At 47.2% G+C, this 144,179-nt stretch overlaps 1 long non-coding RNA gene across 1 annotated transcript; it reads left to right on the top strand.

Annotated features, from left to right (window-relative positions):
- The first annotated feature begins 71,932 nt into the window (after positions 1 to 71,932).
- Positions 71,933 to 128,427, top strand: LOC142803793 (uncharacterized). Its single transcript, XR_012894292.1, has 4 exons — positions 71,933 to 72,023; positions 126,411 to 126,477; positions 127,745 to 127,903; positions 128,327 to 128,427. It is a non-coding gene; the product is annotated as an uncharacterized LOC142803793 (long non-coding RNA).
- The last annotated feature ends 15,752 nt before the right edge of the window (positions 128,428 to 144,179 follow it).

Below are 144,179 nucleotides of genomic sequence, written 5' to 3'. Positions count from 1 at the left end.
GCAGAAAACGAAAGTAATGTACAACAACCTCGGAAAGGAGCAGCGCTTCGTGATAGGTAATAGTGCACTTGAAGTTGTGAAAGACTATGTCTATTTAGGGCAGGTAATAACCACAGAGCCTAACCACGAGATTGAAGTAACTAGAAGAATAAGAATGGGGTGGAGTACATTCGGCAAGCACTCTCAAATTATGACAGGTAGATTGCCACTATCCCTCAAGAGGAAGGTATTTAACAGTTGTATCTTGCCGGTACTTAGCTACAGAGCAGAAACCTGGAGACTTAAAAGAGGGTTCAGCTTAAATTGAGGACGACGCAGCGAGCAACGGAAAAAAATGGTAGGTGTAACCTTAAGAGACAAGAAGAAAGCAGAATAAATTAGAAAACTAACGGGGGTTAAGGATATCATAGCTGAAATCAAGAAAAGGAAATGGACATGGGCCGGGCATGTAGCGCGTAGACAGGATAACCACTGGTCATTAGGGGAACTAACTGGATTCCCAGCGAAGGTAAGCGGTTTAGGAGGAGACAGAAGGTTAGGTGGGCAGATGAGATTAAGAAGTTTGCGGGTATAAATTGGCAGCAGCAAGCACAGGACCAGGTTAGCTGGCGGAACATGGGAGATGCCTTTGTCCTGCAGTGGACGTAGTCAGGCTGATGATGATGATGAACGTGAGTAGATGACGAAGATAAACGATACATCTAAACATGATAATCATTATACGGAAGTTATGTACGGCACCATTTACCTCCACTTCGTAACGTTGTGCTGATATTAAAATACATATCAACCTTTCTCATTCGTGCTTGGCATATCGTTGATTCCAATTGTACGTGGAATCTGCCATTTTCAAATTTGTATACTACAATTTCGCGCGCAACACAAATATGACATTGCAGCTTTGTTGCATTCAAATGATGCTAAATTCGTACCTCTTGTATTGATGCATACCCACAAAACTTCTGTAATCCTTAATCCTGATGGTGACTCCCGCACTACCGCACGAATCGACACATCACGCAATGGAGCAGAGAAAGCCACTGGGAAACAGTGGCTTCAAAACGGGTGATGAAGGCAGCACTGCAAATCTCACAAACACGACAAACAAGATAGACGGAGCGCATCACGAAGTGCGCAGTGACGAGGAATAGTAGGTGCGCATGCGTGCTTTTTTTTTTCATACCATTATATCGCTCCCACAAAGGCAGTTCGGAGACCACGAGGGCTGTTTAGATTTATTGGTGTCTTAATGATAATCATTCGTCTTTGTGAAGTTCTTTTTCCGGCTCAGAGACTTTGAGTTTGTAAAAATTCAGAAAAAGTGTTTTGCCAAATTGAAGAAACAAATTTGGCCGCTCTAAGCTCGGCCATTTCCGGATACTAGAGGGAAATGGTGTGGTTTGTTGGCTACGAGACATGTAGTACTAACGTGCAGCTTCCAGTGCATAGCGAGTACGAGCACAGCAAAAACCTGCCCTCCGACGCCGTCTCATTCATCGTATAAGTTAATTGTGTGCGAGTCGGCTTCGGGCAATGAACAACTTTATTGCCGGAACAAGAACGAGTATATATACACAACTAGTGCCGCCGCCAGGCATGCGCACTAAAGGTACAAACAGTGAAGTGGCGCTTATTGAGCCTTGCTACATCTTCCCTTTTTACGGGGCAGTTAACACCTGGTTAGCGCCTCTCAGGTAGAGGGTACCGACAGGGCTCGCATTGTTGCCTTGTGCTTCGCCGTAGTTCTGTAGGGGCCGTTGAGGACGCCCCGTTTGGAGGGACAAGGCTTGCTTCTGGCTGGTTTGATGCTGGTTGCGGTTCTAGCAAGCGGAGATGCTCTCTTGTGCGCCGAAGTTCCCGGCCGTCTTCTGTTTTAACAATGGCCGAGCGGGTTTCCCCGAACGGTCTGATGAAGACTGCAGGCGCCCAGGTCCGCTGGTTTGTACGTTCCTTGCCCTAGCCTTCATTTTTTCGACTCCCACATGCGCTGAGTGAAGAGTACTCATCATTTCTGATGTCTTCGATTGTGGCACGATTACCTTGTTACTCCGGAATACGAGGCCGTCCTGTTCGTGTATCTCGTCCCGGTACTCCCAGTACGTCCGAAGTGGCTCGGGGACGTCTTGCTTGTGAAGCGGCCATGCTGTACTTGCGTATTCGCGGAGCTTGCCCAGGGTTGAGTCCTCATTGGTGGCTTGAAGCAAGTCTTGCAGCGCGCGTGCAGAGGCTGAAATACATTGAAGAAGGTTGACCTGAAACTGCTCGTCTTCTGGCATGCATGCTTTGCTCGGAAACCTTGACAAAGCATCAGCTAGGAATAGTTCTTTGCCCGGTTTGTAAGTCACACGGATGGGGTAACGTTGTAGAGTAAGGCGCATGCGTTGTAACCGTAGTGGGCACTGATACAACGGCTTACTGAATATCGCTACTAAGGGACGGTGGTCACTTTCCACAGTCACTGCATGCTGTCCGAATATGTAGTCATGAAATTTAGTGCACCCATGTACAATAGCAAGTGTTTCCTTCTCTATCTGTGCGTATCTTGTCTGCGCTTCCGTAAGTGTCCGTGACGAAAACGCGACGGACTGCGCATCCTGCATTAGGACAGCGCCCACCCCCAGCTGGCTCGCATCCACCGATAAGGTCACCGGTTTACTGGAATCAAAATACCGGAGTACTGGCGCTTGTATCAGAGCCTCACGCAGTCTAAGAAAACTTTCTTGCTGCACCTCCGTCCAGACCCATGCAGTGTCTTTCCGCAGCAAAGTACGAAGTGGTGCTGTGACCTTAGACATGTTTGGAATAAAACGCTGTACAAAGTTCATTGTGCCCAAAAAGACTTGTAGCTCCTTACAGTTCTTTAGTGTCGGCATTTCCAAAATGTCCTGTACACGTTGTGGGTCCACACGCAAGCCTTCGGCAGTGAGCACGTGCCCAAGGTAGCGAACCTCTGTCTGCAAAAGGAAACACTTCTTTAGGTTTAGTCGAAGATTCTGTTCGTGGCAGCGTGCTAGAAGGAGCTGCAAATTGTAGTCATGTTCTTGCTTTGTTTTGCCCCAGACTAGAATGTCATCCATTACTACCGCTTCATTTGCGAGACCTTCTAGGACACGATGCATCGCTGCTTGGAATATTTCTGGTGCTGAGGCAATACCGAAGGGCATGCGGAGAAAGCGGTAGCGTCCGTACGGTGTACTCATTGTGCAAAGTTTGGAGCTATAGTCATTCAGCTTTATCTGCCAAAACCATGAAGCTGCGTCTAATGTCGAAAAAAATTTGGCTCCAGCAAGCTTTGGCACAACCTCTTCCAGTGTAGGCATAGGATAGTTTTCCCGCAAAAGTGCTTTGTTGAGCTCGACGGGATCTAGGCAGATGCGTACGTTATCTTTCTTAACGACGGTGACCATGTGACTTGACCATTCCGTTGGACCCCTTACCTTAGTTATCACGCCTTGTTCTTCCATACGCTTGAGCTCTTCCTTGACTCTTTCCTGAAGGGCCACGGGAACTCGCCTGGCTGGCACGACAATTCCAATGGCTCCGGGCTTTAACTTCATTGCGTACTCTTCGCCTTTCAGCTGTCCCAGTCCACTGAAGACTTCTGCGAAAGGTTGAGCCGCTGGGTACAACTGTTGGACGTGAACATTTTGCACGCGGCAAATAAATCCTAGGCGTTCCGCCACTAATCCACTTAGAGTCACAGACACATTTTGTTCGACCACAAAAAAAGTTTCTTCGTGCTCTTTGCTGTTAGCACGTAGGCGCAGCCGAATTTTTTCTGTCGCTGGGGTCTTATGGCCGAAGAAGGCGGTCAGGGTCGCGTGGCAGGTTGGCAGGGGCCCATTGCTAAGCTTTTTTGAGTCTTTGCTTGAAATTACGCAGCAGTTAGCACCTGTGTCTAGCTTGCACGTGAATTGGCAGCCTTCGATGTCAACTGCTGCAGTCCAGTTATCTCCCGCTGCGACTGCGCATACGGTCAAAGCTTCCAAGAAAAAATTTTCTTCATCCATTTGTAGTTCGTGCAGCTCTTTTTTCACGCCTCTGTTTTGTCGCCGCACCGACGATATACATGCTTGAGCGAAATGATTACGCCCCCCGCAATTTTTGCAGGTTTTTCCTGTAGCCGGGCACCTTGCGTTACCGTGCGCGCTATAACCGCACCGACTACAGTGATGCTTTTGGGTGCTGACGGCCTGAATAACTGCGGCGCTTGCTGCTTCTGTGCCTTCATTAATTTCTTTAAACTGCTCCTTACCAATTTCTTGGGCGCGACACATTTCGACGGTCCTGCTGTACGACGGATTCTCGGCGATAAGCTTTTCTTGCAAGCGTTTATCTCTCAATCCCAGAATAATCCGGCTGCGAAGCAAACGGTCTTCTAGGTCCCCGAACTCGCAGTTCTTCGCTAAAAGCCGGAGATCGGTTAGCCAGTCATTGAAACACTCCCCTGGCCTTTGGTTCCTTGATCCGAAGCGGAATTCATTAAACGTCAGGTTAGTCACTGGCTTGTAGAATTCCTCAAACTTTTCGAGCAACGTCTCGACGTTGTTTTTGTCTGCATCATCTTTGAATTTGAAGGTGTTGTAAGCCTTCCTACCTTCTTCGCCGACTGTTACGAGTAACGTTGCTGCTTGTACTTCTTTAGGCTGCTTTCTCAACTGGGTAGCGGTGGAGAACAAAGTGAACTCACTTTTCCATGTCTTCCATGCAAGCCATGCGTCTGTCGACGGGTCCAGTGGCTTGGGTGGGGGAAGCAGGGTTGACGGACCCGACATAGTGACGGAAAACCGCTGCCACCATGTGTGCGAGTCGGCTTCAGGCAATGAACAACTTTATTGCCGGAACAAGAACGAGTATATATCCAAAACTAGTGCCGCCGCCAGGCATGCGCACTAAAGGTACAAACAGCGACGTGGCGCTTATTGAGCCTTGCAACATTAATCACTGCGTAAAATGCCGAAGTAGGAGGCATATTTTTTCCCCGTGTCTATTATACTGATGACGAATATCGCACATGTGATGCATATTGTGATCGCCAGCGGTCGTTTATCCCATAGCCATGCTCCTCGAAACGGCCTAGTGGTGCTAGGTGTCTTGACAATACCTGCATGGCACGGTGCCGCTCTTCTTTGCCGGCTTACTTCATTATGTGCCGCTAATTTGTTTGTCTGTGCCCGCTCAGTGCAAATGTGTTGAGGAGAGGTTCTTCATGGGCATTCAGGTGCTTTAGCCCTGCGAACTCGGGTCCGGCCAACACGACTGAGTGCCAGCTAATTATTCGATAATTAGACTGGGAGATCAGGTGGGTTCGTACTAACAGATTGGTATGACTCGTGGGAGCCTACAGCCCGCCTCAAGTTCAACCATACATGACTGCACAATGTTTCATGTATCCGCTGATCTAAAGGTTGTGTCTTCGATTTCGGGATTTCGGTAAAAGTGAAATAGTGGACGCTCAGCGGACAAGGCCGCGCGACTGAATACAGAGTCATGAATTCTTTCTTTTCCTCTTAACTAAGCAGCGCCGTAGTCGCCCCAGTGCTGCAACCAGTTGTTTGGACGGAGTGTAGTACATGAATGAGATAGCGGGGGCATTGTGTGAACTGATTGGTGGCAAGAAGAGAGTACTCACACTTGAACCAGAAAATATAAAAAGGGTCAAGCTGTATAAAAGGATCGGTGCTGATTACAATGAGACAATAAATTTGAAGCTTAATACGTTACTATCAAGAACAGACTATGGCATATTGCCTAATTGGTAAGTTGTTGGCGCAATGCGTTGTATCTACAACGCATTGCGCCAACAATGATGAAGGCTCGTTCACACTCCGGGTCAATTGCGAGTGTATTTCGGCTAAATACTACAAGAAATATACAGCTCCTCTTCGACACTAAACTCGTGATACACTTGTTGTAATAGGTATTGCGCGCATAGCTTTAAACTGATTTTATACACATTTTATGACCTGTTATAAATTAACCATTATTGATTGATTCATACGTGGCGTCTAACGTCTCAAAACTAGGATATGATTATAACAGACCCTGTAGTGAAGGGATCCGGAAATGTGGACCATCTGGGGTTGTTTAACGTGCACCGAAATCTCAGCACATGGGCCAACAGCATTCTCGCCCCGATCGAAAATGCACCCACCTTAGCCGGAATTGGATCCTGTGACAGGCGGATCAGCAGCCGAGTTCCTTAGCCACTGGGTCACCACGGCGGGGCCAATTAATTATTATTAACCATTATAATTATATATTAGGAACATAAAGTTGCAATATAGTGTCGCCCTCAAAATATCAGAAGTCTGCATGCAAATTATTTAAACTCCGTTGGCCTCAGTGAAACAGTGGCTACGGTGCTTCACTACTGACGCAAAGGTCGCGGGTTCAATCCTGGCCGAGGCAGTCGCATTTCGACAAAGGCCAAAGGGTAAGGACCGTGTCTGTGTGATTTCAGTGCATATTAGAGAACACTAGATGGTCCAACTTTACGAAGCCGTCCCCTACGGCGTCTCCCGTAATCATATAATGTTTCGGTGCGCAAAGCCACAGAATAATAATAATAATAATAATAATAATAATAATATTAATATTAATTTTAATACTTTATTGTACACATCCATAAGCAATAGAAAGAAACGGGCCAGTCTAAGTCCTCAGGACTTGTGCGACTGGGCCCGGCAGAGACAGCGATGTAGATACAAGTCAACAAAACTATTGTTGTTTTCTTACCAACGAACATACAAACGATTAACACCATTACTTTTTTACAGGCAGTAAATAAAAAAAGAGGAACAAAGGAGGCACACAGAGCATACAAGGCATACAAACAGACCATGTGATTTTACAGGTCAGCGAGTAATCTCTTTCGTTGCCTTTTTGAACTCGCTGAAAAAAAATTCGTCAGGTAATGGATTGAAAATGTTTGGAATATATACACTTCTGCATGCTTCTCCACATCTGGAAGAGAACCGGGGTACTATTAAACGCTTTTTTTCTCTCAGGGGTCGACGCGTTACATATGGCATTTTAAAGTCATCACACCAGTTGTATCTTAGAACAACTGTCCTAATAAACAAATTCTGGAATACACAAAAGCCCACACACAGAAAAATACTAATGATATGAATGTTATATTATTATTATTGTTATTATTATTATTATTATTATTATTATTATTATTATTATTATTATTATTATTTAAACTGTAAAAACTGTCAAGTATAAATTTCTGATATCTAAAAAAGGCGCAGGGGCGTTCCCACAAGGAAAGTGAATAATATTCTATTTTTTAACGTATTAAAATGTCAAGATTTTGCAGTAAAATCACTGCTCCCACGTTATCAATAAAAACAATAGTAAGCGTTGGGGATTTGTGTCCTAAAATCGTGACTTAAGGAAAATAAGTGATCACAGTGTTCTTGTGCAACTTTGGTCTTCACTTCGTAGTACGTGAAAAATATAGGAAAGCCATTCGACCACATGATAAGGACAATTATGTAGCAATCAACAGCCAGCTAAACCAACTTTTCCCGGTAAGGGAGATGAAACTTAGTAATCATTGAGTGCAAGAAAACGCGTCACTCTGCAAAAGCGAATTGAAAGAAGTAAGGGATAAGTATTATCTTGTATGCATTTTCCATGCTAAGAAAAACAAACTCCGGTTCAAGAAATCACTGTAGCAACTAGAAAATATGAAAAAGATATATTTTCATACTGCTGAACAGTGCGATAACCCGTTTCTGGGTGATAATTACTACTCAGTGGAAACAGAATACGTCAAAGCATTACGGAGGGCTAAGTAAAAGTTTTTTCAGGATGACCTTCCTTGTATGCTATATAACTCGAAATCCAAAACAATTTTGACATGTAATTAACACAAAACACAAACATGCCATAACACTTTTCTAATGACAAAATGTTGTTATATGTAATGAACAATGCAGACGTATTTAACACTGCCTTCGCAAGTGTAATTGCTGATTATCCTGCCATGCTTCTAATTGCACTAAGATCTAAGTGTATTATAGGTGAACTAGCATTGTCTGAGGTCATTTTTTACACTGATGGCTTAGTATTTGGAATAGACCATCTAAAATTTACATTTTTGGCTGGTTTTTACAAAATCAATTTCAAGTTTATTTATATACCAAGAACACTTCGGCTGCTCTCTTGTGTCTCTTGTTTTTCCAGTCCCTTTCTACAAGGGACTTATCCGATAACTGGAAAGTGGGAAAGGTCGTTCCCATTGATAAGCTTGGCAGTATAAGCAGTCACCGTGAAAATATCACCCAATTTAATTAACAACTATACCATGTAATATGATCAAACTTTTAACTTCTACAAAAATCATATAATCTTCCTTGACTTAAATGCTTTTTCTAATGCTTCCCAGCATGGCTTCGACAAAAGTCTCTCCTTCGAAACTCAGCTATAGCTAAATCATTGATGATTCACACATAAACTCAGACTGTATCTAAAACACTGATGTCATCTTTTTAGATTTCGCGAAAGTGTTTGATAAATAGTTGCAAAATTTTCTTGCTTTTAAACTTTCAAACTTAAACATTAACCCTTGTGTTCTTAATTGAATTGCAGCCTTTATGAGGAAGCAATTACAGTCAGTTTTTGTTTATGAGTGTGTGTTAACCCTCTTCTAGTAACGTCTACTGTTCTCCAGGGTCCGGTTTGAGGCCGTCTGCTGTGACTTACCTTTCCACAATTCATGCCACAATCACATGTTCGCTGATGATTGCGTCATTTATCGTACCATTACTAATCTATCTCAGCAAGCACTTCAACATGATCTTGCTCTACTCTAGCATGGTGTGACCAGTGGATTATGACACGTAACCCTACTAATTGGAAATCTGTTTTTTTTTTACCATTCATCAAACCGTTTAACGATTGCTTACACAGTCAGTAAAGTACACTTCGACAGCATCGAATCTTATAAGTGCCTAGGTCCTATGGTCTTATGATCTAACGTAGTGTGTGAATGTCTTTAACATAGTAGCGGGAGCGAACAAATCACTCAGATTTTAAAACGTCATATATGTCATGCAAACTTCTGGACTACTATTATATATTCAGAGCAATGTTTGAACATGCCACTGCCGTTTGAAGTCTGGCTCACGCTTAATATATGGCTAATTAATCCCCTTGAAAACTGCGACATACGGTTCATTCATTCAATCTACTCGTATCATGTCAGTGTGTAATCTTTGAAAAAAGAATCATATCTTTTAACTCTTGCGCTTCGTCATCCCATTGCCGCTCTAGCTCTAGGACAGAAATTCCATTAAAGCTCACGTGACCATCTATACTTTATCTCGCCGACAGAGCGCATATGTTATCGCACCGATGATGCTTCGCAAGTCACTCGTTGATGCATCCACACCAAGACATTTTATTGCGATAGTAACTATATGTACAATCTGAATCGATTTTGCCGCCTGCGTCGGCTTTGCCGTCGGCGTCACCATCACAAGCCCTAAATAGGTATACGCATCCATGTATATACGAAAACACAAGAAAGAGCAATAATCCAGAAAAAGACTCCGGCACGCAGAATCGAACGTAGGACCTGAATCGTGAGTGTAAGGCTTTAGCAGCTGAGCCCCAAAGAGCGACTCCTTGAACATTAAAACGGCAAACTATTTATATCTACCACTTACTGCTGGTGACGGGCATCTCTGGAGGAACTATCGTATTTTCAGCATTACCAGCAAGATAGCGCAATGAACGCGCGTCGGTTAGCGTTGTCACATCTTCACGGCGTGGCGGCGATTGCTTTTATCTAACCTGCGCACCTTGCCCTGCGGTCTCTTGATTTTTCCTTACCTAGCCCCATTTATTCCCACTACCAAATACCATGTGCCGAACTGTGAGAGGGATAGCGGGTATGGGTCACTTGAAAAAAGCGGGTAGGGATAACGGCGCACTAATGTATGCACTTATCTCGTGGAGGGGAAAACCAGACGCCTTGGCTGGCTTTCGGCTATCACCGGAAAAATTCTGTTGTCTTTACCAGACGCACAAAGGCCACGGCAATCGTTGTACAGTCTTTGTTTGCAAAAAGGGCGCGCTTTTTCGACACAGTAAAGTAACAACTGAGACGCTTGTTCACGTTCATCTCTACCAATGAGTACGTTTCGTGCGCAATATGTGCGCGAGAAATGTGAGGCATGTTTCGATCTTTTTGCCATTCTGCGCTTGATCTTCCATTTTGTTGCTATTACATTTTCTGCCTTCTTCTTTTCGCTGCCGTTATCAGAATAGAACGACCTTTGTCACAGCCGATGTCACAGCATTGCCGCCTTTGCCTGCTTGATTTTATTCTTGCGAAGTGTAACAAATTACATGGCTTGCATATTATATATTTTGTATCATTTTTCTATATCCACCCCTCATGTAACACTTCATGAAGTTGTTTATCAAGTAAATAAATGAAACTATACGGCAAATTATAAGGGGCACCAGCCACAGTTAAAGGCTCCAAAACGTTCAAGCACCTGGCATCTTTACCATTCACCCAGGATAAGTAAAGTCGCCTGGATCATTATCGTCTTCACCGAAAATCTGCCCACTGAGTTCAGTATTCCATCGCGCATCCTTCACGTCACCAGTGTAGAACCATAACCACTGGATCATCATGGCGAGGACGTTATCAATTACGTTTGGTTTGTACAGGGAATTTAGCAACATAGCGAAGGATATAAGCCGAAAAACTTTCATGAACAGTGACAACTCTAGTTATACTTTGGAGGGAGTCATTACGTAGAAGAATAAAGAAGAACTATGACATACGTTACGGGAAGGGGTATGACAATCTTCTGCAAAACGCCTTCACTGTGAGGAACACTTGCTTAAAAGGTTGGATGATTGTACTAAAAGAAGAAGTCACGTTAACGTCCTTGACAATTGGCCTCGTTTGGCTGTTTAACTGTTATGTTACGCGTTGGTGCTGCGTTTTGGTAGTTTTTAGTTTTTTAGAGACTGCACTGATAGCGTAAAATCATAAAATTGAATACATACGCAAACAGTCGAATGTAAGTTGAACAATGTGCACTTGTTGCTGGGTCACCCAAACAAAAGTTGCGTACGCCTATCATGGCAGAGAAATTTAACAATTTTTACGAAACTGATGTTCTGGAGTATTTTTCAACAAGAACAAACTTTATGGCGTGTGAGTTATGCGTTTTGGCAAGGTCGGCAAAGTTCTATGTAAAAACGCTTGATTTTGGTAAGAGCGCAGCAATGATACAATTGTCGACCAACTGCGACGCAGTATCACCTGAATGGAATCAAATAACAGTGGTGGTATCGCAAAAAGACCATGAGAATGAAAGGATGGCAGTATGAAATCGATGCTTTGTCTCAAAACGACTAAGCATTATTGCTGAATAGGACAACGAGGTCTATTGTGAAAATTTTCTATCGGCACAAGTGGTGTAGCCACTTGCCTTGCTATTTTATGAAAGACTTGAACAAGTACCTAAGAGCAGAATATTCCAGCAAATAAGTTAGGATCTTTCTGATAGCCTAATGTTCAGTAGCCTTGAGTTGTAGCTAGGCCTTATTGTAGACATACCGTATTGTGAATGAAAACAGCAGTCTTGCCAGAATTCCTTGTTCGATGCATTTTCCTAAAATTTGCAGGATATATATATATATATATATATATATATGTATATATATGTATATGTATATATATGTATGTATATATATATATATATATATATACATATATATATATATATATATATATATATATATATATATATATATATATATATATATATATATATATATATATATATATATATAAGTCAAGTAGATCCTCCAAGAGAACGGTAACAACGGAAGTGTTTAATTCGACAGTTTCGGCCAGAGTCTGGCCTTCATCAGGAGTCATGGTACATTCTGTTTGCGCTCACATTTATAGTATTTTGGGTAAAAAATGAGAGGGAAGGAACGAAAAAAAAAAAAAAAAAAAAAAAAAACAGAAAGAAAGAAAGAGTTTGAAAAACGAGAGAGGAAAGGATATCCAGAAAGTTCCAGGTTCCACTGTGCTTCGCGAGTGGCGTCGTCAGTGTGTATTTTCTTAGTATTGCGTTCAGTGCAGTTTGGTGGCGGTCCCTTTATTGTAGACGGGGCCTGGCTAAGGTAAGGGCTTGCGTGTCGCGAAAAATGCTTTTTTTATTATTATTTTTTATTTTTTATTTTTTAAAGACCGTCACTAATTCGGCGTCGGGGACAGCGTTCCGAGGCTCCAGGAAGTCGGCGCGGGAGAAAATGTTTCTTAAGGCGCTGTCTGTCGTTTTGAATGCTATTTTGCTCTGCGAATCCGCGTTTGGGGGTTTTAATTGTGTATGGGGTGGCCCTTCTATATGTCGGGCTTTGTTGTCGAAATGCGGGAAGGGTTTCCAAACTGCGAGAAAGGACGTTTGAAGTGATTGCTATTTTGTACTGGGAAACCGCGTTCGGGGCGTTTAGTTGTGTATGTGGATGTCGGGCTTTGTTGCCAAAATCGGGGAAGGGTTGCCAAAAGGCGAGAAGGGGCGTTTGAAGTGATTGCATTTTGTTCTGGGAATCCACGTTCGGGGCTTTTAGTTGTGCATGCGGTGACCCTTCGACAAGTCGGGCTTACAACTATTGTTCGGTTATTCAGAGAAATAGAAATAGACGACAGTGGTTCACTGAAACACGCAAAGATATTTGTAGTTGTCCAGTCCTCGTCGCCGCCACAGTGCCGCGAAATCTTGAACTGTTATGATTACAATTATAAACTTACATATACACACATACACCCCCATACATATGCGCATATGCATAAGTACATATACACATATAAATGCATATGTATATATTATAGTGCTTTGATTGCTGCAAGTGTACCCGGACTTTCATTTATGCCTTTTTCGAGGGTGTTAAATCGGTGTATGAGGTATGATTCACGTTGTTCACGTTCCCGGTTTGATTTAAATCCTGTTTCTAAAAGTGTGACTGACAATTTGTCGAAGGAGTGGCCGGGAAGGTTAAGGTGTTTTGATAGAGGTAGATTCGGCGCTGATTTCGCGTGGGCTCTGTGATTATTGAAACGAATCCTAAAGGGTGTTTCCGTTTGTCCGATGTATTGCATGCCGCACACGTTGCATTCAAGTAGATATACCACATTAGGGGAATCGCATGTTAGATTTCCTCGTATGTTAATTGAAAAGTTGGATTGTGTGCTGCTTGCCTTGCTTGTATCTCGCATCGCTTTGCATACAAAACATCGAGGCTTCAGACAAGGTCGGCATGAACTGTCGGAAGTTGAAGTATTGATTTGGGAGTTTACAAGTGTGTCTTTGAGGTTGCGTGTTCGTCGGTAAACGACGCCAGGAGCCGATGGGAATGCACGTTTTAGACGTTCACTTTGTTCCAGTATGTTGTAATGTCGTTTAAGGATTTTGTTAACGTTGGGGAAATTCGTGCTGTATGTTAAACATAGGTGTGTCTGTTGCAGGTTGTGTTGTGGTGGCCGCTTCATCAGAAGGTCATCACGCTGAAGTTTTCTAGCTTTTTGAATAGCGTCATCAATTACATGTGGAGGATATTTCTGTTTTTCGAGCACGAGTTTAAGCTTTTGTGAGCTCGCGTGGAAGTCAGTGTCTTTTGAGCAAATTCGCTTAAAACGGTGGGCCTGGCCGTATGGAATGCTGTTTTTACAATGGCGTGGATGATCACTTTGGTAATGGAGGTACTGTTGTCGATCTGTTGGTTTGCGGTAGAGGGTTGTGGAAAGTTTATCATCTTCTATTATTATGGTAACGTCAAGGAAATTTACGGTTACTTGTGAGTAGGTGTGTGTGAAGTGTATGTTTGGATGCACAGTATTGTAAGTATCGATAAAGTTTAGCAGTTCATCCTCGCTGTGAGTCCAAATAAGAAAAATATCGTCAATGTACCGCCTGTATAGGAGTGGTTTCAAGGGAGTTTGGGACAAAAATTCGGTTTCTAGTTCTCCCATAAAAATGTTAGCATAGTTTGGTGCGAGTTTGGTACCCATGGCGGTGCCGCTGATTTGTCGAAAGTACTCTTGGTTGAACTCGAATGAGTTCAGTTCTAATACAAGTCTTGTGAGGCTTGCGATGGCAGAGAAATCTGGGGTGTCAGGTTGTCTATGGTTTGTGTATGTGTTTTTTAATGCCGCTATGCCATCATCGTGGGGAATATTTGTATAAAGTGAAGACACATCAAGGGTAACTAAGTATGAGTGTTTCGGAATGCGCAGGTCTGCAATATCTCGAAGAAAATGTGAGGTGTCTTTTACGTACGACCCGAGAGTGCACGGAATGTGGCCTATTAATTTGTCTACGTACCCTGATATGGGCTCGGTTACTGTGCCTATACCTGAAATGATTGGTCGGCCTGGATTACCGGGTTTATGAATTTTTGGGAGTATGTAGAAGCGCCCTGGACGAGGGTGTACTGGCCGCATTAATTTGTGCTCACTGCGTGTTATTCTTCCCTCGTCCAACAGCTTCTTCAGTTCTGTTGCTACAATACGCGTGTATTTCTCTGTCGGGTCCCCTGGGAGGCGTTCGTAGAATTTTAAGTCGTTTAGTTGACGGTATGCTTCTTGTAGGTAGTCGGTTGTATTTAGGACTACAATTGCCCCTCCTTTGTCAGCGGGCTTTATTATTATATCAGTCCTAGATGTTAGGTTTTGCATACTCTTTTTCTCGGATTTTGTCATGTTTTCCCGCTTTCCCTTCTGTCTGTGATACTCCTGTAATATATCTTTCTGGACCGCGTTAATATATAAGTCCAGACACTTGTCTCGATGACTATTTGGTGTCCAATCGCTTGTTTGGTGGCGGGGAGTCTTTGGAATGTTAGACGGCTTGTCCAAGAAATATTCGTGCAGCCTCAATTTTCTAGCGAAGTTGTCGAGGTCTCGGAGTAAGTGAAACTCATCGAAAGATTTTCTAGTTGGGCAGAAGTTTAGTCCTTTAGATAATAGTTTTACTTCATCAGTTGACAAACTCGTGTCTGATAGGTTTATAATCGCAGCGTCGTAGTGAGTGTTGATAGGTGTTTTCTTGTTTGTGCCGTGAGTTTCCTCGTGGGTGAATGTGTTGTAGTCATACAGTGTAGCGTCTGGTAGTGTGGGGTTGGAAACATTGTCTCTTTTAAGTTTCTGTATTTTAGTTTTCTTGACCTCTTGGTATTTATTCTGTTCGAACTCTGTTAGTAGGGTGATTTCCTCGTTTGATAAGTGGTTGTTGTCGCGCAGAATGGCGTTGGTCATGTTGGTCAGTTTCTTACTTGTTTTTCACTGTGGTTGATTGCAATTTCTGTTAGCTTGAGTGATGCTTCTAGAAGGACGTTTTGCCATGCGGCCTGGTTGTTTTCGTCGAGATTTGTGGCGGCAGGGGTGATGGAGAGTGTCATTCCTTTGGGGGCTATTCTAGCATTTAGGTATACTTGCAGCGTCGATCTATGCATTGCATGTCTGATTCGTTTATCCGTGAGTTTTCTTACTTTAAGAAAAGTGGCACTGTAACCGGAGAGCAGAGAGCTGGACTTACAGATTGGAAGTCAGTCTTCTTTTGGGCGCGGGGACGGCACTGCAGAAGTCCGCAGGTTGTAGGTGTGTTGTGTAGGCCTTCGTCGTTGAAAGGATGATCCGGGCGTCGAGCTGCTGGCAGGCGTTGAGCTCCGAGCGAGCGTTGAGGGCAGGATGTCCGTGTTGCTCGATGTTTCTTTGGGTGGGGTCGGCAATAGAGCAACACGCCTCTGTTGGTCGGCAGGTTTCACCTCTTGGGAAGGTGCGGTACTGCTGTCGATGACGGTGGGCTGTATCGGGCGTCGAGGTGTTATACTTTCAACGATCGTTGGGAACTCTGTCGTGGTGTCAGAGGTCTGCAGTGCTCCGGGAACGTGTTGGTGACTTCTGGTTCCCTGGTGATATTCTTCTGTTCGCATTTGGATGGGAGTGGTAGGTTGGGATGACCACCCCGCGGCAGGCTCGAGGTTCCCGCGATATATTGCCCCTTTCAGCGTTTGAGCAATGAGTGCTACCCCCATGAAGCTCGGATGTAGTCCGTCCGCAGCAAGGAAACGTCTGGCTGGCAGTTGGTCGAATTCATAGTCGATGTATGACACCTTGCCCGGTTTCCGGCAGTACGTCTTGATTGTCTCATTAAAGTGACGAGCTTCCCTGTTGAAGCGGTGGACGAATTTCTCGTTGGAACGTTGTAGGCGCCTGTTGGTGGATCGTGGTGGCACACATGAGACAATTAGTCTGTCAAGTTCCGGGCGTCTTTGAAGAGTGTTATTTACCAGGCGGCGAAGGCGGCGAAGGGACTCATCCGGCCCGTACAGTTCCAATTCGCTCGTCCCCACGTGGAAAACGAGCGTGGTTACTGAGCGTGGCACATTTGCCAGCTCATCTTCAATATCGAAAGTGGATGCTCCGCGGATCGTTATGAATGCCGGTGTTGACTTGTCGTAGGGGTTGAAGTGTCGATGAAGGTATCTCGTTTGTGAATTTCCAATGATAGCTGTACTTGGTGCATGTTTAGGAAATTTCCGTGATACTTTTTCCGCTGGAGGTGCGCCGGTGGCCGGTCTGGAGTAGGCAGGCATGGTGGCGAAAATGGCCGTAGCGTTGCAATAAGTCAAGTAGATCCTCCAAGAGAACGGTAACAACGGAAGTGTTTAATTCGACAGTTTCGGCCAGAGTCTGGCCTTCATCAGGAGTCATGGTACATTCTGTTTGCGCTCACATTTATAGTATTTTGGGTAAAAAATGAGAGGGAAGGAACGAAAAAAAAAAAAAAAAAACAGAAAGAAAGAAAGAGTTTGAAAAACGAGAGAGGAAAGGATATCCAGAAAGTTCCAGGTTCCACTGTGCTTCGCGAGTGGCGTCGTCAGTGTGTATTTTCTTAGTATTGCGTTCAGTGCAGTTTGGTGGCGGTCCCTTTATTGTAGACGGGGCCTGGCTAAGGTAAGGGCTTGCGTGTCGCGAAAAATGCTTTTTTTATTATTATTTTTTATTTTTTATTTTTTAAAGACCGTCACTAATTCGGCGTCGGGGACAGCGTTCCGAGGCTCCAGGAAGTCGGCGCGGGAGAAAATGTTTCTTAAGGCGCTGTCTGTCGTTTTGAATGCTATTTTGCTCTGCGAATCCGCGTTTGGGGGTTTTAATTGTGTATGGGGTGGCCCTTCTATATGTCGGGCTTTGTTGTCGAAATGCGGGAAGGGTTTCCAAACTGCGAGAAAGGACGTTTGAAGTGATTGCTATTTTGTACTGGGAAACCGCGTTCGGGGCGTTTAGTTGTGTATGTGGATGTCGGGCTTTGTTGCCAAAATCGGGGAAGGGTTGCCAAAAGGCGAGAAGGGGCGTTTGAAGTGATTGCATTTTGTTCTGGGAATCCACGTTCGGGGCTTTTAGTTGTGCATGCGGTGACCCTTCGACAAGTCGGGCTTACAACTATTGTTCGGTTATTCAGAGAAATAGAAATAGACGACAGTGGTTCACTGAAACACGCAAAGATATTTGTAGTTGTCCAGTCCTCGTCGCCGCCACAGTGCCGCGAAATCTTGAACTGTTATGATTACAATTATAAACTTACATATACACACATACACCCCCATACATATGCGCATATGCATAAGTACATATACACATATAAATGCATATGTATATATTATAGTGCTTTGATTGCTGCAAGTGTACCCGGACTTTCATTTATGCCTTTTTCGAGGGTGTTAAATCGGTGTATGAGGTATGATTCACGTTGTTCACGTTCCCGGTTTGATTTAAATCCTGTTTCTAAAAGTGTGACTGACAATTTGTCGAAGGAGTGGCCGGGAAGGTTAAGGTGTTTTGATAGAGGTAGATTCGGCGCTGATTTCGCGTGGGCTCTGTGATTATTGAAACGAATCCTAAAGGGTGTTTCCGTTTGTCCGATGTATTGCATGCCGCACACGTTGCATTCAAGTAGATATACCACATTAGGGGAATCGCATGTTAGATTTCCTCGTATGTTAATTGAAAAGTTGGATTGTGTGCTGCTTGCCTTGCTTGTATCTCGCATCGCTTTGCATACAAAACATCGAGGCTTCAGACAAGGTCGGCATGAACTGTCGGAAGTTGAAGTATTGATTTGGGAGTTTACAAGTGTGTCTTTGAGGTTGCGTGTTCGTCGGTAAACGACGCCAGGAGCCGATGGGAATGCACGTTTTAGACGTTCACTTTGTTCCAGTATGTTGTAATGTCGTTTAAGGATTTTGTTAACGTTGGGGAAATTCGTGCTGTATGTTAAACATAGGTGTGTCTGTTGCAGGTTGTGTTGTGGTGGCCGCTTCATCAGAAGGTCATCACGCTGAAGTTTTCTAGCTTTTTGAATAGCGTCATCAATTACATGTGGAGGATATTTCTGTTTTTCGAGCACGAGTTTAAGCTTTTGTGAGCTCGCGTGGAAGTCAGTGTCTTTTGAGCAAATTCGCTTAAAACGGTGGGCCTGGCCGTATGGAATGCTGTTTTTACAATGGCGTGGATGATCACTTTGGTAATGGAGGTACTGTTGTCGATCTGTTGGTTTGCGGTAGAGGGTTGTGGAAAGTTTATCATCTTCTATTATTATGGTAACGTCAAGGAAATTTACGGTTACTTGTGAGTAGGTGTGTGTGAAGTGTATGTTTGGATGCACAGTATTGTAAGTATCGATAAAGTTTAGCAGTTCATCCTCGCTGTGAGTCCAAATAAGAAAAATATCGTCAATGTACCGCCTGTATAGGAGTGGTTTCAAGGGAGTTTGGGACAAAAATTCGGTTTCTAGTTCTCCCATAAAAATGTTAGCATAGTTTGGTGCGAGTTTGGTACCCATGGCGGTGCCGCTGATTTGTCGAAAGTCAGACAGCGTCGAAACGACAGACAGCGCCTTAAGAAACATTTTCTCCCGCGCCGACTTCCTGGAGCCTCGGAACGCTGTCCCCGACGCCGAATTAGTGACGGTCTTTAAAAAATAAAAAATAAAAAATAATAATAAAAAAAGCATTTTTCGCGACACGCAAGCCCTTACCTTAGCCAGGCCCCGTCTACAATAAAGGGACCGCCACCAAACTGCACTGAACGCAATACTAAGAAAATACACACTGACGACGCCACTCGCGAAGCACAGTGGAACCTGGAACTTTCTGGATATCCTTTCCTCTCTCGTTTTTCAAACTCTTTCTTTCTTTCTGTTTTTTTTTTTTTTTTTTTTTTTTTTTTTCGTTCCTTCCCTCTCATTTTTTACCCAAAATACTATAAATGTGAGCGCAAACAGAATGTACCATGACTCCTGATGAAGGCCAGACTCTGGCCGAAACTGTCGAATTAAACACTTCCGTTGTTACCGTTCTCTTGGAGGATCTACTTGACTTATTGCAACGCTACGGCCATTTTCGCCACCATGCCTGCCTACTCCAGACCGGCCACCGGCGCACCTCCAGCGGAAAAAGTATCACGGAAATTTCCTAAACATGCACCAAGTACAGCTATCATTGGAAATTCACAAACGAGATACCTTCATCGACACTTCAACCCCTACGACAAGTCAACACCGGCATTCATAACGATCCGCGGAGCATCCACTTTCGATATTGAAGATGAGCTGGCAAATGTGCCACGCTCAGTAACCACGCTCGTTTTCCACGTGGGGACGAGCGAATTGGAACTGTACGGGCCGGATGAGTCCCTTCGCCGCCTTCGCCGCCTGGTAAATAACACTCTTCAAAGACGCCCGGAACTTGACAGACTAATTGTCTCATGTGTGCCACCACGATCCACCAACAGGCGCCTACAACGTTCCAACGAGAAATTCGTCCACCGCTTCAACAGGGAAGCTCGTCACTTTAATGAGACAATCAAGACGTACTGCCGGAAACCGGGCAAGGTGTCATACATCGACTATGAATTCGACCAACTGCCAGCCAGACGTTTCCTTGCTGCGGACGGACTACATCCGAGCTTCATGGGGGTAGCACTCATTGCTCAAACGCTGAAAGGGGCAATATATCGCGGGAACCTCGAGCCTGCCGCGGGGTGGTCATCCCAACCTACCACTCCCATCCAAATGCGAACAGAAGAATATCACCAGGGAACCAGAAGTCACCAACACGTTCCCGGAGCACTGCAGACCTCTGACACCACGACAGAGTTCCCAACGATCGTTGAAAGTATAACACCTCGACGCCCGATACAGCCCACCGTCATCGACAGCAGTACCGCACCTTCCCAAGAGGTGAAACCTGCCGACCAACAGAGGCGTGTTGCTCTATTGCCGACCCCACCCAAAGAAACATCGAGCAACACGGACATCCTGCCCTCAACGCTCGCTCGGAGCTCAACGCCTGCCAGCAGCTCGACGCCCGGATCATCCTTTCAACGACGAAGGCCTACACAACACACCTACAACCTGCGGACTTCTGCAGTGCCGTCCCCGCGCCCAAAAGAAGACTGACTTCCAATCTGTAAGTCCAGCTCTCTGCTCTCCGGTTACAGTGCCACTTTTCTTAAAGTAAGAAAACTCACGGATAAACGAATCAGACATGCAATGCATAGATCGACGCTGCAAGTATACCTAAATGCTAGAATAGCCCCCAAAGGAATGACACTCTCCATCACCCCTGCCGCCACAAATCTCGACGAAAACAACCAGGCCGCATGGCAAAACGTCCTTCTAGAAGCATCACTCAAGCTAACAGAAATTGCAATCAACCACAGTGAAAAACAAGTAAAGAAACTGACCAACATGACCAACGCCATTCTGCGCGACAACAACCACTTATCAAACGAGGAAATCACCCTACTAACAGAGTTCGAACAGAATAAATACCAAGAGGTCAAGAAAACTAAAATACAGAAACTTAAAAGAGACAATGTTTCCAACCCCACACTACCAGACGCTACACTGTATGACTACAACACATTCACCCACGAGGAAACTCACGGCACAAACAAGAAAACACCTATCAACACTCACTACGACGCTGCGATTATAAACCTATCAGACACGAGTTTGTCAACTGATGAAGTAAAACTATTATCTAAAGGACTAAACTTCTGCCCAACTAGAAAATCTTTCGATGAGTTTCACTTACTCCGAGACCTCGACAACTTCGCTAGAAAATTGAGGCTGCACGAATATTTCTTGGACAAGCCGTCTAACATTCCAAAGACTCCCCGCCACCAAACAAGCGATTGGACACCAAATAGTCATCGAGACAAGTGTCTGGACTTATATATTAACGCGGTCCAGAAAGATATATTACAGGAGTATCACAGACAGAAGGGAAAGCGGGAAAACATGACAAAATCCGAGAAAAAGAGTATGCAAAACCTAACATCTAGGACTGATATAATAATAAAGCCCGCTGACAAAGGAGGGGCAATTGTAGTCCTAAATACAACCGACTACCTACAAGAAGCATACCGTCAACTAAACGACTTAAAATTCTACGAACGCCTCTCAGGGGACCCGACAGAGAAATACACGCGTATTGTAGCAACAGAACTGAAGAAGCTGTTGGACGAGGGAAGAATAACACGCAGTGAGCACAAATTAATGCGGCCAGTACACCCTCGTCCAGGGCGCTTCTACATACTCCCAAAAATTCATAAACCCGGTAATCCAGGCCGACCAATCATTTCAGGTATAGGCACAGTAACCGAGCCCATATCAGGGTACGTAGACAAATTAATAGGCCACATTCCGTGCACTCTCGGGTCGTACGTAAAAGACACCTCACATTTTCTTCGAGATATTGCAGACCTGCGCATTCCGAAACACTCATACTTAGTTACCCTTGATGTGTCTTCACTTTATACAAATATTCCCCACGATGATGGCATAGCGGCATTAAAAAACACATACACAAACCATAGACAACCTGACACCCCAGATTTCTCTGCCATCGCAAGCCTCACAAGACTTGTATTAGAACTGAACTCATTCGAGTTCAACCAAGAGTACTTTCGACAAATCAGCGGCACCGCCATGGGTACCAAACTCGCACCAAACTATGCTAACATTTTTATGGGAGAACTAGAAACCGAATTTTTGTCCCAAACTCCCTTGAAACCACTCCTATACAGGCGGTACATTGACGATATTTTTCTTATTTGGACTCACAGCGAGGATGAACTGCTAAACTTTATCGATACTTACAATACTGTGCATCCAAACATACACTTCACACACACCTACTCACAAGTAACCGTAAATTTCCTTGACGTTACCATAATAATAGAAGATGATAAACTTTCCACAACCCTCTACCGCAAACCAACAGATCGACAACAGTACCTCCATTACCAAAGTGATCATCCACGCCATTGTAAAAACAGCATTCCATACGGCCAGGCCCACCGTTTTAAGCGAATTTGCTCAAAAGACACTGACTTCCACGCGAGCTCACAAAAGCTTAAACTCGTGCTCGAAAAACAGAAATATCCTCCACATGTAATTGATGACGCTATTCAAAAAGCTAGAAAACTTCAGCGTGATGACCTTCTGATGAAGCGGCCACCACAACACAACCTGCAACAGACACACCTATGTTTAACATACAGCACGAATTTCCCCAACGTTAACAAAATCCTTAAACGACATTACAACATACTGGAACAAAGTGAACGTCTAAAACGTGCATTCCCATCGGCTCCTGGCGTCGTTTACCGACGAACACGCAACCTCAAAGACACACTTGTAAACTCCCAAATCAATACTTCAACTTCCGACAGTTCATGCCGACCTTGTCTGAAGCCTCGATGTTTTGTATGCAAAGCGATGCGAGATACAAGCAAGGCAAGCAGCACACAATCCAACTTTTCAATTAACATACGAGGAAATCTAACATGCGATTCCCCTAATGTGGTATATCTACTTGAATGCAACGTGTGCGGCATGCAATACATCGGACAAACGGAAACACCCTTTAGGATTCGTTTCAATAATCACAGAGCCCACGCGAAATCAGCGCCGAATCTACCTCTATCAAAACACCTTAACCTTCCCGGCCACTCCTTCGACAAATTGTCAGTCACACTTTTAGAAACAGGATTTAAATCAAACCGGGAACGTGAACAACGTGAATCATACCTCATACACCGATTTAACACCCTCGAAAAAGGCATAAATGAAAGTCCGGGTACACTTGCAGCAATCAAAGCACTATAATATATACATATGCATTTATATGTGTATATGTACTTATGCATATGCGCATATGTATGGGGGTGTATGTGTGTATATGTAAGTTTATAATTGTAATCATAACAGTTCAAGATTTCGCGGCACTGTGGCGGCGACGAGGACTGGACAACTACAAATATCTTTGCGTGTTTCAGTGAACCACTGTCGTCTATTTCTATTTCTCTGAATAACCGAACAATAGTTGTAAGCCCGACTTGTCGAAGGGTCACCGCATGCACAACTAAAAGCCCCGAACGTGGATTCCCAGAACAAAATGCAATCACTTCAAACGCCCCTTCTCGCCTTTTGGCAACCCTTCCCCGATTTTGGCAACAAAGCCCGACATCCACATACACAACTAAACGCCCCGAACGCGGTTTCCCAGTACAAAATAGCAATCACTTCAAACGTCCTTTCTCGCAGTTTGGAAACCCTTCCCGCATTTCGACAACAAAGCCCGACATATAGAAGGGCCACCCCATACACAATTAAAACCCCCAAACGCGGATTCGCAGAGCAAAATAGCATTCAAAACGACAGACAGCGCCTTAAGAAACATTTTCTCCCGCGCCGACTTCCTGGAGCCTCGGAACGCTGTCCCCGACGCCGAATTAGTGACGGTCTTTAAAAAATAAAAAATAAAAAATAATAATAAAAAAAGCATTTTTCGCGACACGCAAGCCCTTACCTTAGCCAGGCCCCGTCTACAATAAAGGGACCGCCACCAAACTGCACTGAACGCAATACTAAGAAAATACACACTGACGACGCCACTCGCGAAGCACAGTGGAACCTGGAACTTTCTGGATATCCTTTCCTCTCTCGTTTTTCAAACTCTTTCTTTCTTTCTGTTTTTTTTTTTTTTTTTTTTTTTTTTTCGTTCCTTCCCTCTCATTTTTTACCCAAAATACTATAAATGTGAGCGCAAACAGAATGTACCATGACTCCTGATGAAGGCCAGACTCTGGCCGAAACTGTCGAATTAAACACTTCCGTTGTTACCGTTCTCTTGGAGGATCTACTTGACTTATTGCAACGCTACGGCCATTTTCGCCACCATGCCTGCCTATATATATATATATATATATATATATATATATAGATGAAATAGATGATCAGAGTTTCTTCCGGCTACCGTAAAAAAAGTTATAAACTTCGTGAATAGTGCAGTATACGAAACAAAACAATAAAATATTTATTTATACCTAACAGTTTCGGCTGGTGGACCAGCCTTCTTCGGAGGATGTAAGTGAAATGATACAAGTTCCCGTAGCAGAGGGTCACCCTCACAGTTTAAAGACCCTCCAAAAAAAAAAAGAGATAAACGGGCGAACGAGGTAGCAACAGACAACAAGAAGCAGAAGAAGGAGAGGAACTAGAAAGGAGCGACGGAGAGCCGCCGGAAACGAGCGGGTAATTCTAGCATTGTTACTGGGTATAGGTAAGACGCGCCGCCAGCGGAGGCGACCAAGAAAAACGGAAAAATGTGGAACATGTTGCCGCTTACTCGCATCCCACACATGGATCGAGTTTAAGTTCACGTGGTTCGGCGGCTGGCCCGTGACATCGGGCCACACACACACACACAAGAAGCATACGACCCGCTCCAGCTTTCGGAATATAATGGCCACGTTGGAAAGCTAATGTGCCCTCTCCCCCTCCCTCCACCTGCCCTCTCTTGCAGAAAAATGTACAACCAGTCATACTGAAAATAGATGAATGGGTATTCTTGTAAAGGATGAAAACGTAAACAAAAAATATATAAAAATAAATAATACTAAAAAAGTACTCAGAAATGAAAATTAAGTCTAATAGTACTAACACACGCCGTTTGGTTCTCGTAGCATCGAATTCGTTTAGTTTCACGCGCTATATTGACCACCTTGCGTGTGCGACTTCCCGTATGTATAAATAAATTAATTGAGTAATTCAATTTCTGTGTTTCACGAAACGTCGCGGAGGCACGTCAGTCGCCCAGGGCTCTCGTTGATTCCGTGGGTAAGTGATCTGAATTTCTTTATAAAGTATGACTCCCGCTGTTCGCGCTCCCGTGTGTTCTGGAAGCCGGATTGTAGGAGTATGACACTTACGCATTCAAAAGAGTGACCAGGAAGATTGATATGTTTGGAGAACGGCAAATTGGGGAGGCCCTTTACGTGTGCCCTGTGGTTGTTGAAAAGCAAACGGAACGCGGTTTCCGTGTGTCCAATATATTCCTGTTTGCACACCTCACAGCGAATTTTGTATACCACATTGGCTGAGTCACAGTTAAGGTCGTCTTTAATTTTGTACACATAGTCTGAACAGGAGGCTTCGGCCGTATCTGTGGTCACCATGTGTGTGCACACCCTGCAGCGAGGTTTCCCGCACGGTCTACAGCCCTGATGGTGGTCGGATTTGTGTGTTTTCGCCCTGACCAGTAAGTCTCTCAGGTTTTTATTTCTTCGGTAAACCACCTTGGGCGGAGTCTGAAAAATGGCAGAGAGGCGACTACTCTGTTTAGGTATGTTGAAGTGGCGGTTTAGTATAGAATTCACCCGAGAGGCGGCGGCGCAGTATGTGAGGATTAAATTTGCCCCTGAAGATATATCATCTTTATTCCCACCTTTTTCTCCCATTGTTGATTCTCGGTTCAAAGAGCGAGCGCGCTCAATTGCATTGTCAATTATTTTTTCGGGGTACTTTTGACGCAAGAAGGCTGTTCTCAATTCCTGTGCGTGGGTGTCAAATTGCGTGATTTCAGAGCAAAGTCTTGTGTATCTGTGGGCTTGAGAGTAAGGAACACCTGTTTTGCAGTGATGGGGGTGACTGCTATGGAAATGCAGATACTGTTGGTGGTCTGTTGGTTTTTTATACAGGGAAGTAGATATGGTGGTGCCACTGAGTGATACGGTGACATCCAGAAAGTGAACACTCTTCTGCGAATACGTGTGCGTGAATGTTATCGAAGGATGCACGGAGTTGAAACCGGAAATGAATTTGGAAAGATTATGTTCACTATCGGCCCACACGAAGAATATATCATCGAGGAAGCGTCGGTAAAATATAGGTTTGAATGAAGAATTTTCGAGGAAAGGAATCTCCAAAGAGGCCATGAAAATATTGATACGTGTATGAAACTGTCACCCCGACACAGCTGAATTGGCACCCAAATGAAGAAGACGACAACGTGGTTGTAGTGGGTTGGACTCTCGAGCTTCTCCCGTTGGCCTGCATGACTGTGCGCTCTTTTAGCCGTTAGCAAGACCAGCTCTCGGTGAATAAATCTTCCCCGTAACATCTTTTGGTGGAAGGTGCGGGTTCTTCACACAACCCGGCTCTGGAACTCCGCAGTGGACGCCAGCTTTCTCCAGCCGCGATGCCTGAAACTGGCACTCAGGCCTCGCCATCCGCGCCGGCTCCATCACCTGTGATTTCCCCCCCCCCCCCATCTTCTCGACCCTGGCACGTTTTCCGGGACGGACAGCACGAACGTCGAAGAATGGCTCGCATTATTCGAGCGCGTCAGCAAGCACTACAGGTGGGACGAAACGCTTATGCTGGCAATTATTCTATTCTACCTACGTGGTACGGCACGCGCCTGGTATGAGACGCATGAAGAAGAATTAACCAGTTGGGACACATGCAAGCAAAAGCTTCGCGATTTGTTCGGTCGGTCAGTTGCTCGTCAGATGGCAGCCAGGCAGGTACTCGCGTCGCGTGTTCAATCATCGACGGAGTCGTACGTCACGTACATCCAAGACGTACTGGCACTGTGCCGGAAGACGGACAAAAACATGTCCGAGGCGGACAAGATCAGCAACGTGTTGAAAGGCATTGCTGATAATGCTTTCAACATACTAATGTGCAAGAACTGCACCACTGTCGACTCCGATTTGATTTGAGCAAGCTAAAAGCAGGCGATTTGAGCAAGCTAAAAGCAGGCGAATCACCCACCAAATCGCGAGACTACCAAACACTGCTGCGACTTCGTCTTGCGAGGATTCTGCAGCGCCACGTTCACTTGCCCCTCCTGCCAATATCGCAAGGATTGTTCGCCAGGAGCTGGAAGCCATGGCACCCGCTTCCTATCAGCCCCCTGCGCAAGACCACTGGGCAACAGTCTCGCTCATTCAAGCCGTCGTACGCCAGGAGTTTGCTAACCTGGGCGTCCAGGTTCCCCAGCCGCAGCCCATGAGCACTCCTGTCCACAACGCTGACCACCACTCTGCCCCACTTGTCGCTGCGGCAGCTTCGACTCCTCGGTTTCCACCACGCTACCGAAATCCATCTGAGTGGCGTACGCACGATGATAGACCCATCTGTTTTTCTTGCTCTCGAGTTGGGCACATCTCCCGCCATTGTCGCAACAGGGGGTATTTCCGGCCAAGCTTTCGTAATGTCGACCGCCGTCAGGACCGTGGACACTATTCGCAACCCGGTTTTTCGGATGACCATATTCAGGACTCTTCAGCTCGCCGTTCATCTCCACGCTCCGAACCGTCCTACGCTGACGTCGTCGCCCAAAGAAACTGGTCAAGCCGCTCGCCGTCACCTCAGGGTCGGCCGTCACGCTCCCCTCAACGCCGCCGCTCTCCGTCACCGGCTTATTCTGGCCATTCCCCGGGAAACTGACGAGTGCAGCTCCTGGAGGTGGCGCTGCGTTGACGACTCGGAACGAAAACCCTCAACCGGCTACAATTTCAAGACGCAATTTACTTCGGGTGTTCGTTGATGGCCACGCCGTTACTGCTCTAATTGACACTGGTGCCCAAGTATCTGTTATGAGTTCTACACTTCGATCTCGCCTGAAAAAAGTTCTCACACCAGCTATGTTCTCTACTGTTCGAGTTGCTAACGGAAGTCGAACATCGGTACTTGGTATGTGCACTGCCCGCGTTACTGTTGCTGGCCACAACACTTCCGTTCTCTTCGCAGTCCTTGATGCTTGCCCACACGACGTCATCCTTGGAATTGACTTCTTAACCACCCACTCCGCCCTCATCGATTGTTCTACCGGTATCTTACGGCTCGAATTGCCTTTGCGCTCCGATTTCACTCCTCCAAGTCGCACTCGGCTACGATCCGTGGAGTCTCTACGGCTACCGCCCCAGGCTGCTATGTACGTTCCTCTGTCGCCCTTCCCGTCCGTTCCTGATGGAGACTATCTGGTAGCTCCCCTCATTGATTTGACCCTTACGCACCACATCGCACTACCACATACTATAGTGATTGTTGCTAACAACACGGTGCTACTTCCAGTTCTGAACTTCTCTACGTCGACCCAAGTTCTTCCCCAAGGCATCACTTTAGCCGATCTTTCCACCCTTGATGAATGTTCGATTTGTTCTTTTACAACTGACACTAAGACCATGGCGAAACCTGTCATCACGTCGCAAAATAAGGCATTCCTCGACAAAATGATATCCAGCGACCTCTTACCTTCCCAAATTGCGGCGCTCCGGGGTGTTCTGTTTTCTTACCTGGATATCTTTGACGTCGACGACCGTCCCCTGGGCCGCACAAGGGCCGTAACCCACCGCATCGACACCGGCGACGCCAGTCCACTCCACAAACACCCTTATCGCGTGTCACATGCTGAGCGCCAAGTTATACAGACGGAGGTCGAGAAAATGTTGAGTAAAGACGTCATTGAGCCTTCATCGAGTCCTTGGGCCTCCCCTGTGGTCTTAGTTAAAAAGAAGGACAATACCTGGCGCTTTTGCGTCGACTATCGCCACCTGAATCGGATCACCAAGAAGGACGTTTATCCTTTACCCCGAATCGATGATGCGCTCGACTGCCTCCACGGCGCCAACTATTTCTCGACCCTTGACCTTCGATCCGGATACTGGCAAATTTCGGTCGACGACCGCGACCGCGAGAAGACAGCATTCATCACACCCGACGGCCTTTACCAATTCAAGGTCATGCCTTTTGGGTTGTGCAATGCCCCGGCTACGTTTGAACGTATGATGGACTCTCTTCTTCGCGGTTTCAAATGGTCGACCTGCCTTTGCTATCTGGATGATGTAATAGTTTTCTCGCCCTCCTTCGAAAGCCACCTGTCTCGTCTCTCGGCAATTCTCGACGTTTTTCGTTGCGCTGGTCTCCAACTGAATTCGTCGAAATGTTCATTTGGACGTCGGCAGATTAAACTACTCGGCCACCTTGTTGACGCCACTGGTGTTCAACCCGATCCTGACAAAGTCCGTGCAGTCCGAGAATTCCCGGTTCCGCGTTCCACACAAGAAGTTCGCAGTTTTATTGGGCTCTGCTCATACTTCCGCCGCTTTGTCTTCAACTTCGCGGATATTGCTAGGCCCCTCACGGATCTCCTCAAAAAGAATGTGGCCTTCTCTTGGGGAAGGGACCAAGAACATTCCTTCGCGTCGCTAATTACCGCCCTCACCTCACCACCTGTGTTGGCTCATTTTGATCCAACGGCTCGAACAGAGCTTCGCACCGATGCAAGCGGCCATGGCATTGGTGCTATACTCGCTCAGATACAGAATGGCACCAACCGTGTGATAGCCTACGCTAGCCGCCTTTTGTCGCAAGCGGAACAAAATTATTCTATAACTGAGCGGGAATGCTTAGCCCTCGTTTGGGCTATCGCGAAATTCCGTCCGTACTTATACGGACGTCCGTTCGCAGTCATCACGGACCATCATGCGCTTTGCTGGCTGTCGACGCTTAAGGACCCTACAGGAAGACTCGGCCGATGGGCTCTTCGATTACAGGAGTACACGTTCTCGGTTGTTTACAAATCTGGAAAGCTGCACAGCGATGCTGACTGCTTATTCCGGCACCCCGTTGATCCACCTAGCTCCACTGATTTGGAATCCGATGCCTGCGTTTTAGCCATCACTGACTTTTTGAACGTGGCTGACGAACAGCGCCGAGATCCATCGTTGCTCACCATCATTGACCGCCTTCAATCGCGTTATGCTGACCCTTCTCTTAGCAGATACCTGCTTCAAGACAACATTTTGTACCGCCGCAACATACACCCCGACGGCGCGGAACTTTTACTCGTCGTACCGCATCACCTGCGAAAGGATGTTCTGCGACAATTCCACGACGCTCCAACTTCTGGACATCTAGGAGTCTCCAGAACTTACGACCGCATTCGACGACGAGTATTCTGGAAGGGTCTGTACCGCTCTGTTCGCCGTTACGTCACATCTTGTGACCTCTGCCAGCGCCGAAAGAAGCCTACGACTCCCCCTGCCGGTCTTCTTCAACCTATTGAAGTTCCAGCCGAGCCATTTTATCGAGTGGGGTTGGACTTGCTAGGTCCCTTTCCTACTTCTACAACTGGAAATAAATGGATTGCAGTGGCTACAGACTATGCCACTCGGTATGCAATCACTCGAGCGCTACCAACCAGCTGCGCAACCGACGTTGCCGACTTCCTGCTGTACGACATTATTCTCCAGCATGGCGCTCCGACTCACCTGCTCACAGACCGTGGTCGCTACTTTCTATCTCGTGTGGTTGATGACCTACTCCGATCTTGTGCTACCCATCACAACTTCACCACATCTTACCACCCTCAGACTAACGGCCTTACGGAGCGCCTAAACCGCACATTGACGGACATGCTTTCCATGTACGTATCTACCGACCACACTGATTGGGACATAGCTCTTCCGTTCGTAACCTTCGCCTATAACTCGTCGCGTCATGAAACAGCGGGCTACTCCCCTTTTTATCTACTCTTCGGACGTCATCCCTTACTGCCCTTCGACACACTGCTTTCATCAGACCACCCATCCTCCACTTCGTACACTCAGGATGCGATCACCCGGGCCCTCACGGCACGCGCGGTAGCGCGCGCTCGGTTATCGTCGTCGCAGACAGCACAGAAGTCCCTTTACGACCGTCGACATAGAGATGCCGTTTTTTCTGCGGGATCTCTTGTTCTCTTGTGGCTCCCATCTCGACGTGTTGGCCTCTGCGAGAAACTACTATCGCGATACGCCGGGCCCTACCGAGTCATTCGTCAGGTCACACCTGTGACCTACGAGATTTCCACTACCACAAACTCATCAGCTGCTGCACCCAGAACGGAAGTAGTCCACGTTTCTCGTCTCAAGCCCTACAACGCCGACTCGCTCATTTACGGCACCGAGACGGTGCCTTACGGGCCGGAGTGATGATACGTGTATGAAACTGTCACCCCGACACAGCTGAATTGGCACCCAAATGAAGAAGACGACAACGTGGTTGTAGTGGGTTGGACTCTCGAGCTTCTCCCGTTGGCCTGCATGACTGTGCGCTCTTTTAGCCGTTAGCAAGACCAGCTCTCGGTGAATAAATCTTCCCCGTAACAATATTTGCGTAATTTGGGGCCATTTTAGTTCCCATGGCAGTTCCGTTTACTTGCAGATAATGTTTTTGGTCGAATTCAAAGTTATTATGTTTAAGTACCAGATTTAGGAGCACCTCTAAAGCGCTTTCGTCGAATTCACTCGTCGATTTACTTTTTTCATAGGCGGCGACTGTGGCGGCGATTCCTTCGGTGTGGGGAATGTTTGTGTACAGTGATGAGACATCCATGGTGACCAAATAGCAATCTAGAGGTACCACAAGTTTTGAGACTTCTCGAAGGAAGTGGCTGGTATCTTTGATGTATGATGGGAATGATTGTGGGTTGTGCCTAATCAGAGAGTCAATGAAACTAGAAATTTTTTCAGTAGCACTACCGTTGCTGGAAACTATGGGTCGGCCGGGATTGTTAATCTTGTGAATTTTGGGTAGTAAATAGAAACGCCCGGGTGACGATTTGCCAGGGGACATCATTTTAAGCATAGGGTAGGTTATCTTCCCACTTTTACGTAATGATATTAGTGAGGCCTTAATAGTACTTTCATACTCCTCTGTCGGATCACAAGGGAGTTGTTTATAGAAATTTTCATCTGCCAGTTGGCGAAGCCCTTCTTTGATTTAGTCAGTCCTGTCGAGTACAACCACAGCACCACCCTTATCAGCTGGTTTAATAACGATGCTCTGGATGTCACTTAAACTGCGCAAAGCCTCCCGCTCCTCTTTGGACAGATTGTTGCGAATGGGTCGGTGCTTTTCATATTCCCTGATTATATCACCCTGGACGGCTGAAATGTACATGTCTAGATATTTGTCTCGTTGTTCACCTGGAGTCAAAGATTTATCTGAAAATTGATTTTGTTGCGTGCTGCTTCGATCACGAAAATATTCTTTTAGACGCATGGTTCTGGCAAAGTTGTCCAAATCTTGGTAAAGTTTAAACTCATCAATTTTGCCAGAGGCGGGGCAGAAGGTTAGACCTTTTGATAGCAGCTTTGTTTGCGCAGGTGTCAAAGATTTGCTGGAAAGGTTAACCACATTGGTGACATCGGTGCTCTTTTGTGGAGATTGATGAGAGGTAACAGGTTGATCTGTATACGTTGTGGGAGGATTGCTGGCGGAGTATTTTGAAGTCGGCCACGCACCGTCTCGCCTCAATTTCTTGTCCTTCTTGCCCTGAATGGTCAATCTCTTTTTTCCTTCGTATTTGGCCAGCTCTTCTGTTTCTGACTGCGTCAAACTTGACTGTTTTAGTCGCGCCTTTTCTTCCTCTTTAAGTTCCGCGCCCTTACGTGTACTGTGTTGTATTACGACCTGTGTAAGCCTAATAGATGCATCTTTTAAGATATTGCTCCACTGCCGCTGCTCATTTTTGTTGAAGTTATTCATTGCGGGTTGCAGTTGAACAGTGGGATCCTTTGGTGCAAATCCCGATGAAATATAGGTTTTAAGGTTTGAAGCATGCATTTCAAACCTCACGCGCTTATCAACATTCTTTCTTAAGGCCATGAAATCACGAGACCAATATGTGCTGGAGCGGGCCGTACCTGACGGGTTGTTGAGTCAGTCCCTGCGTGGGGGAGAAGCACTGTCACCGGAAGCATCTGGGTGGCCCCGAGTCGTGTTGTAGGGGCTCTTGCTTCTTGATCTATGAGGAGCACCCCTCAGCGCTCGTGGTGATGATCGTCGGCATGGGATCCCGCTTGCTTCGCGGATGCTGGGGTTCTCACTCCGGGAATGACAATGTTCTCTCGGTGGGCCCGCCAGACCTAATGGTGCATGATCAAGCCAGGTTGACGGCGACCTCACCATATTTCGCAGAAGCAGCGATCTCAGGTGGCTGGCGGTGAGGGCAACACCCTCAAAACTTGGGTGTATACCATCGGCCGCCAGAACCCGGCCAGGCGGAAGCCATTCCAAGGCGTGATCGATGTAGAAGAGAGTCCCGCTTCGACGACAGTGCAATCAAAGGAGGTGGTTGAAGTGGCCCGCTTCTCTGTTGAACCGTGCGACGAAAGGCTGGTTGAGGCACGCGCGCCTGCGGTCTGGGGCCCTCGGTAGCACCAATGTGGTGAAGATCTTCTTAATCTCCGGCCGCTGCTCCACGATTCGGCTCACCATGTCCTTGTATTTTTGAAACACTACAGTGGCTGAGGAGGAGGCTATAGATGAAATAGATGATGAAATAGATGAAATAGATGAAATAGATGATCAGAGTTTCTTCCGGCTACCGTAAAAAAGTTATAAACTTCGAAAATAGTGCAGTATAGGAAACAAAACAATAAAATATTTATTTAATCCTAACAGTTTCGGCTGGTGGACCAGCCTTCTTCGGAAGATGTAAGTGAAATGATACAAGTTCCCGTAGCAGAGGGTCACCCTCACAGTTTAAAGACCCTCCAAAAAAAAAAGAGACAAACGTGGGTACGAATGACGTAGCCTCCTCCTCAGCCACTGTGGTGTTTCAAAAATACAAGGACATGGTGAGCCGAATCGTGGAGCAGCGGCAGGGTGTGCACACACATGGTGACCACAGATACGGGTGAAGCCTCCTGTTCAGACTATGTGTACCAAATTAAAGACGACCTGAACTGTGACTCAGCCAATGTGGTATACAAAATTCGCTGTGAGGTGTGCAAACAGGAATATATTGGACACACAGAAACCGCGTTCCGTTTGCGTTTCAACAACCACAGGGCACACGTAAAGGGCCTCCCCAATTTGCCGTTCTCCAAACATATCAATCTTCCTGGTCTATCTTTCGAATGCGTAAGTGTCATACTCCTACAATCTGGCTTCCAGAACACACGGGAGCGCGAACAGTGGGAGTCATACTTTATAAAGAAATTCAGATCACTTACCCACGGAATCAACGAGAGCCCTGGGCGACTGACGTGCCTCCGCGACGTTTCGTGAAACACAGAAATTGAATTACTCCATTAATTTATTTATACATACGGGAAGTCGCACACGCAAGGTGGTCAATATAGCGCGTGAAACTGAACGAATTCGATGCTACGAGAAGCAAACGGCGTGTGTTAGTATTATTAGACTTTATTTTCATTTCTGAGTACTTTTTTAGTATTATTTATTTTTATATATTTTTTGTTTACGTTTTCATCTTTTACAAGAATACCCATTCATTTATTTTCAGTATGAGTGGTTGTACATTTTCTGCAAGAGAGGGCAGGTGGAGGGAAGGGGAGAGGGCACATTAGCTTTCCAACGTGGCCATTATATTCCGAAAGCTGGAGCGGGTCGTATGCTTCTTGTTTGTGTGTGTGTGGCCCGATGCCACGGGCCAGCCACCGAACCACGTGAACTTAAACTCGATCCATGTGTGGCATGCGAGTAAGCGGCAACATGTTCCACATTTTTCCGTTTTTCTTGGTCGCCTCCGCTGGCGGCGCTTTACCTATCATCATCATCATCAGCCTGACTACGTCCACTGCAGGACAAAGGCCTCTCCCATGTTCCGCCAGTTAACACGGTCCTGTGCTTGCTGCTGCCAATTTATACCCGCAAACTTCCTAATCTCATCTGCCCACCTAACCTTCTGTCTCCCCCTAACCCGCTTCCCTTCTCTGGGAATCCAGTCAGTTACCCTTAATGACCAGCGGTTATCCTGTCTACGCGCTACATGCCCTGCCCATGTCCATTTCTTCTTCTTGATTTCAGCTATGATATCCTTAACCCCCGTTTGTTCCCTAATCCACTCTGCTCTCTTCTTGTCTCTTAAGGTTACACCTACCATTTTTCTTTCCATTGCTCGCTGCGTCGTCCTCAATTTAAGCTGAACCCTCTTTGTAAGTCTCCAGGTTTCTGCTCCGTAGCTAAGTACCGGCAAGATACAGCTGTTATATACCTTCCTCTTGAGGGATAGTGGCAATCTACCTGTCATAATTTGAGAGTGCTTGCCGAATGTGCTCCACCCCATTCTTATTCTTCTAGTTACTTCAATCTCGTGGTTCGGCTCTGCGGTTATTACCTGCCCTAAGTAGACATAGTCTTTTACAACTTCAAGTGCACTATTACCTATCTCGAAGCGCTGCTCCTTGCCGAGGTTGTTGTACATTACTTTCGTTTTCTGCAGATTAATTTTAAGACCCACCTTTCTGCTCTCCTTGTCTAACTCCGTAATCATGAGTTGCAATTCGTCCCCCGAGTTACTCAGCAATGCAATGTCATCGGCGAAGCGCAGGTTACTAAGGTATTCTCCATTGACTCTTATCCCTAACTGTTCCCATTCTAGGCTTCTGAAAACCTCCTGTAAGCACGCGGTAAATAGCATTGGGGAAATTGTGTCCCCCTGCCTTACGCCCTTCTTGATTGGTATTCTGTTGCTTTCTTTATGAAGCACTATGGTAGCAGTTGATCCCCTGTAGATTTCTTCCAGAATGTTTATATATACTTCATCTACGCCCTGATTCCGCAGTGTTTGCATGACGGCTGATATTTCTACTGAATCAAACGCCTTCTCGTAATCTATGAAGGCTATGTATAGTGGTTGGTTATACTCTGAGCATTTCTCTATTACCTGATTGATAGTATGAATGTGGTCAATTGTTGAGTAGCCTGTTCGAAATCCTGCTTGTTCCTTTGGTTGATTGAATTCTAATGTTTTCTTTACTCTGTTAGCAATTACCTTTGTAAATAGCTTGTATACTACAGAGAGCAAGCTGATCGGCCTGTAATTCTTCAAGTCCTTGTCATCTCCTTTCTTATGTATTAAGATGATGTTAGCGTTCTTCCAAGACTCCGGTACTCTTCCCGTCAGGAGACACCTCGTAAACAGGGTGGCTAGTTTTTCTAACACAATCTGTCCTCCATCTTTCAGCAGATCTGATGTTACCTGATCCTCACCAGCCGCTTTGCCCCTTTGCATGCTCTCCAAAGCTTTTATGACTTCTTCTATCATTACTGGTGGGGTGTAATCTGGGTTACTGCTAGTTCTTATAGTATTAAGGTCGTGGTTGTCTTGGCTACTGTACAGATCTCTGTAAAACTCCTCCGCTATTTTAACTATCCTATCCATATTGGTAGTTATTTTGCCTTCTTTGTCCCTTAGTGCATACATCCGACTTTTGCCTATCCCAAGTTTCCTCTTCAATGCTTTGACACTTCCTCCGTTTTTCAGAGCGTGTTCAATTCTCTCCATGTTATACCTTCTTACATCGCACACCTTACGTCTATTAATCAACTTCGAAAGCTCTGCCAGTTCTATTTTGTCTGTTGTACTGGACACTTTCATGATTTGACGCTTCTTAATTAGGTTCTTCGTTTCTTGGGAAAGCTTGCCAGTGTCCTGTCTAACTACCCGGCCTCCAACTTCCACTGCACACTCCGTAATGATACTCGTCAGATTATCATTCATTGTATCTACGCTAACGTTGGTTTCCTCACTAAGAGCCGAGTACCTGTTCTGCAGCGACACTCTGAAATCCTGTACTTTCCCTCTCAGTGCTAGCTGATTGATTGGCTTCTTGCGTATCAGTTTCTGTCGTTCCTTCTTCAAGTCTAGGCGAATTTGAGACCGCACCATTCTATGGTCACTGCATCGTACCTTGCCAATCACTTCCACATCCTTAACGATTCCAGGGTGTGCACTCATTATAAAGTCTATTTCGTTCTTATTTTCGCCATTAGGGCTCCTCCATGTCCACTTGCGGTTTTCTCGTTTTCGGTAGAAGGTATTCAAAATCCGTAAATTATTGCGTTCTGCGAATTCTACTAGTAGCTCTCCTCTGGCGTTTCTAGTACCGATGCCATAATCTCCTACTGCCTGGTCTCCAGCCTGCTTCTTCCCTACCTTTGCATTAAAGTCGCCCATCACTATAGTATACTGTGTTTTTACCTTACTCATTGCCGATTCCACGTCTTCATAGAAGCTTTCCACTGAAGCGTCATCATGGCTGGATGTAGGCGCGTAAGCCTGTACTACCTTCATTTTGTATCTTTTATTCAGTTTAATTACAATACCTGCCACCCTTTCATTAATGCTATAGTATTCCTCTATGTTGCCAGCTATGTTTCTGTGAATTAGGAACCCCACTCCCAGTTCTCTTCTGTCTGCCAAGCCCCTGTAGCAAAGGACGTGCCCATTCTGTAGCACCGTATAGGCCTCATCTGTCCTCCTAACCTCACTGAGCCCTATTATATCCCATTTAACACCCTCTAGCTCCTCGAATAGTACAGCTAGACTTCCCTCACTAGATAAGGTTCTAGCGTTAAACGTTGCCAAGTTCAGGTTCCAATGGCGGCCTGTCCGGATCCAGAGATTCTTAGCACCCTCTGCTGCGTTGCAGATCTGACCGCCGCCGTGGTCAGTTGCTTCGCAGCTGCTGGGGACTGAGGGCCGTGAGTTATTTGACGTAAGCATGTGGGAGGTAGTGGCCAGATACTGCACCAGGGTGGCCAATCCTTCTCTGGTGAGGGAGTGCGTTCTCGGCGGTGTTTTGCCGGTGAGGCCGCACCCCAGGCCTCTTAATGCAGTTCCATCAACACGCGGATTTTTTTTTTTTAATCCGGTTGGGAGCTGCGCGGTACCGGGATTTGAACCACGGACCTCTTGCATGCGAGGCAGATGCTCTAACCACTACGCCATCGCTGCATCCTATTCTTCATGTACAAGTAGCTGAAAACCTTTCTAGCCCAACGCTCCTCCCCCATTTCTCTCCATCGCTTCTCAAATTTTAGCTTACTGCTAGCTTCCCTGCCCTCAAATGATGTCCATCCCATATCACCTTGTGCTCCCTGATTTGGTGTATTCCCGTGAGCTCCTAAAGCAAGCCTACCTATTCCACGTTGCTTAATTTCTAATCTTGCTTGAACTTCTGACCTCATGCACAAGACCGCATTGCCCAACGTCAGCCCAGGAACCATGACCCCTTTCCATATTCCTCTCACAACATCATACCTATTGTAATTCCACAGTGCCCTATTTTTCATCACTGCTGCATTCCTGTTACCTTTAGTCGTCACGCATATTTCGTGTTCCCTCAGGTATTCCGTCCCATTGCTTATCTATACACCCAGATATTTATATTTATCTGTTATCTCTAGCGTGACCTCCTGTATTCTAAGCTCACTACCATCGTTGTCATTGAAAATCATGACTGCTGATTTTTCCTTACTGAATCTAAAATCTAACCTATCTCCCTCATTACCGCAGATGTCCATCAATCTCTGCAAATCTTCCTTGTTGTTGGCCATTAGCACTATATCATCTGCGTACATTTATGCTGGCAGTGTCTGATCAATAAGCTTTCTTTGTTTGACTAAAGAGAGGTTGAAGCCCAGTCCACTGCCCTCTAATTTGGCCTCTAATCCTTGTAGGTACATCATGAATAATAAGGGTGACAGGGGGCACCCCTGCCTAAGCCCCCGTTTTACCTCTGCAGGCTTGGATACCTGTTTTTCCCACTTCATAACTACCTTGTTACCTTTATAGATACCCTTTAAAAGATTAGTGACTACATGTTCCACGCCTAGTGTGTGCAGTATTCCCCACAATTCCTCTTAAACCACGCTATCGTACGCTCCCTTGATATCCAAAAATGCTAGCCACAGGGGCCTGTGTTCCTTTTCTGCTATTTCGATGCACTGCGTCAGTGAGGACAGATTGTCTTCCAACCTGCTGTGTTTCCGAAACCCATTCTGCAGTTCCCCCAGCACCCCCTCATCCTCTATCCATGCCTGCAGTCTTTCCTTTATAATCTGCATCGCCAGCCTGTAGACCACTGATGTCACTGTTACAGGACGGTAGTTGTTTATGTCAGCTTTGTCCCCCTTTCCTTTATAGATCATGCTTATCCTGCTAAGTTTCCATCCGTCGGGAACTTCACCATCGATTATTATTTTGCTCACTGCCTCTCTCAAAGCCTGCTTAGACTTCGGACCTAATGTCTTTATCAGCCTAATTGGAATGCCATCTGGGCCTGTTGATGTACTAGGAAACCCTTTTCTCAGCCCTTTCCCACTCTCGTTGTGAAGATGGAGCCATTGCACCACTTGATTTGTCCTTGTCTATTGTGGTGCATAAAGCACTTCTTTGTTGAAATTTTTCTGTCACCCTTGTTCCTATATATTCAATAGCTTCGTCCCCTTCTAGCCTAGCACCTTGGGCTGTAGTTATAAAACTCTGCTCTAGGCTCGTCTCATTTCTTAGGGAGTTTAGATGGTTCCAAAATTTCGCAGCTGCCTTTCTATCTTTTTTATGTATTTCTGCCAGCCACTGAGCTCCCTTTCTTCTAATCTTTTCATTGATCAGAAGGGATGCATCCCTTCTACAGCTTAGAAAGGTTTCCCATTTTTTTTTCAACATCATCTGTCAGTTCACCCCGCTGCTTAGCATGTCTGTGTTCCCTAGAGGCTTCCTGACATTTTGATATGGCTCTCTTAACCTCCTCATCCCACCAACTTTTGGGTTTGTGTCTTCTTTTCCGGGGTGACTTGTCAAGCGTCTTAGCAAGCTCTAGCTCAAAGAGTCTAATTAGATTCGTGTATGTCCACACTGTCTTATTATCCTCCGTGATTACTTTCTCAATTTGTTTAGTGGCTATTTCAATTTGCCTTTCTGGATAAAAATTTTCCTGTAGTTGCTCATCTTGTCTCCTTCCCACTTTCACTGCTCTTCCAAAACTTAGCTTGATACGTTTGTGATCACTACCCAGACTTCTGTGTTGTAGGCCCGTGTAAATTTCCGGAGCCTTCCACTACGGCGTCTCTCATAATCAAATGGTGGTTTGGGGACGTTAAACCCCACATATCAATCAATACCCAGACTTCTGGAGCCACCTTCATCTATGTGCATTCCTCTGAGCTTATCATACATCCTATATGACATCAGTGCATAATCTATCGTCGACTGCAGCCTTTCTACCTCCCATGTTATTTGCCCTTCACACTTCTCGGTACTGTTCCAAATGATCAAATCAAGCCTTTCACACATATCCATGATCATTTTGCCTGTCGGGTCGGTATACCCATCTATATCTTCTACGTGCGCATTCATGTCTTCTAGTATAATTATCTCGCACTCTCTTCCTAACTCCTGAATGTCCTTTGATATACACTCTACTATTGCCTGGTTTTCCTCTCTGGCCTTTGCTCCTGTCCACAAGTACACGAAACCAAGGAGTGTCATTTGACCTGCCACTTTCCCTTTTAGCCATAAATGTTCCTTGCATTCCTGCTTGAGCCTTTGCCAGTCTGTACTTTTATGAATGAATGCCCCAATACCGCCCCCCCTTCTGCTGCCTTCTGTTCTATTACAATATTGCCACGCGTAGTCCAGATTGTTGGGAGGTTGTTCCATGTCCATGAGATGTGTTTCTACAAATCCGCATACCATCGGCCTCTCCACCCTTAGCTGTTCTTCTATCTCTTCCCACTTCAGCCTGTTTCTACCACCCTGCATGTTAATATACCCTATGTCTGAATTGGCTCGGCGCTCATGGCTACGTCTATTTATGCCCCGGACTCTACGTATCTTAGTAATTGGTGCCACGTTGGAATCGTCCACCTGTCGAAGAGTCTCCCTGGTTGTTTTCCTCGTTACTAGCTATCCTGCACCCCGAAGGGCTCGCTTGCCCCCCAAAAAAGCTACTCCGCGTTCTGCAAGTCGCCAACCCACCTCATGACCTAGCCGCCCATCGAAGTGTATTCTGTCTCGTTGAAAACCACCCCACCTATGGACCTCTCTGTTTATTTCCACCACCTCAAAGCCTTTCTCTCGAGTCATCCGCCATATCTCTTGGTTTGCGTTGACAACCGTTCTTTGCAGGTTGCTATCACGCACCGGTACCTCCGGTATCGTGCATATCACTACCTGTACCTTAGGAGAAGTGGCGCGCATGTCATCGACGCCTTTCGCCAGTGTGGTTGCTAGTCCTGCTGTATCTTCATTTAAGACATCGTTTAAACCGCCTGAAATTATCACGAGGTTTCGTCTATCAGCTGTAGTTTTGAGTTTTGCACTCGCTTGCCTCATGGCTGCTTCAAGCTTGCGTCCTGGGAACGCCCCTACTGCAACCCTCTTGTCACCTCTTACCCTTTCTTTGACGGCTTCTGTGCATCGGTTTAAATTCGAGTCCCCGGCGATTATCACATGCTGTGACTTTTCAGCTGGAGCGTCCTGCACCTGGGGGCTACTTGCACCTGGGACGCTGGCTGCTTTGTCCCCTCCCAGCCCCACCACTACCTCGCTGAAGCTGGGCCTTGGGACAGTTGAACCGGCTAGACCTGTTTTTTCCAAACTTGCTTGTTCTTCCTTCCCCACAGTTCTGGTTGCCTGTTCTCTACTGTTCTCTCCGTAGACCGCTTCTTTGTTCAGCTTCGCTAGTGCTTCCTCGGCGGACTTCAGTTTTTCTCCCACTGCATTCGTTTTTTCTTGCTCTGTCGCCAACGCAGTCTCGAGCTCAGCGGTTCTCATCAGCAGTTCACTCTGGGCAACCATCATTTTCTCCATTTTTCCTCGACCTCACATTGCCTACACTTCGCGTCAGCCTCTTCTCAATCCGCTTCTACGCTCTGGTCCACTTTCAAATCCACTCCACATCCTGAACACTTTACAGTCTTTTTAACCATGTCTTTCTGACACCAATTGTCCCTATACTCGATAATTACTAAACTCGAGCCGTGCACTACGAAAAAAAAAAAAGAAAGTCTAAGCTCTACTACAAAAATTTGCGTGTTCAATGTACGTGCACCTCCCCCACGGGGTGGCGAAAGAAAAAAAAACAACAACAAAAATTTCAAACACATACACCCGCACTAACTATTAAATACCTGGTGACTAGCCCCCGAAAAAGCCGTACCATAAGATAAGTGCTACGAAGATTTCAACCGCTGCCTTATAATTATAAAGACAAGCTCAAAACATGCAAAAATACTTATCTGCGCAGTCGATCCGGAGCGCTCGAAAAACACGTCCATCCACTGTGACAGCCCAAACAGACAATGCCAGAATTACCCGCTCGTTTCCGGCGGCTCTCCGTCGCTCCTTTCTAGTTCCTCTCCTTCTGCTTCTTGTTGTCTGTTGCTACCTCGTTCGCCCGTTTGTCTCTTTTTTTTTGGAGGGTCTTTAAACTGTGAGGGTGACCCTCTGCTACCGGAACTTGTATCATTTCACTTACATCCTCCGAAGAAGGCTGGTCCACCAGCCGAAACTGTTAGGATTAAATAAATATTTTATTGTTTTGTTTCCTATACTGCACTATTCTCGAAGTTTATAACTATATATATATATATATATATATATATATATATATATATTGCCTTGCAGGCTTTTTATTTTAAATAACTGACTCGTTAAAGGTGTCAGCACAGACTTGCACGCGCCGCGCAGGAATGTCAGACATTGCGTATTGTGTGTGATTCTTCTGATAATCATAAGCGCGTAACTGTAACCAGAATAACAGAGTTCATTCTCGAACTGATGCTGTCACAAATATTACAGGGGCACTCCGACACTTTTCGACACTTAGAGGGTCACTGCGACACTAAGTCCTGCTGAAACCACACTTTATTGAGCACTGATTCACAGTCACGGCCGCTTCACAATATATATGTAGTTGTTATGTTAGATAACTTTAATGTTATGAACACCTGTCTTGTAACGCTGTCTAACTTGTGTGTCCCAGTGAACTCATTTGTGGTTGGCTTGTCGCATTCAGTGTAAAGTCGAAGTAGAAGATACTTTACTGGCCCATTATGCTTGGCAGGACATACAGGCCTTCAATATTAAAATAACACCTATGCACTTGTATTAATAAATGTATTTTCAGTCTTCACTGTTTGTGTGTGTTGCGAATTCCTTTCCTTTTGTTATTTCTTCATATGTGTACAACGGCTTTTGAAGATACAATTGCTGTAAATATGAAGACATATATTTAGCAGCAGTACACTTTCGCATGTAGCATGGTGCCAACGATGATCTGTATTTTTTTTCTCAATTACCGCAGTATCAATGACAGGGGAGAACTTGTCTCGGCAGCTTCAGTGAAGACCTCCTTGGTCGATGTAGCAGAACAGGCTGCTGTAGCGCTGGCATTACTGGACACGAAACGCACCACGGTGTACACCGATTCCCGAGCGGCCGTTAGGGCGTTCGCATCGGGATTGATAGCCACAGAGGCAGCCAGAATTCTCCACAGCAAACCCCCCTCAGACGTTATTCATCACATAGTCTGGTTTCCCGCTCACATGGGACCAGACGTACTGCCGGGTCACCTGAACCCAAACGAGATAGCCCACGACTGTGCGCGAGGTTTCACAAGCCGCGACGGGGTGGTCTCTCGGGTGGGTTCGGGAGAGCTCGTCCACAGTGATCCTCTCGTTACTTTTCACGAGATAACATCTCATTACAGAGGAGAGCGACAGACTTTTCCTTTTCCCCATCATAAGCTCCACAGATCACAAGCAAGCACGCTCCGTATGCTCCAGACGGGGTCTTACCCCTCTAGGGGCTTTCTGAGCATGCTTCATCCGGATATTGATCCACTTTGCCCAGATTGTGGTGAATTTTGCTCTTTGAGTCACATGCTCTGGCAGTGCCCTGCGTTACAGGATTTTAAAACAGAAGAAGACTGGACGACGGCAATCACAGACCCCAGACGAGACGTCCAGCTTCAGGCTGTCCAGAGGGCCCGTGAACGAGCGGAGAGGCATGGCCTCTCTGTTCCGACATGGGACTAGCCAACGGCTGGGTGGGGACCTACATAGTTGGCCCGCTGCCTTGCCTCTCAGGACCAAATAAAGTTGTTTGTCCTGTCCTGTCAATTACCGCAGTAACAAGGATCCGGTGCTCCACGGTCATCTACTCTGCATCACGTACAGAACACGGGCGACAAACAAATAAAGAGAGACTGTCCGTGACTGTGCCCTCCTGTTCAATGTTCTCCCTTCAGTAGAAAGAGCACATTTTGATGGCTTGAGCAGTTTCAATTGTATACGTAGTTACATTCTGTGCAGCTGCAGTTTAACTTCTTAGCCGTTATTATTCAGCTGTTCTTTTGAGCTTAAGCTATCCAAAATAATTGTATTTTGCCTGGAATATAGCAAATCATGACATTAATTCAAAGCACTCTGCAGCGTTGTGGGCTAACCAATTTGAGCTGAAGCTTTGAACATTCACTGTCAGTATTTGTTTTATTTTATATTTAGCTATAGCATATAGCATATAGCATTCAATTATCTTTTTAGGTGTATTACCATTGTTTGGCCATGCAAAGGCTACTAGTATGCTCTAATATTGAAGATGGCGACTTAAAAAAGTTTCAATATGTAAGTAATGTTGTGCTTACCAACATTATTACTATACTCAGATAAGCTGTGAAAACTATGTAGAAAGGTATTGTAATTTTTAGGACTGTGCGAAGGTAAACATTCTTACGTTTTTTATTGTGCTACCTGATTTATGGACATGAAACATAGTTGCTTTCTAGTGGCATAGTATAAGCTCCGATTTTATGCGTATTGCCATGTGGTCATGAACTGCGGTGAGCACGAGCCCGTATCCAGAAGAAAGAAACAAGGAAATTGTTTGGGGACAGCGCGTGCTCTCGCCGAGGCTTTTTGGTTGTGTCGCGTCACTGACCTGTGTCTCTATGACTACACGGTATTTCTTACCCGAAGTCCCTTTTTTTCCCTAGCGACAACTGGTGGAGGTCCTGGGTATTCCCAGCCAATGATCCAAACGGCTTCTGGTAGCCCTGTTGCTTCAGTCACAACCCCTGTCTACCGGGCCACTCGGAGGAGCCGAGGATTGTCCCCCAAGCGTGAAACTCTACCGGCAATGACGTCAACTGCACCACCCCAGAAGATTAAACATAATACTCCGATGGCTTATTACGCGCTGCAGAAGCCACGAATGCTGAAGGTGTTCCGCGTCTCCATGTTGGAGGATGTCGTCGACTGGCTAGCTCACTGTGAACGCGTTGCTGCTCTCAATAGTGGACCGACACCGAGAAGCTGTGGAATGATACTTCAGCCTTGAGGATGGAGCATCTCCTTGGTACTAGAACCGCGAATCCTTCTCGTCGGGGACGGTGTTTTGCCGTCAGCTGCTGGCAAGTTACGCCGACCCCCATCGCCTTGAACGAGCAGAGCGGACCATTCAATCACGCATTCAAATGCACAACAAAAGCGTGATGGCTTACGTGGAGGACCAAGTCTTTTTAGTCACGCCGTCCCAGGTATGACAGAAAGCAAGAATTTGTGGCACTTAATGCGATGAGTTAAAGAGCAGCTCTTCGCTGGTCTCCTCTGAAGTCCCCCGAATACTGTGGCGGAGTTTTTATCTGAAGCTACAATGGAAAACATGCTGCAGCAGGAATCGGCTCTGTACCACCGCAATGTCGAAGCTGCTTCGCCAGTGGACCAGATTAGAGTTGCAAGGAGCAACACCAGTCTCGAAGCTCTTTAAGACCTGTTCTGATCAGTGGTACGCAATGAGCTGCAAAATATTAACGCGGGTTATAAAATACAAAGGGCTTATTTAAAAACACGGACAGTGGAACTCGTAGAGACGCTCTCAAAAGAAGGCCGCTAAGATTGTCGTCTTCTTCACTCACCTGCGCTGCGCCTCTCGAGCAAATCCGCGATCTTCGTTGTCATCGCTATCTCGCAGCCAGACGCAGCTATGCACGCCGCATTACTCTCCCGCCAGAGTGAGCGTTGTCTTGAGCCTCAACTGGTAGAGATGCGGCTAGTGGGTGTTTACATCACTCAGAGTGGTAAAGTTACATGCTGACCACGTGCACTGTCTCAGGTAGATGCTGGCGACGTTTCGAACAGGAGGAGGCGTCGGGCACGACTTCGTACGCCACGTTGCAAAGAAGGCGCAAAGCATTGTAGGGTCCAAAGTATCGGCGGAGGAGTTTCTCCGAGAGGCCTCGCCGTCGTACAGGATACCAAACCCAGACTCTATCTCCTGGTTCGTAAGCGATGAATCGATGGTGAAGGTTGTACTAATGGGCGTCAAGTTGCTGCTGGTTGACTATTCTGACGCGGGCAAGCTGCCTTGCTTCCTCGGCGCGCTCAGTGAAATCTGCGGCATCTGTCTCTGAATAATCGCAATGGTAAGGAAGCATGGCGTCAAGCATTGTAGTAACTTCTCTGCCATGAATTAGTGCGAACGGCGTCAGTTTTGTTGTTTCCTGGTGCGCCGTATTATACGCAATTGTGATGCACGGCAATATTTGGTCTCAATTCTTGCGTTCTACGTCGACGTACATGCGAAGCATGTCAGCGATTGTCTTGTTAAGTCGTTCTGTAAGCCCACTCGCTTGTGGGTGGTAAGCTGTCGTCTTCCTATGCACGTACCACAGAGCGTAAGCACAGTGCGCAAAAGCTCGGCTGTCAAAGCGGTACCTTTGTCTTATAACGAAAGCGGGAGCACCATGTCTCAGGACAATGTTTTCAATGAAGAACGTGGCCGCTTCAGCTACAGTGCCACTCGCAATTGATTTGGTCTCCACGTATCAAGTGAGGTAGTCCGTCGCCCCTCTAACCCATTTCTATTCGCCGTCCAATGTTGAGAATAATGAATCCAGCAAATCCATTTCGATTTGAGAAAACAAAGTTTCTGGCACGGGCACAAGATGTTATAATTGATTGATTGATACCTGGGGTTTAACGTCCCAAAACCACCATATAATTATGACAGACGTCGTAGTGGAGGGCTCCGGAAATTTCGACCACCTGAAGTTCTTTAACGTGCACCCAAATCTGAGCAACCAGGCCTACAACATTTCCGCCTCCATCGGAATTGCAGCCGCCGCAGCCGGGATTCAAACCCGCGACCTGCGGTTAAGCAGCCGAGTACCTTAGCCACTAGACCACTGCGGCGGGGCACAGGATGTAATACCCAGCGGGTTTAACAGGAGGCACCTTGTGCCGCTGACAGTCAATGCATGTCCGGACGTAATGTTTCACTTCTGCTGTGATTCTTGGCCAGTATTGTTTTTTTGACGCGTGTCAGTGTTCTTGTGAAACCAAGGTGGCCCGCAGTGGCTTTGTAATGGCAGGCTTGTAAAATTTTACTGCGAAGAGCTTGAGGAACTACCAACAGATAGCTTCTACCTGTTGATGAGAAATTCTTTTTGTACAGAATTCCGTCCCGTGAAGAGAAGGAGAATAAGTTCTTCGGAAACACTCTTGGTGCATTGGCGGCTCGTCCGTTCAAGAATTCTGTAAGCGAGTTGAGCTCCCGATCATCTTCTTGTTGCCGTGAAAGGATAGCCGCTTCAACAACTTTTAATCCCCTCACCCCTTCCCCCAGTGCAGGGTAGCAAACCAGACGTGCGTCTGGTTGACCTCCATGCCTTTCATTTCTCCCCTTCATCCTCCTCCTCTTCCTCCTCCTCCTCCTCCTAAAAACTAGTTAATTCATCATCCTCTGTAGCCGGTGATTCAACCGGTGACCTTGAAAAACAGTCGGCGTCTAAGTGTTGCCTTCCGGACTTGTAAACTGTGGCCATGTCGTACTCTTAAGCTCCATCGTAAGCTCCATCATGCTAAATTTCCAGAGGGGTCTTTTATGTTGGTCAACCAACAAAGAGAGTGATGATCGCTTACGACTTAGAAAGCGCGGCCATGTAAGTACGGGCGTAACTTCGCAACTGCCCAAATGACAGCCAGACACTACTTCTCCGTTGTTGAGTAGTTTTGACTCGGCGCGTGTCAACGTTCTGCTAGCGTAGGCAACCACTCTCTTCACACCATCTTGGCATTGGACAAGAACAGCACCTAGGCTCACATTGCTGGCGTCTGTATGGATGGCTGTTGGTGCCTTCTCGTCGAAGTGAGCGAGGACGGATGGAGTTTGTAGACGCTCTCGCAGCTCGTTGAACAAGGCTTCTTGCTCTTCACCCCATACAAACGCAACGTCCTCCCTTGTTTGATGGATGAGTGGATAGGCGATCTGTGCAAAGTGTGCAATAAATCGCCGGTGGTAGGCGCAGAGACCCAGAAAACGCCTGACTGCTTTCTTATCAACAGGCCTTGCGAACTTGGCGACAGCTGCAGTTTTATCTGGGTCAGACCTCACACCTTCGTGACTGACCACGTGTCCCATGAACTGCAGTTCTTCAAAACCAAAGTGGCATTTTTCCGGCTTTAGTGTGAGTCCAGCGGACCGTATGACTTGAAGGAATGAGAGTAGCCGCTTGAGATGTTCTTCAAACGTGGCCGAAATAACAGTCACGTCTTCGAGGTACACAAGGCATGTTTTCAATTTCAGGCTGGACAGAATGGTATCCATAAGTCTCTGAAACGTGGCTGGGGCTAAGCATATACCGAAAGGGAGGACTTTGAATTCATAAAGCCCGTCTGGCTTCACGAAGGTGGTCTTTTCTTGGCCGCGCTCATCTACTTCTATTTGCCAGTATTCACTTCTAAGGTCCATTGATGAGAGCTAGCGCGCATGCCGTAGCCTGTCCAAAGACGCATCGATCCGTGGTAACAGATAAACGTGTTTTTTTCGTAGCCTGGTTCAGATTACGATAATCGATGCAGAAACGCAAGCTGCCATCTTTCTTTTTCACGAGTACCACTGGCGATGCCCAAGGACTTTTTGGTGGTTGCATTACAACATCATTTAGCACCTTCTTGACTTGCTGCTGGATTACCTCATGTTCTTTCTGAACGACGCGATATGGGTTCTGTTGGATCGGCCTTGCTGTGTCATCCGTAATGATGCGATGCTTAGTCAAAGACATTCGACCCACTCGTGATGTCGATGAGAAGCAGTCCTTGAACTGGTTGAGCAGCTCCATAAGACGGCATCTTTCAGTCGGTGTTAGACTCGGACCAATATCGACTGGTGGTATATGCGGAGGTGATTAGGCTGTGGCTTCCCCTTGCATAAGAAGACAGTCGTGAGAGTAGTCGAGCTCCTCGAGGTATGCTACAGCCGTGCCTTTACCGATGTGCCGGCGCTCATTCGTGAAGTTGGTCGGAATCAACTCTGCGCGCCCATCCATTAAGCTGACGATGCCGCGAGCGATGGCACTGCCTTGGCGAAAAAGAAGGGCAGTGTGATGCGTTCAGCTATGGCGTCTTCATTACAGTTCACGCTGCAACACACAGAAACAAGACTACATGACTGTGGTGGCACGCAGACGTCGTTGTCGACCACACGTAACACCCTGGGTTCTTGGTCTCGATCATGGGTCACAGTTTGTCAGCGGCGAACGTAATCACACCATCACATAGGTTGACCACAGCACCGTACTCTCCGAAGAAGTCCATTCCCAGTGTCAACGGTTTGCAGCACTCCGGTTGGATCAGAAATGTGGCTACAAAACACATTCTCAATGGTGAGTCTTGGTGTACATTTTTCTGTGGGTGTCATTATCTGGCCTCTAGCATTTGCGATATAGGGACCCGTCCATTCCATCCTGTCTTTCTTGAGTTCGCCTGCCAATCGTTCACTCATTATGAAAAATTATGCACCCGTGTCGACTAAGGCCGTCACTTCAACGCCATCAATCGTCATAGCGAGGTCTGCAGTCACAGTTTTCTTGGCGGAGTCTTCATCGTCGTTTCTCACGTGTTTCGGCAGCATTGGGGAATTTTCGGCAATTCGAAGGTTTGCAACCTCCCCCCAGAGGTCGCTGCTTTCAGTTTCTCTGTCGTGGGCTGGGGGACTGACCTCTGACGGCGTCAGCAAAACTACGGCAGATTGGTGAGCCAAAACGAACCGGAGATGAAGAGCTTGTCCGGAAGGTAGCAGAGCCTTCCCACCGGCTAGCCTGGTCGTAATCGATGAAGGCATGGCCTTCGTCGAACTGTCAGCGCGTAGCGGTAGGCGCACTCCCGCGGTACAGCTCGGCGATGTCGGCGAAAACGGTAAATGTTTCCTGGCTCTCCACAGTTGTAGCGGAGTGGTCGGTGATCCGCAGTACGCCATATGTCGGTCTTCCGTATTTAGGGTCGCCTGACAGAATCCTGCTGAGTCCAGGCTGTCACAGGATACGGTTCGAGCTACTGCGGCGCTGGCATGGGCGTGGGTCGACGAAAAGCGTCTGCATAGCTGTACCCGTTCGGCTGGTAGGCTACTTCTGGAGCCAATGGACGATGCACAGCTTCTGCGTAGGTATACGGGTTCGGATGGTACGGCGGAGCGGAATATTGCTGAGAGGCAAACGCTTGACGAAGTTAATGATGAACGACTTCAGCGACGGAGGCTACCGTGGGGTCCTGCTGCGGGTGCACCTGTGACTGCAATGTGTACTTTGCCTTCTCCTTCACAATTTTCTCACGCACGATCTGTCGAATCCGGTGGCGTAGAGAAAATTTGTCGTTTGCGGTAAGTGCGGCGGTGCTTGCAGCTGCGCCGGTGGCCGGGCGATCAGACATTCAGCACCGTTGCTGCAGCGCACACTCTATTGCGGTGGCCTTCCTAGTGAACTCGTGCACTGTTGTTGGCGAATTGCGCTCAAGACCAACAAACAGCTGCTCGGTGACGCCCTTAAGAGATGGCTTACCGTTTTAGCCTCGGGAATGTTGGGGTCCGCGCGGTGGCACAGACGCATCATATCAACAAACATGACGGCGCTTTCATGCAGCTGTTTGGTACGTCCCTAAAGAAGGCGTTTTGCGTTTTCAAGTCCGTCCGCGTTACCTAAGGTGTCAAGAAACCGATGACAAACTCCTCCCACGCCGTAAACGTTGCCTGGCGGTTCATAAACCACGTTTTCGCGCCGTCTTCAAGGGCGAGGTATACGTGAAAGAGCGTTTCATCGAGACTCCAGTAGTTCGATTTAGCTACCTGTTTAAACTGCTCAAGCCAGTCTTGCGCATCTTCGTTCGGCCAGCCATGAAATGGTTCAGGAATGCGCATATTCTAGATTGTCACCTGTACAGGACGACTTTAAAATGCCATTTCTTGTGTAGGGATGGCTGCCGGATGCATTGCTCCTTCTAAAAAGCCATATTCTGGTTAAAGGCCTTGAAGGCGATGACGTGAACGGTGCGCAGGCGTCTCCACGAGTGGCTGTCTCGTAGGGCGGGACATGGGGCTTCTTACAGGGGTGTCGATTGTGAGGTGGTGGCAGCCAGCACTTCCACCAATGTCACGGTTTATAAAATACAGAGGGTTTATTTAACAACATGGACAGTGGAACTCGTAGAAACGCTTTAGAAAGAAGGCCGCTAAGATTATCGTCTTCTTCACTCGCCTGCGCTGCGCCTCTCGAACAAATCCGTCATCTTCGTTATCATCGCTATCTCACAGCTAGACGCAGCAATTCACGCGGCAATATTTACGCCCGCCTCCACCTACTGCAGGATCTATCTCCAGCCTCATCAGGAGTGAAGTACAGCAGGCTCTGCAAGTATCGATTTCCAGCCGTGCTTCCCCGCCTGTACCGACAGAGCCTCATCGTGCACCATATGCCGAGGCTGTGAGCTGTTACATCTCTCCTGCATCATAAGCCGAAGCTGCGAGCCGTTACACCTCTCCTGCATCGTACGCCGAAGCTGCAAGCAATTACGCCCCTCCACGCTATTTCGTACATCCTACACCTCGAGATGCACTTCTATAAGTCCAGCCAGTCCAGCATTTTGAGAATCGGCAGTTCCTCTCACGGAAATTGTACCGGACAGGCCGCCACTGTGCTACCATTGTGGTGAAGCCGGTCATGTATACCGCGAATGTCAGTGCCACTGACACGAACTTGAGGGCTTCGCCGTCGACTCGGCCAGGCCAAGATTTGGCGGAATACCTAGAGTGATTGAGGAATACCTGTCTGAACAGCGCATGCCACTGCTGCCGTGGTGCCAGTCATGATCACCATCTCCAAGAAGGTCTTCGTAAAGTGTCCCGAACTACGCAGAGGCGGCACCAGCACGGTCGCTCAGCCCTAAGCAGGAAAACTAACGACAGTGACCTTCGGGGGTGGGGCCTCTGATAAACGACACGTACCAGCAACGATTAGACAACAGCTCCCTAATCAGAAAGCCGACTTCACTAGACATACCTGTAGGGCTCGACAGCCGCCACGATAGTGCTGTATTTGACACACGGGCTGACTACTCTATTAAGAGCAGAAAACTGGCGACGCATCTCAAGAAAGTTGGTACGCCGTGGTACGGAGCACAAATACATACAGCCGGTGGGCACATGGTCACCCCTCTTGGTATGTGCTCGACTAGAGTCGGCACTCACGGATGCACATTTTTCTGCAGCTGCCTTATACTTTCCGAATGCTCCCAAAACCTCATCCTAGGCATCGACTTTTTACGTGAATACGATGCTATAACTGACCTCTGACAGCTCTCTGTGACGTTCTCGACAGACTGAGCAGCAGAAAAACCTGATGACAGCTATCACGGCACGTTTCCTGTTTCGGCGAAGCGTCCTGGTTGATGTCGTGTGTGACGAGTCACGTGTCGTGTGTGCGCTGCGAGATGGTGAGGCAGTCGCCGAAGGTAACTTGACAATTTTGTTGAGAATAGGCGTCTGCGAAGCCCGCAGCCTCATTACGCTTCACGACAGACGTGCCATGTTGCTTGCGACAAATTTTTGTAATGAGCAGTGGCACCTTTTTTGTCGTACTGCTATCGTTTTCGCCTACCCTATCGAAGACGTTGCTGACTGTTTTTGCGCCCCATCAATAAACAGCGGGCTACAATCGACATCGACAGGTGTTTCTTCTGCTCTTGCAAAGGTGGACATCAATTCGAGCCTAACGCCGCAAGAACGCGCAGCGCTGCAGGAATCGTTGCTTGAATACCAAAAGTGTTTCACTTCATCCTGAAAAGTGCGTCCAACGCCCCTTATAAAACACCGGACTATTGCGCACACCGATGTCACGCCCATAAAACAACAACCCTACCGAGTTTTGGCCAAAGAGCGTGACGCGATTGATGCTCAAGGTAAAGAAATGTTTCAAAATGATGTTATACAGCCGTTCAATAGCCCGTGTTGATTGGCAGTCGTTCTTGTAAAGAAAAAGACAGAACGTAGCGTTTATGCGTAGACTAGAGAAAGATGAACAGCGTGACTGAAAAACACGTGTATCCTCTGCCACACATTGATAATTCACTAGACAGACTATGGCAGGCAAGGTATTTTTCATCCATAGACTTGAAAAGCAGATACTGGCAGATTAAGGTTGATGAAAGAGATCGAGAACACACTGGTTTGTTACAACGGATGGCCTACACGAATTCAAGGTTCACCCCTTCAGCCTGTGTTCTGCACCAGGGACATTTCAAAGAATGATGTACGCTGTTCTTACCGGTCTGAAGTAGAACACCTGCCTAGTTTATCTCGATGATGTCATCGTGTTTTCGGTCACCTTCGGGGAACACTTGAGTCTGCAGGCTGTTCTGGAAGCGCTCCGCTTTGTGAAACTCACGCTGAAGGCAGAAAAATGCCACTTCGGCTATCAAGAACTTAAGTTTCTTGGCCATGTTGTGAGTGCAGAAGGTGTTCGACTTGACCCCAACAAGACAACCACCATAGCCTTCTTTCCCGTTTCCCGTGACAAGAAAGCAGTACGTTGCTTCCTCACCCTGTGCGCCTACTATCGTCGCATCATCGCCAATTTTCCTAGAATTGCCGAGCCTCTGACTCTTCTCACACGTGACGGCGTATCATTCGTTGGGAATGAATAACAGAACGCGGCTTTTATTGATCTACGTCGGCGTATGCAGGCACCACCAGTTCTTGCTCACTTTGATGAGGATGCTGCAACTGAAGTTCATACCGACGCGAGCAATGTAGGTTTCGACGCCGTGCTTATACAATAACAAGAAGGCACCGAGCGTGTGATAGCTTACGCCAGCCGTACCCTGTCTCGCGCTGAGATGAACTATTTCACCTCGGAAAAGGAGTGCCCAGAAGCAGTGTGGGCCGCCGTGAAACTCAGGCCTTACCTCTACGGTCATCTGTTCAAAGTAGTGACTGATCATCACTCATTGTGCTGGTTAGCCAATTTACGAGAGACGTCTGGCGTCTGGCACAATGGAGTCTTCGTATGCAAGAATTTCACCTTGCGATCGTCTCTAAATCAGGCTGCAAACACGAAGATACTGATTTCTTGTCCCGTTCACCTACCGGAGTTTGTGATCCCGACAATGACGAGGACAGCGGCTTCCTCGGAGTCCTCACTTCAACAGGCTTTATCACACGACAATACGATGACGTCGAGATTCGCGCAATCATTGACCAGCTAGAACGACGCAACACACCCGTACCTCGACACCTTTCTCGCAGTCTTTCTTCATTCTGCCTACGGAATGGTGTCTTGTATAAATCAAATTCGAACGGTTATGGGAAAGCCTACCAGCTAGTTGTCCCTTATGACATGCCAAATGGCATTCTTCTGGCCTGCCACGACAAACCCTCATCTGGTCACCTATGTTCTTCAAAAACTCTGGCCAGAGTTCAACAGGCGTACTACTGGCCGAAACTCGCTACGTATGTCAAGCGATATATGAAAAGATGCCGTGATAGTCAACGCCGCAAATCTCCGCCACTGAAGCCTGCAGGCCTGCTGCAATCAATCACACCACCAAGGGCACCGTTTGATCAAAAAGAAATGAATTTACTAAAGCCAATTCCTCTGTCATCTGTCGGTAACAAATAGACAGTTGTGGCGACAGATTATCTAACGAGGTGCACCGATACAAGATGCAACGAGCTACAGCTTCTCGTGTTGCCCAGTTTTTCGTCGACCAGATCGTTCTTCGTCAAGCGCCCCGTCCTGCGTGATCACTGATCGCGGAACAGCTTTCACGGCTAAGCTCAGTGACAATGTATTCATACTAAGCTCCACGAGCCATCGCAAGATGACCGCGTATCATCCACAGACTAACATCTTGACGGAGCGACTTAACAAGACCATCGCCGATATGTTATCAATGTATGTGAAAGTTCAGAACAAGACGTTGGATCAGATCCTCCCACACATAACATTCGCAAACAACACTGCTATTCAAGAAACGACACAATTCACACCGTTCCGTCTTGTCTACGAGCGTGAAGTTCAGTCTATGCTGGAAGCTAAGTTGCCACATAATTACGACGGGTCGCTCACACCGGACGCTGAGAAGCTTGCTCAGTATGCCGAAGAAGCTCTACAGTTGGAACGCCTGTATATCACGCAACAAAAAACTGCAGATGCACGCCACTACAATCTTCGCTATAGACTGGTCGAATACCAGCCAGGAGATCTAGTTTGGGTATAAACTCCGGTTCGCCGCCAAGGGTTGTCCGAAAACCTACCGAGTCGCTACTTTGGACCCAACAAAGTATTGCGTCGTGTAAGTGACGTGAACTACGAGGTGGTTCCAGGCGATACTATCTCACCCCAGCGTCGAAAACACTACCCAGAGATTGCTTACGTTGTACGGCTCAAGGCGTACTTCATGCGTTTGTGCGACCGTGCCTCGGTCTTGTTCCTTTGTTGTTGTTTTTTCTTCTTCGCTGTGCCCACAGTGGGAACGTTTGGTTTACTTCCTCTTATGCACTACCATTTGCAGGAGCATCGGGGCGATGCTTTTTTTTTCAGTGAGGAAATAATGCCACCTGGTCATGAACTGCAGCAAGCACGAGCCCGCATACAGGAGAAACAAACGAGGAAGTCGATTTTGGGACAGCGCATGCTCTCGCCGATGCGTCTTGGTTGTGTTGCGTCACTGACCTGCGTTTCTGCGACTACGTGGTATTCCTTACCCGAAGTTTCTCTTTTTCACATGTGACAATATGTGCTCAGCCACATTGCAGTTGAGGTCAGCCGCAAGGTATACATGCAGGGCACTGGAGCATCACTTCACATACTTAGTGTACAGGCTCTGCCCAGCATTCAACTGAATTTTTTTTTCAAACAGGCTAACAGACAGATGTATGGCTACTTGGTGATATGCAAACTTTGAAGCCCTCTTCAGAAGTGTTCCAAAGAAATAGAATGGGGTGTACAAGTGTCAATAAAAACATGGTTTGAACCGAGGAGCTTAATAGCTTATATTTGTATTATTTATGTATCATATATATTTCATCACGCTGGTGCGATTCCTTCTCCAAGGTGTCCTAACATAGCTTGCTACTGTGTTGTGACTGCGTCAAGTTATGTAAATAAACAGGGTAATGTTGCAGAGATGGAACAAATTATGATGCAGAGCCTTTTTCCTCAGCATGTCATTGTCAGGAGCGTTCTTCTTGTGTTTCATATAAAAACTGCTTGTTAGTTGGGCATCAGCAGAAAGTAAGCCTCACGCTGTTCCAAGATGGTTCGAGAAACGACGAGTTCAGATATAGCACTGCTGGGGGATTCTTCTCGTAAGTTACTATCTCGAAGGCTCATACATTCGAAATGAGTGAATTAGAATAGTTGTTTTAAGCCGTTCATCCTAACATTTACACATCAGTGTAAGTATGTATGTATGTATGTATGTATGTATGTATGTATGTATGTATGTATGTATGTATGTATGTATGTATGTATGTATGTATGTGTTTTAAATGAAAAGCCATCTTTTATTCTGTAGAGAAACTAGTATAACGATTTGGCTGAATTTATTTCCAGTTCTCTTTTTTTAGGCCATTATCTTCTTCTATTCATTGTTACTACCCTAAAACAAGTGTAACCTAACACAAAGTATGTGCTTTCGAAGAAGTTGTTTCATTTCCCAAGGTACAGTCACGAGCAAAAAGTTGAAAAGAAGAGCAACCAACCAGCAAATACGACCATATAACACTGTTCATCTACATGGCATCGCTTGTACATAATGCATTGGTCGAATATGCTGATTACAAATGATCAATTTGAATCGGAACAAACAATCACCCGTGCTTGTACATGTGTGGGATATTTCTGCATGTTGCGATACCGGTTTGCAATTACTATTAAGGGCACAAACCTAGTCAAGCTGGATGCACGGATCTTGTACATGCACCTGTCATGTGTACTGGAACTGTTGCTGATAAAAAATTGCCCGCAGCTTCCCTCGGGGGAACGCTGAGGAGGATGCGGACCATATAATTGGTTAACGGGGTGTTAAAGTGCGACTTACTTGGGTCGATGGCTAAATTGGTTAACGTGGTTGTGAAATGGGGTGTTAAATTGCGACTTACTTGGGTCGATGGCTAAATTGGTTATCGTGGTTGTAGGAGGGGGTGTTGAATGAGTGAACACGTACACACGTATGCGAAAGGGCGGCGCTGGTCGAAGGGACGTCGATCATTGTGTTTGTGGATTCGTTGGCATTCATTTCACCGCGACCTTGGACGTCGACGCGCCGTACAAACCAACCGACGAGCGGCAACTGAGCGAGCGAGCGCCGACCTTGAGTATATATACAGCACGACGGCGCATGCACTGTCAGCTGTTGAATGTTCTCGAAGCGCGACGCCACATGCGCGTCCACTGGAGAATCAGGAGAATTGTAGATGTCGAACGCGGTGTGTAGAGGAGGAAGGGTGCACAGATGGTGGAGGAGTGAAGCGCGCGCGGTGTGTAGAGGAGGAAGGGATGCACAGATGGTGGAAGAGTGGGCGACGGCGCGACAGCGCATGCGCGCGCGTCAGCTGTCGAATGTTTGAGAAGCGGTGCGGACGGCGCACTACAAGGCGCGAGTATAAGATGCTCCGCATCTAAAATAAACTTTAGTTTAAAAAATTTCTAGTAGTGACAGAACCAGAGTATCTCGCTGTGACGCAAATCAGCTTTTCATTATACTCTCAACCTTGAGACATTCAAGAAGGTTCTCAGCAGAATTAGATAGCCTGCAGTAGTTCTTTATAACAACTGACAGTGGCTTACATTGAAGCGCGCAGCAGAACCAGTAACAAAAGACAAGACACAAACTAATCACTCTGTGTTTCTTCTATCTGTCTGTGCCTTTTTGCTTGCTTCATCTAATGATTCTCACCAAATTATTCCAGAGAAAAGGAAAAGTGTCCCGACAAAAGCAGCCAACTTGGCTGCAAACAATTAGCTCGCTGCATGTCTAGATTTTCTTCAAAACACTGTGATGACTGGCAGACACGTCAAAAAGTAATATACCAGGTATGAAAATGGTGTTCCGGCACAAGGCACTCTTGCGGCAACAGAAGAATAAGAGGGAAAATACGAAATTTGAATTCTGTAATTCATCAAACATCACAGCACAGCACTTTTGGGTCAAAAAGAAAGTGAAATATCAGAGTGCAAAAGCCAATTTCTCAAGAAAAGAGGAACCACCGCAATGTATGATCTCAGGCCGTGCAACCTGCTAAAAAATGGTCCCGTATCTGGATGTTTCACGGCGAATGTCGTCGAAAAACGGTAGTCATGCGTGTGGACAAAGTCAACAAAACGATTATTTGATGTTCTGCACGAGAAAATTCGTTAATTGTATACTGCAAGCGCTGCGTTAGAGCGTCTCGATCCGTGCAGCGAAGACGGACGAGCGCATCTAGGCACGTCAGACACGAGCACCATCTGGCAGTTATCTTCATAAACGAAGAAGGACGCGAGTGCCCGCGAAGAAAGATGCGCGCATGTCTCGGAGGCGATAAGAAGTAGAACGCAAAGCGACGGGAAGGTGCCACCACCGCGTCGTCTTAGCAAAGCGTTAGAAACACTTGCCTTTTTGAGCTTCGCGTTGCACTGTCAGCGCAGCGTGATTAACGCTACGGTCCTTAGAATTACTTGTGTCTGCTTTCCCTAGTATAAAGGCACACATACAAAACATCGAAGTGTTTTTGTGGTGCCTCTGAGAAGCGCAATAATTGCTTTTCAATTTACAATCACACAAGTATGAACACTGAAACTTGAGCAATATTGGTGGGGGCTGCGGATGGGGTTGGTCGTTTGAGGTATCGTTTGATGCATTTAGAAAGATCGTTAACGCGGACAAACAGACCAATGTATAGACACAGAGACAGACGAAAATTTTGGCATCGAAGGTCTCTAAGAAAGATTTTTTTAAGTGCTCGCGCTTAAAGCTTGCCACTGCACGATATACCCACTTTTCGTTCTTGACATTTACATTACAATTCGGTCCAATAATTTCCCCTATACTTTCCTTGGCATTATTGTCTGTTATATAACAATATAATTGGGTGAAACGCAGAAAAACGAGCCCTTAAGTATACACTTCGTTCCTCTCTCTCTCTCTCTATATATATATATTTATATATAATATATATATATATATATAAATAATATATATATATATATATGTATATATATATATATATATATATATATATATATATATATTCTTACGTGTAAGACGCGAAGAGGCTGTGGATGAGACGTACTTAAAACCAGCAGCGATGGCGTGACAGAGACCACCGTTCGTCCTCTTCGTCAGGCACACACGCGCATCGTCCCACAAAATGTCAACATGCATGTAGCATAATCACTGGCGGCAGAAGCGCCGTATCGGCGTATCTAGATGTCAACGTCAGCGGAAGAGTGGTATGGCTTCAAGCGTGCCACATGTACGATATCGGTAGTCTGTGAGGCAGTTGAAGGCAATGAGGCAGCAGGCGCAATTTCGTATGTCACAGGTGTAACTTCACGAAGGACTCTTATGGATTTGTGTAGTAATAAAAAAGAAGTTTTTCCAACAAGCCAACTTGACGGGTCGCGGACCACAGCAGCACCAATGAACTGGGTAAGAAGTGCACGTTGTGGTGCCGTTGATCGCACAAACGCCGCTGGTTCTCTTGAGAGGCCAGGATGCGAGTGCGAGCGAATTTGGCGGTGAGGGCAGCCCGAGTGATAGCGTCAAGGGCATATTCGCTGGTCGGGGTCACGGTAGACGGAATGACTGTTTCTACGGGTAATGTAGGTTCTCGGCCGAACAACATAAAAAATGGAGACTAAGTGGCAGTGTCATGGCGAGAAGAATTGTAGACAAATGTGACATACGGCAACGCGAGATCCCAGTCGGTATGGTTGGTAGAAATATACCTAGCTAGCATCTCTGTAAGAGTTCGATTTAGACGCTCTGTGAGTCCATTGATTTGCGGGTGGTATTACGTAGTCAGCTTGTGTCTCGTTTGACAGGACTGCAAGATGTCGGCTATCACCTTCGACAAAAAGATGCGGCCACGGTCTGTAAGCAGCTGTCTTGGGGCTCCGTGTTGCAAAATCACGTCCTTGAGGAGGAAGTCGGCGTTATCTGTGGCGCAGCTTGTTGGAAGAGCTCGTGTGATGGCATAACGCGTGGCGTAGTCGGTGGCCACGGCTATCGACTTGTTAACCGAGGAAGACGAGGGGAAAGGGCCAAGTAGGTCCAAACCAACGCGGTAGAACGGTTCTGACGGAATGTAAAGTGGTTGAAGGCATCTGGCGGCAAGTGTCGATGGTGTTTTGCGGTGCTGACATTTCTCACAAGCCGCAACGTATCTTCTGACTGAGCGTGCAAGCCCTGGCTAAAAGAAGCGTCAGCGTGTTCAATCGAAAGTGCGTGACACACCAAGGTGACCAGCAGTCGGAAGGTCATGAAGTTCATGTGGAACTTGCGAGCGAAGGTGTTTCGGAATGACAAGCAGCAGGGCTGGTCCATCCAGCTTAGAACTTTGGCGGTGTAATACACCATCGTGGAGCACGAATGAGCGATGGGACTGATTGGAGGATGGTGTTTCGAGGCACTCAATGATAGTACGCAAGGACGTATCATGGCGCTGCTCGTAACTAACGCATGTCATTTGCGAAAGAAAAAAGGCGCAAGGCTCGGTGTCAGCCTCAGGCATAGTGCTCGATTCAGCAACCATGTAACAGGACAGGCAGTGTGCGTCCTGATGCAGGCGTTAGAACTTGTACGTCACCGTGTAGGTATACTCTTGCAGTCGCAGAGCCCACCGCCGAGCCGGCCAGTAAGATCATTAAGTGTTGAAAGCCAACATAGCGCATGGTGGTTCGTTATTACTGAGAAACTCGTGCCATAGAAATATGGGGGGAACTTCGTGACTGCCCAAACAAGAGCAAGACATTCACGCTCTGTTATTGAATAGTTGCGCTCGGCAGCTGTGAGAAGGCGGCTTGCGTAGGCGATGACTCGGTCGTATCCCCGCTAGCGTTGAGCTAGGACGGCTCCAATACCGTGACCATTCGCATCAGAAACACAGGAGCTGTGTCTCAAATGTAGGCGAATATACAAGGACATCATCCAGGGAACAGAGGCATGCTGACCACTTGAACCCTTGCAATATCGAGTCCATAATACGCTCAAATGTGGCTGGGACATTGCTTGCCCAAACGGCATTACCTTGAATTGCTATAGGCCATCGGAAGTTACAAACGCAGTCTTTTCTTGGTCTTTCTCGTCCACCGCAACCTGCCAAAAGCCAGAACGTACGTCAATTGAATAAAAGTATCGCGCGCCGTGGAGACAATCGAGGGCGTCATCAATTCGTGGCAAAGGATAAACGTCCTTTTTCGTGATTCGATTAAGATGGCGATAATCAACGCAGAAGCGCCACGTGTCATCTTTCTCTTTAACGAGCACAACAGGAGATGCCCAAAGGCTCGAGGAAGGTTCAATATTACCTTTGGCTGGCACCTTGTTGACTTTTTGAACTACCTTACGCTCCGTGGCAGACAACCGGTATGGTTGGCAATGATTGGGAAGAGAATCAGCTGTATTAATGCGGTGCTTCACGAGGGAAGTCTATCCGAGTGGGCTGCTGTCGATGTCAAATATGTCACGGTAGGAAGCCGGAAAGCGGAATTAGGCGTCAGACTGCTCAGGTTTGAGTTTCAGGCCTACCATGGGGCGCAGAGCCACATCGAGGAATGTGGCATCTTGCTGGCAACATGGAAGATCGGAGCATGCGTCTGCCGCAAAAGCGGTGACGTGGGCGTCTATTAAGAGTCGAAGGGAGTTGACTGAAATTCTGTGTGGTAGTACTTGCTGCGTGAAACCGAAATTGATAATGAGCAGACATGTTCGGTTAGAGGCCACGGTTACGACAGAGTTTATCACAGTGATGTCGCGCGCCAGGAGAATATCAGGAATACGCGTGACGACATAATCACCATCAACAAGGGGTGAACTTGTTGCCAATTCAATGAATTTTTGGCGGTATACGACTGAAGTCTGTGGTACAGAGGCTTTTCGGCAGCTCGGGGTGAGAATCTGGAAGAAGAGGAAGTTCTAAACAGAGAGTGCCGGCGGAACAGTCGATCAGGGCAGAATGTGTCGATAAGAATTCCATCCCGAAGATGAAGTCATGAGGGCGATTGTCGAGTACGGTAAATAAAACAGGAACATGGCGGCCGGCAAGGCTAATACGTGCGGTACACATTCCAATGACGGCCAGAGTTCCACCATCGGCGACACGGACGGCTTTTGTTGCGGCAGGCGTGAGTACTTCTTTGAAGTGGCGACAGAGACGAGCGCTCAATATAGACACCTGAGCTCCAGTGTCAACTAAAGCCGTCAAAGAACGACCGGCCGCACGCACTTCCAGCAGGTTATTATTAGTAGGGAGCGTCAACGGAGGATTTGGGTCACTCACACTTGATGCAGCACTACCTCCAGGAGCAGCATAATTTGGTTTTCCGTCCGGGAAGATCCATAGTTAGTCGGTGATGGATAGCGGCGGGGTTGAGGTGATGGAGAACGGTGGCGTTGCGGTGACGGTGAACGAGCGGCAGAGCGGCTGTTAGGTGTGTCGGAAGCAGAATACTCACGGCTGGGCGAATACTGACGGGATTCCGCATATGACCGAGGAGAAGAAGAAAATTGGCTCCAATGATGGGGCGTCCATGTGCTGCGACAGTGGTGGGAGACATGGCTAATTCGGTTACAGCAGCAGCAGATTGGCTTGTCGTCTGCTGTTCTCCATTCTGTCGAATTGCAGGATCGCGGAAGAAAATGTGAGTCATGGCGCGGTGCATTTATTGTCATCGGTCTGCAGGTGGGTCGAGAGACAGAGCAGGCCACAGAAAAATGGAGGTTTGCAATATCTTGCCTCATGATGGCTTGAATAACAGAGACAGCCAGAGACGTTTGTGCGGCGCCATGGACGAGTGGAAGTGAAGAAAATGGCGCCGGACTTGACGCCTCAAGCTCCCGTCGAACTTTACGTGTCACGTTCTCCTGCATGGGTGATGAGCCACTGAGATCGGTGCAGGTAGATGTAACACCCGTGTTTGGTAGCCGTGTAAATTGAGGCAGGACACGGAGACTTTTGGCCCTTTTGAAGTAGCGGCATTCTTTATTAATCACTTCGACGGTCCTGACGTTAGTGTACACGAGCACATTGAAGGCGTCGCCCACGATGCCCTTGAGTATGTGACCCACCTTGTCACTCTCTGTCATTCGCTCGTCCACTTTCCGGCACAACGCGAGCACGTCCTGTATGTACGAGACATACGACTCAGTTGAAGACTGCACACGAGTGGCGAGTTGTTTTCGTGCTTCCATTTGGCGACGGGACGGATCCCCAAAGATGTCGCGTAGTCACTTCTTGAAGATGTCCCAGCTGGTAATTTCGGTCTCATGGGTGTCGAACCAAACACGTGGAGTGCCGTTCAAGTAAAAGATTATGTTGGCGAGCATCATGGTAGGATCCCATCGGTGTGTCTGGCTGACACGCTCGTACATACGGAGCCAGTAGTCCACGCGAAGCCCAGGTTGTCCGGAAAATGTACCGGGATCACTCGGGTAGGGCATCGTTAGGTATGTAGTGGCTGGAGCTACAGATGAAGTCGCTGACGGGTTGTTGTCTTTGGTAGCCATTGCCGGAGGCTGAACGGTGGCCATTGCGAAGCTTCGTGGTGAGGATGGGGAACGTTCCACCTATACCAAATATGTTACGTATAAGACGCGACGCCGTATTGACGAGACTGTGGGTGAGATGTACTTAAAAGCAGCAGTGATGGCGTGACCACCCTTTGTCCTCTTCGTCAGGCACACACGCGCATCATTCCACAAAATGTCACTACGCGTGTAGGAATATATATATATATATATATATATATATATATATAAATAAATAAATATATATATATATTTATATTGTTAAGGCGTTTATTAGCCGGCAACGAGCGAGAATATACAATGGCGACAGTCACAGCCAAGCACGGGCTCTCAGCGCGAGTGGCGTCCTTGTTGGGTAGCCCCCCTAGAAGGTACTCAAGAGCTCGACCCATTTCCGAGTTCGGAGGCTTCGCTACAATTACCCCGGGGTCGAAGAGGGAGCCGCCTGGCGACCTAACAGCTTGTTACTATGAGCGGGAAATAATAAGCCTTCAGGCGCTCCACGTTGACGATGTCGCGCCCACGGCGGCGCATGTCCGAAGATTGTTCAACGGGTTCGATCAGATAGTTGACGGGTGAGGTGCGCTCGATGACATGGTAGGGGCCTTCGTATTCGGGACGTAGTTTGGAAGAGAGGCCAGCTGCTGAGATCGGGATCGAGAGCCATACAAGCGCACCAGGAAGGAACGTGGGCTCAGAAGTGGTGGAGCCATCACAAATACTCTTCTGCCGCTCTTGCTCTTGCGTCGTAAAAGTCTTGGCAAGCTCCAGACTCTCTAGGGCAAGCCCGGCTGTCTCAGAAATAGGTGTACACTCAGATGGATCCGGCGTGTACGGGAGTATTGTGTTTATAGTGTGCGACGGGTGCCTTCCGTACAGCAAGTAGAAAGGTGAAAAACCAGTCGTGCTCTGAGGGGCGGTGTTGTAGGCGTAGGTGACGAAGGGCAGTATATTATCCCAATTAGTGTGATTGGCAGCGACGTACATAGAAAGCATGTCGCCGAGGGTGTGGTTAAAGCGTTCGGTGAGGCCATTCGTCTGTGGGTGGTAAGCAGTAGTTTTGCGGTGGACAGAATGGCACTCCGTCAGAATGGCTTCGACGACTTCCGACAAGAAGACACGGCCTCGATCGCTGAGAAGCTCTTGGGGTGGTCCGTGGCGCAGTATAAATTGATGCAGCAGGAAGGACGCAACATCACGCGCTGTAGCCGCAGGGAGAGCGGCGGTTTCGGCGTATCGCGTTAAACGGTCAACGGCAACGATGGCCCAGTGGTTACCAGCCGACGTCAGAGGAAGTGGTCCATACAAATCGATACCTACGCGCCCACAGGGACGGTCACGGCAAGGTAACGGTTGCAGACCGGCGTGCGACATGTGGGCTGACGGTTTAGGGCGTTGGCAAGTGAGGCAAGAGCGAACGAACTGCTGCACATAGCGGTACATCCCGCGCCAGAAGTAGCGTTGTCGAATGCGATGGTAGGTTTTGAATACTCCAGAGTGCGCGCATTGCAGATCAGAATGGAAGGATTCACATATCTCTGACCGCAGACAGCGGGGTATCACGAGTAACCGCTGCCGGCCGTCGGCGTCGTAATTGCGTCGGTGTAGAAGGCCGTCACGGATGGCGAAATGGCGAGCTTGACGACGCAAGGTACGCGTGGATGGCGTTGCGGACGGATCAGTGAGCATGTCGATGAGCAGGCCGATCCAATTATCCTTTCGCTGTTCAGTAGCGATGATGTCAACATCAATGGCAGAAACAGCAGCCGAGGATACTGAGCAGAGCTCATCACCTTCAGGCAGAGGAAAGCGCGAGAGGGCGTCGGCGTCAGCATGCTGGCGTACGTTGCGGTACAGCACGCGGATGTCGTAGTCTTGTAAGCGAAGAGCCCAACGGGCGAGACGGCCTGAGGGATCCTTGAATGATGGAAGCCAGCATAGTGCATGATGGTCGGTGACGACATTGAATGGGCGACCATACAAATAAGGTCGAAACTTTGTAAGAGCCCAGACGATCGCCAGGCACTCTTTCTCCGTGACGGTGTAGTTTTTTTCGGCTTTCGAGAGCGTACGGCTTGCATATGCTACGACATATTCAGGGAATCCGGGTTTTCGCTGCGCCAGGACAGCGCCGAGGCCTACACCGCTGGCGTCCGTGTGCGCCTCCGTTGGGGCTGTGGGGTCGTAGTGGCGTAGAATGGGAGGCGACGTCAACAAATGGCGGAGCTTCGCGAACGCGTCGTCGCACTCGGATGAACACGAATTGAAGGGCCCGTTACTTCCAAGGAGCTTCGTCAGCGGTGATATGATCGTGGCGAAATTTCGTATGAAGCGTCGGTAGTATGAGCACAGGCCCACGAAACTACGCAGTTCTTTGACAGATGCAGGTTTGGGAATTCGGTCACAACCTGAAGCTTGGCAGGATCAGGAAGAATGCCTTCTTTGGACACGACGTACCCCAGTATGGTGAGTTGCCGTGCTGCAAAGCGGCACTTTTTCAGATTTAGTTGCAAGCCGGCATTGCTCACACGTGCGAAAACTTCTTTCAGACGTTGGAGATGCGTGGAGCAATCCGGAGCAAAGACAATGACATCTTCGAGGTAACGCAAGCACGTGTACCATTTCAAGTTGCGCAGAACGGTGTCCATCATGCGCTCAAAGGTCGCAGGTGCATTACATAGACCAAGCGGCATTACGTTGAACTCGTACAAGCCGTCTGGCGTGACGAAGGCGGTCTTTGGTCGAGCGTCGTCAGCCATAGGTACTTGCCAGTACCCCGAGCGCAGATCGAGAGAAGAAAAAAAATGGCTCCATGAAGGCTGTCAATCGCGTCATCGATGCGTGGCAGTGGATAATCATCCTTGCGAGTGATCTTATTGAGCCGTCTGTTGTCCACACAGAACCGCACACAGCCGTCTTTCTTCGCAACAAGAACAACAGGAGACGCCCATGGACTGTCCGAGGGCCGAATAACGTCACGTCGGAGCATATCGTCAACCTTATCTATAATTACTCGACGTTCAGCAGGCGACACGCGATATGGACGTTGCCGTAAAAGTGGATGGGCACCAGTATCGATGCGATGCGTAACAACGGACGTGCGACCGAGAGAACTTCGCCCGACATCGAAAGAAGAACGATATTCTTGTAACAGGTCCAGAAGTTGGGAACGCTGTACGGCCGTAAGGTTGTCAGCGATGGAGGGGCCAAATACATCAGTAGATGACGAATCAGAAGTGGAAACAGCATTGATGGTACACGACCTGGGACCGCGCGTGTCATCGGGTACGTCCAGGACTTGTGCGTCATCGACTGGTTCCACTCTCCCGAGACATTCCCCTCGAAGCAAGGTAACAGCGTACGGGGACGGGTTGGTTACAAAAATAGCAGTGTTGCCCTGGTTGACCTGCACGGTCGCGAAAGGTACTAGCGACCCTTTCTTGGTGCAAGCGCGGTCAGATGGCGAAACAAGTCCAATGGTGCCGGAGAGACCAGCGCAGTAGACAGACACAGCCGTCGTCGAGTTTGGAGGCACTGTTGTATCGTCTTTCGTTAGAATCTTGCTCAGTGTCGGGGGACTGTCTTCTGGCGTCAAATGCGAGAAGGGTGAGAGCTCAATTTCGGTGGCGGCACAGTGGATGACGGCGTCATGGCGGGAGAGAAAGTCCCATCCCAGGAGGACGTCATGAGAGCATGCCTGAATGATGATGAACTGTGCGACATACAGAACGTCCTGGATGACAACGCGAGCTGTGCACCCTGCTGTAGGATGAATGCGGTGCAAACTTGCAGTACGGAGGGATAACCCAGAAAGTGGCGTCGTCACTTTTCGAAGTAAGCGGCAGAGTTTTTCGTCCATAACTGATACGGCAGCTCCAGTGTCAATAAGAGCCGATGCACAAACACCGTCCACAAGCACGTCAATGACAATCGAGGGGCTGCTCTGAGGGCTTTCACATTGCGATAGCGTCGCAGTCCTTGCCTCGGGGACTGCGACGACTAGTTTTCCCGCTCATGAGCTGCCGCACTTGGCCGCATGGGAGACAGGGAACGGCGTCGTGGAGACGGTGATCTTCGAGATATACCTGGGCGAGATCGAGGTGGCGTAGACGGCGGTTCTTCGCGATAAGGACGGCTGAGTTGGCCAGCAACAGGTGAAGAAATTGGAGCCGGCTGTACGCGATGGCAATAACGGGCCACGTGACCGGCGTAACCGCAGGCAAAGCAGATGGGCCGGTTGTCGGGTGTGCGCCATCTGTTCACCGGGGTAGGTCTCACCCATGTCGCAAGGGCTGATGGACGGAACGGTGGCTGCATGGTGGACTGAAGCTGAGGCTGAGAGGTTACCTCAATATACGTAGCGGGCACACCCGCTGCAAAGGACGGAGCTCGAGCGGCAGCTTCGGCGTAAGTCAGAAGGGCGGTTGCTGGAACGACTTGGGGCGGCCTGGCGACCACTTGCGCGTAACTCAGGGGCGCAGGAGCCGGAGGCTGTGGAGGGTGGTACGCAGGCATCACCTCCGCTATTTCCTGTTCAATCGCTCGACGGATGAGAGGAAGAAGGGTAGTAGGCGATTGTTGAACAGTCGGTTGGTGGGCAAAGGGCAGGAGTGAGAACTGACGCGCGATTTCCTCGCGGATGAAGGACTTCAGGTCTGCCATCAACGCCACTTGGTCACAACTGGCCTCCAAGCCAGCAAGCGTTGCAGCTCGTGGTGGGGAGCGTCGGGTCATCGAACGCTGCCGGCGGAGCTCCTCGTAGCTCTGGCACAGTGTGATGACCTCAGCCACTGTGCCGGGGTTTTTGGCGAGCAGCATCGTGACGGCATCATCGTCAATGCATTTCATGATGTTTCGGATCTTGTCAGACTCGGACATGGTGGGATTAGATTTGTTGCATAGGTCCAGGACGTCTTCAATATAGCTGGTGAATGACTCACCAGCCTCCTGAGCACGTTCACGTAAGCGCTGCTTGGCTTGCAGCTTGCGAACAGCAGGGCGGCCGAAGACGTTGATGATTGCGATCTTAAAATCGGACCAGGTGGCAAAATCGGACGCGTGTTTGTTGTACCACAAACCGGCAACACCCGTAAGGTAGAATACCAAGTTGGTTAGCTTGCCGTCCTCGTCCCATTTGTTGGGGACGCTCACGCGCTCGTAAATGGCGAGCCAGTCCTCCACGTCAGTGCCATCAGCGCCAGTGAAGATGGGTGGATCGCGGATTCTGGGGACACCGGGACAAGGGGGTGGCATTGGAGGAGGCGTTTGCCGAGAAGCGTCGTGGTACATAGTAGATGGCAGGGTACGTGATCGTAGCTGCAAAGGCATAGACAGGGATCGCAGCACTCTCCACCAAATTGTTAAGGCGTTTATTAGCCGGCAACGAGCGAGAATATACAATGGCGACAGTCACAGCCAAGCACGGGCTCTCAGAACGAGCGGCGTCCTTGTTGGGTAGCCCCACTAGAAGCTACTCAAGAGCTCGACCCATTCCCGAGTTCGGAGGCTTCGCTAGAATATATATATATATATATATATATATATATATATATATATATATATATATATATATATATATATATATATATATATATATATATATATATATATATATATATTTGTGTGTGTGGGTGTGTGTGGGAAGGCAATTCAATTAGAGCCGGGACATGCCTTGGCAGCATTAGGTGCTTTTGAAAAGTAAAACCAATTTGCATTTTATAGTTTGCAAGCTGCTCATACCTTGAATTTAAACATTCGACAGATTTCCGTCTGGTTGGGTATAAAGCTGGGAAATGATTTAAACTTCATCCAAAAGTTTAAAAAAAACTTGACGTTTCGGAAACGACTTGGTTTCTTCCTCCTTCCTCGTACTCCTGCGACCATGTCCATCTTTCCTATCTTCTTCTTACTTTCGTATGTAGCTGCCCCTGCCCGTCTCTCTATCTCTATACATTTGACCCCTCCCTATCCTTTTTTATTTCCTCTTCACCCCCATTCCCTGCGCGAAACTGTGGAGGTGCACTCTATTGAGAGAGGAAGTAACAGCACTGCGTTTATTTCTTCCTTTTGCCCTTTCTAAAGTCACTTCTTCTTCAGGTGAAGCTGAGACTACATAGCAGCGGCGTCTTCAAAGCACTCGCGAGGATGGTAATAACCCCCCTATCTCTCTCGTTTTGCCGTCGAGAAGAGTCCATGTGTATACACTGGGGGAAGGGTTTCGAGAGAGCGGTTGATGTCTTGGGCCTTTGGCTGTATATGCCACTACTCGAGTAGTAACCATCTCCTCCAGTTAGTCTCGCTTCAAGAATGGTCGCTGCTTAAAAGTTTATCTGATGGTCCAACATCTCAGCATGCTCGGTGACTGCGCTGCGCTCTTTGTCGAGCTTCCGCACGGCCTTGGTGTGTTGTTTGAGTCGTTCCTATAGGTTTTTCGTCTCCCCGATATAGGAAGAAGGGCACTCGGCACACGGGATTTTGTAAACGACACCGGAGGTCCGGTCCATTGTTGGCCAGCATTTCGGGCGGGTGAGGAGTCAGCCAAAACGTCGAGTTTCTTCAAAACCCTTGGTTGGAGCTTATATCATTCCTTGCTGATAGCTTAGTATTTTTTTTGCTTCATCTGGGACATCTTATTGATGTAGCGTTGCCTATTGAAACCATTTCTCGGTACAAAACAAAAAACGGGTTTATTTTTTTCGCACTAGGAGTAGTTTTGTTCTAGGTCTGTAACTATCTCTTCATAACGCAAATTTGGGCAGTTATTGCGCTGCACTAACTTCGCTGAACAAGCAACTTTTCACAAACATTTTTTGCAAGGCAACACACGTTTGCTTTCTGTAAGGATCTCTAAATGTGTACTTGCAATTTTGTAAAATATTTGCTTTATCGATGCGTGTTTCTAACGATTTCACACCTTGTTACTGTAACGTACAAGTTTTTCTCACTCGTATGTTTGTCAGCTGTGAGAACTGCACAAAAAGAACAATAAAAGATTACAAGCACAAGCCGTTGATCTAGTAAAACCTCAAAATAATCCTGTTACCACATGTGTGAAGCAAGTGGACGTTCTTTAATGTGTCAATATTATTTCAATAAAACTGCAAACATAAGCGTAGCTAAACAAATCCCAACTTCAGACTATGCTAACAGATGAAGATTGCCAGAACCTAAATAATTACCTGTTGGTGCGGTGCAATCAACTTTTCACTAAATACTTTTACAAAAGTTAACTATTGCCGAAGTTCATGGCGCTGTTTTTGAATATGTGAATGAAAAGGTTAAAAACACACCTAGTGAAATCTATTTCTTCTGGCTTGAAAAGTTTACTAAAAGCCTGAATTATTCAAATGTCATTTCAGAAATTTCCTTTTCTGCAAAATCATTCACTTGCAGGACAAGAAAACTTGTGGTACAATACTAGAATGCTAACGCATAAATTTATCTTGTGGGTGCATTTACGCCTTAGCATTTTTATAATGCCGTTAAGTGTTGCGAACCTAAGTGTGGTGGCGAACCGTGACTCCTATTGTTGTGTGCCGCACTTGTAAAAAGAAAAGTAGTTTTGGTATAGCGTAAGATAAGTCTATAACCTTGTACATTTCACACAATACCTTTAAAATTCTCGCTTGGTTGCCGTATTTCTGGGTAAGTAATTGCAGGCACTGTTTAGCTGAATATACAATATATATCGGCTTTCTCAGGGATGTCGCGTTTCAAGGTCCTCAGTTTTCTCTTCCTAACGTCTGTGATCATCCTTATGTAAGTACTAAAGAAATTCCGGACATTATGAAAGGGACAATCTGAAAGCCTAGCCAGATTCAGTTCTCCTTTTGGATTCGTTGACGGCATCGGTTTAATGAAATAATCTATCCTGAATCAAATTGCTATAAGTGAAGTAGGGTTTGTTAGCAAAACGTAGAACGAATTGTACAACTCTTGTGCTCTAATACGAAATTAAATTATGGTAAAACTCTAGAGTATTTGGTCTTTGACGTGCCTCGGCGTTTTTATTGTGAGGAAAATGTCACACTCAAGGCGAGATAAAGTACACCGTGACATTATCGACATCTCACTTTGGTGGAATCGCTGATGTTGTAGGGCTTTGTAAGAACATTTCGAGTCGAATTTTTAATATATAGCAATCTGCGAATCTGATATTCGTAAAAACGCTTATCGTTGTAACAAAGCGCAGGAACAGGCTGAGATGCTGACCTGTCAGCCGTTGCGCATACTGAGAACCGACGTAGTGGCGTCTCATGATCTGCAAAGCGTGAGCATTTGAATAAAAAACTGTCGCTGCCGTGCCAGAATGCAGCTTTCAAAAAGTGCGGCAAAGCGGAGCGGTATCAGTCTTTTCAGGAGGCATGGGTTGAGCAGTATCGACGTGAGAAAAACAAAGATTGCACGTGAAAGTGAACAAGCCCAGTGAAAAAAGAACGACACTACTGTGCATTGCTGACTCGGCGCTCAATGGCAGCCGAATACATAAACACTCCCGTACCGAAACAAAGCTGAATTCGCCCCCCTCCCGGATACAAACATTTGAAGGCACAGCAGCTTACCTACCATCAGTCATATTGATTTCTTGTCTCTAGTATGAATGGATCGCAAAATTCAAACTTATAACTCATTTGATACCGGTGTTACCATACGTACACCCGTTTCCTGACAGAATATTTTAATTTATCAAGCTTTATAAGCCATCCAGAATAACAGTAGTATACCTCGCGATAGCTTAGGCGACCCCCTACAGATAACGCCAGGCCGAAGTTTTCTACGTTTCTTGGGGAGGCACTAAAAGAGGCGCGAATTAGTGGTTCTACATTTCATGGCATCAGCATGCAACGTTTCTTCGGTGAAATGGATTTTTTTTGCATTATTACTTTTTCAATAGCATGACGCACATTATCCTTAGGATCACCTGCACTGCGGGATCTCCTGTTAAAATGTTAAACAGATTAATCAATGTCTCCCTTGCCAACAAGCGTGTTATTTCACGTGTTACCATATGGTCACGCTACAATTTTTAGTTCCGTATTTTGTTCAAGTTTATTACATCGTTTTGCACGTCTCGTAGGTTGATTTTGCGGCACTTGTAGGCCAATTTACTATATGCCCAGGTTTAGTTTGAAGGTTATGGCTAGAATATCGCAAGAGAACGATAAGTATTGGACATCCACATTTACTAGCTATCGGAGGCTACCATATAGTTTGATTATATGTCAAATGTGATGATTCCGGTTCTCTCATGTGAAATTCGAGTAATACAAAGAATAAGTCTTGGATTTTCACATCGCCAAACCGCAATATGACTTTGAGGGACGCTGCAGAAGAGGGCTACGGAAATTTCGCCGCCTGAAGTTCTGTACACCTCAATCATAGACAGCCTTATAAGCAGCTTAGAGCAGGCACTAAACATGTGTTTGCTGATGACCCTCGCGAAGGTGGATGCGCCTGTGATGACAATGAAGCATAGCATGAAAAGTGAGGCGAGGGATAATCAATCTAATTATATTGTCAGGGGTCCGTGACGTGGCCAAAGACAGAAAACTTCGTGTTGGGATTTAACTGTTTATTTGGGCGAACCTGTGCCCGGTAAAGGGGAAGTCTAATTACAGCAGCAGTCTTGCACAGATAGCAGTCTCGGACTGATAGCGGCGAACGCAGCGTCGGCCTTCGATCAACAACTGACAGGCGGCGAAGCGCGTCGGCATTTATACCCTTGCTGTCGAATGTTCTAGCGTTATCGCTGGCGGTGGCGTAGGTTCCAGAACAATCTGTACTCTGTATACAATCTGTATAAAATCTGTACCGTTCGCACAGTGGGCGTAATCTTATCGAAATGATCTACTACAGTCCAGAACCCTCTCGAAACCTGCAGGCGCGGCTTGCGCCGAGAATCGTGCGGTGCTTCGGAACGATAACAAAAACTTGTGAAATGGAACGTGGCATTGCCCCCCTCTGAAAAAAGGCATCGTCCCGATGCTTTAACTAAAGATGAAGGTACAATAATAATGCAAGAAAGTACAATGAATAAATTACAATACAACAATAATACAAAAAAACACTGTTTCAGTTTGTTAACGTGCATGAAACGGCTTGAGGCGCGCGACATGCACGACTTCAGGTCGCGATCGGCGTCGTTGAGAGTTCGTGATGCCGTCGGGGACAACCTCGTAATCAAGTGGGCCGAGACGTCGAACCACCTTGTACGGTCCGAAGTACCATCGCAGAAGCTTTTCACTTAGTCCACGTCGGCGTATCGGCGTCCACACCCAAACACGTTCACTGGGCTGGTATTCCACAAAGCGTCGTCGAAGGTTGTAATGGTGGCTGTCGGTCGTCTGTTGATTCTTGATACGAAGACGCGCAAGTTGTCGGGCTTCTTCGGCGCGTTGAAGGTACTCACTCACATCGAGGTTTTCTTCGTCTGTGACGTTGGGTAACATGGCATCGAGCGTCGTTACCGGGCTCCTTCCGTAGACCAATTTGTATGGAGATATCTGCGTCGTCTCCTGCGCCGCCGTGTTGTATGCGAAGGTCACATACGGAAGAATGGTGTCCCACGTCTTGTGTTCGACATCGACGTACATTGACAGCATGTCGGCGATCGTCTTGTTAAGCCGCTCGGTGAGGCCGTTGGTCTGTGGGTGGTACGCTGTCGTCCGGCGGTGGTTTGTTTGGCTGTATGCCAAGATCGCTTGAGTTAAGTCGGCAGTGAATGCCGTTCCTCTGTCGGTGATAAGGACCTCCGGGGCGCCGTGACGTAGGACGATATTTTCGACGAAAAACTTAGCTACCTCGGATGCTCTGCCTTTTGGCAGGGCTTTTGTCTCGGCGTAGCGGGTGAGGTAGTCGGTAGCTACCACGATCCACTTGTTTCCGAAAGCCGACGTCGGGAACGGCCCCGGTAGGTCCATACCAATCTGCTGGAAAGGTCGGCAAGGTGGATCAATTGGCTGCAGAAGTCCCGCTGGCCTTGTCGGCGGTGTCTTGCGTCGCTGACAGTCCCGGCATGTCCTCACGTAACGAGTGACGTCGGTGGTAAGACGTGGCCAGTAGTACCTTTCTTGTATCCTCGCGAGCGTGCGGGAAACACCGAGGTGCCCTGCCGTCGGATCGTCGTGCAGGGCCTGCAGGAGTTCTGGTCGCAGTGCTGAAGGCACCACAAGGAGGTACTTAGCTCGAAGCGGTGAAAAGTTTTTCTTTTGTAGAAGACCGTTTCGTAGAAAGAACGACGCAAGTGCGCGCTTGAATACCTTCGGGACTTCGGCGGTCCTGCCTTCGAGGTATTCTATTAGGGGTTTAAGTTCCGGGTCGGCCCGCTGTCGTTCAGCGAAGTCGTCGGTAGTTATCGTTCCCAAGAAGTAGTCGTCATCCGAGTCGTCGGGTAGCGGTTGGTCGACAGGCGCACGAGAGAGACAGTCAGCGTCGGAGTGTTTTTTGCCGGACTTGAAATTGACAGTAATGTCATATTCTTGAAGTCTCAGGCTCCATCGTGCGAGGCGACCTGAAGGGTCCTTCAAAGTGGCTAGCCAACACAAAGCGTGGTGGTCGCTCACAACTTTGAAGGGCCTGCCGTAGAGGTAGGGGCGAAATTTTGACGTAGCCCAGATGATGGCGAGGCACTCCTTTTCTGTTGTGGAATAATTTGCTTCTGCTTTGGATAGCGATCGGCTGGCGTAACTAATAACCCTTTCAAGTCCGTCAGCCCTCTGCACAAGAACGGCGCCAAGACCTACGCTGCTTGCGTCAGTATGTATTTCTGTCTCGGCGAATTCGTCGAAATGGGCAAGTAACGGAGGCGTCTGGAGGCGATGTTTGAGCTCCTGGAAAGCGTGTTCCTGTGGCGTTTCCCACTTGAACTCCACGTCGGCCTTGGTAAGGTTAGTGAGAGGATCGGCGATGCGGGTGAAGTTTTTCACGAACCGCCTAAAATAGGCGCACAGGCCCAGAAATCGGCGCACGGCCTTCTTGTCAGTGGGCGGCGGGAAGTCGGCGATGGCGGCTGTTTTCCGTGGATCGGGACGAACTCCAGACTTGCTGATAACGTGCCCCAGAAACAAGAGCTCCTCATACGCAAATCTGCACTTTTCTGGCTTCAGTGTGAGTCCGGACGTTTTGATGGCTTGAAGTACAGCTTCAAGGCGCCGAAGATGCTCGTCGAAACTCGAGGAAAACACAACGACGTTGTCCAAGTACACAAGGCAAGTCTGCCACTTCAATCCTGCCAGTACTGTATCCATAACGCGTTGAAAAGTTGCAGGCGCTGAGCAAAGACCAAAGGGCATCACCTTAAACTCGAAGAGGCCGTCCGGTGTTATAAACGCCGTCTTCTCTCGGTCTCTTTTGTCGACTTCGATTTGCCAATAGCCAGTCTTGAGGTCCATTGACGAGAAGTACTTGGCATTATGGAGCCGATCAAGTGCGTCGTCTATTCGTGGGAGAGGATACACGTCCTTTCTTAAGATTTTGTTCAGGCGGCGATAATCGACGCAGAAACGTAGGGTCCCATCCTTTTTCTTCACTAACACCACGGGGGATGCCCACGGACTCTTTGACGGCTGGATAATGTCATCTCGCAGCATTTCATCAACTTGTCTCTTCATTGCCTCACGTTCTCGCGTCGAAACCCTGTACGGACTCTGACGGAGTGGTCTGGCATTTTCTTCGGTTATGATTCGATGTTTCGTGATTGGGGTCTGCCGAATTTTCGATGACGACGAAAAGCAATCTTCGTATTGCAGGAGCAGGGCCTCGAGCTGTTCTTGCTTATCGTTCGGAAGTCTGGGATTGACGTCGAAAGCTATGGGAGGGGCTTGGTTCCTCTGAGCAGCTTCCGCAGAATCGGCGAGGGCGAAAGCACTGGTGGCTTTGACAATTTCTTCGATGTATGCGACCGTTGTTCCTTTGTTCACATGTTTGTACTCATTGCTGAAATTCGTGAGCATAACCATTGCTTTGCCTCCCCGCAGCTCTGCTATTCCTCTTGCGACGCAAATATTTCGAGTGACCAACAGATGCTGACTGCCTTCAACGACGCCTTCCAAGTCAGGTGATTTAGGAGCGCCGACTGAAATAATGACGCTTGAGCGAGGCGGAATGGTGACTTGTTCTTCCAGCACATTCAAGGCATGGTGTCCTGACGGCGTGCGCGGCGGTAGTGCTTCTTCTGTGGATAACGTTATCGACTTTGTTTTTAGGTTGATGACAGCACCATGGAGGCATAAGAAGTCCATGCCAAGGATGACATCTCTCGAGCAACGCTGTAGGACTACGAAGTCTGTAGAATAAATATGGCCATTAATGGTGACTCTCGCTGTGCAGATTCCTGCAGGCGTTACGAGATGACCTCCGGCTGTGCGGATCTCAGGGCCTTTCCAAGCTGTCCTAACTTTCTTTAACTTCGTAGCGAACGACCCACTGATGACAGAATAGTCGGCTCCAGTATCGACGAGAGCGGTCACACTGTGGCCGTCGATAAGAATGTCGAGGTCGCTAGTTCGCCGTCTCGCATTACAGTTAGGGCGTGGCGTCGGGTCACGGCTGCGTCGGCTTGTTCCGCTGCTTCCATGTTGCGTCGTCAGGCCACCTTCGGTAAGTGAGCTTTCGCCGTCAGGGCTTTGCCTGGTTGGCGTTGTGTTCCGAAAGCTCCGTCGCGGCGTCGTCGTCGTCGGAGGATCTTCGGTAGTTCGTCGCACAGCAACCGCACCTCCATCGGTTGCTGCCCTTAGTTTCCCGGATACGGGCTAGGAGACCGGCCCCGCGTTGGGCCAGAGTACTGCCGGGTGCGGTGACATGCGGCGGCTGGGCGACGGCGAACGGGAAGGACTTCGTGGTGTCCATTGACTTCGTGGAGTCAGGCGACGATTATACTGTCTGGTGCGCATGTCCAGCGTTTTTTCGATGGTGGTTGCCTCGGATACAAATTCTTGGACGGTGTTCGGTGGATTCCTGATTAGTCCCGCGAAGAGCTCCTGTTTGACCCCTCGCATGAGGAAACGAACTTTCTTTTCCTCAGGCATGTCTGGGTCAGCGTGACGGAATAGGCGGGTCATCTCCTCTGTGAAAATTCCAACCTTTTCGTTTGGTAGCTGAACCCGGGTCTCGAGTAGAGCAGCGGCCCTCTCTTTGCGAGCGACGCTTGCGAACGTTTGAAGAAATGCGCTGCAGAAGACATCCCACGTTCGGAGCGTGGACTCCCGATTCTCTAGCCAGGTCCTTGCGGTGTCTTCCAGGTAGAAGTACGCACGACGGAGCTTTTCTTCGTTGTCCCAGTGGTTGAGGGCGGCCACGCGGTCGTATGTTTCTAGCCAGGTTTCCGGATCTTCAAACGATGAGCCATGGAACGTTGGTGGTTCCCTGGGTTGATGAATGACGATCGCGGGCTGGGACACTCCGGTTGTCATTGTCACTGCACTCGAGGTTATGGTCTTGGTCTTCCGCGCCTTGTCTTGTAGCAGGCCGTACTCCGGTGGGAGACCTTGCTGTCGGCGGCTCGTTCGCTGCTCTTGGTTGGCGTCGGTGTCTTCTTCGCGAAGGGGGCTGGGTTCACGGCTTGACGGGGGCGTCCGGTACATGAACGAAGCAGCACCTCCACCAGATGTCAAGGGGTCGTGACGTGGCCAAAGACAGAAAACTTCGTGTTGGGATTTAACTGTTTATTTGGGCAAACCTGTGCCCGGTAAAGGGGAAGTCTAATTACAGCAGCAGTCTTGCACAGATAGCAGTCTCGGACTGATAGCGGCGAACGCAGCGTCGGCCTTCGATCAACAACTGACAAGCGGCGAAGCGCGTCGGCATTTATACCCTTGCTGTCGAATGTTCTAGCGCTATCGCTGGCGGTGGCGTAGGTTCCAGAACAATCTGTACCGTTCGCACAGTGGGCGTGATCTTATCGAAATGATCTACTACAGTCCAGAACCCTCTCGAAACCTGCAGGCGCGGCTTGCGCCGAGAATCGTGCGGTGCTTCGGAACGATAACAAAAACTTGTGAAATGGAACTTGGCAATATGCTCACGTGTTGGAGATGAAAGCCTTGACACGGTCTTACCTTCATGTACGCAAAAAACAAAACTTCCTCTTTCTATTGCAGTTACCCGACATAACTGCTTCACAGGAATACTGACCATATGAATGTTAATGCAGGCCCATACTGGATTACAACACTAAGGAAGAAAAAACCTATTGCATAGCGATTCATCAAAAAAGGTGGAGGCGAAGGACATTTATTTTGCGAAGTAGCCGTAAGCAACGTGTGGTGCTTACTCGAAGCACATGATTCAACGTCTTTGAGCTTCAATTCCGAACGTAAATCTCTCAAAACTACCAGATGAGGTGAGATAACAAGCGAAAATAAACTGGCGTCAAGCAACATCGCTGCTTGTGGAAAGGGCTTCTCTGGTGCACATTTTGATTGACAAAACCGTGCACTTCGTTGGAACTGTTCCTAATAACAAAATGCGCCGGCGCGAGAACTCCAACAGCACGGTGACTATACACAGTGCAGTAAATGTGATGTCAGCGTATGCATCCACTGCTTCATAACATTCCCAATCAGAATCCCTAAATTCCTAAATTCACTTTTGTGACGAATGAATGGATGAAAGAACTTTATTAAGGTGCAATAGGTAGTACTAATGTCATAGTCCTAAGCAGGCTGCTCCCACGCTGGGACCGAAAGGCCCAGCCTTTAAGCAGATTCGCAGGCCCGTTGGACTGCCCATAAATATTTCTCGAATGTATTACAGCGCAAAGCTTCGTCCCATCAGTCTTCAGTGTTTTCCTTGTCGCTTCGTAACGCGGAGCAGCGCAAGACCATATGAGCAAGATCTGTGGTGTCATGGCATTTATCGCATATTGTAGCAACACATTACTCAGAAAAAGCATAACTGTGATATTGTCCTTCAGTTCGTTGGAGTTTCTTTTTGGTTATCCCTAAATTAATTTTTTTGTGATGTGTCAAGGCCAGATGTGTAATTTAACGTTTTTCCACATTTGCAGTAGTCTAAGAGCCCAGCGTGAAGATATGGTCACGGGACATATCTTGTAAACTAAACCTTCATTCACAATGAAATTTTCAGGCTATTATGCATGCTTAGATATGATTAAAATCGCATCGGTTTTCAGGATACCGATAAAAAAAGAAACTGATACCTAATAATTAAAAACGCACTTTCAGCTTGCATTTTGTTCAAGAAATGATATCACACTCTGTACGCGAGTGGCGTGTGTATGCTGTCAACAACTCCGTTCAGGAAAGAAAAAAAAGCCGAACTTCGCATTTTTTTCAAAACTTCGCGAAACTTCTCTTGTATATTTGTTAGCAATTACAGAGTTCACTATATTTTGATGCATATGACAAGTGCATCGGGTCGTACAGGTACAAAACACTTTTAGATGCAAGCGCATCATGAATGCAAGCAAACCCCAAGGGCAACACTGGGTAAACTGGTGTGCGCACAAAAAAACAGACAAACGACAGCAGAGAAGAGACAGGGACAAGCGCAGACTTTCAACTAAATTTAATTCTTCGTCAACCTTCAATTTACAGTCGCACAGAACATAGTCAAGTGGTCACGAGGACAGAACCTAATAGTTTACAACAGGCCACGCAAAAAATGACGCTCACTATCAAAAAGTCTCGGCAGTCGCTGAAGTGCTTCTGCGTGATGCCAAAGCAGTCCGTTCCAGCGGGAACCCTGGCCTGCGTCGCAGGTGGCGTCCGGAGGTGATGCCTTATATGCATCGCATTTCCCACAACCTCAAAAAGATAGCGAGTAGACACGGTGTGCCGATCGTGTTCTCCGCCCCACGTAAGTTGGCTGGACTTTGTCCCAGAATCTTCCCTGGCGAGAAGAGATCCGGTGGTTGCGGAAAGAAGCACGCGTTTGTGTATGTGAAATGTGCGACGGGCGTTGTCTACGAAATACCGCTGTCTTGTGGGAAATTTTACGTGGGTCATACGGGGCGTTGCGTGAACGACCGTGCAAGGGAACATGAGCTGTCACTTAAAAATAACGGGATCACGCATTTGCCCGCGCATTGCAAAGCTTGCACGTGCTCACCGATTTTCTCGGAGATTAGGATTTTGGGTCGGAGTGCTGATACCACAGCCCGGGAACTGATGGAAGCGTTTTATATTTCTGCTAGAGGCAATACCTGTGTTAGTGATACATCCATTTCGCTTTTTGATAGTGAGCGTCATTTTTTGCGTGGCCTGTTGTAAACTATTAGGTTCTGTCCTCGTGACCACTTGACTATGTTCTGTGCGACTGTAAATTGAAGGTTGACGAAGAATTAAATTTAGTTGAAAGTCTGCGCTTGTCCCTGTCTCTTCTCTGCTGTCGTTTGTCTGTTTTTTTGTGCGCACACCAGTTTACCCAGTATTATGAACCAACTCGCCCAGCTACAAGTTTTATTGAACCCCAAGGGCAAACGTGCATTACATATTTTTGTTTATATTTAAGACATTTTTTATACAAAGCACGGATGAGATAAGGCAGTTATCGTGGAGGAGCACAGAGAAGAGAGTTCTCTGTTTTCCGCAAAAAATATATAGAGAGAGATGCTTGAATCTTGAGAATAAAGTGCACTTGTATTATTTTTTAGTTGTTTAACAAGAAATAGAATCAGATGACGAATAAAAATCTGTATTTTCGCACCATTTGTAGTCAAAACATTTGGTATGTAAAAGAATAAAGCTTGCGCACACTTTAAAAATGTTTTGAGGAAAATAAAGCAGAGTACGTATTGCTTAACAGAGGATGGTACATTGTTTGTCCTAGTGAGAAATAGTGAAGTCCGAGACGCTTTCGGTAGAGTCATCAGTCCTTGGGAGAATTCAAAGCTTCATGATTACTTCATTTGATTACTAAACTTTTATCTTTGTTTTTCCTCAGCCTAAGTTCACTTCTCGAAATGTAGTTGAGTTGTGGATGAAGGCTACTTGCTGCACTCTAGGCGGGCGAGCTTGCATCGGCTGCTGTTCTTTCATATGCTTTCAGCTGATACTTTGCAGATTCGCCTCTGTTTCTTATTTATTCATGTGACACAGTTTCTCCACAGAATAAACATTATACCAAATTTTTGCGGGCATATGTCAAGTTTTCGCCATTATTGAGTATTTTAACTCGTGCTATGTTGGCGCTCAGTTTAGCCGCCCGAGTGAGACTCTCGAGGACGCCACTCGAAATGATGGTCTTCAGCGAAGAAATTTCCAGATAGGAGTATGAAGCCTCCGACTAAATTGTTTTCCATTAGCGAAGGAGCAGCGTCAGCATTTGACACATGGCGACAGCCCTGGTCCCATTGCTGGTAATACTGCCACCCACCCAGCGCAACACAAAGAGCCGATAAATAAGCTCATCGCCACGCCACGAGTGCCCAAATTGCCTATTACTTGCAGGTTGTTGTCCAATACAAGGGACGCACAGCGTAAGTCTAATAAACGTTACTCAGTCTGCTTGTTTCAGCCCGTCACTTATGATGTTAATGATTGGGTCAACGGCAGACAGATAGACAGACAATGAACTTTATTGTATACCTGAGGGGTGACTCAGAAAGTCCCGTTACGAAGAAACAGCCGCTGTGGACAGCTCCCATGTCGGGACGGGTGGGCCGTGCCTTACCGTCACGTCACGGGCCCTCTGGACAGCCCATATAGCTAAATGGTGAAGTCTGCGCTCTATAGCGCCTTCTAACACTCTGCTTCTGTGGTGACATGATCGTTGTGCTGCAACGACGTACACCACAAGGGCATCTTATCTAAAGTTCAGAAGGTATCTCCACGATCCGTACCATCAGGCTCGTAGGAGTCCACGTATAGGGAGGTCAGAATACTCACGGCCACGCTCTCGCATGAATACATGGGATAGCTGCATGGGAACTTTCGTACCCTCCTCACCTGTACCAGATGGTTCAGGTAATTATGGGACAGGACCCAGGTTGCAACATTGGAAGGGTGGATTGATTGGTTGATATGTGAGACTTAACGTCCCGCACCGCGATATGATTATGAGACACGCCGTAGTGGAGTGCTCCAGGAATTTTGACCACCTGGGGTGCTTTAACGTGCGCCCATATCAGAGCACACGGGCCTACAGCATTTCTGCTTCCACCGCAAATGCAGCCGCCGCAGCATGGATTCGATCCCACGACCTGCGGGTCAGCAACCGAGTACCTTAGCTACTAGACCACCGCGGTGGGGTATTGGAAGGGTGGAAAACTGAGGACTGGAGAGCTTGGCGTGAGACGATGGGTATAACCTCCGGCTGAGCTCCTGAACTTATAGTAATTCATCACTCTGTTAAATGTCTGGAGAGAGTTATTGACAAGCTCCGTGACTGGAAAAGCGAGCACCGCTTTCCCGGCGCGGAGGGTAAGTTCATGCGCGTAGACGTAGGCCAGCCACTTTACGTTGGGAACAATGAGAGAGACCTTTGGCTCCATATGAGAAGATTATAATGTGACTACGTGGAGGGTGACGCTCCTGCCACAAAGCAGGGAGGAGGCCTCTGTTGAGACCGAACCCGAGGTTGAAGTCCTCAGAGATGTCCGAGAACGAGTAAATATTTCTGGGTTGCTTTCGTCCTAGAAAGTGAGGGACCCCGCCACCTGCTCTGGCAGCAGAGACGACAAGCCCCGAAGCGAAGCAGTGTTTTGAAGGTTGTCCCTGTGTGACATGTTCGTGAAGTAAAGCTAGTCGGACTAGCCGTGAAACGTTAATCACAGATATGAGAACGAGATGTGTAATTTGCATATAAATGAGTCTATAATTGCATACGCAAAATACAAGAAAAGGAAACACTGAGCTGAACAAAATTTGAACTAACACGCGTCTATCAGATGGAAATTCGATCTAGCTCTCCTTAACGAGGGGAAACCTCTACGAGTCTAAACACCTACGAGTTCATTCCTTAAAGTTGTCGGGAGAGTCCGGACGCACGAGGAGAGCGGTGCGGCTCACCAGTAGTTTATGCACTTGAACAGTTCAGTGAGGAGGACGCAGTGGTGGGAGTGCACAAGCTCGGGCCCATAACCCGACAGTTCGACAGCACCAAAGACACTGAGGGGCTCGAAACCCAGGTCTGCTGGGTGCCAGCGCAGGATTCTACCACTGAGCTACGCCAGTGCTTGTGACTTGTCTGCAAAACAAGCACCAAAGACACAGTGAGGCTCGAGCCCGGGTCCGCTGGGTACCAGCCCAGTATTCTATCACTGAGCTAAGCAGGTGCATGTGATTTGTTGGTAAACTTGACATGGCAGACTTGATGTTGCAAAATCATTCGCGTTAATACGACTTATAAAGCGTTCTGAAACAGCGAAAGAACAACCATTCGTCGCACAATGCGAATAGCTAAACGAGTGGGCCGACCAATCATCCAACCCATTACAACAGCCTGTTCTTGTTCCCCTAATAACAGTGACGCATACCCACTTCAGCCATCATTCCTTATCGTCGTCAGCCACTGCATGAACAATCGGCACTAAATTCCTTGCAAGTGTTTAGCGGATACGACGCTTCTAAGAGGAATGAAGAAAAATAGCATAGCAAATGCCAACCTACTACGCAAATAAAGTTATTCTTAATGACCTAGTGGATATCAAGCCAGTGTGCTTGCAATAATTACCCAATGAGTGTTTCGAAAAGGCTCTGAAAGGCCGCTTTTTTAACTTTCGCTGTGACTGTGCCGCGGCTTCTGGGCAGGCCTGGCGGTTTTTTTAGCTTTATTTTAGCTCTCTAAGGCTCCACCTCCAAGAGCATGAACAAGGACAAAGCCGTTGGTTATGACACACTATAACACACTCAAAATTTATTAATAGTTGAAGCGAAGAAGTATATATTAAAATAAAACATTTCATAAAACGATGACTGCACACGGCAAACGCTCGTTATCAACACAAAATGCAAGTTCGCTGACCTAAACTAAATTATAAAGCTGGAACCCGAGTGAGCGGCGGAGAGGAGAAAAGTGCGAGCAGTCTTCTAGTCGGTTACCATTCACGCGTACTTTCTCCTTTTAGAAGGGAAGCTCCTCTCAGTCTAATCTTGTGTCGCGTCAGGCGTAACCGGCAGTATCTCCCGAACAGTATAATAAAGAGCGCTATTTCATAGAAATACATAATGTAATACAGAGAAATAGAGACAACGCACGTACGCAGTGCCGGCTGTTCTATTCTGTTCTGAGCCAGTTGTGCACCCGCAATTCAGTTCTGCCTCTTCGTCTTCGGTAATCATATTCAGCCACACAGCGTCTATGCCCCTTGAAAATGAACTTGAAAAGCGTGACTTAACAGTTCTGCCAAAGCTGTCCTTTATTCAGACGAGAGGCGTGCACAGAAAAATTGCTCTTCCTGTATTTTTCCGCACTCGTTTCAGATGCAGGATAACCTACACGCCACGTGTTCTCACCCAGCCTTTCAGTGCTGATGAAAAGTTCTTCGTACTTTGGGTGAAGCTTTTAAAGATGATAGTCTTTCTTGGGAACCTTAACGCAAATATTTCTGTCTGTCTGTCTGTCTGTCTGTCTGTCTGTCTGTCTGTCTGTACTTTCATCTGTTTTAGCGCATATATATATATATATATATATATATATATATATATATATATATATATATATATATATATATATATATATGTATACAGGTCAACAAAGTCACACGTCATATTAGTAGAACAAAATCCTTTTTAGTGGCACGCACTCAGGTAATCTATGTTGGTGTCATGTAAGGTTACTGAGGGCCTCGCCACGCACGTGTCACCTGTATAGTCTATTATTAAAATATGCTTTCTTTCTTTCTCAAGCAATTTTGTCTTTCAATCTCGTGAACACTCTGGTCTTATATAGCAAGGGTGCAAAGCCGCACTCCCTGCAGTGTAACGAAAAATTTGAACAAGGTGCTCGCTGAAAGACGTCTTATGGTCTAACAATCTATTGTTTACACACCGGCCCGTCGGCCTGGCATAGCTCTTTCCACAGGTTAGTGGCGTATCATAAGCTACTGTTTTGGCCCACTCGACCAGTTTATCACGGTGCTTGATGTCGCACTCACACACCCGCTCGCTCTGTCTAGATACCTTTATACCCACAGCTACACAAATCCGGCCAAGCTTGTTTGCAGCAAAAAAAAAAAACCACGCTATATACATCCAAACCTGTCTCGAACTTTCTTCAGCCTATGGGAAACCCCGTGAACCTACGGAATGCTTACAAAAGCAGCCCCTTCCTTCCGTCTTACTCGGCTTATGCCCCGTGCTTCCAACCTCAACCTTTGCAAGATCCTTTCATTTAGGACTTCTAATTGGCGATCTGAAAAACCTAGACCGCCGAAGCCTCTCAATCTACTGTACAAAACTCTCTTGCATGCGGTGTGGGCACGACTTCTTGAGGGACGCTCCCAGACGGGCCATCGCAACACCTATCTTTACTATTTTAGAAATACCGGAAGTGAAATCAATGATAGGTTTAATACTACGGGAGGGGGGGGGGGGGGTACAATCAACATACGCGGCTGCCTTCGAAAGATATGCTCAAATCTATGAACTGTATGGAACTTTTGTTGGAAACCTCACAGGGAAACTTCAGCCCCGACCCCAACTCATTGCAAATCTTGAAAACATCGGTCTTAGTACATACACACCGACAGTCCTCAACAAAAAAAAATGTAATCATCCACATATCTGAAGGCCTTCACAACCAATGAATCTAATGCAGTCTATAGGCGATGGTCAACAACACTCAAAAAGATTTCACTCAAAATTGACAAGAACCTTGACCCAATGCAAACCCCGACCTATGAGTGTAAAAGCACCCGTTCTAACCAATAGCAATAGACGCCAGGTACACTGACAGGAGCTAAAGGAAGGAACTCTTAGGTGCGCCGCGTCTGTCCTTCTCTCATTTTTTTTTCGTGCCATAGGCTCATTAAAAATGAACCAACTCGACCAACAAGTCACTCTGCTGTATTGTGTGTTTGTCTGGCCTAACGACACCCTAAACGACACCAAACGATACCCTAAACAGTTAACCGCGTCCGACGTGCCCACCAATATCGCTCAAGTTTTAGCGTTCATAATTATGCGATTGTCAAATGAAAATCGATAAACACGCATATCTGAGGCACCATAACAACACTTCAATATCTGTTTGTGTCTTTATACTAGAAAAGGCATACATAAGTTATTCTAAAAACCATAGCGCTTATCCCTCTGCACTCGTAATGAAACGCTTGCACGAAAAGGCAAGTGTTTCCAACGCCTTGCCAAGACGACACGATGGCGGCACCTACCCGTCACCTTGAGTTCTACACCTTATCGAATGGAAGACGGGCGCGCACGCCGAGCGCTTCGTTTTCTAAGATAACTGCCGAGTAGCGCTCATGTCTCACGTGTGACGTGACTGGATGCGCTCATTCACCTCCACTGCATGCTCGAGGCATTCTGATGAAGCGCTTCCAGAATACCATTCACCAATTTTCTTGCGCAAAATATCAAATACACGTTTTGTTCACTTTCTCCAGACGCAACACTATCGTCTTTCGATGACATTTGTAGTCTAACAAAATGATACGAGGTCAATTTTTTTCCTGGTGATTGCGTACACCGCTGAGCCCATACTTTGCATTCATCTTTGTATGAGGGGGCTGGTTAGTGGCGATGGTTATAGTAGCGTTTTCGGGCCTCTTGCGTGCTCGCAGCTGACTTGCATCCCATATCCCGAATGAAGCAGTAGCTGGTCTGTCGTAAAACCATGCATTCGACATTCAAGAGGGGAGGGGGGCTCAAATTTTTGTCAGCAGTGAATATTTCAATCTGGTCATGGACAACTACTTAAGGTGAAGTTGCTATAGTAACCTGCAATGCTGTGATATTCGCATATGCGGCTGCTTGCAGGTGATTACCGCCGTTCGCTTCATTTGGTGTGTTTTTTGCAGTAAAGAGCGAGTAGTGGCATTAGGTCCGGTTGCACCTTGTCAATAAAAGGCCCTGAAACACTTTTTGAAGTAACCGTAGAATGGATTACCTAAAATAGCTTATTCCCTAATAAATTCAACGCCGCAATCAATTGAAGGAACCGTCCAGTACAAGCAGACTTACAAAGAATTGTTGCTGGCTGCAATCGCATTTTCTCTTTTCTCGTCCCGGTGAAAGCGCTGCATGCAAAGCACGGGGGGATAGCAGGGGCATAGAAAATACGGAACGTGTGCCTCGCGACGTTGAGTACTTTTTTTTCCTTCAAATACACGGCTTTTTCCGTGCGATCGCATACACAAGCGTGAACAAGTCGCATCCTCCCGCGGCCATCCTCGTAACGACGGAGTGCACTACGTTAAAATCAGCCAACGGCTCCTAGATGGCCTTCTACGCGCGTTTTTGAGCGACTTCAGTATTTTCTCGAAAGAAGAGAAAGCAATTTTAGATTACTTTGATAATATATTGTGAATTCAAGGCCACGTGCTGTGCTATAACATTTGGCTCGCGTGTTCTCGGGAGCCTCTCCTACCGATCAGCAGCGTTCTTTGACCTTGCTCAAAAAGTGTCGCAGGGATCCCTTAAGCCGTTCGCTCGGGAATGGTATGCCGAGGTGAAATGATGTTTAACACCACCCTGCCAGAAGTATAGAGTTCACGACTACGGTATGTAGTTGGCTTGTCTAAAATGATCTTTTTTAAGTAGGCCGTGCTTCCTTGAAAACCATCCCGCAGAAATTTCTTCAGGAAGCCACTTGCGAAAAAGGGCACCACATAAACTTCCACAAACTCAATAAGTGGTCCACTGCGACTACTATATACTGGTTCTCTGAACAGTAGTTCGCAATGGGACGACGTGATCAAACTTGATGATGTTGAAAATATTTTCAGTGGGTGGAAGAGGCTTGGGTAGTCTCTATTTGCAACATGGGCGTGTGTTATGCTTTTGGCACACCTCGCAGCGTGCGACGTACGATTCTCGGCCACAAGAAACGTTCCGCGAGCTCCGGGAGAGTAGCCCGTCGCCCTATGTGGCTGCCTTCGGGGGCATCTTGAATTGGGTGCAATATTCCAAAATACAAGGTTGACGGAGCCACTAAAATGTGGCGTTCTTCATGGTTACTGGTTCACTGGGGTCGATAAAATGTTTTTCCGCTGAGGACAAAATGTGAATTGCTCTGCATGTGTTCTTCGAGCGACGTAATCACTTCTGTCACATCTCCATCGTGGAGCTGAGAGTTCGAACCTCCTGCTTTGAAAATCATATATAGCATTCCTTGACTTGGATGAGCTTTCTTCGCATAGGTTAGGCGACAGTGCTTCGCCAGCCTGGTTTGGCGCCCTTGCTCTATGCTTCCCGTCATAGGCGTAGTCTTGCCGTTAGATGATTCAGCGGGCGAACTTGCGCTTAATGTAATCCTTGGCGAACATCCATGAAATTGCGGTGTCGTCTGTCACCACCATGAACTTGCGGCCGAACAAATAGTGACGGAACTTCTCGTCGACGCTTTATTTCGTTTTAGTAGTAATAGCGTTTCGTGTCGGATAACTTGCGCTGGCGTAAGCTACGGCATGCTCTACCCCGCAAGGATTGCGCTTAAAGAGGACCGCTTCTAGACCAACTTGACTCCTGTCAGTGTAAACCTCGGTGTCTCACGTAACCTATAAGTGACTCAAGACAGGGCACTGTGCTAGACGGTGCTTTAGAACTAGAAAAGTGGCATCCTGTGAAGGGCCCTATATAGAAGTCGACACTTTCTTGAGAATATTTGCGAGTGGAGCTACTGTCAAGGTGAAGTTTGGAACAAGCTTGCACATGTATGATGCGACGCCTGAAAATTCCTTCAGCTGTTTAAAACTCGTTGGAAAAGGAATGTTTCTTATTGCTGGTGTTCTTTCAGGAAAAGGCTGAACATATAGTGATCTCGGGGAGCGAGCACACTTTAACGAAGGGAACGAAAAAGACACATCGACCGAGCAAAGTTGTAGGATATGCGAGCCAACCAAGATGATTATAAATGTGGCCTCGGTGATTAGCTCCGGCTGAGCTGTTGTAAGGCGCTCGTCCGGAACTAATATCAGGGATCACGTTATTGATTTTTCCAACGAATACTTGGTGCAGCTGTTGTGGGCTTCTCAAAAATGAGAACGCTGCTCTCGGAACACGGACACAGTGGACGCGGTTGGACCAAACCAATTAAGAGCTTTCTTTACCTCCTTCACAACGAAGATCACGCAAGCTGAATCACAAAGAAAATCCCAGCATATCCACGGAGTCAATGTAGGTGAGTTGCGCGAAGTGCCGGACGGTTTCTATGGTGAACCGCGAACAATCCGTGAATATCGCCCAGTACATAAATCCAAAGACGTGAAATCAATGTATTTAACAAAGACGATAGTCTTTCTTGGGGCCTTCGACGCAAAATTTTTGGTCTGTCTGTCTGTCTATATGTCTGTCTGTACATTTGTCTGTTAACCCTTAACGGTACCCTAAATGGCACCGGGCAGTACTCTAAATGGCCGACCCCACCCGCAGTGCCTAGCAATATTGCTCAAGATTCAGCGTTCATACTTGTGCTATTACCAATTAAAGAGCAAATATTGGGCATATCTGATGCACCAGAACACGTCAATATTCTGTATGTGTGTCGTTTACAAGAACAGGCACACATATGTAATTCTAAGGACCATTGCCCTTATCATGCTGCGCTGACCATGCAACGCTTGCATGAAAAGGCGACTGTTTCCAACGCTTTGCTAAGACGACATGGTGGTCACAACTACCTGTTGCCTTGCATTCTACACATTATCATCTTCGAGACATGCACGCACGGTGTGCGCTTTGTTTTCCAAGATAACTGCCAGATAGCGATCATGTCTCGCGAGTGACGTGACTTGATGCACTTGTTCACCTCCACTGCACGCTCGAGGCGCTCTAACGCCGGTTTTCTTCCGCAGAACATCAAATAAACGTTTTGTTCACTCTTTCCAGACGCAAGAGTATTGTCTTTCGACGACATTTGCAGTGTAACATGCCGATACGGGGCCAATTTTTTACAAGAAATTTTAATGAAAATAGCTGAACGCCGCTTTCGTTCCCACTTTATTGTAACGGCTTCATGGTCAGTGAAGTGGGGGACCGCGGTGATGGAGCGTGCTGGGATACTTGCAAGGAGGAAGTAGTGGCCAGTTTGCAAAGGCGCAGCTAATCGGTCACGTACGTACAAGGGATGGACAAACCCATGGCTTTAGGAACTTCGCCCCTACAAAATCACCACATATGCACGAGGTGAATGATGACGAATGGGGTGAGACGGAGGGTTGGACGGACAGGTGGACGAATAGGTGGACGCACGGATAGACACACAGAAGTACTAACGAATGCTTCGCCCCTTTTTTCATCATTCACTTCGTGCGTATGCTGAGACACCGTTTTTTTTTACATGCGATGCAAAGCAACTGGCTACTACGACGACTACGACGACATGGGACATGCGACCCGTGTCGTAACGGACTTTGCCCCTAAAATACGTCACTAGTGATGAACATGCTAAAACGCTAAAACGACCTTACACAATATTCCAAAGCACTCAATCAACATTAAAATAAACACAATGTAGCGTGAAGGTGGTGTCGCCAACGCAAGACTCACCACGACCAGCCGACAGAAAACGGCCTATAGTGCCGTCCCAACGGTCCCACCGAGAGAAGGCGACCGTTCGCTTCAACCAACACACATGCCAAAAAGACCCGGCAATCTTCTTGTATCATGTGCGACAGGCGGCTGCGCATAACCGTAGGCATAATGAGTCCCTCGACAACAACCAGCATCCAACCAGCACCCAGCCTAGGCGCAGAAGAAGCAGCCGCAAGGAGACATCAGCTTGGTAAGGTGGCCCTGATTACTCGCCACACACAGAATATTACCTAGCGATCGGCGCCCACCTTCCACGACGGTGTCATGACGCCGGGTCACGACACCCCGACGTCGAGCCGCAAGACAGGACAGAAACGACGCCCCACTACCTGAGCAAAAGAGATGGAAGAAGCTTTTTACAGAAACTCGCACCACCTACGAGGCACCCGTATTCACTCACTTCTGGCTTCACATACAATCTACGTGCTGCCAGCTTTAAGACCGAAATGGGGCGCAGTACATAACAGGGACTGGAAAAGAAAATAACAATGGCCGCTGGACAAAAACTGCTTTTTCATCCAGCGGCTGTGAAAGAACACAAGCGCACTACGCTCCACGTCCATCTTTCATAATGAAATGCTACCAACTAATCCACATTGGTGCTTGCTACTGTAAGCTTTGCTCTTCCCAGCACGCAAACCCCATGGCTTTCGCAGCAACAACTAAACAACGTTTTTAAAAACCATTAGGCCCACTTGCATGCAGGAAAAAAACTCAATGTTTCGACAAATTCAAACACACCACTGCCACCGATCCTGCTCTCAACAAAGCACACCACCGACGTTGGCAATTGAGGTCCCGCTAGGCCTACACTGCCCCGGCTCAAACAAAAGGTTCTTTCGAACCACAAAAACTGTCGTCCGATGCTTCAAGAGCCCTACTTTAGGCGCTAGTTTGGGATTTTCGAAATGAGAACGCCGCTCACGGAACATGGGCACAGTAGACGCGGTCAGACCAAAGCAAGCAAGACATTCAACTACCTTTACAATGGCCATATTGTCAGCTAAATTAAAAACCATTAGTGATCAATGCACACACAACCTAACACAATATTCTAATACACTCAACATACGAACAGACCCAAGATATCGCAAAGCAGAATATCCAACGATCGACTCACCACAACGGGCGTACGAGAAATGACCCGTGGTGCCCTTCCAACAATCTCGCTGCGGAAAAACGACAGTTTGCGTTACACGCCAAAAAACGTTACATGCCAAAAAGACCAGCTAATCTTTTCTGATCACCCACTTAACCTCGCCGCCAGGCATCACTGCTCGCGCTACCACGCTAACCATATTGATCATGATGGTGGTGTTAAACGCTTGCGGGCACAACGCCACCAACCACTCAATTGTTGTGAACAGAAAACACGGATTATGCGCGAAACATGTGAGCGCAAAGCGGCGCAAATGACTTCACTGGGGTGTGCTCACCACTACACCATTAACAACATGAAAATAAACTTCAAGTGCCAATCACGTCCAAAACAATTGGTTAATAATTGTTTCTGTCGTTTCTCTTGCATGGGTGCACTTCCACATCCGGTGCAATAACTGTAGTGAAGAGGAATGCCCAATACTGCAGCGACATCAACACCTTGCCGCGAGGCACGAGCTAAGACTGCCTGGTTGCTGCTGCTACGATGCCCGTACACTCGGCCAGTGCTTGCTGCTTCTGTGCCGGCGCTGATACCGCTTTTGACCTTGCATTTACATTATATTTAGGTGGAGAGTGCTGCCGCCTTCCCCGGTCCTGGAATTGCATAGCCGAAACCTGCCATCCGTCATGCCTGACGACGCTCTCTTCACAACCCCACCAGCTTCGCCACGCAAAAGCTGTCCCGGTGCCAAGCTCTTGCGAGAACCCGGCATCTTCAGCGCCACCGACGAGAAAGGCGTCGAGGATTGGCTGGAGTCTTATGAACGAGCCAGCGCTACTAACAAACGGCACGATCCCACAAAGCTTGGTACCGTGATGTATTATTTAACGGATGTTGCCAAGCTGTGGTACAGAAAACATGAGGCGGATATTCCCACTTGGACAACCTTCAAAACCTGCATCGCAGATGTTTTTGGACGCCCTGGTGTGCGTAAACTTCGCGCAGAACAACGCCTACGAAACCAGTCCCAACAAACTGGTCAGACATTCACCAGCTGCATAGAGGACATCCTCGACCTCTTCCGCATGTCGACCCGTCGATGGCGGAAGCTGACAAGGTGCGACACATCATGAAAGGCATTTCCTACGACGCCTTTCGAATTCTGCTCTCGAAAAACCCTGTCACTGTCTCTGAGGTCATCGAGTTGTGTCAGAGTTTCGACGAGCTGCGACGACAGCGTCTTCTCACGCGACGCCCGAACGTCCCGAATGACACCCTCTCAAGCCTGACCACCACATCTGACCTTTAGTCGCTGCTATCGCAGATCAAGGAGTTTGTTCGAGCTAAGGTCGCTCGTCAGCTATCAATGCTATCAAGAGCTGGCCAACCACCGTCATCTCTGCCAGCAAACATTCGCCAGGCCATCCAGGAGCAAGTTTGCGCGGCTCGGCCATCTACCCAAGACACTTCACTATTGCCGAGCACTGTTGCATGTGCCGAGGTAAATGCACCTCTAAGCTATGCTGAAGTGGTGGCTCGACCACCTCTTCAGACTTTTACGTCACTACCTTCAGCCATGCCGATGTGACCTACTCCTCGGTTCGCTCAGCAAAGGTCCGTCCAGAGTAGTGGACAATGGCGTACGCTCGACAATTGCCCAATATGCTTTGCCTATGAGCTACCTGGCCACATAGCGTCATACTGCCGTCGGCGCGTCCCTGTCTACCGCCAGAGCTACGACCAGAGCTTCGAACCTGCCTTTTATGTGCCACCTCGCCCTTCGTTCACAGGCTCTCAGCCCCCTGGACCAGACGTCATCGTACGCCGACCATCACCCTCCTGTTAACCGCCCCTCGCCATCACCTCGATGCCGCTCGCCATCGCCGAAGCATCGTCGTCCTTCATCGCCGGAGCTGGAAAACTAATTGTCTCAGTTCCAGAGGCAGGAACTGCGTCGCCAGCGAAAAGACCAAGGTCTCTCATTTCACAAACGAATGTTTTGGACGTACATGTGGACGGTGTCGCTGCACTTTCTCTTGTCGACACTGGTGCCGCAGTTTCAGTGATAAGCGCTAGACTCTGCCGCTTGCTCAAAAAAGTTATGACGCCACTAGCAAGTATATCACTTCGTAAAGTCAGCGCAGATCACGTCACACCGGCCGCTGCCTGTACTGCTCGCATCGCGATTGATGGCCTCATTTATGTCTTTGAATTGCTAGTGTTGGATTCCTGCTCCCATGACCTCATTTTGTGCTGGGATTTTCTCTCCGCTAACAAGACCGTCATCGACTGCTCTCGCGCTGAGGTGGCATTTGAAGTGTTTGACGACGCTTCATTAAATGATGCTCATGAAACCAGGGACAAACTGTTGCAGAAAACGTCATCATACCACCGCACTCTTTTGCCCTTACCACGGGGTCTCTCAACTCGCTCGCTGAGTCTAGTGCCCTTTTCACACCATCTGCTCTTTTTGTTCATCGCAAGTGTTCGCCGCTACCTTATGCCCTTCTAGAACTTCATGACGGCATCAGCAGACTGCTCACTTCAAACCTCTTGTCTTGTCCTGTAACACTACTTCGGGGTGAGTGCGTCGGGCGTGTTTACAGTCTCGACCCTTCTGCAATTATTGACATGCCGACTGGTCCTTCCGCCGAACACGGAGTTGCCGGAGTGACCTGTGCCTCTTCGCCGCAGACTACTAGGCCTGACGTACTGAGCAGCTCCATCGCCGACACGTTAACCGTTTCGCAACGTGCTCAGCTTCCACGACTGCTGAACAAGTTACGTTCATCCTTCGACTCCCAGCATACTCCCCTCGGCCGCACGTCAGCAATGTGTCACCGCATCAACACGGGTACCAAAGCACCATTGCGTCAAAAACCCTATCGCGTGTCCACAGCCGAGCGCCAGGTTATCGATAACCAAGTAGCTGACATGCTCAAGCGCGGCGTCATCCAGCCTTCGAATAGCCCCTGGACATCTCCAGTCATTCTCGTTAAGAAGGACGGTGTAAAAAACAGATTGAAGATGGAGCTCGGAGGCGAGGAACAAGAAGTAGCCAGGGGCACGCTCTGCACATTTTTTTTCTGTTTTGTCAACAATAAACCAAAGATGTATCGATTATGCGGTCTCTCTAGTTCTTCTGAAACATGGTGCCGTGACCAGGATGATCTGAAGACAGACGCACAGACTTTAACCCCATTCGCAACAACGGGTTGAAGAACGAAGCAGCGGCGTCTGGCTCAAGGACGAACCGTCGAAAGAAGGACCATGACCGACGACTGTTGGAGACGCACATAAAAAGACAAGAGCTCTTTCAACACGTTTTACGCATGAAGAAAGTACTATCGAAGAAGCGGAAGACGTTTCGAGCAAATGTGACGACGCTTACAAGCGAAATCGATAAGAAGATAGAAGAAGACGCCGATCGAGCGCGACTTAAGACGCTTCTGAACCAGATGAAGAGCGTGTCACAGACGCTAAGACAAGTTAACGAACAGATTGAACCGTTTATTGAAGAGGACGACGCGGAGGCAGAATTTGAAAGAGTTTTGCGTTATGAGATGAAGATCGTCGCTGCAACGACCAAAATAGAGGAGCGATTACGCGAGTTAGAACAAGCGACGCAAGTGACTACGAGAATAGTCACAGAACAGGCGAGTTCAGTGTAAGGTACTAAACAAATCTCGGAAACGCAAGAGCTTGTTAAGTTGCCATGCCTTGAAATGATCAAGTTTGATGAGAAAAAAACAGCATGGCCAAGGTTTTGGCATCAGTTCGAGACATCGGTGCATAGCAGAGCGAACATGCCGAAGAATCAAACATTTAATTACCTTCTGGCGTCTCTTAGCGAGGAGGCTGCGTCCCTCATAGAAGGTTTGCAGTTTTCTGATCAGAATTACGAGCATGCAGTTGCTCTTCTGAGGGGAGACGCAGGGGGTGCCGACCAGTGCGGACGCGAGAAGATTGGCTCCCGTTTCTGTTAATGTTTTCGATAGGATTTTTGTGGTGCCTGTGCTCGAGCTGCGTTTCATTCGACGCAGTTTCTTCTGAGGATTACGTCGATACCAGACTTTTTTCGGTGAGTGGTCCTTTTGCCGAATTATTTGAACTTTTCTTGTGGAACGCGCCGCGGCTCGGCTAACCCTACCGGGCTCAGCCTAGCATCGACGGCGAGGGGCGGGAGAAAAGGGGCAACATGCCCGAAGTAGAGATGGTGGAAGGAGAGGAAATCTCTCACGAAGAAGCCAATCGCCCGGGTTGGACGACAGCGCTGGGCAGGAACAAGAAAGCTCGTGTAGAAACGCCAGTTTCCGCGGGCAACGCATCACATGTGGGCTCGAAGGGAGGCCGCCGCACGGCAGCCCCGCAAGGTGCAATGAAGCGCCTCGCAGCTGCTTCGAGGCTCCCCCGGCTGCCGAGGGACCACATACAAATTATCGTCAGGCCGAGGGACGGACTTGACGTCGGAAAAGTAAGTCAAATTAGGCTCGCACAGGCTATTGCCATGGCGGCTGCTCTTGCCCCGGCAGAGACGAAAGGGGACATCGTTTGCCCAAACATCGCCCAGAACATTCTCGTAGTTTCCACACCGGAGAAGAAGAACGCAAACGCCTACGCCGCGATCCAACAGATTCCGATAAGCGAAGGAATGTACCATGTGGCGGCATATGTCGCGGCCCCCGATAACACCTGTAAAGGAGTCATACGAGGAGTGGACACTGACATCAGCGAGGCCCAGCTCCAAACGATGATCGTCAACCAGCGAAATCAGAAGGCCCTAGAAGCCAAAAGGATCAAGAACACCACCACTGTGGTAGTGCTTTTCGACGGCATGAAGGTACCAAACTATGTCATATGCGGCGTCAGCATGCTGCGCTGCACGCTCTACAAGCGCCAAACTGACGTGTGCTACGCGTGTGAAGGACTTGGTCACAGGGCCGATGTTTGCCTCAACCCCAACAAGAGGGTGTGCAGGGGCTGTGGGCTTGTGTCTCCACCCGACGATCACCAGTGCTCGCCGAAATGTGCCCTTTGCGGAGGCCCACATCCGACGGCGGACAGAACGTGCAAAGAACGCTTTCAAGTTCCTTACGTCGTGCGACGGAAAAGACGACGGCGCCGAAAGCGTGTCAAAAAGTCTCAGCAACAGCTGGCCGAAGAGGACCGGTCAAGGGATTCCAGCGTGGCAAGTGCTCCCAGGCAGGGGCGTTCCGTCACGCCGGCTGGCCGCCGGCGCGACCGCTCCAGGGGCCGCGCTCGCACCAAATGGCGCTCTTGCTCCCAGGTACGAATCCAGAAAGTACCTACCTGGGCGGATCGAGCCAAGCCGAAGCCAGCGGCGCCGCCACCAGAGGTAACGCAGGTACCATTGCCAGAGCATAGGGAAGACCCCAGGGTAGCTAAGTTGATCCAAGAGAATCCTTGCCTTAAGGCAGAGATTCAACAGCTGAGGGCTGACCTTGAGTCGTTCCGCAAACATTACTCCTCACAGGGTGAGAGACAAAAGATTCCCCCACCAGGGGACGTGCAGGCGCGCTCGGGAAAACGTAGGGCCTTACCTCCCCAAGGGGAGTGGGATGCTATGGAGACAGAATCCAACAGCAAGGCTCTGGAAAGCATGCAGCAATCGATTAAACAACTGGCTGATAGCATGACTACCCTACTGAAAAGGGTGTCGTCTCTTCAAGGTACACAGGCAGCGCTAGCTACGGGTAGCTCGCCTCCGAAAGGCCCGAACAGGGCACAGTCGCCTGCAGGCGCGGTAACAGCCAACCCGACTGGAGATTGGCTGTCTCAGAACAATAATTCTGGCGGACAACACTAATCAACTGGTCGTGTGGCAGTGGAAGTGTGCAAGTTTCAAAAGGCGCAGGGCTCCACTGCTGCACTTTATTGCTTCTCAGGCGGTCAAACCGCACGTAATTATGTTACAGGAAACTCTCGGTGATGCGCTAACTTTCCCGGGCTATCGAGTCGTCTCGGTGCGCGAGCAAGGGAAGCGCGGTTTGGCAACCTTGGTCGCAAAAAAGTGCTCCTTTCATGAACACAAACTACAGCTTGCCAACAGCAAGACTGAGGTCATTATCCTCGAAATAATCCCCAACAGCTGGCTCAAGAACAGCGTATTTCTCCTGAATGTGTACAGCTCGCCGTCAGACAAGCGGCAGGGGTTCGCTTCGATCATGGCAAAAGTGGTGGCTCTGGCCAGGGGGGCCCTCATCGTGGTAGCGGGAGACTTTAATGCTCCGCACGACGCTTGGCGATACGCCAGGCAGTCCCCCAAAGGCAACAACCTCCTAAAGGCCGTATCTAGCTGTTCTCTTGAACTGATTACGGACCCGCAATACCCGACGAGAATTGGCACATCGGTGGTCCGAGACACAACTCCAGACTTGGCGTTCGTCAAGAACGTCGCCGGAACAAGGTGGCAAAATTTGCAAGAGAATCTAGGTAGCGACCACTTCATAGTGGCTATTACCCTAGCAGTCAATGCAGCTCCCCCCAGGGAATTTAAAGTAACGGACTGGGATGCCTTTCGTAAATTGCGGAAGGAGGACCAGGATGAATACGACAGCTTAGACAGCCTCTTTGCAAGGCTCAAGGAGGATGCTAATGCTGCGACCAAGGTTGTCAAAACGAACCTGAGGGTTGATCGGATGGATGCACGCCTCGCGCATCTCTTAGAGGCTAAGAATTCCATCCTGTCCCGGTGGAGGACTCAAAGGCTCAATCGCAGACTTCGAAAGAAAATTGCGCAACTCAATCGCGAGATCGAAGCCTACTCTATTGAACTCTCCAAACAGCAGTGGAATGAAGTATGTTCTTCGGTTGACGGACAGATGAGAGTGGGGGCCAAATGGAACCTCCTCAAACAATTACTTGATGAGTCACAGTCGAAGGGAAATCAGCGATTGGCTATTGACAGAATCGTTCACAACCAAAAAGCGAAGGGAGTGTCCGAAAAGGCCCTCCTGAAGAGGTTAGCGGACAGCTATCTTCCGCTGGACCCTTCCGGCGACGCGGACTATCCGCATTACAGGGGTGGAATGGTGGCGGAGCTGGACGCACCTTTCACTGAACCAGAAATCTGGAAGGTCCTCCACGAGCTCAACGGGCGCTCTGCACCGGGCCCGGATGGAATCTCAAATAAGCTCTTACGTATTTTGGATGGCAAATCCATCGAGAAGCTTACCAAGGAAGTCAACAAAATCTGGGAGACGGGGCACGTCCCCGAATCCTGGAAGACAGCTTTGGTAGCGCTCATCCCAAAGCCAGGCAAACCTCTGGCTTTGGAGAACATGCGACCCATCTCGCTTACGTCCTGCGTAGGCAAGGTGGCCGAACATGCGATTCACCATCGGGTATCCGAGTACATAGAAAGCAGAGAGCTATTTCCACACAATATGGTAGGATTCAGACCTGCACTATCCACACAGGACGTGATGCTCCTTATCAAAAGACAAATCATTGACAACAACACCAGGGATACTAGAGGCATCCTAGCTCTAGACCTAGCCAAAGCTTTTGATAATATCTCGCACAAGTTTGTGCTTGAGGCAATTTCGGTTATGGGTCTAGGACAACGGTTGCACGCATACGCTAGGTCTTTTCTCAGTGATCGCTGGGCTAGCATTAGGATCGGTCAAATCCAATCCACGGAATTTACCTTGGGAGCGAGAGGCACCCCACAGGGGGCAGTTATCTCTCCTCTACTCTTCAATATTGCCATGAAGGGCCTCTCGGAGCGACTGGCTACGGTGCGCGGGGTTAACCATGCTCTCTACGCGGACGATATCACCGTGTGATGCATGGGAGGGTCCGACGCCGAAGTAGAGCAGGCGCTTCAAGAGGCATTAGACATCACGGAGAACTTTCTAGTCGGTTCGGGCCTGAGCCTGTCATCGGCAAAGTCTGAGTTACTACTATACAGACCCACCCGACAAGGACTGAGGAACCTCACTCCTTTAGAACAGATTCCCATAGCTTCATACACACGAGATGGGCAGAAAATACCCAGGGTGGACTCCATCAGGGTCCTCGGACTCCTGCTAGAGTCCAAGGGGGGCAACTCACGAACTATAGCCCGCATCACCTCCAAGACGGAGAACATGCTTAGGCTCATACTCAGGGTCTCGAACCGCAGGGGTGGGCTGAGCGAGAGCAATCTCCTTCGGCTCTATCATGCATTTCTCATGAGCCACATTAATTATGTCGCTTCGGCGTTGCGCTGGTCCAAAAGAGAAGAGGCAAGAATTGATACACTAATGCGCAAAAGCATAAAGCGAGTTCTAGGCTTGCCTATCCACACTAGCACCGAGAAGCTCCTACAATTGGGCATGCATAACTCCCTCTCGGAGGTGATCGAGGCCCAGCAGATGGCTCAGGTCGTGTGACTATTGTCCTCGAGGGCTGGTAGGCGCATCCTGGAATCCATAGGCTGCGGTCCAACGGAGACTAACCAGCGTAATGTAACACTACCACCCTCGATCAGAGGCACGTTTTCGGTAGCTCCACTTCCAAGAAATGTCCACCCACAATACAATGTGGGGCGCCGCATAGCTCGGGCCCGTTCCTTATTAAAATCAGTTGCAAACAGACCGCATCTCGCGACCTTTGTCGATGCAGCCCAGTACGGGCGTTCGGATCACTTCGCAGTGGTCTCGGTCGATCATAGTGGCACACTCCTATGCTCTGCCTCGGTTAGAAAGGTTTCGGCAATGGTGGCTGAGCAAATCTCCATCGCCATAGCAATGAAAGATCCATCGCGTCCTAGTGTCTTTACAGATTCGCGTTCCGCAGCTAGGGCTTTCGCCTCGGGCTCGATCTCGCGTGAGGCAGCGGCCATCCTCGGCTGTGAGGGGGCTGCCGGGTTTCACACCATAACATGGTTCCCGGCCCACACGGGGCCAACGTACATCCTGATGTCCCCAACGCCAATGAGTTTGCCCATGACCGTGCGCGAGGTATCGCTCACCGCGGCGGTCCCGGCGGATTCGCAGGCGGGGACGCCGGAAGATACAGGGACTCGCTACTCACTTTCCACGAGATCATGACTCATTATCATCTATCTCGGAGGGCTTTTCCACTTCCTCATCCTAAACTTACGCGACCGCAATCATCGGCCTACAGGATGCTCGAAACGGGGTCTTTCCCTTCGCGAGGCAGGTTCAGTCATTTTTCGCCCAACATCGAGCCGCATTGTCCGGACTGCGGAGAGGCGTATTGCTCATTACCTCACATGCTCTGGCAATGTCCTGCGTTACGTGACGCAGAGTTCAACAAAGAAGAGGACTGGGAGGAAGCCCTTAACAGCGGCGACCTCTTGGTTCAACTTCGGGCTGTCCGGAGGGCCTGCGAGAGGGCGGAGGGCCACGGTCTTCCGGTCCCTACGTGGGAGCGGCCCGCGACTGCTACGGATTCCCCCTAAACGGGGCCGTTACAACGCAGTTCCTCAGGACCTGAATAAAGTTCTTTGTCTGTCTGTCTGTCTGCTCTTCTGAAAGAAGCGTTCGGACAAGAAGATAATTTAAGAGAGACCTACATAAGAGAGCTTGCAAACTTGGAAGCAGTGAAGCGTCCTGAAGATGTGAATGGGTTGAAGAAACTCTTCCAAAAGTTGCAAGTGAACACACGAGCATTGCAGTCATTAGGAGTGGAAATGAGTAGTTACGCCACAGTGGTAGCTCCTGTTGTAAAATCTGCGCTACCGGTGGATATGAGAATTGAGATGAAGATGAAGGAGAAAGAGAAAGATGACAACATACCAGCAACTACAGAATTGGACTCAGCGTCAAGAGACAGCACGAGCAGTTTAAAAGAAATTATGGAGTTTTTTAAGATATACATTCGCAGCAGAGAAGAAACTCGAGAGGAAAAATGCGACGTTACCCAGTCACCACACAGTATGAGGCGGACTAGAACATCTGCGCTTCAAAGCACCTCAATGAAAAAATGCATCTTCTGTGAGATGACTGGACACTACACGGAAGATCGCAGAAGCATTAGTATGCAACAGAAGAAAGAAGCCTTGCAACGGGAACGAAGGTGCTTCAGATGCACCAGACCTCACCACACGGCGAAGATATTCCACGCTAACGTACGCTGCAAAACATGCAAGGGAAGGCTCGCGACATCCATGTTTCGACTACGTATGCCTGCAGAAAAGTCAGCACAGCAGCAAAGCGGTAATGATGTTGAGCGAGTGCGTAAAAGCACGCAACCTGACCGGTTAGACACCAGCAAGTCTTGCAACACGCACGCACAGCAGTCTGATGAACACAAGTGCATACTACTGCAGACAGCCTTTTCGTGGACGGAGCGAGAAGACAGCGGATGGAACGCACGAATTCTGCTGGACAACGGGAGTCAGAGAACATTCATCCTCAAAAGATTGTCAAGAACACTAGCGTGCGAGGTAAAAAGATCCGAAAGGATTACTGTAGGATCATTTGGAGGAGGAGAGATGGAACTAGACATGAAAGTCGTCGAGGTCAGCATGAGGAAGGATCCCACTTCAGAGCCAGTCACGATTGAGGCACTGGAGATAGAAGTTATATCCTGTGACGTGCTACCATCGCCACCGTTGACAATACACGAAAGAGCAAGATCGATAAGAATGTGCTTGGCTGATGACAACGAAAAGACGGACAAAGAAAGAAAAAATATGGAAACATTTATATCAATTGGAGCAGATAATTACTGGACTGTAGTCACTGGTCGCATTTGCGAGATTCATCCAAAAGTAATGGCAATAGAAACAATATTGGGTTGGACGGCCCAAGGTCCTGTAGGACTTCATTGTGTGTCAATGAAATCATCGACGGTTATGACACTCAAGGTCAGTGCCAAGTTGGACGCGACTGCGGACGAACTGGAGAGATTCTGGGACTTGGAAAACATGGGCATCAAGGAGAAACCAGCAACAAAGATGAACGATGAACATGTGCTAGTCTACGTCCGACAAACAATGGAGTTTGAGGCAGGAAGATACCAAGTGTGACTACCATGGAAGGAAAACCTGGCATTTGACGACAACAACACCATTGTAGAGAAGAGGCTTATTCAGGTGACCAAGAAATTATGCAGGGATAAAGATGAACTCCTAGCCTATGACAAAGCTATTCGAGAGTACTTCGAGCAAGAAATAGCAGAAAACGTCGAAGAAGATGCTGGATCCGATATACAGAACAAATTTGTATACTGAATGCCGCATCAAGCAGTAATTAAGAAAGACCAAACAACGACAAAAATACGGATCGTCTTTGACGCATCGTCAAGCCAGAATCCAAGGGAATCCTTGAATGGCAACTTGGAAAAGGGGCAAAACCTAAACCCCAACATCACAAGCTTGCTGATAAACTTTCAACATCACAAGATCGCTATATCAGACGACGTGGAAAAAGCATTCTTGCAGATCAAGATACATGAAAATGACCGAGACGCACTGCGATTCATGTGGTGGGAAAGAATACCCAGCGAAGATATGCCAACCCCGACGATAAAAACATGGAGGATGACGAGGGTTACTTTCGGAACTACATCAAGTAGCTACCTTCTAGCGGCCACGATTCATCGACATTTCAATAAATTCGAAGAAAAATATCCTGCAGTTGTGACGCAACTCCGGAAAGGAATCTACGTCGATGACGTTTTACTAGGAGCTGACGAATACTCGACATCGACAAAGATATACAAAGAAGCACGAAATATTTTTCGCAATGCGGGAATGAATTTAAGAAAATGGATTTCAAATGACGCCGAGCTAAAAAAACTCTTTGAAGAAGAACCTGAGGATCTGGATCGAGGGATAAGAAAAGCGGGACAAATCAAGATTTTGGGGCTGAAATGGAATTTCGTAGACGACGTGTTGAGCTTTTCCGACACTACATGGCGAAATGACAAGGACATGAGACAAGTCTCAAAAAGACAAGTTTTGCAGGACATGGCAAAGCTATATGACCTTTTAGGTTTTTCGACACCATTTTCAGTTAGAGCAAAAATATTGCTGCAAAAAATTTGGATGGATGAACTGAAATGGGATGACCAATTACCAAGCCAGCATAGATCAGCTTGGAAGGACTGGTCGGAGGAGCTTCAGAACTTAGATGACTTCACCGTTAACAGATGCTATGACAACAGATAAGCTGAAGTGAAAGCATCGACTCTACACGTGTTTTCCGATGCGAGTTCAATTAGATATGGAGCAGCAGCATACATTGTAACAGAATATTCCGATGGAAGCACTGAAGCCAATTTAATCATTGCAAAGGGTAAAGTCGCTCTAATCAAAAAGATCACACTAGCAAGATTGGAGTTGTTGGCGGCCACAATATCAATCGGACTGGCTAGTCATATAACTGAACATTTCATCAGAAAACTGAGGAGTGTGAAATTCTGGACTGACTCTCAAATTGTGTTATGCTGGATAAAGTCAAACAAGACGAAAGATTTGTTTGTTCGCAACCGCGAAGCAAAAATTAAGAGCAAGTCTAATGAGAGTCAATGGGGTTATGTTGAAAGTTTTGAAAATCCTGCAGATTTGATGACAAGGGGGATGAAGGTAAAACGTTTGCTGGACAGTGAGTTATGGTGGAAAGGCCCCACGTGAATCAAGAATAAAAAACAAAGGCCTGGTTATGACATCACGCAAGAATCGGACAGTGATGACAACCAAGACGAAGAAAAGACAGTGGCATGCTTAACTTCCACCACCTTCGATTGTGCACGAGGTGTTGTCGCAGACTGTAGGTTATGTAATAATAATAATCATCGTTTCGTCAGCACCAACGCGAACTCACCGAACTCACCGGTCACCGGTCGGCTGCAGCTTCGCTGCTGAGAAGAAGGCGATCGTTCCTGCAGTAGTTGGCGCTTTCGATCGCACGGCTGTGAGAGGGGATTGGCCACACTCACCACCTTTGGTTCTTTATTAGCGGTAGAATTTCTTTTTGCTGATTTTTCAGGAGCCATCAATGCCGGTCTCCAGCCCCGGCTAGGGCTCGCCCTGGTCGGCCAGTCGCCCTGCTGAATCGGTACCACTGGAGTGTTTCCTCAAGAACGGCGTAAGCAGTTTGCCTGTCGCGCTTGTGCCCACTGATGGTGGAGCCATTCGGTTGAGTGAAACGGAGGTGTTTCAAGAAGAACTTCGCAACATAAGCGGTCACTTTCTGGGCATCTCAGAGGTGAGGCGTTTCGGGAAGACTGGCATACTATGCAGGTCTTCAAATATTCAATGCTTAATAGACTCACTTGCCGCCACGAGATTCGCGTGCATTGCTGTTCGCGCTTTTATCCCCCCTCATCTTGCTTGCGTGAAGGGCATTGTTCGTGGTGTTCCAACTAACATTAGTCCTGAGGCATTCTTAAAGATTGTCTCTCCGGCTGGCGTGACATCTGTCTACAGATGCACGAGACCTGTAGGTGATACGCGAGTCCCTACTGAAAGCGTCATCGTTACCTTTGCTGGTCTCACACGCCCCTCTGAACTGAAGGCCTGGCCTTATCTATTCCGTGTAGAGGCATTGACACCTCGCCCACTGCAATGCCGTAACTGCTGGCGATTCAGACATAGCGCTAATGCTTGCAGGTCCTCATTGAGATGTGCGAATTGCGGTGGGGCACACGCCGCATCAAATTGTCAGGTAGACAACTGCAGGTGTTGCCTATGTGATGGAGCACACACAGCCACGGACAATAGCTGCCCTGCTCGAGAACGTGAAACACAAATTCTAGATATAATAGAGAAACGCCGTTGTTCTCGGTCTGAGGCACCTTCCTTCATTAAAGAACGCGAAGTGGGGTACGCTGCTGCTACGTCACGCCAATGTGGGTCAATTGAAGCGACGGTCGCTTCCGCAGTGTCGGCAGCGATAGATAAGGCCATGCCGATGATTATGGAACGGCTTTTCAACACCTTTGCTGAAGGTCTGACCGAAATGCTCGCCACCAGGTTAAATAGCCTTATTCCCTCCTTCGCCGCACACACTGTCACGGTCCAGGGTGAAGCTGAGCACCCCGACAATGAACAAAATAATCAGCGTCAAGAAGTTGTTACCCCTGAAACGCTCGTCAGAACTCAGTCGCCGGCCCCTGTGGGGCCCAGTGGGTCGTTTGGTGACATGAGGCTTGGTAATATCACTCATAAACGACGCAATGCTCCATTGTTTCCAACCAGTTTGTCAATGTCAAAATCAAAAAAAAAAGTTGTTACTGATACCAACAATGAGCAGGACGTTTTGCGTTCTGCAGTAGAGTCCACTATATTAAGTCCATCATAGCGCCTGTAAAAGTTCTTTAGTGGAATTGTCGTTCCGTATCTTCCGCTTACACAGATCTTATTTATCTCATACAGCAAACAAATCCTAATATAATTTTACTTCAAGAGTCTTGGCTTTCAGTAAATCAAACATTTACTCTGAAATATTTTCGAACTTTTAGACTGGATCGGCCAGGTAGAGGAGGCGGATTATTGGCTCTAATATCTTCAAAAATGTGTCATCATGTTACTGTAACTTTAGAACATATTTGTCCGGATTGTGAATTGTTAGGAATAGATTGTTTGTTACCTGACTCCAACAGGATTACAGTGATTAATGCGTACTTTCCGAATGGAGTAAGACGGACAGATCACCTAGATTGTGTTATCAAGAATTCTTCGTCAAATTCAATTTTATTGGCTGGGGATTTTAACTCGCATCACACTTCTTGGGGGCTTAAAACAGATGGCTGTGGCAAAAGATTGTAGAATTGGTTGCAGAATAATAATTTTCGCTGTCATAACTCTGGACAAGTTACCTTTTTACACGGGATAAGCTCGTCAACATTAGACCTAACTTTTTCGTGTGGCCAGTTTTTGATTTCATCGTGGGAAACGTTTGATAATGGGACGAGTAGTGATCATGTACCAATTACCTATGAAATTATGCTACCACAACTTACCTCTGCTATCCGGCAACAACGGTTCACCAACTATAAAATTTATAAAACTGTTTTAAACTCCACGTTCTCGTCATTGAGAGGACGCGTCGGACAGCAAAGAGCTGCTTCAGTCGTAGAGTGTCTAAGTGACTCTGTACAGCCGGCAGAGTTTACTGTTAAGTACGGCAGCACACCGTCAAATTCAGCTTGGGGGAATGAAGCTTGTACGCTTGCGTATAGGCGTCGTAAGGCTGCTTGGAAACGTTTACGCCACAACCATACTCCGAAAAATTGGGTTGACTATAAATTCCACGCAGCGCTGTTTAAACGTACAGTTGCAATAGCTAAAGATAAACACAATTCTGACTTACATTCGCGTTTATCAAAACCTGATAAAAGATCTGCCCTGTACAGGTTTCTCCGGAACCAAAAATCGACGCCGGTACCAGCATATTCGCATTCAGTAGAGCTGTCTCCTAAAGAGACAACAGATTTGTTAGAGGGCATCGCGAAAGGACTTCAAGCGCGTTTCGCTTCGTCATGCTTGAGACCTGTGACATTAAAAAGCGCAACCTCGGACTTTCGGGAGGTCACTATGGCTGAACTGGCAGATGTCATACTAACTGTAAAGCAAGCGGCTCCCGGTCCAGATAAGATTACAAACTCTATGATTAAATTGATATTTATTTCCCACCCCAAGGAGCTTTTGAATATTGTTAACTGCTCCTTACAGCACGCCTGGATTCCAAGCGCATGGAAAATTGCTAAAGTTGTGTTGCTGCGAAAAAATCCAAGCCTCGGATATGTCCTGGATAACATTCGGCCAATTTCGCTTACTTCAAACCTAGTTAAAATAATTGAAAGAATTCTTCATAAAAGGCTCAGTGAATTCATCGCTCGTCAGGACATCCTTTCACCGAGGCAAATAGGATTTAGACAGGAGTGCTCTATATGGTCGGCTCATGTTGATTTGGAAAGCCGAATTCGCCTTGCAAAAGTATCTGGTGAGCTTTCTGCATTAGTCGCGTTAGATATCGCAAAAGCCTACGATAGTGTGGAATACAGTACATTAATTTCAAGATTAGTGGACTGTGAGGTTCCCAAGTACATTATATCTTGGATTCAGGAGTTTCTCTTTGAGAGACAATTCTTTTGTTGCCACGAGGGAATTACTTCGGCTTTATATAAGCAAACAAGAGGTGTTCCACAAGGATCAGTCCTGTCACCTCTTTTATTTAATATATTATTATCATCTATTCCCGTTCATAAAAATGTTCCTCTTTACGTCTACGCCGATGATATTGCTTTTTTCTCGTCATCCCGAGATATCAATAGTTTGTATCAAATCTTACAGTCATATTTGAGTGAGCTTGAGGTATGGCTTGGCGGGCTGTCTTTTTCACTTAATGTTAGCAAATGTGCTCTGCTTGTATTCCCTATATCCGTTCCCGTATTTCTTTCACTGCATTATCGAAATGATCCGATTCCACAAGTAACAGCGCTAAAATATCTTGGTATTGTTTACGTGGACAATTTAAATTGGCAGCAACAAATAGAATCAAACACCCGTAAAGCAGAAAGCGCCGTAGGATTGCTCCGCCGGTTTTGCAATAGGAAGTCAGGGATGCGCAGGGATACGTTACTTATGATATACAAACTTTACGTACGCCCAATTCTGGAGTTTGGCTGCGTTCTGTTTTCTGGAAGTGCTGAGTACAAATTAAGACCTCTTATATTGCTAGAAAGGCAAGCTCTGCGGCTGTGTCTCGGGCTACCTAGGTATGTCGCGAATAGCGTGCTTTATTTAGAAGCTAAAATCATTCCACTTGATGCTAGATTTCGACAGCTTACTGTGCAAACATTTTTAAAACTTTACGATGCACCCTTCTTCTGGTCACAGACAGCTTTCATCCAACATCCAGTTTCTTTCTTTCAGCGCCCATGGTTTCGTTATCAAAGACCCCAAGTCATTTTCGTCGAGTCTCTGTTATCAAATCTTCACGTTTCCTTACGGCATTTTGCCCCCCAAACCCAATGCTCGGTGCCAGTTGACTTATTTTCGATGATATTTTTCCGAAAAATGCCAAGTTACTTCCAAAGCATGTTCTGGAGGGCCTCCTTCAAGACCATCTCAGTAATTTTCCTAAATACGTAGTAATTTCGACAGACGCAACGCAAAATCTTCAGAAGGCTGGAGTAGGTATTTCTTCTCATCAGCTTAATTGGTCTTTTGCGCTCCGATTGCCTGACTTCACACCAATTTATCTCGCAGAATTCCTGGCTATTACATTGGCTCTTCGAAAACTAAATTATCAGCAATCAAAAGCTATTATTATTTCGGATGCTTTGTCTGTATGTACACATCTCACGTCCGCAAAGAATTCTCCTCTTCTCAGGATATTTTGGTTTCTCGTACCGCATAGGCTATCGGAAGTTCGGTTTATTTGGGTCCCCGGGCATGCTGGAATTGAACTGAATGAAATTGCTGATTCGCTCGCTTCGGCATCTTTAAATTTCCCGGTGGTACTAGTAGCTCCATAGTTTCCTTTTATTACTGCCGAACGGTTCAAACGCCTGTTAATCTTGAAAATCAACGAAACGTCGCTTCTACAATCTGAAGAATTTCGCCACTTGCAATTCACATGGAACACCACAAAATGCCTTTCCCGTCAATGTGAGGTGACCCTCACAAGCTTTCGCTGTAGAGTTCCTCTGTTAAATTTTTATCTCAACAAATCAGGATTTTCATTAACTAACCTATGTGTAGTTTGCAATGAACCAGAAACAATAGATCACTTTCTTCTCACATGCCGCCGCTTCGCCTCACTGCGCCGAATAATTCTTGAAAGACCGATTGGTATGCTCGGATTGCCAGTCAATACATCCACCCTATTATTGTTTCGAGCCAGTCAGTTGAGTGTGCGCCGCAGTGCTATTCTGTCAGCGCTTCATAAATTCATTCAGGCAACCGGAAGGATACGCTGCTAGTGGTAGTGCCAGATATATTCAATTCTTTCTCCCCCCTTCCTAATTCTTCTTAAATTGTTTTATATAATCTGGTTTATCGCATTCTTCTGCAATTTTTCACGTTTTCAAAGGAACATTAATATTGTTCCTATCTAATTTATCTATTTTTTGCGTTGTAAAAAATGATCTATTATGAGGTACAGTGTGGCCAATCCCCCATGTGGGTATGAGCCAAGATCTCCTAGGAGACAAGACAAGACAAAACAACTTCCACCACGAGTTAGTGAGTGAGTAAGTAAAAACATTATTGAACATGTCCGGCGTCATTGAGCGGGGTGGGGCTACAAGCACCCTGGCTTACGTGACGGCCTCGAGTCCTTGGACCCGGGCGGCATCCTGGGCATACCGGACGGCCCACAATTGATCGGCAAGGTCGTGGCTGAGCAGAGCCGCCTACCATCGCGCCTCGTGGTTCGAGACCGCCATGTCTACCGGTTTCGTAGGGGACTGCTGCGCGTTACCGGTACACTTCCACAGCATGTGCTGCAGCGTCGCTCTGGCTCCGCACGCCTTACACGCGTCGGACGTATAAATGTCTGGGTAGCAGAGGCGAATGATAACGGGATTCGGGTACGTGTGAGTCTGTAGTTGTCTCCAGGCAACCTGCTCTTTCTTGTTTAGTGAAGAAAAAATAATTGAGGTGAGCAGATTTGGATCATACAAGAAAGCGTTACGAGATACCACGTGGCTGATGCGTTACATAGGAAACCGACGAAAAGAAAGGAAAACAGGTTGCTGACAGGAGAAGAATTGGACAAGGCAGAGTTTGTGCTGATAAAGCAGGAGCAGACAACGCTACGAAATGCAGTGACACGAATATATGACAACACGAATCTGTACGGCACGAACATCTTCGAAGATGATCAATGTATCCTAAGAGTAAAAGGGAGGCTTCAGTGGAGTGATTTGAGCTTTGATGAGAAGCATCCTATTATTTTACCAAGAGAAAGTCACTTTTCAGAACTTTTAGTTCTGAACGCACATCAAGTAACAATGCACGGTGGCGTTGCGGCAACACTGACACATCTAAGAACAAAGTTTTGGATTGTGCGTGCCCGACAGATGGTGAAATATGTGATAAAAAAATGCATCACTTGTAGGAGATTCAATTCTAAACCATTGGCACAAGAGATTACACCACTACCAGCTGACCGGATAACACAGACGATGGCCGTTCGACACAGTTCGTACATATTTTGCTGGACCACTAAATGCTCGAGAGGAGAAAGGCGAAAAACTTACAAAGTTTTACATTGTGATATTTATGTGTGCAGTAACAAGAGCCATACAACTGGAGTTGGTCAAGAGGACGTCATCAGAACCGTTCATACAAGCATTCCGAAGATTCGTAGCTAGAAGAGGATTGTGTACAACTATTTACAGTGATAATGCAAGAGCATTCAAGAAATCTGAGAAAGAGATGAACGAGATATTAAAGATGGAAGATGAAAGGGTTCAACAGTATACCAGTAACCGGAAAATAAAATGGAAGTTTATTGTAAAGTTAGCTCCATGGTGGGGAGGATTTTATGAAAGACTGATCAGAAGCTTTAAGACATCCATGGCAAAAACTATAGGTGCTCGACTTTTGGATGAAAAACTACGGACTGTGGTTGTTGAAGCAGAAGGAGTACTTAACAACCGGCCTCTTACTTATGTGTATGACGATCCTAACGAGTCACAACCCATCACACCGTGTTGCGAAGCGCGCCTCCGACGACGTTACGAAGGGCGCCTCGAAATCTCACCGCTGCAACCACTGTTTTGAAAGACGGCGACACCAAAACGGTCCCGAAGGCGCCACTGCTTCGAACTCCGCCGGGAAGGTCACCAGCCGTTTGGTAGCGTAGGTTTCTCAGCTCGCGACTGCTTCTGCGCAGAGCTGATAGACGAGCGGACGAGACGACGGTGAGTTAAACAAGGTTTATGTACAGCATATATACAGGGGCGTTACAAATTCGGCACTGGGGCCGACAGAGACGCGAAGAGCTGAGCTCTTCTCTCTAACACATAGCTCTACTCTCAAATGGGTCTGCTAACACATAGCTCAACTCTCTATCACATAGCTCTCTTCTCTGACACACAGCTCAACTCTCTATCACATAGCTCTCTTCTCTGACACACATGTCTGTGCTCTAACAGGTCGGCTGCTCGGGACGCGCCGCAGGGCTTCTTTTATATGCACCGGGTGGATTCTTTGAATAAGAAAATGTCCAACCAGAAGCGCCGCTGGTCATGAGGTCAGACTCCTCCAATGGGGTGGCCACTGGGCCGCATCATTCTTTCTCATCGAATCTGGAGAGGCTGCGCTGCAGGTGGCTGCACCCAAGGACAAGTGACGTCGCAAGCATTGCGTCCGACCCGCCAGACAGGAAGACGCCGGTTGTTTACTCGACGCGCTTGCGGGCTGAGGTGACTCACTGTACGTGCGCGCCAGAAAGGCGCCGCCGCGTGTTGACGCTGTTGAGTTGTTCGTGTCTGGCGGGCTCGCGGGCTGGCCTTGACACAGATTTTCTTTTTCCGAGGCATAGACGTTCGCTGCGGACTCGCAGGCATAACAGCACCCCCGACGCCAGACAATGCGCCGGAAAGACGAGCTGCTTCCACGTGGCTCGGTTGTCAGGCGCGCTCGTTCGCCAGGTCCCTCCAGGTTCGCCTCCAGGGCCATGGGGACAATGCAGCTCGAGACTCTGTTCCAGGAACACATCACATTCTTGAGGACGGATCCCAGCTCCACTGGCTTGTCACCACAACTCGTCGACCAGCTTCGCTCGTCTGTTCTGACGATCCTTGGTTTCAGCACTTGTCGATGGTTCTGCAACTTGTCAAGAACGGTTCGACAACAGACAACACACGACACAAGCAAGTGCCCTCGGTCACCCGACAGAACACCAGACAAAGTATAGCACAACATATACCTAGCTATGTGTCTATCGGAATTTCGTTCCCTCTACATCAAGAGGCACATGTGGGAGACAAGACTCTTAAAATAAGAACTCGAATTTTCACACGTACAACAACGCAACGAATTAGAATACCACATAAAGTTGGCCCCTTGAGATCACTCTGAACGAGAGCGCTCAGCCCAGGTCATGATGAGGACAAAATTTTGCCCCGAATCGCCAGCGAGAAACCGAAAGGTGGAGAAGGTACTAACTAAACGGCCGGCCCAATGCGTCTGCATTAGCGTTGAGCTTTTCCTTTTTTTGGTAGCGAACGTCAAAGTTGCGCTGTCGGAGTATCACGCTCCATCTCAGTAACCGGCCACTTTTAGGCGACGATACCTATGCGGTACAAACAGTTGCTCATACTTGCGACGTTCCACAGCGGAACAACGATACGGCTTGCCAGGGATTGGCTCTTCACAAGTTAGCTCGGTATCGTGTTCGATCACCGTCGTGTTCCCGTGACAGTCCGAAAACACGTCTTCAAACAAGAAAACAATCCTTTTCAGGTCCTCCTTCTGGACTTCACTTAACCTAGGCTCTAGGTTCAACTCCTTCAAGGTTACCTCCGATCCCCTTTCGATTACATCACTGGAACTCAAAATTTCTCTCCCTCTTCCTCTGAAGCATTCAACAGCTGATTTACGACCGCTTGACGTTGAACGTATGTTTTCATCAAGTTGTAAATTTTGTTTGGCCGCCCTTCTAATATCGCTTCATAATTGGTGTCGGAAAGCTTCGATAATACTTTGGCGGGTTCTTTCCAATGAATCTCAAGCTTGTTCCTTTTGAACGGCCGCAGCAGCACTGCCTGAATTCCTACTTCAAAAGCGCGCTTCTTCGCCGATTTGTCATAGTACTCCTTCGACAACATTTGCGAACCTTTCGTGTGGCTTTCCACTAGCGCATTAATTGAGAGGTCCTCACGCTGCTCTCGAATGAGCATTTCTCGATCAACCCTCGACAACTCACTCCAACTTTCCGCTACAGGCGAGAGTGTTGCATCCCTCTCGCTCCGACTCAATGGCGCCATGTCCTCTCCCCCTGCTACGGAAGCCGCGCTGGTCGCTTCGGCGACGGGCCGCTCGAGTGACTGCTCACATGCCTCGCACAGAAAATTTCATCTCTGAGGTTCCATCGACCCACCGACAAGGTCACTTGAGAGTTCACCGCATTGAACAAGATCAAGCCCCTGCGAAAGCTTCCGCGCTTGTGATCGCGTGAGGGCCATGTACGCTAAGTTGGGGAAGAACGATTTACCCTGCTCTTTGAGAAGCTGCTCTGAGTTGTTAGAGAAAAGATAAGGAAAACGATCGGGAAGCACGGCAGACACAGCCGCTTCGGTGCGAAGCTTACCGAACGGGCCTTCAATGACAACCGTAACTTTTGGTAAGCAAGCACTCTGCTCCTCGGCGACTTGCCTGATCCACGCGCATTCTCCTGCAAAGTCATCCGAAGACACCAATGAAGGATGGACAACGTCCATGGTTGCCGCTGAGTCACGAAGTACTCGACACTTTTTCCCATTCAGACTAATTTCTTGGATATACGGCTCCAATAACCGCATGTTCTTTTCCGATTCTCGGATTGTTGCAAAAGCAAACTTTTCGTTACAGTTTATCGCGATGTGCCCTTCCTTTTTGCAGTTGTAGCACATTAGCGGCTTCCGTTTGTTTTCCGATTCTAGAATAGTTGCAAACTTTTGCTGACAGTTTATCGCGATGTGCCCTTCCTTTTTGCAGTTGTAGCAGATTCGCGGCTTCTGTTTGTTTTCCGATTCTCGGATAGTTGCAAACTGTTGCTTACAGTTTATTGTGATGTGCCCTTCCTTTTTGCTTTCATCCTTTTCTACGCGCACTGCCCTGCTAAGCAACTTTCGGCGAGTATAATACTCCTCAGTTAACTCTGCTGCCTTGTTTAGCTGTACTTCACCAAGTTTGTCCTGCAGCCAAAGTTTGACATCCTCCTCGATGCAGCGGTAGAATTGCTCCAATGCAACGCATTCCACCACTTTATCGCGGTCGTCATAAACACCTTCGCCCTTGAGCCATTCAATTAAATCAGCTTTAAGACGAAACACGAAGTCAACGTGTGACTCAATCCTCTTTTTAGCATACCGGAACCTTTGCCTGAAAGCCTCGGGTGACAACTTATAACGTCTCAAGAGCACTTTCTTCACCTCGTCATAGCTCTCAAACGCTTCCCTTGACAAGCAAGTTATCGCGTCGGACACTTCGCCGGGAAGAAGAGCTAACAGGTTCTGCGCCCAAAGAGACCGCTCCAAAGCGTTTCGCCCACAGACGTGTTCAAACTTGACGAGATACATCTCCATGTCCTCGCCTACAACGAACGGTGCAGTTGGTCCCGAATTCTATAACCGCTGACCTAAACTGTTGGAGAAGCTACGCTAGGTGCCTGCGAACACTGTAGTATTGCCAATTCTATTCGTTTCGACTCGAGGCGCTCCTGCCTCTCGGCTTCCTCACAGCGTTCTCGCCTTTCAGCTTCTTCAAGTTCGCGAACTTCTCGCCTTTCAGCTTCTTCACGTTCGCGAACTTGTCGCCTTTCAGCTTCTTCACGTTCGCGAGCTTTGTCGCCTTTCAGCCTCTTCGCGGCGTGCTTTGATATTCACCCAGGCCTCATCGACTTCCTCAGCCGACACTCCCTCATCCTTCATGACCTCAAGGATCGCTTGCTTTCGTTTCGTACGGCCCAAAGTAATGCCGAGTTCCTCACAAATTTCGATGAGTTCCTTCACTTTAAGGTTCTCCATCGTTCACACTAGCCTCTTGCTGTTTGCCCCTGTTAAGAATCTACTTGCCGTACCCACTATAAGCCTACAAGCAAGACGCGCAAGCAATTTTAAACACTCCCATGTTTACACCCTCCGCATTAACTTTGGTTTCAAAGCGCTTAGACTTGGGTTGAAACGATCAAAGCTCACTCTAATGCTTCACACAGCCCTTCTCTAAACTACTATGACCTGAGCTAGAGTAGTCTGGTGAACTGAGGGGAAAACATCAGGCACCCACCGCATCGATGTCGCTGACGCCGGCCGATCTCGCAACTGCCAACCACTGTTACGAAAGACGGCGACGCGAACACGGTCCCGAAGGCGCGACTGCTCCGATCTCCGCCGACACGGTCACCAGCTGTTTGGTAGCGTAGGTTTCTCAGCTCGCGACTGCTTCTGCGCAGAGCTGATAGACGAGCGGACGAGACGACGTACGGTGAGTAAAACAAGGTTTATGTACGGCATAGAAGAGGCGTTACAAATTCGGCACTGGGGCCGGCAGTTTTAGAGACTCGAAGAGCCGAGCTCTCTTCTCTGACACATAGGTCTACTGCTCGCCGACGCGCCGCAGAGCTTTTTTTATATGCACCAGGTGGATTTCTTGAACAACCAAATGTCCAACCAGAAGTGCCCCTGTTCGTGAGGTCAGAATCCTCCAATGGGGTCACCGCTGGGCCGCGTCATTCTCATCGAATCCGGAGCCGCTGCGCGTGGTTGCAGCCAAGGACGAGAGACATCGCCACGCATTGCGTAAGATTCGCCAGACAGGAAGACGCCGATTGCTTCAATGGGCTCGTGGGCTGAGGGGGCTCGCTGTACGTTGCGGGACACATAGGCGCCGCCGGGTGATGACGCCGTGTAGTTGTTCGTGTCAGGCGGGCTCGCGGGCTGGCCTTGACACAGATTTCCTTTTTCCGAGGCATGGAAGTTCGCTGCGGACTCGCAGGCATAACAACCGGCGGACGTTATATTAGGCATGCAAGCCATGAACAAGCAGGACGAAAACAGACTCGAAGAATGCAGTTTGCTGAATTACTGGAGTGCAAGAATACAGGCAATGATATCATGGTGGACCAGATGGAAAAAAGAGTACCTGAGGGAGCTTATGTGTGCCAGCAGAAAAACAGAGCGTCACGCAAATGTACAAGGAGATGTACTTCTGCTTGGAGAAGCGCGAAAAAGAACTCGGTGGAAACTCTGCAAGGTCGAAAAGATTTTCCCAGGCAAAGATGGACTAGTGAGAACATGCTTGCTTCGTACACCTGAAGGAAAATTAGTCAAGAGGCCGATTCAACTGCTGTATTCGCTCGAAGGTTGCTTCGGTTGAATCTGGCCGGCGGGAAGATGTAAAAAACAGATTGAAGATGGAGCTCGGAGGCGAGGAAGAAGAGGTAGCCAGGGGCACGCTCTGCACATTATTTTTCCTGTTCTGTCAAAAATAAACCGAAGACGTATCGGTTCTGCGGTCTTTCCGGTGATTCTGAAACAGGCGGGTCGAGTCCCTTCTTTGTTGACTACCATCGTCTTAACAAAATAACTCAAAAGGACGTTTACTCGTTACCGAGAATTGACGATGCCCTTGACTGCTTCCAATGTGCGGAGTTCTTTTCTTTTGGCTTATGGAGTGGCTACAGGCAAGTCCCTCTGGCACCTCAAGATCAGCCTTAGACGGCCTTTGTCACACCTGATGGCCTTTACGAATTCTGTGTCATGCTTTTTGGTCTTTTCAACGCACCCGCAACATTCGAGCGGATGACGGACAATCTTTTGCGTGGCCTGAAGTGGAAAACGTGCCCGTGCTACTTGGATGACGTGGTTATATTATCACCGGATTTTCCAACGCATCTCCGCAGGCTAGATAAATTGCTGCAGTGCCTAACTGACGCCGGCCTTCAGCTCAACCTGAAGAAACGCCGCTTCGGCGCAAGTCAGCTGATCATCATCGGTCATGTTGTATCTAAAGAGGGTATTTTTCCGGGCACTACCAAGCTTCGGGCAGTTGCAGAGTTCCCTAAACCTGTGTCTCTGAAAGATCTGCGCAGCTTTCTTGGCCTCTACTCGTATTTCCGCCACTTTATTCGGAATATTGCGATGATCACCGCCCCCTTGGCTGAACTTCTACGCAGTGACTCGAAAAGTTACGCTTGGTCACCCGCCTGTGATGATGCTTTCAAAAAGTTGTGCTGCCTGTTAACCTCACCGCCAATTTTGCGTCACTTCTACTCGACCTTTTCAACGGAGGTACACATTGATGCCAGCGGTGTTGGACTCGGCGCTGTGCTCGCGCAGCGCAAAGCGGGGTTCCAGGAGTACGTAGTCGCATACGCAAGCTGTACCCTCACCAAAGCGGAGAAGAACTATTCGGTGACAGAAAAGGAGTGTCTGGCAATTATATGGGCTCTAGGTAAAAGTAGACCGTACCTATATGGTCACCCCTTCGACGTAGTCACCGATCACCATGCGCTTTGTTGGTTATCCACATTGAAGGGCCCCTCCGGCTGTTTTGATCGCTGGGCTTTTCAGCTGCAAGAGTTCGACGTGCGTGTTGTCGACAGGTCTGGCCGACGTCACACTGATGCCGACGCTCTATTATGCTCACCTGTGTCCTCCGAAAGCTCTGCATGTTTATCTGCCGTGGACGAAATGGTTGCGTTCCCAGAAAACTGTGACATGGCGTCTTAGCAACGTAAGGATGTCTTGATCCGCTATCTTCTGCGATTCCTTTCAGATACATTGACTTCTCCATCTTCTCGAACGTTGCGCCGTCAAGAGGCTCACTTTGAGGTCCGCGACGGCCTCCTTTATCGCAGAAATTAGAAGTCTGACGGCCGAAAGTGGTTACTGGTCATACCTCGCCATCTTCGTGCTGCAATAAGTTCAGCTTTCTACGCTGACCCTCGGTGCGCACATGCGGGCATCTTCAAAACATACGCTCGGCTTTCCTCTCGGTTTTATTGGCGAGGCATATACACCTTGTTGCGCAAGTACATTCAGTCATGCCCGCAGTGCCAACGACGGAAAGCTCTGCTTCATCATACCTCTGGTCCGATCCAGGCAATCCCTTGCCCAGCCAGGCCTTTTGACCGCATTGGAATCAATGTGTACGGACCTCTTCCGTTAACGGCTTCTTGAAACCGTTGGATTGTTGTCGCTGTCGACTATATGATGCGATACGCAGAAACAGCCGCTTTGCCTGCTGCCACAACACGCGACGTATTTCCTGCGGAACTTCATTCTCCGTCACGGCGCACCGCGGGAACTTCTCAGCGACAGAGGATGTGTATTCCTCTCTGAAGTCGACAACGCACTCCTTGCCGAATGCCGTACCATTCACCGGACTACCACCGCCTACCATCCGCAGACGAATGGATTGACGGAAAGATTCAACCGTACCCTAGGGGGCATGATATCCAAGTATGTTGCCTCAGACCATTCCGATTGGGACCTTATTCTGCCTTTTGTGACGTACGCATAAAACACTGCTCCACAGACAACTACGGGCTTTTCGCCATTTTTCTTGTTATATGACCTAGACCCTTCCACCACACTAGATGCCATTCTACCCTACCACCCAAATTCCTCCGAGTGTACGCCTATCTCTGAACCTGGGTGCCGTGCCGAGAATTGCCCTAAGCTCGCCCAGTCATTTACAACTGTCGACCAATGGAGACAAAAATCTCAACGTGATGATAACCAGCCGTACCCTAACTTTGTTTCGTACACTCTTGTGTGGCTTTGGGTTCCCGCTGTGCCTACAGCCCTTTCCTCGAAGCTGGTTTCAAAATACCAGGGACCCTACTGCATTGTCTCGCAGACTTCACCTGTTAACTACATCGTCGAACCCGTTACGCCATCCACAGACCAGCGTTTTCGGGGTCGTGAAACCGTTCACGTACAGCAGTTGAAACCCTATTACCATCCACTTGTACTCTGTTCACCGTGAATCACGTTGGCGCGAGGCACGAGCTAAGACTGCCTGGTTGCTGCTGCGACGCTGCCCGTACACCCGGCCAGCTCTTGTTGCTTCTTTACCAACGCTGATACCGCTTTTGACCTTGCATTTACATTATATAACAAATAAAAAAAAATATGCTACCTTGAACACACGGCCGAACCTTGCTTACCACCCATAGTATGACGCCATATTTTACCATAACTAGTCTCATGCAGCGCTATCTATGAGATGAATTGGGCCTTGTTCTACTTTTAGCTTGTTCAAAAGATAGCACCGCTGAAGTCCTGAACGGTCTCGAGTTTCACCAATGTCGGGCCACCGTGCATCACTGTTCAGCACTCCTGCCGCAATAATGAAGAAAACAGCTAGTTTGTGGTGTGATACAGATATTTATAAAGTTGTCCTATATAAGTAGTTGAGCAATGAATTTTTTTCTAGGTCGGTAGTGCAGTTTGCGGTCATCTGCCCAAGGTGCTCACATAGTGAATGGTTGGAGGATAAAGCATAACAGTGCGAACGACTTCAGCAGAGTGAGGCGGAAGTGCTCCAGCATGCATGTTCAACTGCATGATCATGCATGGTCAACTGGGAAGTTCGCTGATGACGACGGAACGAGGGCACGTTGGGGAAGAACTTAATTTATGAAGCAAAACTGACGAACAGAATCCTCAAAGCAGAACTTTTGGCCTCTCATAAACTGGTCACGCAGTACTATGCGCAACAAGAATATGAAAAAGAGAAGATGTTGACGGCAAGCTTAGCAGAAGATGGCTGCGCCCGTTCTGAATTTGTTGGAGCGTACTGGTGCGCTGCAGGTTTATTGGAGGCAACGAGTTATAGAATTGCCCTCTATCTAACGCACCTCTTTAGCTCACGAAGTAGGAGAATGTCGTAGCACTCATCATAGTATCTCGAAACGAAGAGGTGAACGAATTCGTACTGACTCGTCATGCCGTAAAAGTAGAAAAAGAAGACAAGGACAAGGAAACGATCTCGACAAGCGCTTATTTACAACTAAAGAAGTTATTGCTTGAACGAAACATGTATACCTAAACTTGATGCTCCATGCACTAGTGCCCACGCATGCGCATCACGCGCGAGGCAAAGGACAAAAACCAAAACAAGAAGTTACTTCCTGCAGCCATTCCCCAATAGAATACCTACCCCTTTTCTTGAGCAGGAGAAAGAAGTGACACCACTCAAGAAAAGGGGTTATTGTGCTTCGGGAGAGAGCTGCAGAAGGTATGTTTTTGTTTTGGATTTTATGTTTTGCCTCGCCTACAAGTTTGGGCATACATTTTCTGTTCAACCATTAAAGCTTTCAGTTGTGAAAAATCACTTGTGGTGTTCAGCTTATCGTCTTCATTTTTTTTGCTGGACTATTTTAAGCCAAAATGAAAAGGTTTCACTGTGTTAAGTCTACCAAAACACCACGCGGATGCCATCTAGGGTCTTTCTGTGAATACTTCGGAAATAAGGGAGCATTTACAGTTGAAATGAAGATTTCCGAGAATAACTAGGCGCAAAATTGTTTGCATGTGCTGTTCATTCGCAAATAAGTTCAGTAAGTGCGCATTGAGCGTGGTCGCTGCGATGACGTTGCCCCCTCCCCCAAAATGTTCTTGCACGAAACACGGAAAAAAATCGTGATTTGAAATTCTTTATACTTTCACAGTAGCCTACTCATATAATTAAAATGGGTCGCGGAAGAAACGAGCCTCAATAAAGCGATTGCGTAGCCGCAGCCTATATGAGCATTTGTAATTGTGTACTTTAGTTGTCGAGTGGGGTGTTATCCCAGTCTTTCTAAAATAATTTGAGTATAATTTCGAGGAACCTGGCGCTCATTACTACTTATGCATGCCATCCACAAAATATTTTTTGTTAAGGTATTGGGCACTTCACTATGAATGTTACTCAAGTGGCATTACACCTCTTCTTATCAGCCTTCCGAACGAGTAATTTTTTTCGCCATCTTTTTTTCAATTCAGCGCACTCACTAGAAGTGGCTAATACACACATGAGAAATGGCAAATCTTTTGTCCAATCTAATACACTGCAGTTTTCATTCAAGTGAGCTTGCCGCCATCTATAGCATCAAAACTTGCGTGTAACACGAAGCTTAAATTCATAGCCTTCACAAGTGCAGTTAAAAGGAGAACCACTCTACAGGGTGAAATGTGCAAAATAAGCGGTATGACGTAAGATCTTGGTGAACAAATATTATAGCGGTTTTTGGGAGTTCTCCAAATAACGGCAGTAGACAAGCTATGACACGCATTAACTAGAAATTACACATGAAAATAGCGAAGTTATGAGAGGAACCTGCGGCAAAACATACTAAAATAAACGTGTAGGGAGTGGATCAGATATTTTTAATGCGCGCATGTCACAGGGGCATAATCACTTGATCAAACCATGCGATAGCAATTGTATAGAAACTCTTGGCTGGATTTCGTCCCCGGCGTCGGCGTAGGCGTCGCCGTCATTCACCGTATATATATACGTAACCATATATAAGAAAATGCAAGAAAGAAAAATAATGCAGAAAAGAGACTCCAGCGCGCAGAATAAAAAGTCCGACCTCTGAATTGTGAGTATAAGGCGTTAGCCACTCAGCCATGAAAGAGCACCTTCATCAACGTTCAAATGGCAAGCTGTTCATATTGCCACGTTCCATTTCCCAAGTTTTTGTTATCGTCCGAAAACACCGCACGATTCTCAGCGCAAACCGCGCCTGCAGTTTTCTAGAAGGTTCCGGACTGTAGTAGATCATTTCGATAAGATCACGCCCACTGTGCGAACGGTACAGATTGTTCTGGAAGCTACGCCACCGCCAGCGATAACGCTAGAACATTCGACGGCAAGAGTATAAATGCCGACGCGCTTCGCCGCTTGTCAGTTGTTAATCGAAGGCCGACGCTCCGTTCGCCGCTATCAGTCTGAGACTGCTATCTGTGCGAGACTGCTACTGTAATTGGACTTTCTGTTTGCCGGGCACAGGTTCGCCCAAATAAACAGTTAAATCCCAACAAGAAGTCTCCTGTCTTCGGCCACGTCACGACCCCGTGACAATATCTACCACTTACCGCTGGCGATGGGCACCTTGGGGGAACTACTGTCGTGTAATCAGCATTACCAGCAAGGTGGTGCAATGACTACGCGTCGCCAGATCGTCACTACGCGGCGACACGCGCTCTCCTCTCCAACGCGTACTTTGCCCCTGGGAGAGAGGACGCTCTGTCATGCGCTCGCTTATCCCATGGTGGGGACAATCACACGCCTTGGGCTTCAACCAGAACGGTTCTCTTGTAAATACCGAGTGCGCAGTAGTCACTTCACTCGTTCGACAGCCTCCGTTTGCGAAAAGGGCGTGCTTTTCAGACACAGCGAAGTAACTGAGACAATTATTTGCATTCATCTGTAACGTGAATACGTTTCATGTGTCACCTGTGCGTGAGCAACGCGGGGAATGTGTCGATCTGCTTGCCATTCTTCGCGTGACCTTCCAGTTTGTTGCTATTGGGTTGATTGCTTCGCCCTTGCGGGAAAGCTGTGACTTTTTGTAGTTAAAAAAGAGGAAGCATAGCCTACCCTTCAATTTTTTATTATGTCCAAGCATCAAACGCATATCGCTCTCACTCCTATCTTCAGCTGCGCAATTCAGGCATTGGTGCCTCGGTTTTCGGGGCTAGGCATATTGAACGTGGACGTCACGTATACCACAAAAAAAACTATGATCTAATGAATTCCGAGAATGGCGGCTAGCAGTGAAGCTGTAAGCTCCCAAACGCATTTTCACACATGGATAAAGTATAGTGCAGATGTTGTAGAAGTCTCAGCTGCTAAACATCTTGCAGATTGGAAATTCAGACTACATGATGAAGCACATTGTGCACCGTGACTTAGAGGCCACCGATAGTAGCTTCGCACCTCGTTGGCCTCAGGATGTACGGCCAAGAACATCTTCGTAGGACCACGGCTAGGCGTTCGCGCGTGGGAATCTTCAACTCCGCCGCAAACCGCAAGACGTGGTGACTTCTCTCACACACACCAAATACAGATAATGTGCCGTCAACAATCTCTGGGGATACAATTCAGACGTACATGTTGACGTGCTTCCCAATGAAACTTGAAAAATGACACAGAACAGAAAATAATCATTTTCTCATTGCCGAAAGTCTGCCGATGTTTCGAATTCTGAGCATTTTAACAGCCTTTGCACTATTTTTCAAAGATTGCACGCAGACGCCCGTTCTCATTCATTGTGTTTTTTTTTTTTTGCGCTTCCCTAATTCATACCTCTCTTTCGACTGTAAAACAGGATTATTTACGTTTTTATAGATCCAGACAGCCTGATACGCGCCCCAAGATTCACTTTTTCTCACTGAATAAATTAATGAAACCTTCCTATGTGGTCCATTGTCAGTTTTGGTTTCTGGGCGTTGTATTGGGCTGTGACGTGGCCGCTCAGGTGGCTTGGTGATGTGACCACGCTAGATTGTGACTCACGTCGTGCTGATCATTGTCTGCTCTCACACACATGTTCCACTGGAGCACCTGCGAAAGAAACGTGCAGCAGCCGCGATGCTTTGCGTGCCACGTACGTGGCGGAGGGCTCGGGAGGTGACTCGCCTCAGGCGTGCGCATGGGAGGTGGTAAAGGGGCGGCCACTCCCGTAGCCAGCTTCGTGGGGGGGGGGGGGGGGGGGAGGATTCAAACACAGCCCTTGACATTGATAACAGGGACGGGGCGCTGCGACTAAAGGGGGGGGGGAGGCGAAAAGTCCACTTTATACATTGACCTAGTAGAGAGAGGTGCGCTGAGGCGAACCTTTGTTCCACCCAGAGCGGTATACCTACGCACGCCTACGTTCACTACGGATCTGGTGTGACGTCACTACAGCTTTTGTTGCCCTCCATCTAAAGCTACAACTGTTCTGCACGCACTCGCTATATACTTCGGTCGAAAAAAAATGGACATTTAGGCACATTTTGCAGCTGAATTAACACACATTATAAATGTTTGATGTGTCCGACCATTCGTGTGAAGTGTCCAAGCACACAGATAAAACCCACAAAAGGCTTATTTTAGCCTCGAATATTGATGGCACCAGCCCTTGAATACAGTCGATTGGTAGGCGGTTGTTTTTAGTTTCTCGGAAATTTTCACATAAATGGCGTCGGTAGTTCTCCAGCTTACCGAGGAGCTATCCTTCCTTGATAACGTCAAATAACTGCAGATGCGGTACAGTCAGAAAATAGGATGCAACAATGCATAGTTTCGTGTACAGCAAGAGGATGTATTACAGAACAAAAAAGTTTTTTAAAGACGATAGTCTTTCTTGAGGACTTTTGACGGAAAAATTTTGGTCTGTCTGTCTGTTTTTGTAGAAGTAAATTAGTGGCAGTTTTCGTTAAAATTTGAACTTCAACTAGACTTGGTTGTTCAAATTCAATCGAAAGTTTGATATTTTGATATTCACATGCTTTTGGGTACAAAAGATGAAACAGTGGAGCCAGCCGCCGAGAAACAGTTTCCGTAAAATATTGCTATGTGACGCTCCACTAGAGTACATAAAAAAGCATTCTCGAGTCAAAATCTACGCTTCGCTGTTGAAGCTCGAGGTGTTCATTCATGTGGTTTCCTTACCACTCTACATCGCTACGACTGTACAGTTGATTCGTTTCCATCTGTGATGTAACTTAAGGTAATGAGAAATGTGTTTTATGCAGAGAGAAAGTATCTACTCGACCAGGTCTACCCGATGCACCTGACTCAATGGTGAATTGTGGAGAGGAGGTAAGCCTAAAATTTCTCCATAATACGAATCAGTAAAAACATGAAAAAAAGTCTCAGCATATCCAAGAAGTGAATGATTATGAGTGAGGCGAAGCTTCAAAGGCTTTTATCGGCAAACCGTGAATCATCCGCTGGCTCCATTCATCCATCCGTCTGTCCGTCCTTCTAGCGAACACTCCAAGTACCGCCATGTCGCCTCTTTTCATAGTATATTCACCATACACAACTTCCGCCATCCAGCGCACATTCCATGGACTACAACGAGAGGTGACTTTTACATAGAGGAAACGCATGACCCACGCTAAAGGAGCTTCACTCCAAAAACGTGTCCTTAAATAAGTAGTTTGCCGTGTACTGTAAATTCATATAAGAGTGTTTGCGCCATGTATATTGGCGCTGAACAGCTATAACATCGCTTAATGTGGATGCATCCAAGTTAACACTTCGTCACAGAGCTCCATTCTGAAGCCTAACATTTATTAATAGAGAGTTTAAAAATTGTGGGCCCAAGACTCTCGCTGCACAAACACGTTCGGTATGTCACTTGCCACTAGTCGCACTTGATATTTAACAACTACTGGAGTCACCTTTTAGGAGTTTTCGTAAATCTCATTATCTTTATGCCATTCCGCAAGTGCTTTATGCACCGTGGCACCGAGCACTAGGGAATGTAGTCATGTGGTCAGTACGTGGCCACGCGGAGTGGATAGTGCGTCCGGCAAATATTGCCGCGGACCCGGAGTTTACAGGTTTGACTTCTAATGACGGATTTTTTATTTTTTTGCCTTCTTATCATGCATAATATTTGACGTCACTTTTGTGACGGAACTACGTCATTGAAATTTTGGTGGGCCCCGCCATAAAACACTTTCATGCTGAAAAGAGAAACTTTTCTATGTAAGTACACCCAAATTCGTTGCAATGAAACAAAAACTTTCCCGAGTACGAAATGTGAGGTCACTTGGAGTCTTCCACCAATCAGGGCAGCTGAGATGTCGCAAAGATTTAATGCGGAACTCCCGTTTAGGTGGTGGGACAATGCCTTTTTTAGGAAGTAATTATAACAAGTGAAGAAGTCCAGTAATAGTGTTTACTAGACCATGACCACGCCATTCAATTAGAAAATTTCGGGAAAAAACCTAATTGACAATAAAGCTATGCTTACAAACAGCCTAAAACAATCTAAGAGGTGACTCTCCATTTGTTTTTATGAGAATTTTTTGTCGCCGCAGTAAGTTGTCGTACTCCATTACATTTGCCTTTGCAGTGTTATATTAAAAATGATGATGTTTCGGTCGGCTGCCACGAGCCTTGTGTGTGCATAAGCAAACGATTCAAAGAAAATATTTACAGAGGAGTAGGAGACTGCTGGTTTATTTTTCGGGGAAATACAACATATTAAATGAGAGGGACTCCAAAAATCCAGGTAAGAACCCTTTCATATAGTCAGTGGCAGTTATGTGTTTTAAAAGTTTGTGCTTGATGAAAAATTGTGGAGTGGTATGTTAAATATAAATGAAAAAATGTCAACCCCTAATGTACCTTCAGTGGAGGAATCAGAAAGTTGCCCTTATATCTCTGAAAACATAAGATACTGTGCCATTAGGATAATGATGTTAGTGTAAATGTTAATGATTGCCCTCAACACAATAAAGTCGAGCACTACCAAAATACAGCGTTGCTTTCCCATTAGAGATGTGAAAGGAAGACCATTGTTCATTTTTATCTGTTCATTGAAAAGATATATAACCTGAAGGGTTCCCCAATAGGATTATAAAGTAATTATTGTGACTTGCGCGTTCAAATACATCACTTATTCGAATCGTGCTCCTCCATACTTTGTTTACAGACCTCAGCCAAAGCACTGCAAGGAACCTCTGCAGAATAAAGGCGTCTTCTAGAAAAACGACAGTCTACACGCAAATATAAATAAATGAGTGAAAATCTATACATCTCCATAAAGTCAATCACAACGAGGGGGCGAATCACTGGTTATTTTTCAGTGTTGTGTTAAATCACCCATGGGGCCGTGACATTGTCCATTCGCGCAAGTAAATGTGTCTCCACGTCTAGCAGACAACACTTCTGGCGTTTAGTATGGAAAGTTTATTCAACCAATATATTAAAATACTAGAGACCCTCTTGCACTGAAAACTTCAAAACCATGTGAGCATAATCTATAAAGCGCCGCACGTGATTTCACACAGACATTATTAATCCACTATGCGCTGCTTAAAAGCTACGGAAAAAATTGGCAGATCTCATATGCAGTGGGAATTGATGATATGCGAAGCACGAAGGAGGAAGGTTGATGCCACTTTAATGTCAGCACAACGTTGCTAAGCGCACGTAAATAATGCCATACACGACTTCTACGTGATGATTACAAGGTATGTAACTGTCATTTACCTTCATCGTCCATTTGCGCCACTTAATACCAAATTTCGTATATATATAGAAAGCAAGCGAAACGCTTGTGAGCGCATCACGAACATGGCATGCAGTCATATTGTTACATTACACACATCTCACGATTATCATGTTTGCGCCAGTCACACACCTTCTTTATTCATTGACGTCCCCTATTACACATTTTGGTATACGTGAAGCTAACGAAACGGCCGCGAGCAGATCATGAGTATGGCATGTAGACATGTTGTTAAATGACACGCATGTCAAGATTATCATGTTTGGACGTGTCACTTACCTTCATCATCCGCTCGCATCTCATAATACGAAAATAGATTTATGTAAAGCTAACAAAATGGTCCCGAGTGCATCATGAGCATGGCATGAAGTCATGCTGTTACATGACGCTCATCTTATGATTATTATGTTTGCACCAGTAGCATAGCTTCATCAACCCTTCATGTCACGTAATACAAAAATTGGTATATGTGAAGCTAGCAAAACGGCCATGAGCTCCTCGAGAGCATGGCGTGTGCTCATGCTGTTAAATGACACACAACTTGGAATTATCACGTTTGCACCAGTCACATACCTTCGTCATTCATTCACGCCCCACAATACCAAATTTTGTATATGTTAAGCTAGTGAAACGGCCGTAAAGGCATCATGAGCGTGACATGTAGTCATGTTACATGACATGCATCTCATGATTATCAGGTTTGGACGTCCCATTTACCTTCGTCGTCTGTACATGTCACAGAAATCCAAACTTGGTATATGCGAAGGTACCGAAACGACCGCGAGTGCACCAAGAGTGTGGCGTGTAGTTATGGCCTACATAACATGAGTGTCATGATTTCCATGTTAAGGTCTGACAATTGTGTTCGCCATGCATTCATGTCATACCATACCAGTTTTCCAAGATGCCATGTAAACGAAATCACCGAAAAAGCAGCAAGACCAAAAAATATAAATTATGAAGTTCATGACAAACATATTATAATTTGCATGTTATGACTAATTAGTTGTGCTTGCTGTACAAACATAATATTCAATACCTATTTTAGTATCGATACCATTGTCTAACTGGCCAGGGAAGCTAAATTCATAGGTGGCTAGATAGACAGACAGACAGACACACACACAGACACACACACACACACACACACACAGACAGACAGACAGACAGGCAGATAGATAGATAGATAGATAGATAGATAGATAGATAGATAGATAGATAGATAGATAGATAGATAGATAGATAGATAGATAGATAGATAGATAGATAGATAGATAGATAGATAGATAGATAGATAGATAGATAGATAGATAGATAGATAGATAGATACGCTCAATGTCGTCGAAGTTCACTATATTGCTTCAACGTAGAAATGCTTCGCATTTGAAATTAAACATGTCACAAGTCAACTGGAACGAGAATGCTCCAGAAAAGACAATGAAAACAACGAGTGATATAGCTCACAAATTGTCCTTGTTTCGTCTTGGCAGCAGCCGATTCTTTCTCTGTTGGTATATCTTCTACATAAATCTATTTCTTATGTATTCGAACCCCATGCCAACAAGATGTTTCAACGAACTGAAGAGAGGAAAAAAGAAGAAGGGTGGCGTTTAGCTACCGCTTGCTGCGCCTTCCAATCCGCGTAGTTTGATGGCATGGCCGCTTGGATAATTGCCGGTGTACCTACGTTGTTGTAGCCTTTTCGTTTATTTCTTTTTCTTACCAAACTCTTGTTAACCTTTTTGTTTTTCACAGATGTTTAAGTTTGCTAGCATGCAGCTGCGCGAAATTTACTGTAGATGCCAAACAATGTTCCATCTAAGAAGTTATACTCTCCGATCTGAAGACACTTTGAAACTCTAATTAGTGTCCGGCAGTCTTCTTCGGGTGGGGCAACAGAAAGAAACGATTAACTACAGTTTCTTCGCTCATCTTCTATAGAGGATGATGGCGGTCTTCAGGTGTTGGCTCGAAGTCCTCGTATCAAGACGTCATCTTTTTCAGGCAACACGGCAGCATTCGATCAATCTCAGTCCTAGGTTTGCAAACGCTGGAAGAAATATAGATCCTACATTTACTTTTGGAGCTCGCTACACCTAAATGTGCATTGATTCTATATTGGAAGACAATGAATGCCCAGTGTTTGCGAAATTGACGTCAGCCAATATTGTGACTCTAACATGTCACGAATAGTGGCAAAAATGACTTAATATGGCTTTTACAGAGTTTTTTAGCATGGTCAGTGCTAGCGATCAGTAGCTGAAGTTCAAGAGAACACGCGAGCTAATAATAATAGGACACCACGAGGCCTGCTATAAACAATGACTTCTCAGAGTCCGCTGAAATCGCTTTCTCTTTTCTGGAAAAATACCACTGCAAGCTGAAAAATCCCTCGTCTTAGTCATTGTATCTTCCAGGGGCTGATTTGACCATTGCGCGCTCGGTTGTTACTCAGGCAGCTGCGGAGGCTGCTACTTGTCCAGGCGTGTGCACGTGATCGCACTCGAAAGCCATGCATTAAAAAAATAAACTGCTTCCACGGCAAGACGTGCGAGGCTGTCAGCGAGCACGATGCTTTGTGTTGGCTCGGCAACTTGAAAGACATGTTCGGTCAGTTTAAATCAAAATAGAACTTTACTTTTTTATATAAAAATAAAATGCAATGCATATTCCGACCAATAGCCTTAAGTAGCTGGTGCCTAGTTCAACACAATGTGCATAGAGAATGTACAGGTCAGCTTTGAAGGAAAAAAAGAAAAAAACAAACAATTATATAAATAGAGGCAATGCACCTTTGCATTTTTCTCTTGCTTTGCTTATTGAAACTTACAGCTGCGACAGTTTGACGCCAACGTAGTCTATAGAATAGGAAAAAACACATTCTGTTTCAGACTGAGTTTCATTGGCCAAGCTCCGCCTAATGACAACTAACATGGTGTTTTTCTTAGAGCTTATAAATGCTCGTAACTTCCCGAGATACCCGATGGTGTATGTGATGACCTGTTTGAGGCAGTCTTTTGATTGTACAAACATGAAAAATTTCGTCTAAAACACCGACACGAAAATTCACAGTGAGTGAAGCATAAATAAATTCGCGGTCCTCCTTGACCAGAGCACTGACAGACTAGAAAATGTAATAGGTTATGCTAGTGGGTTATCAGATGCAGAAGCCTACGATTCCACAACAGGAAGGGTGGCTCACCATCATCCTACCTACATCGCACTTCATCTCCTATTCATCAACAGCAGATGCTTCAAAGTTGTGAGTGACCACTACGTCTTATGTCCGCTCGCAATAATCATGAATCCTTCAGGCCACCTCACATGGCGTGGCTAAAATTTAAAGAATTCATCATTGCTATCGCTTTACAACTCGGCAAAAAACACTCTGAGACCGACTGTCTGTCTCATGTCCTCATCAAGACCCGCAGGGCGCGGGTTCGAATCCCGGCTGCGGTGGCTGCATTTCCGATGGAGGCGGAAATGTTGTAGGCCCATGTGTTCAGATTTGGGTGCACGTTAAAGAACCCCAGGTGGTCTAAATTTCCGGAGCCCTCCACTACGGCGTCTCTCATAATCATATGGTGGTTTGGGGACGTTAAACCCCACATATCATGTCCTCATCAACCCAACACCGCAGGATGACCAGGATGAAGACTGCTTCTTAGTCATACTCGATTACTTACTGCTGATGCTAAGCGACAGCAATCCAACCAGAAACTAGGGGCCTTTTAAAATACCTCTAATTCGGAACCACTGTTGTTCGGAATGTAGTCAAGCGGCCATTGGCGTCGTTTTTCTTGCGAAATGACGTTCTTCATAAGAACTGCTCACGATTTGAAACCAAGTATCTCCTCCTAGTTCCTTGCTCAATCATCCGACGGCAGAACACAGCAGAAAAACACTACTGGCCACGCCTTTCCGCTGATATCCCTCACGGTGTATGGAGGTGCCGAGACCGAATGCAGCCACACATCACCCACGAGACCGAGGGGCTTTTTTCAGCCGACCGAGCCTTCTCAGTCACCACTCGAGCAGAGCGCGATGCACCTCCAAGAGCCGTTCCAAACGTCTGATTGCGGCAACAAATGAATCATTGTAACCAGACTGCCCGGGACACAGGCAGAATTTATGGGGGAAAAGCTCCTTAAAGTCGAGGCTTGTTCATTGGCGTTGGCGTTGTGCGCCACAGCCGCCACTGGCGATGACGATGATGTTAAAAGCGATGAACAGCAGGGGTGTTTCCGACCATTCTTGTTGGATAACGCCGTAAACAGGGACCACTTGCCTATAATTTTTGAGATTGTATGCTTAATAACGCCGTCATAGACATTTAGACTCGAGTATCAAATAATCAAAGTGAATTTTAAAAATGCTTGAACCTGCTTTGGACATTCATTGGGAAAAGCAAGAAGATACTAGAGCCATCAGACTAAGTGTACTGGTCAAAAGAACGCACCAAAAAGCAGAACTTTTCGTTGAACCTGCAAAAAGCACTACCCAAAGCCCGTGGTGATATTCCGAATGTGCTCGAGATTTCCACTGAAGAAAAGCAGCTTGTGAAAAACGTATATATAACCAGTGGTCTCAAAACTGATCCTATCACAGGCTAACACTGAAACTTTTAAAGCACATTTTCTTTAGCTAAAGAGGAATATGATACAAACCCTACAACTTCATCTCCTAGGGAAAAAAATATCCCGAAATTCATGACAGCACGTAAGATTCTGCCATTTGCAACTATTATAGAATGTGGAATTTTGTCTTTAGAAGAAATGAAGAAACTTCAGAAAACGTAGCTAAAAGCCTGGAGTGCGAATTTACATCACCAAGACGTACGCTTTACGAAAAGCAGCGTTAAAGATTGAATTTACTTAACTTACAAGACTTGCCTTCGTCAGCTTCAGGTCCGGATGGATTTAAAGCGGCTGTCATAAAAATAATATTCAATTTACGAACATCTAACTTCCTGAATACTGTAAACTATACGTTCAATCATGCCTAGGTTCTGTATGAGTGCGAATCAGCTAGAATAATTCCAATACAAAAATGCGGATCCAATCCTTCAAAATCAGTGCAAAAAAAAAAATAGGGAACCACGAGGAACTAACAGAGAAAACATACGACCAATTTCTTCTACTTTTAATACAGTTAGGCTCATGGGGAGGGTACTCCACAAAATAAAAAAAAAACTCAATGGAGGCAAATTTATTGTTGAACTGAAATCGAATTCGGTTTAGATTGGATTGTTCAATATGGCGTGGACACACGGACTTAGAAAGCTTCATTGAACTTGCCCAGAAAAGAAGAAACCACGCTGCTATAGAGACATTAGACGAAATTGAAGGATATGAGAGTGTTATATTCAGTCCTATGGAACATCTTACAGAGCCACGATTTTTCGAAATATACAATTGCGTGGTTGGAGAATTGATGGCAAGAGAACATTATTGTTTTAAGAATGGCTGTGCGTCCTTGACTTTCAAACGCACAATTGGAATCACCAAGGGCATCCCATGTTTACCAATAATATTAACACGATAATGAGCTCCATGCCGAATGGCTAAGAAATGTAATTGTCTTTTTATGCCGATGGTATAGCGTTTTTGCGGCTGACACTCACATATATTTTTTCCACATTAAAAGCTCAACGATATCTAAGTTTATACGAAATATGGCATGGTACAATTTACCAACCTTTAAATCTAAATATAAACGGAGTGTTAGCATTTCAGTTAGCGGATACCATCTCAGTTGCATTGCGTTATAAACAATAGCACATTCCACAGGCTGAGTCACTTAAAGATTTGGAGAATATTTTATGATGCGAATATATAGAGGGCCACTTACATAAAAAGAAATACATCTAAAGCACTGTTCAGTAGCCATTCTTCGCAGACTAAGCAGCCGACAATCTAGACTACGCAGGAACACACTGTTGAATAAATACATAATTTACATGCGACCCATAATAAAATTTGGATGCGTATTCGCGGGTAGCCCTTCTTGCCAACCTAAACCTGTTGTTATGCTGGAGTGAGAAACCTTGAGAATGTGTCGCGGGCTCCTATGGCATGTAACTAAACAGGTTATGTATGAGAAAGTATGCATGCCTACATTGCCTTGTCGTTTGCGTACCCTTGAAGTTCAGTCATTTTTCAAAATTTTACAGTTAGCCACTAAGACCATCTCAATATCCGTTCATAAATGATTCAGACTGATTTTTTATTGCCCATTAGCCATCGTTTCATACACTTAAGATCATTTTTGATCATAAACTACCAGACAAAGTAAACTTGAAAATTTCAGACTTGCCTACAACAAGTGTTTAAAATCAGAATCTTAATATACATTTCGATTACATTCTCCCCCTTAAGCTCAAACTCCAGTCATACAAGGTCTTAGGTAGCCATATTCAAGATTATCTTGCACGCATAGAAATCAATAGTATCATAGCCACAGATGCTTCAGTATTGGAAGAAATGATGACCGTAGGCTCCCATTCACTTTGCTGGTGTTTTTCAGAATGACTACTACACTTAAACCCTGTTTTTGAAGCAAAAATCTCGACGATTATTCTGGTCCTGTGCAAGCTATCTTTTAACGCTCACAGCAGAATAGTGATTACCGACTGCCGGTCAGTATGTAAGTCGATTACGGCTTTGTCAAAATCATTGGCCCTAACTACGATCCCTATTTTAGTCACTCCACAGCTGAAGCTAATAATAATGTGGATACCGAACCATGGATACTTGACCATGGCGGAATAGAAATAAATCGAAAGACCAACTTTATAGCACGAGGGTCTTCGAATGGTCCACTGCGATGGGTGTTCCCTGAAGTGGCCATATTAACTGCGATAACACCAAACATTTTTGATTAGTGAAGATGCCGTAGAATCAATAACGTCGTGAATAGAATGAAGTTATTGATAATTTCCGTTGAAAATCCAGTGATGTTCTACTAGACAATTGAATGTCATAGTAACAAGACTGTGATGTCCCGTTTCCCTTTTAAATCTTCATTCTCGAAAGTCTGGTCTGACGATATCAGCTCTATGCAACTCTTCTTCAGAGAATAAAGCTGCATGAAACTAAACTAACGATACTTTAAGTTCTTACTTCTGTGAGTACTACTGCTGTAGCGATAATTTAACATAAAAAGTCCCTTCATATCCACGAAGTGAATGATGATAAGTAGGCTAAGCAGTCGAATTGTTCCATGTTACCGTAAACACCTTGTGGCATTGACCACTTACGCACGTAGTTTAGCGCCGAGAAGTCGACAGTTACACACAGTATGTACTGGTAATAACTAGTAGTGTTGTGTTGAGCTGTAAATTTCAATTTGCCTTCATTATTACTGGTTTGTGGTCAGACCTAGCCTGCGTTTGGCAAAGACGAGTTCTGTGCACGTTCCCCTTGTGGTTGTTGGTTGTTTCCAGTCATACGAAATGCAACGTAAAGCATATGGAGACGTCATCCACTGCACAACCGAGTCGAGGTTCCTAATCATCAGTCGCCTGTGAGCATAAAACCGTTAAAAAGCACTTCCTTATTTTCACGGTGCACTTCATGCAGTTGCCATTCCGCCTGCTCCTGGTCGGACCTCCAAGGTCATCAGCATCATCACAGTCAGAGACGTGTAGTGGGTACCTCACATGTGCTGTATCCTGATGGCAGAAAGGGAATATGTGCTCTGGATCACACTTGTTGTTCACTGTGACGCAGCAATATGGTTATCGTCAGCATCATCGGTGACTGCGGCACACAACGCCGACGCTAACGCCCACACCAACGGTCAAGCCTCGACCATAAAGAGCTTGGCCCCGAAAAGAGAAGTTTTTTATTTGCGTGTATTTCTATCTAAAATAACGATATAGTGGCTGATCTGAGCAGGTGAAAACAATTATTGCAGTCTTTCGATTTAACGTAACGTTGTTTTTGGGGTGAGGGGAGGGGGTATGGATAATAACTACTGAAAAAGTCACACAAAGCTATATAATCAATTCTCGGTCAATCCCTCTGAGTAGGTATGAGCGATGCTTGCGGGTTAATCATCCTCATCATCTTCCAGATCACACATCAGCCCTCACGGCAAAACACATGCAAGGTACGCTCTATACTTCCTAACGACGACGATGACGCTCATGACAATAAGCAACAAGCCCGTTCTATGCCGCACATCTTTCTGCCATCAGAGCACGCACATGCAAGGTAACCACTACATGCCATGACGATGACGCCGATGGTGATGTACAACCGCCTCATGCAGTAGATGTAATAGTAAATATTGTAGGCATTCATTAAGCACATCATCTACCTTTACACATATTCATCATCATGAGTGGTCGTCATCTTCTTCTGCTGTGGGGATTTGGCTTGTCTGAGTTCTGTGCCTTGGGCGTGGTCGCTTCATCGTGTCTTCCGGGCCTAATAAAGGTTGCCTTTACTGTTACATCACAAGTGGTGGAGTGTGCTCTACGATCTTCCGTCCTCTCCCAGCCCGATCTGCCTCCTGGAGCTGCGCTGAGGTCGTCGTTTGTACCAGGTGTCTGGTAACATGCCTCAGGACGAGCCAACCGGCGCTTCTGCGTCTACCTCCACGGCCCCGGCTACCACGGCCTATCCATCGTGAATTATCACCGCGCACCAGCGTGAGCCGCCCACGTTCGCCGGACTTCGAGGTGAAGATGTGGAAGATTGGTTGGACCAGTTCAATCGAGCGAGTTCCACTAACAACTGGGATGATCCTACCAAGCTTCGCCGTGTTTCTTTCTACCTCACGGGCGTAGCGAAAACATGGTTTTTCAATCATGAAACGGACATTACGGACTGGACGCGTTTTAAGCAACAGCTTCGCCAAATTTTCGGCACCCCGGCGGTTCGTTTAGCTCTCGCGAAGAAGACACTGGATTCTCGCAAGCAACAATGCGGTGAGTCCTACACATCGTACATAGAGGATGTGCTTGCTCTCTGTCACCGTTTCAGCACGTCCATGTCTGAATCAGAGAGAGTTCGTCATCTACTGAAAGGGATAGGCACGGTCGCGTTCAATGCCTTGGTCATTCAGAACCCGACTACGGTCGCTGACGTTGTTGCCACGCGCCAACGCCTGCAAGAACTTGAATCCCAACGGTTACCGCCGGACAGCTCTGAAAACACTACCACGACTGATGCCTCATTGCGTGCCATGATCCGGGCGCTTATACGGGAAGAGCTATAATCTTTCGGCCTCTCAATGACACCGAGTCCACCTCCCCCCTCCAACAATGTTTTGCGGGATGTTATCAAAGAAGAGTTGGCGTCCATGACCAGGCCAGCGTTTGTAGACACTCCAGTACCTCGACTCCAACCGACGTACGCACAAGTCCTCGCTGGCTCACCACCCGTGGTACAACCGATGCCCGCACACTCGATGCCTGTCCCGCTGGCTTCGTTAACTCCGAGTGTGACTAGCCAGCCCTTTCACCCACCGTGTCGGCCGCATCGTCCGATCTGTTATTACTGCGGCTATCGGGGCCACATTGCACGCGTCTGTCGGAAGCGTCAGCAGGACGAGCGTCATGGACTCGACACCTACGGACGGGATGATGGGACAAGCTGGTACGCTTTCCAACGTCGTCCTTATGATCCGCCGCTACGCCTCTCACCATCTCCAACTGAGACATCTGAGCCAACCAGTTCCTACCACTCTACTAGACGCCGCTCACCCTCACCCCTCCGCCGTTTCACGTCTCCATTGCGACCTGTCTCGCAATTCACCAACCAACGCCCGGAAAACTAACCTCTGCAGCTTTTGGAGGAAAAGCTGCATCGAACGAAAAGACAGAAATTCCTCCAGTGCGTCCATATAATACGATAGCTGTTTTAATAGAAGGTGTGTACGTGGACGCTTTAATAGACACTGGTGCCTCTTTGTCTGTGATTGATCGTTCTTTGTGCTCACGTCTACGAAAAGTCACCACCCCTTATGATGGACCTACACTGCACGCTGCTCAAGGAGACGCCATTAGACCTGCCGCTATGTGCACCGCTCGTGTTTTCATCGCTGGTATTCTTCATTTTGTACAATTTGCTGTGCTGAATTCGTGTGCCCACCAGATTATATTAGGCTGGGATTTTCTGTCTACGGCGAACGCTTCCATTTGCTGTAAAGAAAATGTTGTTCATATGATGGAAACTGACTATGCCCTGTATGCGGATGACAAGCCCGTTCGCTTGCTCGCTGCTGAAGAGACCGAGCTACCACCTGGTCATCAGCGGATAGTTGCCATCACTTCTAATGTGATCGACTCTGGTGACGTGTTTGTGCAACCATCTGCATGCTGTCTCGCAAGAGGTATAGCCTTTGTTTCAGGTCTAACGCGATTCCACAATGGCTCCGGACTTCTCTGCGCTACAAACCAGACTTCTGAGAAAATTCTCATTCCTAAAGGCACCACAATGGCTTGCGTTTCTGAATCTCAACCTGTCTCTGTTGTCTCCCTTATGCCAGCGTGTTCTGACCTTCCTTCTATTGGACGTTCATCAAGCGTTTCTGTTCTTGCTGCGACTATTAGTCCAGAACTGACCTCTTCACAGACAGATGAGTTGCTTGCCTTACTACAAAAGCATAGGAGATTGTTTGATGCCCATTCCTCATCTATGGGACAGACGTCCATTATTAGGCATCGTATCCAGACCGATGGCACTTCCATCGTACGCCGTCGACCATATCGCGTCTCTTCATCCGAGCGTGAAATCATTGAACAAAATGTAGCCGATATGCTGCAACGGAACATTATACGTCCCTCCGCGAGTCCTTGGTCATCCCCTGTTGTTTTAGTAAGAAAAAAAGATGGCTCCGTGCGGTTTTGCGTGGACTACAGAGCACTTTATAAGATTACCCACAAGGATGTTTACCCCATGCCGCGCATAGACGATGCTTTGGATTCACTGCAAGGTGCTCAGTACTTTTCAAGCCTAGACCTGCGTTCAGGTTACTGGCAAATACCCATGCACGAGGATGACAAAGAAAAGACAGCGTTTTCAACACCAGATGGGCTGTATGAATTCAACGTCATGCCATTCAGCCTTTGCAATGCTCCAGCAACATTCGAGCGGATGATCGACACAGTTTTACGAGGCTTGAAGTGGAAGACTTGCTTGTGCTATTTAGACGATATTGTTATTTTCTCGTCAACCTTCCCTCAGCACTTGCAATAACTGGACGAAGTTCTTACGTGCCTTGCAAACGCAGGCCTTCAGCTGAACACCAAGAAGTGCTGTTTTGCGAGCAAGACGATCAAAGTGTTAGGCCACATCGTAAGCAAGGACGGTATTCGTCCCGATCCTGACAAGATTTCCGCTGTCCAACACTTCCCGCGTCCTGAAAAAGCCAAAGATTTGCGCAGTTTCCTCGGCCTCGCTTCTTATTTTCGCCGATTCATTCGAGACTTCGCCTCAATAGCTGCACCATTGCACAAGTTGCTCGGATCAGGCGTCGCCTTTGTGTGGTCTCCTGAATGTGAAACGGCGTTTGCCCAACTGAAGTGTGCACTCACATCCGAACCAGTCCTCTGCCATTTCGACGAAACCGCGCCTACGCTCCTGCATACAGACGCTAGTGGTCAAGGCATTGGTGGAATTCTTCTACAGCGAGACAAATCTTCACGTGAGAAAGTCGTCGCATACGCGAGCCGTGCACTGACCCCTGCTGAAAAGAATTATACCATCACCGAACAGGAGTGCCTAGCGGTCGTATGGTCGATACATAAGTTTCGACCTTATCTCCACGGCCGCCACTTTACTGTGGTTACGGACCATCACGCCTTGTGCTGGCTCTCGACAATCAAGAACTTGTCCGGCCGCCTTGGTCGCTGGATTCTTCGCTTACAAGAATACGACTTCACTATCACATACAAGTCGGGAAACAAGCATCAAGACGCCGACGCCCTTTCGCGTTGCCCGCTCTCTTCGGAGCCGCTTAACAAACCCGCCACTGCTGCACACGAGAAGCTTTCGGCCGTCTCTTCCCTACATGTTTCGTCATTAACTACTTTGGACCCAACTTCTCCAAGCGAGTGTGGTTTGTTCTTATCTCACCAACGTGCTGACCCTTACTGTCGCCGCATCATGGACCGTCTTGACGGGACTTGCCGGCCCCCTAACGCCCGTCTTCGCCGACAGCTGACGCAATTGAAGCTCAACAACCACGTCCTGTACCGTCATATCTACCACCCTGATGGTCAACGCTGGGTGCCCGTTCTACCTTGCTCTCTTCGGGCTCAAGTCCTCAAGACATATCACGACGACATGTCTGCTGGACACATGGGCTTCCAGAAAACGTATGACCGCATAAGATGTCACTACTACTGGCCGGGCTTGTCCACCTGTGTCGCGAAGTACGTTGCCTCATGCGCCCTTTGTCAGCGTCGCAAGCTACCTACATCAACTCGAAGTGGACAATTACAACCGCTCCCATGTCCCCTGCAACCATTCGAGGTAGTTGGCATTGACCAGTATGGTCCGCTTCCTATGACTGTCACGAGCAATCGTTGGATAGTTACAGCTGTCGACCACCTGACCCGCTACGCCGAAACAGCTCCCGTGCCTTCTGCATCAGCTTCGGAAGTGGCCGACTTCATCCTTCGAGCAATAATCCTGCGACACGGAGCTCCTCGTGTAATCCTGAGCGACCGTGGAAGAGTATTTCTTTCAGCACTCGTCGAAGAAGTGCTCAAGGCAGCCGGCACTACACACAAAACAAGCTCCAGTTGCCATCCTCAGACGAACGGCCTGACTGAGCGCTTCCATTGTACACTGTAAGACATGATTGCGATGTATATCGAACCCGACCACAGAAACTGGGACACCATTTTGCCATTTGTCACTTTTGCGTATAATACCTCTGTACAGCGCACAACCGGTTACTCGCCGTTCTACCTCGTCCACGGTCGCTTCCCCTCTTCTTTCCTCGATGTTTCGTTCTTCTCTGCGCCTGTCAAACCATGTTCATCTTCAAGTGAAGAATACGTGTCTCGTCTACTTCATTGCCGCCAGCTGGCTCGCGTCAACACTGAAGCCAAGCAACAGGATCGCAAGCTTGAATATGATGCCTCCCATCGTGCCGTGTCTTACAGCCCTGGCGACGAAGTCCTCCTTCTTACACCCATTCGCACTCCCGGACTGTGCGAGAAGTTTCAATTACGTTTTATTGGCCCCTACACTGTCTTGGAGCAAACGTCTCCTGTGAATTATCGCGTGACACCCGTTCTTCTTCCGACGGACCACCGCTACAGGGCAGCAGAAATAGTCCACGTATCCCGCATGAAGCCTTTCATACGGCGTTCATCTTCGCTTTAAAATGCGACCAAGAACTGCGGTCAGGATGACCGCTTTCACGTGGGGGGGGGGGGGGGAGTTAGTGTAGGCATTCATTAAGCACATCATCTATCTTTACACATATTCATCATCATGAGTGGTCGTCATCTTCTTCTGCTGTGGGGATTTGGCTTGTCTGATTTCTGTGCCTTGGGCGTGGTCGCTTCGTCGTGTCTTCCGGGCCTAATAAAGGTTGCCTTTACTGTTACATCACAATATATTATCTTTCTAACAGTTATTTTGCTACCCCTATACAGTGTAGCTAACCAGTTCTTCAAACCAGTTGAGCTCCCAGTCTTTTCATCTTATTTGTTTTTCTCGCTCTCTCTCTCTTGAGCTTTCTATGCCACGGTGAAAAAAAAAATACCAGTGGAGGGGCAAGGTTGTGGCCCAAGTTCGGAGTTAAACACCCTGGCAACCCGTCCACTACATCTCCCGCTACGTTGAAACAAGCACCTCCCTCAAAGGCATGAGGTGCCACATAAAACAGCCAAGTTTTTAGATGAGAATATCGAGCTTCGTCATGATACCTAAAGGTCCTTCTCAACAAAGAAGGTAGAGGTAGCACTTTTATCAGTGACGTAACTGAAGCCGACCTTGTCATTAAGCCACATAAACCATCGCCATACCACTATATACCTACCACCCACAGGTAACTTCCCTCCCCGAGCACCAAAATAAGACCATCGCCAACATCCCAACGGTGTACGTCGATGTCAAACACAAGAAGTAGGACACAATACATCCGTGCTTGACATTTGCGTAGAAAATCACCGTGCAAGAAACGACACTCATGACGTCATTGCAAGTTGGTCTATGGAAGGAGAACGGCAAAGACTCCAAACACCATGCTTCTAAACTTCACCGATGGAATAAAATACGAATGTCACCATCTACCTGCAGCCCGCTGAAGAAACCCTACAACACGCTCGACCACCCATGCATAAAATATCAGTCGACGATCCTCAATCATAGACGACACTTCGTGGAATATTAGCTCGACGACTTTGTTGGGCTGTAGACGCCGATACGCCGACGTGTACTAAGTGAAAAGATCGTTCGGCAATACTTTGAACCACGCAAGATGCTTCGATGTCTCGGTGCTCTAGACTATACGAGGCCATACTATACGGCATTATGAACTCTCAACAGGCCACGTTCACCATGAAGTAATCCATGTTGTGTGCCTGAAGGCCTTCGACACTAAAGTTAAAAAACATCTGGATTGCACTTTTCACTTTGTTACTGTTTTAAATTATCGTATACTACTTTTGCAGTCTTTCAGGTTTTGCCACAAATATGAGGATGATTTTCGAGATAGAGAGAACGCCCCAAGTGGTCGTTTCCCTATAATTTTATGTTACATGTTTCACAGCTACCTACACAAAGCGCGCCTTAGTGGATGGGAAACATTTAGATAATCATGAGCAGATTACACGTGTGACGCAAACACCATAGTTAGTTCGGGACCTTACGCAGCAGAAAGGAAAACACTGGAATCTTCTACGGCACATGTATAAATGTCGATGCGTTTCGCCAACTGGCACACTATCAATGGCTGACGTTCTGTGTGCTGCTATCCGGTAACAGTGAGTATTGCTTGTTGCTTGATAGGTTCGTTAAAGTTTCATCTTGGACACGCTCACTGCTTCTTTTCTGCTTTTGTTAGCCACCACCGAAACAATATATATATTATATATATATATATATATATATATATATATATATATATATATATATATATATATATATATATATATATATATATTTATATATATATATATATATATATATATATATATTTATATATATCTTTGCGTCAAAAAGGAAACGCGGTGAAACAATGTAACAGCGTACGCGCACCCTTTTTACATCAAAGAGGGTATACAGTAGGTAATAAAAAACGAAGT

Source organism: Rhipicephalus microplus, chromosome 3 (genome assembly GCF_043290135.1).
Source record: "Rhipicephalus microplus isolate Deutch F79 chromosome 3, USDA_Rmic, whole genome shotgun sequence".
Lineage (NCBI taxonomy): Eukaryota > Metazoa > Arthropoda > Arachnida > Ixodida > Ixodidae > Rhipicephalus > Rhipicephalus microplus.
The sequence above is the reverse complement of the archived record's forward strand: the minus strand, read 5'-3'. Positions and strand labels throughout refer to the sequence as shown.